Source organism: Ammodytes marinus (assembly GCF_949987685.1).
Source record: "Ammodytes marinus genome assembly, chromosome: 10".
NCBI lineage: Eukaryota > Metazoa > Chordata > Actinopteri > Uranoscopiformes > Ammodytidae > Ammodytes > Ammodytes marinus.
The window spans coordinates 5862548-6006726 of record NC_137214.1 but is presented as its reverse complement, the minus strand read 5'-3'; the positions used below and the strand labels follow the sequence as shown (position 1 = coordinate 6006726).

At 40.0% G+C, this 144179-nt stretch overlaps 3 protein-coding genes across 5 annotated transcripts; 1 reads left to right on the top strand and 2 right to left on the bottom strand.

Moving 5' to 3' along the window:
• Nucleotides 1-4553: 4553 nt before the first annotated feature.
• mchr2b (melanin concentrating hormone receptor 2b) lies at nucleotides 4554-8936 on the bottom strand (the record flags this gene model as incomplete). Its single annotated transcript, XM_080035994.1, has 2 exons — nucleotides 4554-5196; nucleotides 8542-8936. The coding sequence occupies 2 exons, from the start codon at nucleotides 8934-8936 to the stop codon at nucleotides 4554-4556; spliced, it is 1038 nt and encodes a 345-aa protein (XP_079892120.1).
• Nucleotides 8937-47292: 38356 nt separating this feature from the next.
• ctnna1 (catenin (cadherin-associated protein), alpha 1) lies at nucleotides 47293-137104 on the top strand. Of its 3 annotated transcripts, none has more exons than XM_080035614.1 (19): nucleotides 47293-47389; nucleotides 49326-49443; nucleotides 56019-56214; nucleotides 64326-64492; nucleotides 65295-65414; nucleotides 66906-67175; nucleotides 70217-70420; nucleotides 97747-97827; nucleotides 98037-98189; nucleotides 105283-105375; nucleotides 105983-106139; nucleotides 106834-107034; nucleotides 109038-109189; nucleotides 112653-112763; nucleotides 114431-114612; nucleotides 122060-122165; nucleotides 133930-134064; nucleotides 135288-135305; nucleotides 135489-137104. In XM_080035614.1, the coding sequence occupies exons 2-19, from the start codon at nucleotides 49339-49341 to the stop codon at nucleotides 135777-135779; spliced, it is 2742 nt and encodes a 913-aa protein (XP_079891740.1). In that variant the 5' UTR covers nucleotides 47293-47389; nucleotides 49326-49338; the 3' UTR covers nucleotides 135780-137104. The 3 variants fall into 3 exon arrangements, with proteins under 3 accessions (XP_079891740.1, XP_079891739.1, XP_079891741.1); XM_080035613.1 differs by having other exon boundaries at nucleotides 47324-47606; XM_080035615.1 differs by lacking the exon at nucleotides 135288-135305 and having other exon boundaries at nucleotides 47324-47606.
• lrrtm2 (leucine rich repeat transmembrane neuronal 2) lies at nucleotides 90647-93820 on the bottom strand (the record flags this gene model as incomplete). The annotated part of the gene is made up of 4 exons (XM_080035072.1): nucleotides 90647-92286; nucleotides 92895-92990; nucleotides 93374-93464; nucleotides 93725-93820. 4 exons carry the CDS (start codon nucleotides 93818-93820, stop codon nucleotides 90647-90649), a joined length of 1923 nt encoding a protein of 640 aa, XP_079891198.1.
• Nucleotides 137105-144179: the final 7075 nt, after the last annotated feature.

The following is a 144179-nucleotide window of genomic DNA, read 5'->3' as shown; positions in this document are numbered from 1 at the left end:
TTCGGAAAGCTAAAAGAACTAGTCCTTTAAGGTCACGCAGAAGAAAGAAGCCATTTTAAGATCCGTACCTGCTCCAATAATATTGTGCATTAGAGGTGAAATTTAAAAAACAAATGATCATATCATAAAATGACCATGAACTAATTCCTATGAACTTTAAGGGATAGTTCGCTATTTTTGAAGTTTGCCGCAAGACCAACGTTTATTTTTGTATCACTCAGCCAATCAGCTGCTCGACTAACCCCTAGTCTCCACCAAAAGTGTTCGAGGCGTTTTTAACGCCTGCCAAAAACGCTCTAAGGTTAATCTAAACCGTTGTCTCCACCAGCCCACGTGGGGCGCGAGCGTAAGCTGCTCTGCACGCGCGTACATACGACCTGAAGCATATTTTTTCACGATTCAATCCTATTTTCTCGGCGATACAAGTGTTAACGCCAGGTTGATGGCCAATAAAAAGGTACTGAATACATATATTTATTTGTAACCAAGTATTCATTTTCCATCATCAGATTAGGCTGACTACAGCTCAATATATTTTCAGGTTTGAGCATTTTATCATTGTAATTTAAACTTTGATCATATTCTTTTTCATTTTCTGCCCCTCTGATTGCATCTTTTCTCCTTTGTTGCAGTTCATTGCATCAGTGTTGATGGAAATATTGATACGGAATAGACTACTCACACAAGGAGAACTACTCACAGCACAGAAAGTCTGGCTGCTGCATTGTTGTTCGCAACGCTTTGATACACGCTGAAAAGACGGGACCTGTAGAGACAGTCACTTCAGTGGTGAATTCATTCTTGCCTTTTTGTGGACACTAGGGGTAATTTAAAAATAAAGCAGTGACTATACTGATCGGCATCTCTATACGGTAAAACACTTACTTTGGCTAAGTATCTCATACAACCCCACTTCAAAGAATACTGAACAATCCCTTTAATTCCCCGGGCTCAGTATCCTATTTGGACAAGCTGGTAAGTCAGACTTGATCACAATGAAACAATGCCTATAGTATTGACACACAGCACAGAAAAAGTAGCATTCGTATCAATGTGATTCACCTCTGCTTGCAGTATGGAGAGGTGATTTGTGTACAGAACACACAGTACATCACATTTAGTGCTCCGGTGCCGTACTTAATAACTCTAATGACAAAAGATTATGCAAAAATACCTTTCCTGTACGTTGCCTACCCCACTTTTCATTATTCAAATGTACAATCGGGCAATAGACATGATATCAATTGGACAAGCATTACCTGTCCTTTCCCGCTGTCTCTGCAAAATAACTGTATTTGAGTCCATTATGAAAAAAGCTCTTTGTCACAAAAGATAAACGTCACTGTCTAAAGTTAAAGGCCGCTCATGAGCACTTTGAGTGAATGGAGATTGGTCTGGCATAAAAAATAAACAGGCCAAAAAAAAACAAAAAAAAAATACAATCAGAAGGACATTGAACATTAAACAACAATAGAACACAATCCTACCATCATAGTTTTTTGCAAATTAAATCACCAACACCATATAAAAGCTATACTTATACATTAATATATATATTCACTTGCATCAACTGCTCAACTGAAGGCCTATCTTGCCCATACATTTTAATTTGAAGAGATATTGGATGTAATTGCGTGAATGGTGATTATACGATGAGTTTGTACAGCTTTCGTTCTGCTCAGTCTAAAAATAACAAAATAACAGGTGTTTACATCTTTGCCCAGAATGAGTACAAACCCAACATTTCTATTCAAATAATGTATTTATAACAAACGTCTCGTGTGATACACAGTGATAACCGTTCCACTTCATTGTTGGGTATCACACATGTCATCCATTCTGTAGCCAATTAGCTCATACAGTACTGTCTTTGGCAACAGTCAGCAAAAAAGTCATGTTAGTAACAGACTTAACATGCTGACTGTGCTGTCCGGAGGCTTACAAAAAACAAAGGGAAAGTGTTTCTCTAATGTGTGACTTTGACCATAACATTGTCCAATAAAAAACGACAAATTTGATAATTTGAATAAAAATGCTTTGTATAAAGAACTTGCTCTATTAATGGTAAATACATTATTCATAGATCAGTTTTGAGGCCATTAAAAATAGATGTGAAAAATATCTCCGACTAGGTTGACAAGACAATAAAGACCAAAAACGTTTAAGTATTATCAATATATTCATCTTTCATCTATCAATCTATAAATCATTGTCATAAATTCATTAATAATTGCAGACTTGTTGGCTGAAATAGAATGAGAAACCCTTAAGCATGATGTGTTAACATTTTCCGAACATTTAGAGCTGATATCAGTATGCTTTTAGCTTATATAACTTCTCTTTAAAGCATTTGTATATCATTTTTAAACCATTAGTAGAGTCATTGGTCACAATTCATGAGCCCTTTACAAAGGCTTCCATAATAAAAAGCGCTGTGATTAAAGAGGTCACACATTTTCGATGAAACGACTCCTATGTCTATGGAACAGATTTACACTTTAACATGAGCCCTCAGGATCATAGAAGGACAGCTGGTTTAGAACCAGTTCTACAAAGGACTAAGTGTCACCCTTTGAACATGTGAATATTTGCCGGTCTCAACAAGCTGTGTTCCAGTGTTGTCACTGGCCAGCATGACATTGGACGCAGCCTGTGTTGAATAAAGGTTAATGAAAGCTCCCGGTCAAAAAACAAAACAATAAAGAGCCCCACTTTACGGTGTTACTCCTGAGATGTCCCACCTCATCGGTGCACCTTTGAAAGTCAGCGCTTGGAGTCTCTCCAGTTTTTGTTGGGAGACAGCTTTATTTCCTTTTTAGCGTCCTTGCCTTCCTTTCAGCAGTAGTTCTGTCTCTTATTTTCCTAGATTTTATGTTTAAAATCGTTTGATACTGTTTGTCAGTTTTTTGTTCTTTTTTATCGGTGCAAAGAGACGTAAAGAAAACACACAGAAAAACAATAGCAATAGCACAAGAAACAAATACGTACTATATACATGCGGTTTGATACGGTACCACACGCAATGATTTGCATTTCAACTGTCAAAAGTTTGGAATGGTACCAAAATAACCATTGACCATTTTGGTCATCCATTCAATTGGCTACCAAGCTGTCCCAATCCCCGGAGAACTAAAAGGACAACATTTGTTTACTGTGTTGTGTTTTTTTTCTTTATTAAATGCACTGGCAGACCACCATTGACGGCTCCGGCCACGGTTATTGCCATCCGGAATAAACCCCACCTACCAAGTAAGTGTACTGTCGGCAGTGGAAACGCGAGCCAGATCTAGGGTTACAGTTCTGTACCAAAACTTGATGTACCGAACCAGACCAAATGGTACTGCTCAGTGGAAATAAGGCTACATTTACACTTTTGGCCACCATCCATGGCATCAAAAAGGGTACTATTCCTCAGACTGAGGTCAGCTGGGTTGGGCCTTCTGGCCACATAATGATACCCATCATAATCTGCTTAGGCCTGAGAAAGGGTGGACTGTTGCCAATACTTATGGCAACATTCAGAACCTGCCTCCTAGCCCTCGAGAGATGGTGGTATTTTTAAGTGTATTTTTTTACACAGTGGTATACCCCCCACCCCCTCCACACACACACACACACACACACACACACACACACACACACACACACACACACACACACACACACACACACACACACACACACACACACACACACACACACACACACACACACACACACACACACACACACACAGAAGCCACAGCTGAGCCAGAGGTGCTACCTCATCATTGCCTAACTCCATCAACCATAGCTGTGAGAAGGAGACTGAGGGGAGAAATAAATGATTCAATTAAAGCATTCAATGATCAGACAACAGCGGACAGCTCCGTCAATAAACCAGGATGGGAGATATTAGGAATTAACCGCTGTCTGATAAGAGGGTGTAGAGAATTAGCAGATGAAAGAGTGAGCAAGTGGGTTGATCCTCAGTATGTGTGTGTGTGATACCTCAAACTCATGTGTGTGCATTGGTATGTGTAAGAGTGTTTGGCTGTGTTCAGTTTGTAGATACACATATAAAGAGAAATCAGTCTTCTCGTTCCATCATACAGATGACCAATTACAAAGGGAGAAGCGCAGGGGCAAATAAACACGTGATATAATGATGATATAAAAATGTGTAATTATTATCACAATGAGTTCATTTCACACAAATAGCTAAAGCGATATATCTGTGTGCTTTAAGGGGAGAAGCAGCTGCGTTGTTGACCTATACAGTTGGCGAGAGGAAAGAGCCACTAGCTTCCCCAAGCAAAGGGAGGTGGTTGTTATTTTCTGCAGGACTATATGTCGTAAGTGAGTTATTGAGTGGGTAAGAATTTCACCTTTGACTTTACCTGAAGTTCGTGTTCAGTCCCGGTTCATTTTGTTGCACATTTTTCTTACACAGTATTTCATAAATTTTCCAACTTAGGCTACTCGTTAAAAAAAAAGAAGAAGCTGTATAATTACTATTCACAGTTAACACTATTCAACAACAAAATAAAAGAAAAAAGAAGCATCATTCTGCTTTAGACCACAGTACTGCGGTGAGCTTCTTTGGGGGTGGCACTGCCGGAAGTGTCCGGTTTGACCACGGTGATCTTGGACGAGTGCTGGGAGCTGTGCAGCACGTTGCGGTGGCACAGGCGCTCGCGGTAGTTCTGGGCGAAGATGAGCAGCATGAGCGGGTTGATGCAGCTGTGGGAGTAGCTCAGGCAGATGCTGATGTTGTAGGCGTAGACGAAGGCGATGGTCGGGGTGTTGTTGGTCAGGTTGATCACCTGGATGACGTGGTACGGGGACCAGCAGATCAGGAACAAGGCGATCACCATCAGGACCATCTTGGTGGCTCTCTTGGCCCACACCGAATGCTTCCGCTTGACCCTGCGGATGGAGCTGAAGACGTGGTAGAGTGTGAGAGAGTAGAAGGTGCTGATGATGATGAGAGGGATGATGAAGCCCAGGATGGACTGGTAGAGGGTGTACCAGTACATGTCCTCGGGCCCGTCCAGGTACATCATGCACACCTGCATGTGTTGGCGGCGCACCACCTTGGCGTACATCATGACGGGCACAGTGAGCAGGAAGCTGCCCAGCCACACCAAGATGTTGATGATGATGGTCCACTGGATGGTCCTCTTCTCCGAGGAGGGGTGGACAATGGCTATGTACCTGTAGGAGGGCAGAAGAAGTCAGCTTTTTTGTTTTACGGTCTGAAAGACAAATGAGTAAAGGCGAGACACTGTGTATTCATTGAGACATTTATTCAAGCACAGGTCAATTTGGGGATTGTCGTCTTTTTTTGCTTCCATCTTCTTTCATACTACTGTAGTATAAAAAAAGGTCAAATCTTCATTTATTCATTTATCCTTGTCTTATTTGCGTCTGTATATTTCTCCTTCATGACTTTCTTAAATAGACATTATCTCAACATTAGTTTTTGTTCAATACTGAGCCAAAGATCCAAACTTCTGAAGCACTTACATCAACTAAACTTTCCATAATCATAAGCACTATTCTGGAGGTTATTACACAAGGATCTTTTCACGTGTTGTTATTTTTTTTATTTATTTAATGAAAAACGGCTGTATACAAAGATCTGTTCTGTAAGAAACTTGGAAACTAATATGTTGTACAAATGAAATGAAAGTGTTATCTGGTTTTTACTTACAGAGGCTACTTAGTGTACATCTTTGATAAACTCAAGAGGTTCAAATCAGGTACGGGGAAATGATGAAAAAAGCAAGCACCATGTCAGAAATACAACCTCAACATAGCATGTGCTCCGTAATGTGTTATTCCCTGTGACAAATACGTCTAATTTAGACAGGGTGCCTTAGCAATAGAAAATGAACACATTACCAATTGGATTTTGTGATTCAATTTTGAAGAGCTGTTCAGCTTGACCTCCATCTTTTTTGGAAATGTGCAGGGGAATAAATGAACACTTTGTCCTGACTTGCACCAAGTTTTGGGCAAATTACATATTTCCAGCTGTTATCTGCATGTTATCCTGTGGTCCCGCCCGCCCTGTCTGGTCAAAAATGTAACATGCATTTAAACATGACATTCTTGGGTTTGCTCCAGGACATCGAAGCTAAATTGCAATTTTTCTTTTCCAAAGCTCAATAGTTCCTCTGTTGAAGTTAAATAAATCTTATTTTAGGTGTGAGGGTTGAATCAATAAGTGCAGATGAATACCCAGTCTCTAGCCTAATAATGTGTGGCCTCAGATCAGCCAAGTTACATATTGATATGACCAACATCTTACACTTCACAGGCTGCCAGAACTCCAGTACAGTCAATGATTTACACTCTGGTTGTGTACATCACTCAATGTGTGTAGATCTATACAGAGCAAGAATCAGTTGCAACAAAGTGTAAAAAAAAATAGACAAACCATGCACAAGTAGATAACTGATCTCAGTTTAGTTTAAAGAGAAACGGCGGGGGCGCCCTTAGCTCAGTTGGTAGGGCGTCCCCCCCATGGGCCTCGGCCAGCAGCGGACCCGGGTTCGATTCCAGCCCGCGGTCGTTCTCTGCATGTCACTCCCCTCTCTGCCCCATTTCAACTCTGTCTCTACACTATCAATAAAAGCATAAAAATGCCAAAAAATACCTTTAAAGAGAAACGGCAATGGTGCAAATTTCAGACCACAAATGTGTATTTCGTCCATGTCGAAATTATTATTATTTCTTTCTAGTGTTTAAAATATTTCTTGTGACCCAAAACAGACCATATGTGTGCACACTTCACATGTCATTTTGCTCTTCAACAAAAATAATCTGTATTTCCATTTAACTCTGTTGTGATTTGTAAACACGATCACGTCGATAGCAATCACAACATCACTAAAAAATGAAATTTCACAGCGCTCTGCGATAACATGGAACAAACAGAAAGAGCCTTTTTTCCTGTGTTGAATCAAATAAGCCCCTCTTTGTTAGCACCACCACGGGAATGCAAAAAATATACAATCAGTTTGTTATGTTACTAACAGCTGGCAAGTCAAAAATAGATAGAGATTAGATTTCTCAATCACTGTTTGTTTTTAATAGATATAACTTGGTAACAGTTAGAAATCCCTTTTCCACCGAGACTACACTGTGCACCCTAACCAATATTAACAGCAACAGAGAAATGGGATTTCCATTATATATATTATATAGGACAATGGGGCCAAGTGTTGTCACTGGAGCTGTCTCTAATCACACTAGTTTCAATGAATTAGTATGGCAAATAACATTTAATCGGCGGCGTGAAAAGGTTTTGAATGCTCGAGTTTTGTCTCTTTTAGTATCTTAATTTCCCTTTAATGTGAGATTAAAGCCTGTAATTACTTACTATGTGTTGGAGATAAATTACTAAAAGGGCTGTTTGATCTCTTTTGTCAGTGTTTGCCATACAGCACAAAATGTCTTCGTTATCAGAGTCATTTGAAAAGGGGGTTTGAGTGATTGGGACTTTGAGACTAGATACGGATAAAAATGACAAAAGGTCCACTATACCAAATGCTATTCAGCCAATAATTGTGTTGTCAGTACAGGTGTTGCAGCCCATTAGAACACAATTATAGCTTGTCTACTGGCACTATGGAAAGGCATTATGTATCACGTATATTATGTGGCCCTGAGAACCACTTCTGCATGGTGATTACCTCGAAATGGACATGTTTATGGCTCTGCCACTTGGCCTAAAGGTTATATTTAAGTGTCATCAGTGTGTGTTCAGTCCATAAACACATGCATCAGTTATGCTGGGAACATTGTGCTTGTTTTCATGTGATGTTGCACACATGGTAAACCCTCTCTCTCTATTGGTGAGATTTTTGTTTATGGTCTATTTTAGAATAATGGCACATGCAGAGACACTTTGTAACAGGGGAAGTGCAGTAAAGAATCAACAATATGTTGATTTTTTTTACAGAACTGTTACTAAAAGGCTAATAATACAATAAGAAGTTGATCAATTACAATATCAATATTTTCTTTTCCTGCTACTTTAAACTTGTTGTTTCCCCACAAAACATACTAAGAGTTTATCATATATTTTAGGTTATATACCTTTAAGCTATACTAGTCATTTTTACTGCAAATATGCCAAAACATGTCATGGCTTTTAATACTTTAATTACATTTTCCAGATTAACGCCTACTTGCATATTTCGACTAGAATACGTCAATGCAGGATTTGCACCAGAGTATTTACACAGTTTCGTATTTGTTCTTTACTTCAGTGAAGACTTCCTCCACCGCTACCTAGCGCATTCCTGAGCAAATATACATTCCACGAGCTACTTAAAGATAATTAGATAGGCTACTTAAATACTTTTAAAATCAGATAGGCTACCCTTTTACTACTTATAAATTTAAGGTTGACTTGTAACTTGTAACAAAGTCATTTTTCTAGTGGTATAATCTCTACTCTTACTGAAGTATGGTTTTCAAACCACTCTTTCCATCACTGAATATTGGATCACACCATAGACAGTATATAAAAAGATTACACACACTTACCGATCAATGCACAACACAGTTACAATTCCCACTGTGGTGAACTGGTTGCTGACGTCCACCACCACCACCGCTTTGCACATAAAGTTTCCGAAGACCCACTGTCTGTCTCTGACCAGCTGGTGAATGTTGAAGGGCATCACGAGCAAGAACAGCATGTCGGCTATGGCCAAGTTCAACAGGTAGATGTCTGACACCATCTTCTTCTTGCATGCTGTCACCGCGTAGATGACCAGCCCGTTGGCTATAACTCCAACCGCGCACAGGATGCCATAGATCGAAGGGAAGATGTGCATGAAGGTGGTGATGTCCACGTAAGACGAGGGAGTTTTTAAGTTCAGACATGACGAGTTGTCTGTTTTGTTGTTGTTTTGGCACAATATTCCCGTGTCATTCATCTTCAGATCCTCTTAACAACCGCCTCCGTGTGTCTGTAATTAAAGCGCAGCATGCACCGGGCGCTCTCTCTCCCTCTATCTTTCCAGTCGGCGTTTGGTCTCCAAACTTGGGAAGCAAAAGTAGCACACTCTCTCCAAAGTGCGCGTATCCTCCTCTTAAGTTCTTCCTTATCCTGACAAAAAGATTGATATGATTTTAAAGCAGGTAAAACAACGTAGAATCTAATCAAGCCTTACTACAGGAGGATTGGTGGTGCAGCTGCACATGTTTATCTCTGCAAAGCAAACTTTGATCTGACCATTTCACAGTGCGCATCCGCCGTGCGTCTTACCAAACCCAGTGTGTAGAACGCCTTTGGGGAAACTAGTTCCCTCCCTTCAAAGATTATTGCTCATACCTAGGGGGCAAAGTGATTTTTTGAACATGGGCTGTTGTAAAAGGTTGTTCACTAGAAATGATATCTAGGACCTTCAAGGATCACAACCTGGGTGGACAACCTGGTCAACTACCTGCTGGAAAGCTACAGGGGGCCGAAATCGAAAATCAGAAACATGGTTTAATGCGAGGATAACATTTAAATGTTTTAACTTATAGATATCATCATGAAACTTTGCCAGTTGATTACAGGCTTTAAAACAATGATTTTTTTGTACTGAAGTTTTTTTCAAAATGTTTGAATATATATGCAAAATTAGCATATATTATGCACACATTTGCATATCTTTAAAAAACTAAAATCTAGATATGGGCTAAAGCCAGAGTTAAAATCTTTATTGCATTTTGACTTTATATAAGTGTGTTAAGTTTCTACATAACAAACTTCCTCTGTTAGAAAAGGTGTGACAATTCTGGTTTGATAGTGTATATTAAACGTGATTTGATAGTTTTATTCATTACTCTGACCCAGAAATCTCAACTTCTAAATCACTTACATCAACTAAACTTTCCATAATCATTCTTAGCAGTATTCTGTAGGTTATTGAAAAAGGATTTTTTTTCATATGTTGTTCATAGTATGATTTATGAGACATTTTCTTCTTCAAAACATGCCGTAATGCATTTTTAAGACCTGTACATAGTATTTTTTGATTTATAAAATTAAACAGGGCTGTGTAAAGAATCCTTCTTTAATAACATTTAGAACGGTGCTAAGAATGATTCTGGAAAGTTTAGTTGATGTAAGTGATTTAGAAGTTGAGATTTTTGGGTCAGAGTAATGAAAAAAACTATCAAATCATGTCAATCTAACCACTATCAAACCAGAATTATCACACCATTTCTAACAGAGGAAGTTTGTTATGTAGAAACTTAACACACTTATATAAAGTCAAAATGCAATAAAGATTTTAACTCTGACTTTAGCCAATATCTAGATTTTTGGTTTTTAAAGATGTGCAAATTTGTGCATAATTTGTGAAATATGCCAAATTTGCATATATTCAAACATTTCTGAAAAAAACTTCAATACAAAAAATCATTGTTTTAAAGCCAGTAATCAACTGGCAAAGTTTCATGATGATATCTATAAGTTAAAAAAAAATATATGTTTTACCCTCGCATTAAACCCTGGTTCTGATTTTCTATTTCGGCCCCCTGTAGCTTTCCAGCAGGTAGTTGAGCAGGATGTCCACCCAGGTTGTGATCCTTGAAGGTCCTAGATATCATTTCTGGTGAACAACCTTTTACAACAGCCCATGTCTGTTTTCCAAAAAAAAGAGGGTTTTGCCCCCTGGGTATCATGTAATAAGACAATCGAATGAGAAGAAGGCTCTGTTAAGTGGAGTGAGATTGCCATGGCCTGGATCACCTCCAGAGACAACATTTAAATTAAGGAGGAAAGTAAACAGAGATTCATGCATTTTTTATTAAGTTTGAAATTACAGTAAAGGCATATATTTTTTCTCTTGTGCATGTTTATGCGTACTCTAAGTGTAAAGTTATTTAGTGTGATCATTTTACAGATGACAAAGAGACATACACATACCATTTCTGATTCAAAATTTAGGACAGCAAAATGAAATAAAAATAGTAGATAACAATGACCTCTTTAAGGCGAGACACTGAGGGTATTTTTTTCAGAGATACCATGTAAATCTGCAAGCTGATTATTTACATTAAAACAATTATTCTTTTGTACAACAATTATTTTCTGAAATGCTTGAATAAATGTGCAAATTTGAAACTTTAAAAAAAGATGACCTAGATTTATTCAAGACAGAGTTAAAATCTGTATTTTAATTTACAACATTTTAGAGTCCAAATGTTTTACATCAGCCTTTTTTGAAATTTTATGAAGAAAAAACACTATGTACAGGTCTTAAGAATGCATTTTCGGCATGTTTTTAAGAACACAATGTATCATAATATATATATTATATCAGACAATTTACAACAATATGAACAAATCCTTCTGTAATGACCTTCAGAATAGTGCTTAGAATGATTATTCTAAGGGTTTAGTTGATGTTAGTGCTTTTGCGTTATAGATAGTTGGATAGGAGAAATACAGATGCAAACAGACATGGTTTAATCAAATAAATGTTAATTTTGGCATGGCAGCCTCTCTTTCTCCTCTGTGTGTTGTTTGTTTTCCCTTGTCTGTCTGTTCCTCTTGTTCTCCCCCCTTGTGTGTCTCTGTGTTGGCATGTGGGCGTGGCTGCACTCCTGGGCAGACTGCTCCAGGTGAGGATCGTTGGCTAATTAGACCCTCTCTACTTAAGCCTCTGGACTCCAGTCATTCGGCGCCAGATTGTACTTCATACCAGAGCGGTATAATTCCCGAGCTCAAGATTATTTGTTTGTTGTTTTTTTTCCACGTCTCCAGTTAGAGTTAGTTGTTTACTCTGCTCTCCTTTCCTTCGGTGCTAGTTGCGTCCGCTGTTCACCTTTCCTGCTCGCCTGCCTGCGGGTTTCCGGACATCCACCTGCCCATGCTCGCTACGCCACTCAGCCGTCCAGTGTCCTGCCAGCCTGTTGCGGATCCCAGTCAATAATACATATTGTTCTAAACTGACTACCGGAGTGAGCGTTCTGCTTTTGGGTCTTATCTCCAAGTACCACAACAAATGTTGGACCTTTGATTTATACTAGTATGAAAGAACAAGTGTTATGTAAGCAAAATAGCCAACAACCTCAAAATTGCCTAGTGCTTGAAAAACAATGTGTTTGCCTGCCATGTCTCGCCTTAAGGTTACTTTAAAATGTTTAGGGCAGTGGGATGGATACAAGTAGAAATATTTTGGACTTTTATACAGAATAGTACAGTAGTGCCTTAGGTAGCCCCCTTTCACATCAAAAATGATTGGTTGTGCGTTCTGCATTTCAAATAAATCTCATGAATCCCGGAGGCTTTTTTATTTTTCTCTTTTATTTCAGCTTTTGGAGAAAATTGAAATGATCCGGGCATTCACCAGCAATTTAAAATGGGATCATTTCAAAGCTGAATATGGCCTAGAGAGGGCAAGGCTGCTGTATAACCCTCACACCAAAGATGTGATTTTTTTTCTGTTGGGACGTCGTTTGGGAAACAGCTTTTAAATGACAGAAGTCGATCCAGAGTTTTGAAGCATCTCAACAGGGGAGCTCTGACCACAGCTCACAGGGATATAGAACACAGCTTTCCCTCATGCTGGCTTCAGGTACCGTTGTTCATTCTCCCATGCTCTGTTTCCTTTATGTGCAAACTACTGTTACAGTGCACTGACTGTAATTAGTTATTTTCACACCCACAACAGGTTTTAATATATAAAACACACTCCAGGGCTTTTTGCTTTCATTAAAGTAGCTACAAGGAACTTTGAGTTTCTGTTGATTCCGTGACCCCCTTTGGATAATAGCGTGTGCGTTTGTGAACGAGGTGAGAGAATACTTCCATGAAAGAGAGACAGCAGGATGCATGGCGATGAAGTGATATATTTGTGTATGAGACTTTGCAGATAAAATTGGAAACGCAGGATGTTCCAGTCTGCCTTTCGTTAAATGCATTAGCAATACCAATATAAAAAAATAGCATTCTTTATACAAATGGTCTCGTTTTTGGTTACAGGTCATTTATGGAAAATGAGACGGTTTAATTAACATTAAAAAGTTCATTAGGAGGATTAATTTATTCATATATTAATTTTGAATACATATATTATTTACTTCATTTAACAGCAGACAAATCCTGCCAGTGGAACTTGCCAACGTAGTGAGCATTAGCTGTTTATTCCAAGGCTAGTTAGATATGGTTTATTGTTTTGTGTCAACGGTAGCTAAATGTTTCAAATCAGCACTGAACAAGTTAGCATGAGTTATAACACTGTGCAAAAGCTCTCGAATAGAAAACATTCACGTTCATTCACAAGATTTTTTGTACAGACAGTCATTTACTCAGTCTGAGTATGGTGACGGGAGAAGCTGGCAAAGACTCAACGCGCTAGTCAAATGTCCAAATGATTTTTAATGATCAGTTACACTTGTTTATACTTGAGTGTGTATGGTAAAACAAAGAAAAAATCACCGGAGATGCCATTGTGTGGTTCTATGGCTGCTAAGACAAAGGCTGAGTTCGGAAAGCCATACTAACGTCCTACTCGTACTCATTTTGACTTCAATTTGAGTATGTGACGGTTTGGGTATGCGAGAATTGCCCGGATGAGTACTAACTTCCGGGAAGATTTTGAGTATGGATCGATTGGATACTTTCGATCCATAGCCACCTACTCAACCGCCCCACAATGCACTGCGTCTTTTCAAACGACAAGGGCGTTTATTTTTTATTCTCTACTTACAATTCTGCATTTCCTGCACAACACAGGACTGTGGTTGCGTTCCGAATCGCATACTTTCTACTATATAGTATGTAGAAAAAAGATTTCGGATGTCCCGATTCTTGTGGCCAGATTTAGGATGGTTAGAAGTACCCGGATGTCCTACTTCATGTGGCCAAGATTGTTAGTGTTGAAAAGTGCATCCTATTTGGGCGATTCTGACCCACAATCCAGTGCGCACGTGAAGTGACGTAACATCGACGAAGCCTCCATATGAAAACAAACGGGGATGCGACGGATATAAAAGCAAGAGGCAAGATCAAGGCGCAATGTTATGATGAAATAAGAGAGAAAAGTATGTCCCAATAGTATGCCTACTGCAACCTAACTAGATTCTTTTTATCGTCGGATGTAGTATGTAGAATAGAAAAAAGAAAGAGTATGCGATTCGGAACGCAACCTGAATGTAACAATCTAGTTCTATATCTAACCTGTGGAGGGCGGTAATAAGCTAAACAGTGTCTAAACGGCCGGAATCTTATAAGAAGAAGAAGAAATTCTTTATTGCTTGAGTATACTTCAGTGTGAATGTTTCGACGCACCTCGCATACACAATCGATCTTTAAGTAGACAGCATGTAGTATATAGATGTTGAGTATGTAGGAGGGAGGACGTTAGTATGGCCTTCTGAAAACAGCCACAGTTGTACTTTCTCCACAATACAAGGCAATACTTTTGTCCTTAGTATGAACTGTGGTGATGCTGCAGTTACCAAAAAGCCTCACGAATTTGGCCCGGTGGCTGAAACAAATCTCCTAATCTCAGCAGTGCGTATCTTTTCTTTCCCTGTGCAGAGCAGAGGTTATTAGAGGGGGTCGTACTCGTACCTCCCATCTGCTCTGTGCCCACCAGTGGAGCACGTTGCTGGGCCCGGTCAGCTCCACAGTGTCAAGCTGTTCACCTGAGGAAATGTGAAGAGGGACGTTGCTGGAAAAAGAGTTTGAGCTCTTAATAACACTCCAGTCTGGATCAAGTGAGGTGAAAAAAAACACGACATAGTAAAATTATAGCTCCTTTAAATGTACGGACGTTTATGGACAGTTAAGGGTTATACAACTACAGTAAAACCCCCAAAGTATAGGTCTTAAACGAGAAAAGTTAATACTGCCTTAAACTGTTAAAAAAAAAAAAAACGTTAATACATTGTAGTTCCTTCTTAACAATGGACTCCTACTCAATTGTAACCACTCACAATATGTTAGTACTAATAATTGAGATAATAGGCATAACGTACTGGCCTCATTAAAAGCTAAATGAAGCCAAAAACAGTGTGCTATGTAGGAGTAATATAATTACGACAGACGCAGAACTTAGAACATATGATACGAATTTATGGATTTTTATGTACACGGTATTAGCCTTGTGCAGGTAGACGGAAAGATAATTACAGCAAAATTATTGCGTGGGAAGTTCCTGTCAATAGGAGCTTGTATGGCTTGTGGTATACTGAGATATACACTCACCGGCCACTTTATTAGGTACACCAGTTCAATGGCTTATAAAAACAAAAAGCTAATCAGCCAATCACATGGCAGCAATTTAATGCATTTAGATGTGGTCAAGACAATGTACTGAAGTCAAACCTAGCATCAGAAGAAAGGGGGTTTAGGTGGCTTTGAATATGGCGTGGTTGACGGGGCACGGCAGGATGGATCCATACTTTCATGTTGTTTACGCCAAATTCTGAACCTGCCATCTGAATTTTGCAACTGAAATCGAGACTCATCAGATCATGCATGATTTTTCAATCTTCTATTGTCCAATATTGGTGATCCTGTGAGAATTGTAGCCTCATGTTCCTGTTTTTAGCTGACAGGAGTGGCATCCGGTGGGGTCTTCTGTTGCTTCAAGGTTGGTCGTGTTTTAGCGTTCAGAGATGGTATTCTGCATACCCTGGTTGTAACAAGTGGTTGTTTGAGTTACTGTTGCCTTTCTATCATCTCGAACCAGTATGCCCATCCTCCTCTGACCTCTGACTTCAACAAGGCATTTTACGTCCGCACAAATGCCGCTCACTGGATATTCTTTCTTTTTTGGACCATTCTCTGTAAACCCTAGAGATGGTTTAGTGTGAAAATCCCAGTAGATCAGCAGTTTCTGAAATACTCATACCAGCCCTCCTGGCACCTTCAACATTGCCATGTTCAAAGTCACTTAAAACCCCTTTCTTCCCCATTCTGTTGCTCGGTTTCAACCTCAAGTTGTCCCGTCCAGGTCTACATGCCTAAATGGATTGAGTTGCTGACATGTGATTGGCTGATTAGTTATATGTGTTAACAAGAAAATGAACCGCTGTACCTAATAAAGTGGCCGGTGAGTGTATGTAAACATCATGATTGTGCAGTTCACTTCCCGTGCTAATGCACTTTCAGGTTTGAAATACATCCCCATTTTAATTGATCTTCACTTTGGGTAAAGTAAGTTTTTTTTAACCCTATATTTCTCTTTCTGTGATGTCACGAGAAAGAGAAATATAGGGTTAAAAAAACACTCTTTCTGCCTTTTCTCAGGCTAGGATGAACCGATTTCAATTTTTTTCGCACATTTATACTACATAGGATCTCAGAATTCAATACACCTTCATATTCAAACCGGTGAAGTAGGCCTTTAAGTCACTTTAAACTAAATGATGAAAATGTGAACTGGATTGCATGCAACAGTTGTCACGTGCATGTCATAAATTCTAAAAAGGGAGTTTTTTTTAAACTTAGGATCAGTGGTGGTCAGATCATGGAGTAGCTGCTTGTTTCTAAATGTGTGACTTTCACTCCATTATATTTAAAAGGCAAAAATGGTACTTTTGGCTGCACTACATTTCTAGGGAGCTTGTTGTTACCCGTTACTTTGAGGCTATAGGCAAAGCTTTGAAGTCTTCGGTGGATTTTTTATTTTCTAAAATGCAATTTGCCACACGCTCTGTTTCTCCCATTAGGAAGCCAATCACAGCACACTCCTCTCAGACAGTTTTCAAGTGAATACTGAATGACGTCAGCCATGCTTTCATTCAGACTTCATTGTGGTAATAGCAACAACAGGAGATGAACCTGTTTGTATAGGAGGAGAACAATATGTGATTAAATCAGAGCTCCCACAGCCATATTTAGCAGTCAAGGTTCGAGATGTCGGAAATTACAAATGACTCTTTTCAAATGTTTAGACTACAATGTTTACCACGAAACAAACTACATCTCTGTTTTCAAGAACTCTCCTTCCCACCTTTTAAAAGCACGTTGAGGAAATGTCCTTTTCTCTCCCGATAAACATTTTAAATGAGGTGTTCGAATGGTGTCATGATTTCATTTCATTTCATTTCGTCTTTATTACGAACAAAAAAATACATAAATAGGAAAGCAAGTATGACACATCATACAAATACACAAAACACAAAACAACAATACATTATAAAGTGCCATAGACAATATTTATAAAATAAATGTAGTGTCTATGTCCGAAAAGGAGTGAGAGAAAGCCGAATCCACCCTTTGTTCAACTTCTCCTAATTATCTGCTATGCATTTATCAGTTTTAAACAACTAGTTACACAATGCACATTCAAATTATTCATATTTATACAATTGTAGGTTTATGAAAGTAATGAACATTATAATTTGAGCGAAACATGTTTCAATTCACTTCTCAATTTGATCCCCTTGTCTTGTTGGAACCAGAGTCCTACGTAAATCATTTGCTTCATCTTGTGGTATACTGTAGTGTGCCAATATGGTCATTTGTGGGTTGCAGATACTCATTTTTTCCCCGTGCTGCATGGTCAAACTGAGCCACTCTAAAGAGCTATACATGTTGTTGTACAAATCCAGAGAGAAACATGAGGCAACCAAAGTGAAACAGTAGCAGGCTCTGTCTGGTTCACAGCTAATAGTATCACATGCCTTAGATGTCATATGATGTTTTGTCAAGATAAGATAAACGTGTCTATAAACGCTTCAGGCATCCCTCAAATGTTAAATGCTCTGGTCAGTGTTTAGTTTCAGATAAACGCTAGGGAAGAAATTTGCAACATAATGTGTTTGTGGCGTTAATACATGTGGAGAACAAAATGATAGGGCTCTAGGTGAATGAGTCCATGCAATGAGTCTGGCTGTAGCGTGTCTGACCTGACATGCTTGTTTTGTTCTCCGGCTGTGTGACACAGATCTTGTGGAGGATCTTTGGACAATCATATGATCTCCCTCTGCAGCTCCTTCAGGGAATGGAGAGAAAGGAATTCACATAATGTGGTCAACCCCATTCCTTTATAAAGAAACCACACATCAACTCCAATGTTACACATACCTCACTTAACGAGATACTCCTTTTTCTAAGAATTAATAACCATGATACCATCATGGTATCTCCCAGGCTCTTGACAAAGTTGGGAATTTACGGATATTTTATCTAATAATTCTATTTATTGAACACACATGGCCTGTGGATTCAGACTAGAGAGTACTGTTTGTTCTTATAGGGCAAGATATTTTTACCAAACTTCTGTGCTATTGCTGTATAGTGTGCAACAAAGTTGGATCAAAAACAAAACTTTGCAGCGTGTCTGTTGAAAATGATCAAGCATACTGTGTCTCTGATTGCCTTCAAAGTACACAGATTTACAACGGACTGATCCAAATCTTTTTGATGCTTTTTTAAAAACATTTTTGGGAAATGGAATCACAGAGCTCTCTCTGTGAGGTTTATTGAATTATAGATCAGATATACAGTAAATCAAGAATCCGTTCTATTTGCCCAATTATGATTTGCCTACAATCCATTTTTCGAACCCCATTCATTACCCTTTAGAAACATTAACATATTTAGTGTTATGAGATGTACTGTATTTCTGATGCAATGCAAACCCTGGTGACATACAGGATGGAATGGTGATACTGAATGAAGGTATTTGAAATGGCATACCTTTCAGTCCCACATTCTTAGTGACATAAGGAGGAACATATGCCTTAATTGGGTAACATGTTTAACTTATAGATATTATAATTACGCTTTGCCAGTTGATTACTTACATTAGAACAATTATGTTTTGTATTTTTTCAGAAACATTTGGATAAATATTCAAATTTTGCAATATTTTACTAATTATGTGTACATTTGCATCTCTTTAAAAACCAACATTTATTTTTACAACATATTAGAGTCCAATTTAAGGAATGTTTAAAAAAAGAAAATGTATCATAAATCAGACAATAAACAACATATGAACATAGCCTTCCATAATAACCTTCAGAAAAGTGCTAAGAATGATTATGGACAGTTTTGTAAGTAGCGATTTTTGGTTCAGGATATTGGAAATAAAAAGAATCATGAGATAATGGACGATAAAAATGGCTGTATGGGAGAAATATTAGACGCAAAGTAGGTATGGACAAATAAACTCCCAAATGCACATTCAGGACATTTTATTTATACTAGTATGAAATGAGACATACTATGGTATTTATGTGACCAAACAACTAGTATAGGGCTAATTGTTTTGTTTTTTTTAAGGCATTTTTTGGCATTTTCATGCTTTATTGATAGTGTAGAGACAGAGTTGAAATGGGGCAGAGAGGGGAGTGACATGCAGAGAACGGCCGCGGGCTGGGTTCGAACCCCGGTCCGCTGCTGGCCGAGGCCCATGGGGGGGCCGCCCTACCAACTGAGCTAAGGGCGCCCCTTGGGGCTCAGTTTTAAATCATGTATATTATGAACTTTCTCATAGTCTGTAAGAAAGTCACCAACAAACCTCCCTTGCAGTTATTTTTGACTCGTGGCATGTCAGATGATATTATATATTATATATATTGTATATTGTTTTAATTTAACAACCTTATCAGATGGGTTTATGTTTTTCCTGATGGGATCTTGACTGACTAATGCATGCTCTTTCACCTTTTGCGTGGGGCCCAAAGTTGAAGAACATAATTTTCCCCTCAGTATCATCTACAGCTATTTCTGTTTCTCACTCTAACAGCATGATGAATAGATTTCATTTAAATGTGCTTTGTGTAGCCTTGACACACTGATAGTGATGTTTTTAGTACAATGTGTCTGTTTGTATGGGGCAGCTTCGCAAGATGTTATGGTCAGCTTTAGGCCTGTCTGATTTGGTTGGGAAATGTAGTATAGTAACAGTTTTTTGGGGGAAATGTACATTTTATAAGCCTACCTACAACTAAGTAACCCCTTAACTTTCAACGCTCTTCTTGACTAATTGCAATCAGGCTATCGACCCTATCAGAGCACCGAAACAGCACTTGGAAATGCTATTTGCATGAATACAGATGCGGGCAAAATCTCTCTCCTTGTGTGCTGCTTGATGTACGTGCTGCATTTGATAGAGTGGACCATTTAATACCACTGGATAGACTTGAAACTTTGGCTGGTACTTACTGGTATGGTCCTGAATTGGTTTAGGTCATATCTGCAAAACAGGGAATACTTGGCAACCACACATCAGAGCGAAGCCGCATGACGTGTGGAGTACCTCAAGGTTGAATTCTTGGACCTCACCTTTTTAGTCTCTCTTCCATCAGGCAAAATCATGCACAAACACAAAGTTGCTTACCATATCTACACAGATGATGATACAGTTATCATAGCTTTGTCAAATTGATTATTTGCCTACTGACTCACTGCAACTGTGCATATTCATTAAATCAATGAATGGAAATGGCTAGCAGTTGGTGCACACTTGAATCAATTTTTTTTTAAAGCCCAGAAATCAAGTTAGAAATCTTGATGTTGTTATCAATACCGAATAACATTTTAAACTCTCGTATAAAGTAAGATAGTCTGACAAAATCAACTTTTTTTCCATCCAGAGTGAAACAAGATCTAGATAAATGTATTCATGCTTTAATTTCCGGTACACTAGATTGTTGACAAAAGCCTCTTCTCGGGTCCTCCCAAAGAAGCCTTCAAACTGTTACACTTACTTTGCTCATTCAAAATGCAGCTGCCACAGTCCTAACGTGGACCAATTAATTTTATCATATAACAGCAATTCTAACCAATAATGTTACTGGATTACAAAGCACTTAATGGTTTAGGCCCTAAAAAAACACATCAGACTCCATACTATGAACCCTCTCCGGATATTGCTGGGTTGTCTAAGCTAACATGCCTTTCCAGGTGCAGAGACAGGAGTCGCTCACATTTGTGCAGTGATCAGCTACTCTCTGTTATGGTTACTGACTCGCCCTGTTCACAAGGGAAAGAGGGGGGAGGGGGGGGGGACGTAGCCTAGCATTGACAGGCACATTTCTGAGGTATCTGCAGAGGTGTGGGTTTTGTATCTGACTGTTGTGTTCGAGTTGGGAAATTCTTGTATCGGGGGTGCCTGAAGGGAGCGGGAGATAAACACTATGTAAAGAGCTCAGTTCGGGAAAACTGCTTGTTTGCACCAGTTGAGTGGGTTGCCTCGATGCCCTTCAGTAGACATATTTCCGCACACACCAAACCAAAAGGAAAGACCCTTTGGTATTCTCCGAACACACTGCAGGGATTTTAAGATGAGTAAATACTTCAGAAAAGCTCGAGAACAGCTGCAGGATGTGGCTGGAGAAAGAGAAAAGAAAGAGCAGTCTGTTTTAAGCCTTTAACACGTTTGTGTGAACCGACTCATCTCCATAATGTTTTTTTTTAGTATGCAAAAAAAAAAAGTATTCAGCTAAGCCCCACATAAAACTGAACAACCTGGTCTTACGGCCTGGTGCTCAAGATTTAATCAAGTAGCCGCAGTGGATCTGGCCTGCATAATCATGCTTTGATAATGTGCATCGCTCAAACCTAGACCACATACCATCCATCTTCATGTGACTGTATAGAGAGCTAATTAACTAAAGAGAGGGCTTTCATTCAGCATGTAAATAGTTGTGGAGTTAGGCTGAACTAGACCTTTGTGAATAGTGTGTTTTCCTGGCCCAGTCGCCAAAAGAATACAACATTATTCGCTTTGCATTTGGTATGGTTGCTGTATGATTTAAAAAGGTTCAGTAAGCGGAATGGTCCGTTTAGCTAACTTCCTGTCAGTGACTGCAGTTAGCAGTCCCCTCCCTCGTCCCCACGTCACCACATTAATGCACTGCGATCTTCAAACAGCGAGTTATCTTGCATCATCTCAGATAAGTAAGTGTGATAAAACATGATAAAAACCATCAAAACAGACATTGGGAAGGATTTTTACCTGCTCCGCCTTTGGCACATAAACATTCACCCATCTGTCGCTCTGCGCGTGCACCGGCAGTGAGACGGGTGCCGGTTTGTAGCGTTCTCTCTTGTGATTGGATATCAGTTTTGGGATCCCCGAAAAGTTTATTTGCCGATTACATGCAGAGTGGGTGACTGAGAGATCAACTTTATGAAACGCGCACACTATGTAAGTGATCACTGTATGAATAAAGAGCGATATAACACTTATATTAACATAAATATATCTCTTACTTCACCTTTAAAGCTCAAACAAACAAATCCTTACCTGTGGAAGTGGAGGCTACCAGTGAGTATTTTCCATTAGTCTTGTTACAAGACCTTGCAACAAAAATGTACCTATTACTACATCAGTTTATCTGTGCCTCCTAAAACTTGTCAAAATCATAGTGGGGGGGGGGGAAAGACATCAGTTTTGGGATGTTACAATGCTGTGGTTAAGGTTTGGTTGGGTCTAGGCAGAGAATAGAAACAACCTAATCATGTTTAGGATAAGGTTGTGGACTGGGTTTAAACTGCTTTGTTATGGTTTGGGGGAGCCACATTATCATGGTTACATTAATATGTCAAGTCAAGTCAACTTTATTTATATAGCACATTTATAACAGCCGAGGCGGACCAAAGTTTGCTTTATGTGGATGTATAGAATATGCTTTAGGGCGTTTTGGGGAAACAAGTGATGCTCCTGTTTTGTCTGTGGAGGACAGTCTAAGACAATCTAAATATCATTTTTGCTCATTACAATACGTAGGCTCATATATCTCCATAAACATTTGCACATTATTTTGCTACAATTCTGTCCTCAAACTGTGGTGAATGTTGCAGGGTGCACTGCTGACACCCCCCCAAATGCCGCCTGGCCCTTTTTCTCCTCCTTAAGCATTATGGAACACCAAAATGCCACATGTCATGTGAGGGGAAAAACTTGAGCTCAACCAAAATAACAGCAATATAGAAAACAGAGAACCCCCGGATATTGTTTATCCTATTGAGCACATCATGACCTTTTTTTCACCAGTCACAGCACAACATTGTTTTCCATAATTAGATTTAAATAAGCATTAATATTTATACACTGAGTCACTGGTGTGTGTTGTGTGTGGGATGACATTATGTCATGTTGTGCTATGCTGCGTGTATTGGTCCCGTAGATAAAGGGACAGCCAGGAGTATGATCATTACTGTAATAATATGGCTCTGACCTGATTCTTTTTTGACACTATTGACATTTGTGTCAATAAAGCCAAGGAGGAGACATTTCATCTCATAGCTTCTAAACAAGCCCCTTGGTACTCTTATTCATCCCTCTGGTCTGGGCTTCCGGGAGCAGGCAGTGGCTGGTTGCCCTCCCATATTATTTTCCCAAAACTATACATGTTAACTTTCCAAACTTGCAAAGTAACAAAATAATGTCCAGTCAAACTGCATAGTGGAACACACAACATTCAGTTACAGATATATAAAAAAAGAAAAATCACAATCCGTCCCCCTGCTATTTCTCCTGCTCTTCCATAATGTGGAGTGCCAAATGCGACATTGTGGAATTGACACATTTCCAGTGCTGTTCTATTTATAACATTTAGAGTTTTCTAATGGCAGAGTCGGTCTCCATCGGGCCTCAGGGAGAGAACACCAAGGTTCAAAGTGTTTTTAATACGAAAGTATAAGATGCCTCCGAGCTAGTTTATTTTTCCTACGCAGGGATTTGATGGTTTGGGTAAAGACGTAAACTGCACATTATTCAGCTTTCCACAAATAAACAACACACAAAAAAAAGCTTATTTTCACCTCAAAGATGAAAGAAATATATGTGTGATCCGTATTGATCCTGCTGAGCACAGTGGGCTTTATGAATTAGTGCTCTCACCTCTCTGAAGCATCTGAGGATTCATACAGTGTCTGTGTGAGCTTTCAGCATTATCAGTATGCAGCACACATGCCCGGAGGTCTGCAAATAACTCCGTGGCATGGCCCCCACCCACCCACCCCGCCCATTTGTTGATCTATACTTTATTGCTATATTTATGAGTAATAGACAGGCACCAACACAGTCGTTCCAATCAACCAGGGGTTGTGCAAATTTTTCTCCCCACCAGCTATAAAATGTAATGAATAATTTTGAATAGGTGCTGATGCAGATGGAGCCGGTGGTCAAGTGAGTTCATCTGATTAGTTTTTAGAAAATATACCTTGCTAAGGTTAGCCTACATGCTAACACACACTCCACACTCAGATCTTATGGACAAAGGTAAAGTCAGTTATCAAATCTCAATTCAGCTCTAAAGCGAAGATCCAAATGTCAAACAAATGTTATTGAAGGTAACATCTCTTCCCCTGTTTTCTTTGCAGAAGTAGTGAATCAGTGCAAATGGTCACAAGCAAATCGTCCCGCAGCCAACGACAAAAACATTATTAAGTATATTTACATAGAAACCTTTCAACAGCAGACGTCACACACTTCACAAACTTACAATAAAGACAAACAAGCAACGAAAGAAAGAGCAACCAAAGATAAATGCAAACATTCAGCTAAAACTCGGCAAAACTAAAATAACAAAATAAAAGTTATGCAAAATCAACTCCTTACAGGCTGGTATTGAGCGTCCCAAAATGTTAGGAGCTACAACCTCAAAAGCATAGTCCCCCTTTGCCTTGAGCAGCAAACCCTGATCCAATGGATGAAGAAGTTCTATGATGGTGCAATGCTCTGACATGTATTATTAATATCTTAAACTTGTTTTTTTATTATTTGATAGGGAGCCTGTGTAGACCTTGGTGTGACATGGGATCTTTTTGGGACTTTGGTCAGTCACTTTGCAACAACATTTTGGACAGAATTGTAAGTGGTTCAGGGAAGTTTTTCTGAGGCAGGTAGACAGAGGATTACAATTATCAAGACGGGATGAAATGAACGCATGAATAATCATCTCCTTCTTATCCGTTGACTCAATAGGTTCTGAGTTTAATGATGTTTTTGCAGCTCGAGCGAACCAAGCAATTGACATGCTGGTCCAGGCTCAGATGCCTGGCCCATGGAGACGCCCAGATTATTGAGCTTAGGTTTAACAAAATACTTTAAAGACACTAGACAAGGTCAATTGGGGCAGAAATTGAGGACTTATGTTAAATAAGAATTTAACTGAAAAACTGCTTTTATGGAATTCAGGTGTTTTATTAAGTCGCAATGTTTTGGGACATTTTTTCAGGTTTAGATTAAATGTATAGTTGAATATTGACTGCACAGCAATGAAAGAAGATACTTTTAGAATTTCTTATTGTCTGCCCCGAGTCGAAGCAAGTACAATACAAATAGCACTGGGCCCAGTACAGAACCCTGGGGAACACCACACACAGAGCTTTATTAATGAGGCATTATTATGAACTTACTTACTTACTCACTCAATCCTCTGTGGGCTATGGTCATTATTAATACAAGTGCATTAAGCTTCAGTAGCAGTAGGAATCAATAATAAAGGATTTTTTTATTTATTTTTTACACCAGAGGGGAATGGTTTATTTCTGACGAATGACAATCTTTGTTCTATTAGACATTCATCCAGCTCAAAATTTGGCTCCGGGCAAAATTGGGGGGAATTTGAAATATGGCAGATGTAAGAGCTGACAGGGACAAAGGAGCTCTTTTCCAGTATCGAGTTATAACATTTACAGCATTGGTCTTGTAGATCAAAAAAATCCATCACGTTTGTAGATGGGTTATCATTGGGTGAAGGTCTGCTGTTGCAGGGTTGCCGTTCAAGTATTATCTGTGCTGTAAGAAAAAAACAACAAAATGTAAATTTTTCTGTCTGGGAAGTTGTTTCATCCCTGTAAATGTATTCACCCAAAATATATTCTCTATTTGATATAAAAACATATAAAGATAGGCATTCCAGATTTAAAGTGCAAGCTACATCATGTCAACTTTTGCCTGACTTTGAGCTGCCGCTGTTACTGAGGGGCAAGCTCATTTTCTGGGTCAACTAGGACTAGGGGGTCTTACAGGTGCTTACATCATGAGAAGTTTTAACTATGGCACAGTGTATTTCACTCTAGTGAGGAGGATCATGTAACACAGGTTAAAAGCTCCAGGGTTTGTGAGTAAGTGGACATTTTTTATGACATGGTTTTGTCAAACGTTGAGTTTTAGGGGTGCGGTTTCCTTTGTGTTTTGTTTAAGTAATTGTGGCGCATAGTGTTATATTTGTTTATTGATTTTCCAGAACCCGTTCGCCCTCAGTTTGTTCACCTGCACCCTTGGTTTTTGTCCTTACTCAATCTAAAACTCATTCATTAAATAAACAACTTTGGTTGATCCAATTACAACTGGTCTATGTTGCATCCTCCTTATCCTGCACCACCAGACTAAACAGGACGTAACATCAATTATACATTTAATCTAAACCTGAAAATGTCCCAAAACATTCTGATTTAATAAAACGCCTGAATTCCATAAAAGCAGTTTTGCAGTTAAATTCTGATTTAACATAAGTCCTCATGCCCCTTGCAAAATGACTAAATAAATAAATTACCCCAACCTCTGAGCTATGTTTAACAGAAACAATACAGGTAGTTGTAGTGGCACGGTGAATATAATTGTGTATGATTACTTGAGTAAATACCTGTTTTTAAATGATTAAAAGTAGTTTTTAATTAAAAAAAAAGTATTTGCCCTTAACCTTTTCAAGCTTCTCCTCTCCTGCTCCTGGCACTACAGTAAAATCTATTTGGCACTGACTCAGCCACTTAATATGCATGCATTTCCACCTACTGGTCAAGTCAAAGCACTGCACATCATCTGCGTCCCTTTTCATTTTTTTCCAGTTTGTGATATAAATCTAAATTACTGCTTCAAAAAAAGATTTTGTCAGATAGTAGACATGTATTTAAAATTTTAGCATATTTATATAATGGAGTGCAGTCAGTGGGAACATATCACTGGCAGCTTCTGGTGTTTATAGCTGTTATCAAAGAGGCTGTTTCAGGGCTTGTGTTGATTTGTGTGTCTGTTCTCGCTGTCCCTGCATATCATTTTCTCCAGTGTGTTCCCCTTTTTGATCCGTGCTGCAAGTTTTACTCTCAAAAGATACAACACAGCTTGGATGAGCTGCTTTAGTATAGTGTATTATTTACATGAAGCTACATTTATCTAAACATGCTCTGATGTGTACAGCTATACTGGGAATAAACAAATAGGTGGTACCTCCCCCTCTTGTGGTTTGGTGCAATATTACATTGGTACCCTGCCCATTCAGTAGAGCTCTTGATAGTCATGTTGAGGCTGAGACTAGAGCTAGGAACCTACGCTTTCGGAATCTGCAATTCATGAGAGAAAATGTGAAGTGCACGGATGGCACTGCATGTATCATATGAGCACAATGTCTCACACACACACACACACTGGAGACACTCATTTTCTGTGGCTACAGTGGTGGAATTAGGAGACTGTATGTGACCATGAAGACAATGTAAGAGAGGAATGAGAAAGGAATCAATGTCAGGGATTGAAGTGGTGGCCTTATTTCCTTTGGAGTGTGCAGTGTATTGCTGATTGAGCGTTCATACCCATTCAAAAACCAAGATTGCCTCTCCTCTTTATAGGCAGCTCCAGCTCCCATCGACTCCTAGTCTCGAGATGCTGGTAAAAATAGCTTTATTCTCAACAGGCTTTGGATTTAATTTAGCAGGGCCCGTGTCTGCACAGTGATAGCTGAGTGTATTCATAAAGGGGGGAGTGGACGAATCATAGTTTTATAGGAAAGTGCCATTCTTGTATATGGACAGTATATATGTTTTATAGAACCAGCTGTTTGCGACCTCTGAGATCTCCATAGCAAGAAACACCACTATATCTGCATTGTTAGCATTTGTGTGCAAGTGAATGTATTCCTCTGCCTTCAATGGTTACTGTGCTTGACGTTTTGAGACACTGCAGGCAAAAAAACATGTTTCTTTCAAGGGACTTGTCAATTTTGAGATGTTTGATTATTTAGCTCCATAACATGTCTTCTTTCATACAAGTATAAATAAAATATCCAAAATGGACCTTTTCCATTTGCGTCCGTACATTTTTCCTATACAACCATCTTTAACGGACATTATCTCCACATGTTTTCAAACTCCCAATTTCTAAAGATCAACTAAACTTTGCATAATCACTCTTAGCACTATTCTGAAGGGTTTTATGTAACACATAGGGGCAATCATCCCCATGAAACTTTGCCAGTTGATTACAGACATTAAAACAATGATTTTTCATATTGAAGTTTTTTTGTTAAAATGTTTTAATTAATTAATGAATATCCAAAATGTGGCATATTTCACAAAGTATGCACATTTAAAGAAGTGTTATTATGTTGTTAATTGTCTGATTTGTGATACATATTGTTCTTAAAAACATGCAGAAAATGCATTTTTAAGACCTGTCGATAGTATTTTCTGTTTTACAAAATGAAAAAAGGCTGTATCCAAAATCTGTTCGGTAAAAACTTAGGACACTAATGTGTTGTAAAAAATGAAATAAAGATATCAACTCTGGCTCCATTCAACATCAATATCCAACATCTAGCATAATTAAATGGATACTGCAAAATATACATAATTATTCAAAAATTTCTGAACAAATGTAATACAGAAAATAATTGTTTCAATGTAAGTAATCATCAACTGGCAAAGTTATCCCTTCTCTTGATGATAGCTGTAAGTTAAAATGTTACCCCATTCACCAGCAGTGTCTTGCCTAAAACAGTGAGGACAGGGGATTCAGAATAGCCGATGTCTATCCATGCGTTCAGAAAATTCTTCTTTAATCTCCTCCACGGAGCCTCCTCCTGGGCTTGGCTGCAAAGCATGGGTGGCTGTGTGAGTTATGGCATGTGAGCTTGTCCCGAGGGTTTAGACGAATGGGTGAAAGAGGGGATTTCACCCAAGAAAACGCCATTAGGGAAAAGTTATCACTTCACCGTGCAGTCCTCCCAGATACTTACTAGATATGAAAAAGCCATAATACCATAGATAGTATATAATAATACAAGGCAGGCTTGTGGACTAAAGGAGCATTGTTCCCCTGGGGCCACAGTAAAAAACGCCACAAGAAAGTGTGTTTTCTTTGGCAATGAAATGTTGAGCAAAGGAAGCCTGGATTTATTCTTCTTTACTTTCGAATATAGACCAGAAAATCCATGTGTCCAATCCTTTCTTTTTGGTGTTTATTACGTGGCCGTGCATGGTGCACTCTTGTGTGTGTGTGTGTGTGTGTGTGTGTGTGTGTGTGTGTGTGTGTGTGTGTGTGTGTGTGTGTGTGTGTGTGTGTGTGTGTGTGTGTGTGTGTGTGTGTGTGTGTGTGTGTATAGGGGTTGAGTGTGCCCGGGCATCACTGGGTTAACACTATTTTGGGATGGAATTAAAGTCGGTGGAGCATTGTGAGGAAAATGCGTTGTGATTGAATTTCAGCCATGACTTTAGCCAGGGTCTGTGCAAAGTGGTTCGTTTTCACCCGCTTCTTTAATGAGATTCCTCCCCAGCTATATTTTGGTTCACAGGCTCTCAATATAGCCTTAACCTTTGCTGTTTATACTGTCGGCTGAATTGGCTGGTGCCAATCCTTTGGGCGGGCTGCGATAATTAGATCCATCCAAAAAGTTGTTTAGCATTGGGATAATTTGACCAGGCGTTTATCTATCTAGCTGGTGTGTCCCCGGAGGCAGATTCTCCATATTCAATTTGTATTTTGTTCCATCCAGTTTCCATTTGGGAAACTAATTTGACTCTGAGTGCGTGCCCCATCCCCCATAATCACCAAATCATTTACCTTGTTGTTCTCAAGTAGGCAGGAAAGGGAAAGGAAAATAAATCCCAATCTTAACTTTGTTAGGCCAGGACATTACAATCAAATGCTCCAGTTGTTTGTTAGTGAGCAACAAGAATAACAAAAATGGAAAAAGGACAAAAATGCTCTCCATGTAATACTTATTTCAGTGATTCTCTTCTTTTTTTAAAAGGTATTTTTTTGGCATTTTTATGCTTTATTGATAGTGTAGAGACAGAGTTGAAATGGGGCAGAGAGGGGAGTGACATGCAGAGAACGACCGCGGGCTGGAATCGAACCCAGGTCCGCTGCTGGCCGAGGCCCATGGGGGGGGGGGACGCCCTACCAACTGAGCTAAGGGCGCCCCTGAATTTCAGTGATTCTTGAGAAGTGGGACAAAACAGGGTGCAATGTTGAAAAAACACAAACCCTATGTTTAGGCAAATTAAATGACATGTATGTATCCAACCTATACTAAGCTACTGAGCTAAGCTTTGACACAACCTCCCAGCTTTTGTCCTTTTTATCAAAATGGGCTTTTTAGCTTGCCGTTCCTTATTTTGTGTCAACACCGTCAGAAACCAAAAAACACAAATAAATGTTCCCTCATTTTATGCTAGACCCATGAGATGTATAGTGATCACAAATATTCACCAAAACTGATAGAGACCACAAAAAAATATTTTCCAAATGTATATAAATATACATGTTTTTGATATCTGACGGTGTTGACAAATGTAACGTTTCTTAAACAGAACAAATAGAGTTTTTCAAGCAGCAGTTTGGTTGTTCTGTTGATGATTGGTGCTAGTATGAACTACTTCAGGAAAATAAAATTATCCAAACATTTCAAATAACTTCTTTAGAAATTGTAAGTCGGTGTTGACGTATCATGGTTGTGATGCAGGACTTTCAAGATTTGTAATGTAAAATATTCTAAAACTACAAAAATAATCAGAGCCTGACTGACTCTAATGTACTCTGCAGAGGTAGAATGTGACAAGAGGTCCTTCATGGTGACTTTTTAATTATTAAAGTAAATCTTTATCAGGTTTTATTGCATATGAAAGATTGAAACCTTCTCTGTGGACACACTGTCTTGGAAGTCGTGAGAAGATAACAAGTGTCATATATTGGACATAAACATGATTAAATTAAATTTAAGGGGATAATTGTGCTCCAGACATTCTATTCTTAATCCCTAATAACATCTACAATTTTAAATGTTTTTATTTTTAAAGATAACAGCAGTTACATAGGGAAGACGGCCTTTTGTCCCGGTTCTCAAGAATCACTGATTTGTGTGATTGGTTTTGTGGTTTCTTACCTGTGTTCAGTGTCTGTGTGTCTAAATCGCTCCACACACACCGGAGGGCCATTCATTTATCTATAATAACCCAGCACATTACTGTAAATGGAACGGAATTGAGACCGCTCGTCTCCTGTGCTCCTGGCGGGATGAACACAGCCCATTGCTTACACCTTTAACAACCTCCAGGTAAGAGCACAGGATGTACAAGACATTAACTCACTACCACTGTAAATGGACCCCGGTAAACATATTCATGATTGCAGCACAATAGCCTTTGCGTCAGAACATGATGGATGATTAGCCATCAAAATTATTTTCTAGCAGCTTTTTATGCTGGGAGGCAGACAGCGGCTAACAAAAACATTTTAGGCAGTGTTCAATCTGATCCACTGATACATTAGCTGCTCAAAGGCGGTATCTTGTATTTACGGTGATGTGGAATGCAATTTTTAACGGTCACGAGTTCCAAAAGCCTATAGTTTTTTTTTCGGATTGGATGATGACATTCACACCATCACTGCAGATGTAATACAACTTGGTGTATTGTAACGGCAGTATTGCAAGGTGAGCAGGTGGAGACGGAAAAACAGTTTTAAGTTATGCATAGCCACAAACCCTCTTTTATTTAACACACACACAAGCACGTGCACGTGCACACGCACACACACACACACACACATACACACACACACACACACACACACACACAACCCAATCATGAAAACCTTTTCTTCTGGCCCCCTCCGCAACAGTACAAGGCTGACGTCTGCTACAGCAACATCTCCCCTAAACTCCTTATAAGGACTGCACCGATAACCATCTCCATAATATAAAAAACTAACTATTCCTAAGTACCCCACATAACCCCACTTCAAAAATACTGAACTTTCCCTTTAATATGGCACATTCATACCAGGCTATAGACACATTTAACAACACATCATTTGGCTGTTGACTGAAAACCCAGTGATAAAGTGTTTGCATTTATATAAGAGTTGCATAATGATATTATTTTTTAGAAAGTGTGCCAATCACCTCATGCATAGTCATTAACATCCTCCTACACATTTGAAATGAACTGAGGATTTCAATCCATTACTATCAAGTACTATGTTGTTCCAACATCATTAAGTAACAATCACTGACAATGGTTTCCCTTTCTCCCACTCATTTTTGTATATCTGCAATGCACTCTGGTCCTCTGCTACTCAACATTCCTTATCTGGACATTCACAACTTTGAATGAATTAATCAAGCAAACCATCCGGTATCAAAATACATTTTATTCGGCTACCTACGCTCGCCTGTAAAAAGCAAATCGACTAGTCTGAAACGCAAACGTAAATGTAAAATGCACAGTCAGATTACAGTGGTTAGATAGAGTACACAGCTCGCAAGTACAAAGAGCAAGCCTTTTTTTAAGGTGCAGTAACATTTTACACTGTGACACTGTGTATACACATACTGCTCCAAGGCTTATATTGCAGGCCTGAATACTTATTACCTCTGCTTACTCAATCATTACAACATGTATATTTAATCATGCCTGTTGTTTTCAGCAACACCGGTCAGGTTAATAGCACTGCAACATAATTAATACATGGAGAGTTTGTAGACAGCCACACACAGAGACGGGGTACATTTAGTCCCAAGCATGCTTCGCTCTTATTCACACTAAAAAGACGTGTATAAATTCATTAAATCAACAAAAGCCGCGCACAAACTGGAAAACAGGAATGGCAAAATCAATTCCAATCAGCAGGAACCTGACCTAATGCTAACTATGAGGTACCGAGTCGCTCGCAGTAACTGTGTAAAGCCGAGGCCGAAAACACATTAGAGTTGGAAAATAAATAACATTTTCAGCCCCGGCTTTAAAGAGATCTACAGAGTGTGCCTCCGGAAAGGCAGAGACAGACCGACCAGTTTTCTAATGCAAGGGAGTAGTATCGTTAAAGCTATCTCGTGGCACTGATTGATAGTGTTCACCTTGCATAGCATAGTGTATATCACCAGAATGTGATAAACAGCGTGATTTGAATACCAGTTCTATGTCATTGGTAAAGGTGCACTGTAGACCTATAAATGACATCTCCCAGCAAGGATTGGACATAAGCCCCCCACCCCCACCCCCCGTCCCCCTGGATGCCAATGTGCTCTCAAGCGGATCTTTATATCTTTGGGGCTGTCAGAGGGAATACAATCATCTTGAGAGCAAACCAACACAGAAAGGATTAGTTCCAAACTTATACAACCTTCCAACCAATATTCCATCCAAAGGCATCTGTGGTTTATATTCAGTACATCTGTAAGATATTAGAAGTTTATTCTGTACAGATAACGTCATCAGCATAGCAACGTAGAATGTATTTGAATCTATTTCTTAACAGATAGAGAACAGTAACCAGCTCACAGCAGAGGTGTATTGTGCGTATTGTGCTTCAAAGTCCTACTTTTCATACCAGTAATTCTCCCATCCAGTCCTTCCCATTAGAAAACTAGACAACAACACCACAGCACTATGGGCAGGTCCCTGTGCTCTCCTTTTTATATATTTTTTTTCTTTTTTCGATTTTTAACTCAGTTTAGAGCAGTTCTTCTTAAAGTGGCCACCTGGTGCTTGTTAGACAATCGTCTAACAGTACTCGTAAAGCACTCTGTGAAATGTATAGGGTTTCAAAGTTTGCAACAATTGAGGGGTGATTTTACAATGAGCGCTTTGCTACAATCACTAAACACAATGATAAAACTGACACACAAACGTGTTAAAATGATATAACAGAATCTGCCAAGAGTATTAACTGTCCTTGTACATTTTTCATTAAGAGATTAGGACGTGGCTTTTCTTTTTTATATGGACTGACATCTGCTGACGAGCGAGGGGCACTATTTATGAAATATGTGTTGACTCAATCCAACAACTCATTGGACACACGTCCCACACACGTCCACACCACACACACACACATAGTAATGGCATCGTCATTGTAGCAGGTCATCCTTTTTTCAGAAATGTGAGGAAACAACAGTGTTTCTGTGCAAACACTCCATGAGGCAACGTCATAGAAAGCAAACCACAAATTAAATTGAAGGGACTCGTTCTGCAGTGTTACAAATCCATTTAAAGGTGTGATTCAGGAGAACACTTGTTGTCATAATAATTTTGTCAAAAGCTGTGTATTTCTCCTCACGATCCACTACATGTACATACTGTGTCGGCAATGGAAAAAAGTACAGTACACAGACTTATGGAACTTTTTCACTGCGTGGTATCAGCTCAACTTGTCTCGAATCTACACATTTTTTGCTTTTCTACCACACAAACATGGTACCTGGTACCTAGTAGCTTCTTTGGTATCACTTCCCTCGAGGTTCCAAGCAAGCTGAGATGATGCTATAAGGTGACGTTGGCAGACTGCCGGCCACTGATTGGCCAGAGTATGTCATCACTGGAGTGATGAAGTCATGAGAGTGGCGCCCGAGTCCAACTCCCGGCTTCATTCTGTTCTATATACTCCCAAACTCTCCAGGACTTTTCAAGTGTATTTTGTCTCGCTGCGTGGAGCCTTCTCTGGCTCTCTTTCATTTGATTTGGAACGGAATGAAATATCCATATATTCACTTAACTCACCTTGTGCTGTGTATTAACACTGGATTTATTTTCAGCTCACGCACACACATTATGGACAGGTTGTGGATCGTTCACCGTTTTTGACATAAAGTGATTTTGACAATAAGATTTCGCCAAAGGTGCTGACTCCTCCTTTTAGGCTGTGTTCATGTTGACTAGCACATGACATGTTATAACGTTGTAAGGCTAACAACTTCTATAAGCAGACATGGGACAACAATAGCATGTTCCTGGTTAACTGATGCATTTAATTCCCATGTTCACTCTCATTTTAGCTCCATTTTGGGTTCTATCATCTTGAATTTATTAAAATGTTATTTATGTATATTTCCAGCTCAATTTGCAATTGTGCTACTAAGGGTCTCAAACATTTTGATATTAATGACTTGTAATCATGCCAACAATCATTTTGCGAGAGTCTGTGTTATATCCTCCTAATGCAACTCAAAGCTTTTGAGAAATATGTCCTCACGGTGAATATAGATAGCCTTCTAATCAGGTCTCTGTTGGCTTCAGTGAGCGCTATGTGGCAGGGGAGAAAGACCTAGACATCTGTCGGGATAAATATTTCATAAGGAAGCCTCCTTATGGGCATACACCCCCCCAATAGCATATGAAAGATTTACCACAAACAGTGAAATGAAGCTGAGTAATCAGCAAGAAATGAGTGGAAGGTGCAGACCTTGGTCCTACATGTGAGAAAAAGGCCGACCAAAGCTCTTTGGCACACATGCAATGGGTGGACCTGATGCTGCTGCACATTTCTTATACATATCCCTGGGCTTTGATCACTGCCTCTTCTTAAGTGTCTCCATTTCTCCCATTCTGCCCCCTTCCAAACCCATTTCCTCTGTCGGATTTCTGTCAAAACATAGCGTGCCCATCCTTTTTCCTTCGACTTGTTATTCTCATCATTTCACGCTTCATGCTTGATGCTTTCATTACACTTAAGAGACGACACATTTTCTTGGATAAGCTGCATTGTATTTGTCATAGGCTGGCTGTATTTTTATTCTCAGGTTTGCCTCCTTGTCACTAGATAACCTTGGGCTTGTTAAATGGATCATAAAGTTCTTTTCCCCAGATGAAACTGCTTTGTGACCGTGTCTTTTTATTAGCACTTTGTCTTGTCTTTTGTCTGGCTTCAAAGACGTGTTGGCACTTTTAACCCTGGTATTAGTTTTAGGCTGTCACTACTCTATCCTAATTAAGCTGAGCACAAGTCCAATAAGGAAAGACTGGGCCATCTTGCTTGCATGCTCATTCTATTCAGTGTTTTGTCTCTATCTGTCTGTGTGTGTCCGTGTCTGTCTGTTCCAACTCAGTCTCCCCACTGAAGGATCTTCACTCCAATCATATTCTGTCATGACCTCTCTGAGCCAAACATCTCTTTGTCATCAAAGTTTAAAACCGTTCCTTTCACTGCTGATGTCAGCTGTCATTCTAGTGTCAGATCAATGACATCCCCAGCACGCACGCACGTGAGCACGAACACACGCGCGCACACACACACACACACACACACACACACACACACACACACTCAAATACTCTTCATACTTAAATGCTTTTAAAGTCAGATATTTATACATTTACTCAAATGCCATTGTAATAGGTGACTTGTAACTTGTAACAGTCATTTTTCTAGTAAGGTATCTGTACTCTTACCCACGTATGGTTTTCAGATTTTCTTAACGCTGAGCGCACAGCAAAAATGCTGCAAAAATGCTGTGCGCTCAGCAAGACGCGCGTCATAGTTGCCCAGGTCTGAGCAAGAAGGCTCATAGTCTAATGTCTAGCCTGGCTCTGCCCGTCCATAACTAAATTATGGACGCCAACAACCTTTCTCGTCCAAATAACTAAACATTAGGCTCTAGCAAGTTACCGTTGCCAGGTACCGGTAGATCCATATACTACAATATGTAGTGAAGTCCGAAATTTCCGAGTTCCCAGTACAACTGGAACGCACCGTCAGAAGCCGGCTCATGACATACGTCATGACCAAACGTTATGCGATTGGTTGGCTGATTGATCGAGAGTGGCATTGGGCAGATCCAATAGTTTTAAACTTCAACAGACACCCGCCTCCAAGTGAGTGAACATTTGCCAAATAGAGCAGTTCCAGACCTTCTGTACAAATGAAATTAAGTACGATGGTCTGGTTGGACCAGGCTAGATAATGTCAGTATTATTGTTTAAACATCTCTTCAAAAAGTATGTGCTGTAACAGAGTGGATTTTTAGCTCTGTCACACAAATTGGAACCTGACATTAATCCTTGTCTTTCGTTTATACACATCCAAGAATAATTAGGGGACTGTTTAATTAAAATTCACTCAATGAAATGTCCTATTGCAACACCCCTCATTACTGTGTTACAGTATTACGGTTTATCAATGTTAGGTACTTGGCATTTAACCTAAACCCAGACATCAAAATTTTGCTGAAATTACAGTACAATATTCAAGTGTTTTGACATTACTACTGATGGCATCCGTCATTTTCTTTCACAATTTGACCGAAGGCCCAACGCGCGTTGTTAAATGAGACGGTCTCCGCAGGTCTCCGTATACGAGCATTTCCGGTTTGCATAACAAGCCGTTACCTTGCGTGACGACTCGCCGCTTCTGCGCTGCCTAGCAACCCTGATTGCTGCCAACGGAGACAGCCTTGTCAATGGAGGAAAAAAGAAAAAGAAGTTGCCTACCAGACGAAAAGAAATAAAAGTACAAGAAGAAGAAGAAAGAAGGACAAGAAAAACAAAAGAAAAGACAAGAAAAAAAGAAAGGAAGATAAAAGTTAAGAAGATGGAGCAACACTTTGCTGTTTTGTTATTTTTTATTTCATGCCATCTCTGAAAAAACGCTATGAATCTTGGGATACGTTGGGCCGGGGAGGATACATACGTTGGACCCTTCAGATCCGTGAAACGAAGGCTGCATTTCTCGGCCGCATATGAAGGAGCCTTCGAAATGGGACAAGCCTTGACGCGCCGCTATGACGCAATCGGTCTTCAAATGCAGACTTCGAAGGCTGCGACCCCTGAATTGAGACACAGCAATAGTGTCTCAGTAAATTGCGTATTGACTAGAGTATGCAGTAGTAGTCGAATGACATTAAATGTATCTGCAACTTTGATAATCTATTAATCATTGGGGTTCCAGCTTCTCAAATGTGAATATTTGCTGTTTTTTTATTCTCTTTTGGCATTCTCTGATAGCTTTAGGGTTTGCATCAGGCAAAATATGATATTTTTAGACATCACGAAAGGCTTTGCGAATTTCTGAAAGGATTTATGTTTTCCTCATTAATCAGAGGCTTGATCAAAATAAGGTAACACTTTACAATAATGTACACAAAAAAGAGTACTTACTCTTCCAAAAAAGAGTAGTTACTGTTTTAAAAAGAGTAAGGGTAACTACTCTTTTTTGGAAGAGTAACTACTCTTTTTTGTGTACATTATTGTAAAGTGTTACCCAAAACAATAATAACTATAAAAAAAAATTATGATGATGAAAATAGTTGTCATTCGCTTAACTTGTAGGTAAGTATACTAGGAGTAAATAGTCACAACAAATGAGGCAAATCTTGTTTTTGAAATCAGTGATTATGAAAATATCCAGTTGAATTAAAAAAAATCAGTCCATCGATTTTGTGCTCCACCTGAATTTATCCCGTCTTATGGAATTCTGATAATACTGTAGACACATGGGATTTCCCTGTGATTGGCAAAATTGATGTGTCAAAATAGAAATCCATAAAGCTCTCTTGACAGTGCATTTAAAGTGGACACATCTTCCCATGATTGATGAGACATGCAGCTGACAGTTACCCGGCGATTGTTTACTGTGGTGGACCCTGGCAACGACTGGGCGTTTATTGCTGTCTGGTCCAGCCGTATTTCAACATGGTATCTCACTCCTCATAGCCATCAGGGTTCCCTGAAACCAACTAACCATTAACTGGTTTGCTTACAAAGCTGCTTGCAGAAGCTTCGGTTGTGTTTTCCTGGGCTGTCACCTGATGTTTTCACTTACAAGTTAAGTGCATTTACAGTGAGAGTATAAGTCACTCTGGATAATTTATGGGCAATTATCCATCGCACTTTGACGATCAACATTTCCCCTTGAAAAAATATTCAGGTTTGTAGGCACTGAAGGGGGGAAACTGGTGTTTACTGAGTCGGTAGTGTGGGGAATGGATATTCACCATCAGAGACATTTGAAGTTTGTGTATGTTTTTATTTCCTACTAGATTTTTGCATATCAGTGGATTAGCTTTTCTTCAGTGTCGTATTCATTATTCAAAACACAGCTATTCTTAAAAGAAAATGCCTCTCAGATTTTAAATCCCCATTGGGGGAGAAGTATTTTTGCTTGTTACAAGGTGCCGCTAAAACTTTTCACTCACATCTTCACCTCGTTATCGATTCCAATCGCGGCAGCACATCAGGTGAAAGTGACTGACAAACGGCTCAAGATGGAAGCCACAAATAAACAATCATACTGGTGACCCCCCCTCCCCAACAGGCGCCCTAACCTCGGTAAAAATCAATGTCAGACAAACAGAGCCTCGCCTTCCCTCATTGTATTTTTACTGTGTTGTGTAAGGAGGTGATCCTTTCCATGACCCAGGCTTTTACAGTGTGCCCGAGCACACAGAGAATACATCATTATTCCCTGATGGTGTATAAGATGTTTTGTTGTCCGAAAAATGTGTAGGTGGTTCTGCCAAGGTGATTACACTTGTTACATTTAGAGGAAATTTGATTTCACAAGACACTGTATGAGTGTCTCTCTAATCTAAGCAGGCCAGTAAACACATGTTTTGGGGAGTATGAGTTCTGCTTGAGATAGATAGAGAGAAAGAAAAAACCTGCATTTCAACAAGTCATCACCGGCTGTGGCGAGAGTGGGAGGATGTGCTCATTGAATTACACTTCTGCTGCTGCATTCAATAAAGAGTGACTCAAGCTAAGAGCGTGGTGGTTTGGGTTTGATGAATTTTTATTCAAGTAAATATGGCGTTAATGAGGCAGTGGGTGAGCTGGTATTCTCTTACAGTCACATCGATTCATTTCCCATGGAATCACATGTCCTGATGATGTCATGGCTCTCGCCATCATTAATATTGAAAGGTCATTTCCCCTACTTGGAAGTCCTGTCCATCACATGCTGGGTTCAATTTCCAATTTGCCACAAGACTGCTCTGGTCATTTTGACTATTTATCAGTGCAAAGGCTACCTAACGGTGTTGTATTAATTCCTCTGGAAATACGCTGACTTCATCTTTTATTGTTTCCGTCTTAGCCTTTGACTTTTAGATGAGCAACAAAATGTACCATCTGTTTTCCCTACCACAGTCTGATTCAAGACCATTTACCACTAAACTTGATTTATTGCAGTTGTAAAACAAACAAAAAAAAGAGAAAGAAAATAAAGAAGAAGAAAACACCATTTTGCTCATTAAAAGTCACAAGCAACAACAAACTTATACACAAAATCTGAACTAACTCCAACATTTTAGATTTGTCCATTTTAGAATGATTTGTAGTGATCTAATTAGAAATCTTAGGATACAGCGGTACAGGCTAAAGGCATACCTTGTTTTGAACCCTCGAAGATGTATTACTTTCTATCAGCCCAAGTCCTTCTATGCATTCTATATTATTCTCATTCTATATTATTCTATTTCCACTTGAATATGTGTCCTGGCTATATGAATCATATATATGAATCATATAGCCAGCCATTTTTAAGAGTATCATATAATATGACACTCTTAAAAATTAAGCACATATGATCTTATTAAAACTGACCATTTAATACTCATCAAAAACTTCTATATCCCCATATGTACGTTGAAAAGTCACAAAGGCCTATTGCATTTTTTCAAAAAGCCTGGAGCACATAGATGTCCTCGTAGAGACTTATTAAAAATGAAAAACCAAACAGAAATGTTCTGTCTGGAGTTATGTAAGCTGTCATCAGCCTCTTATTTGTGTAGCACACTGGCATCTTCCTTACATGTCTGGTCCAAAAGCTTTGGAAGGCGTCGGTCTGAAACTGTGATTCATTACAGCTTTGAAATGCATTATGTTTCATTCTTTGGCTTTCTTTCAAATTCTTCACCTTTCCTTTTAGCCTGCATCGCATCCCATTTGGAAATGAAAGAAATTGGGGCAGTAGCTCCCGGGAGAATATTTGAAATAAAACACAGTTTCTGGAATGGTGCGTGCACTGACTGCGTGACGGGTGTGTTTGCACTTGATGGTCTGCCCGGTAATTGCATTTCGCTCTGTAATCATTTAATGTGTAATAAATATTATTGTCTCCCCCCAAAATCTGTGAAACATATCCGGCAACAGAGGTAATATGATGGCAAACGGAACTGCAGGGAGAGCAGAAAAAACAGAACTGTTCCTTCAGAAATGTCAAGATCACCTCTTCTATTGGAACTCTTGCTTCACGAACAAACACCTGAGGTCCCCTCTAAGACTCAAGATGAGCCCCTTACACATCAAAATGTCATAAACTACAATGGGTATATAACAAAACTGAAGCAGGTCAATAAGTCACTTCCTGCCCTTTCTAAGGCTGAGTATAGTGCAGTGTGTGGACCACCTATGCACCAGAACAGAAGCCAACAGTCTGATACCATAGTCTAAAACCAGCAGGTGGAGCTCAACAGACTTTGAAAATATAATATAATATAAAGTTTGCAGCAGTTGAATCAAGAGAGCTGCGACCTTCTCAATGGTCCAATCAGATAACAAGGCAGCCATCTGAAAACCTTGACACCACCACTCCAAACACCTTACTGTGTGAACATGTGTGACATGTCCTCCCATGGGACTTTTGGTTAATTTCGCTGTGATAATGGATGTTTCTTTTCACCTCTGCAAAGAAGTCACATTGCACACGGCGGCTATATCGAAGCTAATCATTAGCGTTACTGGCCCGTTGACTTTCCTCTTCACCCCCCTTGGGTATTACTATGGAAATGGGTGCCGCCTACATTTGCAGCACATTTTCTAATCATGGGAGTACACGCCTCGGTCTTCCTTGGGAAAAGAGAGAGCCTGCAGACGATGACATCATGTGGCTCCATGGACAGCTGTCAGAGTGAGTCAGGTGAATGTGGCCCGGACTGAAAGTCGCGGTGTTCCTTATGTCAGGGAACAAGGTCCTCCTGCAGTGAGGGAGCTTCTCTTCCAGTCAGCATCAAAGTATATGAGGAACTGCTTTGACAGGAGCCTATACAAATACCATAACTTCCATGACTGCAAAACAATAGATGACCACACAGTAGTCAGTGTAGCTGCCCTGTGATGGCAAATCATGAAGGTTTGTCTTTGCGTTATTAAAGCATTACCAGAGCTATGCCTTTTGGTATCATTTAAGGCGAGACACTGCAGGTAAATAGGGTCACATTTTTATAAATAAAAATAAAAAATACCATGTACAGGTCTTAAAAATGTATATTCATATGAACAAATCCTGCTGTAATAACCCTCAGAATAGTGCCAAGAATGATTATGGAAAGTTTAGTTGAAGTAAGTAGTCAGGAGGTTGAGATTATTGGTTCAGATTATTGAAAAATACGAATGTTGAGATAATGGCCGTTAAAGATGGTTGTATAGATGTATACAGACGCAAAGAGATAAGGTTTGGTCAAACAAACACCTATATTTACATTTTAGAGCTTTTGTTATTCATACTACAGTATGAAAGAAGACATGATATGGATGTATGCAAGAATGACATGTTTACCATGTTGTGTATGTTTCTGATCCACAATGTGCTACACACTACACATTTGCATGTGCTCGATTATACATTCAGTGTGTGACAAACATGTGCACTTCCTCATTATGAGAAGGAATTATTTATAGCCTGCTGTGCTCTTATCATTTATCGAGCCCAACAGGTACAAAAAGATGGAAGGTCAAGGGCACCCAAAAACTTGTCCTCCCAGCAAGCTGTTATACTTGGCCAAACAATCATCATTCAAGCCAACAATGTTCCCCAAACGCATGATGTGCCACCCACTTGAACCACTGAGTATTAATTGGCTAAACACATTTCTGCCACACTCCAGAACTGGCAGAGCCCTCCTGTTCTTGACTGACGTTAATATCAAATGCGAGCAATGTGTAGCAATATGCCTTATGAGCCTTCCGTTTTGGCATTGTCAAAACTCTATGCAGAAAAAACAATTACATCGCAATTTATTTTGCACAAGAGAATATTCAGGAGTGTCTTTCTGGAAGATAATACTATTCTGAGGCCTTAATTAAGAGCTTGGTAAGTACATTTGTAAGGCCCATTCTCTTCAACACTGTAATTTATGCTGCGCTGGTGGAGCTTCTTAATTAATATCTAGCCTACTCCAGCCAACAAATATATCTGTGTTAGTTTTATTATGGACAAAACACACAATTGCTGTTTGAAGTTCTCTGTGGCCACCACCTCCTTGACTTGCTGGTGACTTTCTACTTTGAACGTCCTTTTTTTTTGCATTTTTCCTCTCTATAGATACAGTATTATGAGTTATCTGCTTGCACTGCTCGTGATATTTGTTTGTTATTTGTAAATAGACTAATCTTAACAAATTAAGTTAACTGAGCACACACACACACCAATGGAGGTGCATAAACCTAGATGCAGGCAGTAAAAAAGTAATTACCAAATTACCAACTGTCAGGCCAGTTACTTTATACGACCACAAGGTAAAAATCTGTTAGCATGATACAAGTGTTTAAAGATTCAGTGTGTGTGTGTGTGTGTGTGTGTGTGTGTGTGTGTGTGTGTGTGTGTGTGTGTGCGCGCGTACGTGCGTGCGTGCTTGCGCAGTGAGAAAGTGAGGCAAGGCACGTGGCCTCTTTAGATAATCTATTTATGGCTTTCCCACTTCATTAGGCCCCAACTAAAATACTTGGCTCTTGACTATGTTTATCAAATGTCTCATTGTTATCTGTCAGGGCTGCAACACAACCAGTGTAAGTATGACTACTACATACTGATCATAGCTTATATAGTTTTTCCTGACCTTGGAATGGTCAAATTTGACCGTCGTATATAATGTTGGTGCCTCTGTAGTGGGGTGTGTGTTATTTATTAATAAAATATGAGCAACTGAAAAAGCAACTTGCTCATTGTGTGTGTGTGTGTGTGTTTGTGTGCACCATATGCTACATCAGCTCACTTTGGAGCTGTGTCTTTCACTGGCGTCTTTCTTGAGCCCAACACCATAAATAAACAAGCTAACATGTAGCCTTGGGATGAATGCAATAGTACTGAGTTTCTGAGAAGGTTTCAAAATGAAGCTTTTTTAAATGTCATTGAAAAACTCACATAAAATAGACGTAGTGGATGAAATGGTAGCAATTAAGATAAACTGTGAACTACTTAATACATATTTTTTAAATCCGAAATTAAACTTAAAATGAACCAAAGATAAAGTAGCCTAAAATTACTTTATACATCAGCCATTTACAAAAATTACACATATTCTTAAGTGTATGTGAAGAAAAAATACGCCATTTGAATATATTTAATTAAAGAGATAAACAGGGATAAGATTTCCCCCAATTCGAGGCATATTTGAGAAGGAAATCCTTAAACCAAGTAATTTTTTATTGTGTCATGGGAATTTAAATTAGCATATTGGGTAGCCTATTTAACCAAAGCTGGAATAATGTGATTATGTATTGAACAATTTTGGTTGTGCGTTATGTCGTGGTGCAGCTGACAGTTAGAAACATGAAGAGAAGGGACACAGGTACCAATTGTACCAAAACAGTAAAGAATTAAAATCCCACACCTAGATGGATTGGATCAAACACCATGCAGTTTCCTCTGTAATAAACCAATGACTCTAGATCAACATGATAAGAGTTACAAGTGCACTTTTTTATCTACACAATGGAGACCTAAAGTAAGCGTCCTTTTAAATATGTTGTCCATAGTCAAATGACCTTTACAGACTGTAATCCCACTCGACTATCTCACGCCATTGTTATTCTGAAAGTTAAGATAGAGATAGAAAGATGAATAGACATAGGGGAGAACGGGGTAATCTGAGCCACTTTTTACATTTGCTCCCCTCTAAGGGGGCTAAAATTATTTATCACTCAAATTTACACATTTCCCATTAATTCAGGATGTTTCCCAGAAATGGGCATTAGCATAATTTTTTCAAGACAAAGGGCAGTAAAAATATGATTGTTTTAAAAAAAGTTGTCATGTGGCTCACTTTACCCCAGCTGTGGGGTAAACTGATCCACTTACTTCTTCCACTCTGAAACTGCCATAACAACACATATTGTAACAGTAAAGGCCTTTGCACACCGGGTGCGACGCGAATAAACGCAACGTAAAAGCGAATGTTTTGAAATGTGAATTTTGTCGCGTCCCACTTTAGAAGCGACGTCCTAGAAAAATCGAACTCAGTTCGAAAAAATTAAAAACGCAAATTCGCGATGCGAAATGACGGCGCTGGTGTGGAGGCTTGTATTGACTCTGTATACGTTCGTTAATTAACGGATTAATCGCACGAATAAAACGCGCCTGGTGTGCAAAGGCCTTAAGAATCCTGAAATCTAGCCACACATTCCAGAACTAATGTCGGACTACTGTAGTAAAAGAATGATGGGGTTTGGTCAATTAAGCAAAGCTAATTTTCTAAACACTTGAAAGTAAGTCTGAACAAAATCAAATACAACATATTATAATTCAAAAGGTTTTAATAAGATTCAAATGAAAGATAGAACCAGTTATATTAGAACACAGTCTGGGGGTCAGAACACAGGACCCTTAGAGCCAGCTAGTGTCTGGGGGTCAAAGCATAGGAAAATCAGAACCAGCGAGAACAGCCTGGGACTCAGAACACAGGAGAAGACCCAACTGGATTATAACATCAGCCGGTCATACTCTACAACTAGGCCTACTCTACATTCCAGCCCTGAAGGTTACAGGGAAAGATGAGAAAGGTGCTCTTCCCGTGTGGTTGCCCCAGGTCGTCTTCCTGGTGTATTTCCTTGGCATGATGGCTTTTCTACAATGTTTATGACATTAAAATAAAACGTTATGTAATATTACATTAAAATATGTTTAAGACTAAACGTAACTTGTGCCTCATGGTGGGGGAAAGTGAGACAGTGGCTCACTTTCCCCCACAGCATTTGGCTCACTTTCCCCCACCACCACAATTTGAGAAAAAACTACCTCTCTTAGCATGTCAGGCTAATCTTCAGTTATCAGCATCACATGGTTTCATATGTTGGTAGTTCATCAACACGTATGATAGAAGTTTTTCTACGTGAATACATTTGCTTTGGCACAACAGTTGATTAAGTTGACAGCAAGAAAATGTACTTTTACATGCAAAATACCTATTTTGGTGAAAAAAAACATGCATACCACAGCACCATGAGGTACTCTCTTTCAGGGCCATGGGGAAATGAGAGGGGCTTGAAAACATATATCTCACATGACCACAAATGTTTTCCGTTGCCTAGATACAGGGAGTGGCTCACATTACCCGATGCCTCAGATTCCCCCGTTCTCCCCTATAAATAAATGTACATATAGTAGGGTAGGAAATGACCTTTTCTTATTCTTATTTTGCCCTCTGTGAATTATGTTTCAGGGGCATTTTTGGTCTTTCCCAGGAAAAATGTATCGAATGTTTGGAAATACCTTGTTTCTTCTATCAGGGTACCAAATAAGATTACACTCAGATTTGTGTTACACCGGTGATCCTTGGAATCAATTTGACCCCAGCAATTTAAAACTATAGAAAATTATTATAATCAAAGTTGTTTCTCAAGTTCATAGGCTATATCGGGCACTCTGTATGTGTGTATAGCATTTTAAATCAAAGATAACCACCCCAAAACCTTATGTTATATTATCTATATTACAGGGGCATTAAAAACCCCTGTCAATTCGTCAAATGATTTTCAAGAGTAATTTCAGATTTTTCAGGGATATTTTGTCCTGAGCCCCCGCTAATTTCTTACCCTGGTGTATAGCCTAGTCAACAGAAGGGACTCATTGTAGATTTATTTACTACAGCAGAGCTGAAGGAGCCTCCAACTTAAACACTTTGCTGTCTGACTGGTAGGCCTGTGTATGTGTATGTGTGTAGTTCTGTCTGACCAGTAGGCTGCAAGGAGTGTGTATGGCTGTTATCCTCAGTAGCTTGTGACAAACTTCAGGGGTTCCAGATCAGTCCCCCCAGCACAGAGCCGGTCTTCTTTATCACTGTGTTCTGTTGCTGCTGCCTCAACAGTTGACTGCAAAGAAAAGTGCACATTCCACTGCAAACTGGTAGAATGTATGATATGAGGACTTTTACGGAGTAGCCTACAGTCTGAAATGGTAAATGTCAACAAGGTGAAACTGCCCGGTAGGCCTATCGGACACAGTTTGCCTTGACAGTGTACTAGTTCTATGGAAGCAATAATTAATCCTTATATGGAAACGAACAGTGGGTGCCACGCCCAGAGCCCCTCCTCGTTGTGCAGGCCTGCTGGCTGTGCTGTGTCCTGTGGTCGCCCTGCCCCGCTGCCAGGAAGTTCAGGAACTCGGTCACCGCCCCAGCTCAAGCCCCCCCCTCCCTCCGCCTCATCCATTGTTGGGCAATAGTAATAGTCAGCGACATCGAAACAATCCTAACCGAAACTTCCCAGGTAAATAACTACCGGAGAGACCCTTTGAAATACACTGTTTTAGTCACTTTTCGGTGTATTTTGTCGAGAGAGTGCTTTGAAAGCTCCCGAGTAATAAGGTGGACTTCTAAACTGAGTCGGTGCGGGGAGGAAAAAGGAGGAAAACTTTAGAGGCGAATTCCTACTCCTCCATTTTGAACTTTTAAACTCGTAGTTTTTCCTGGTGAATAGTTTTTCGGTAAGTGTACAACATTTCATTGCCCCTGTGCTTAAGGTGAATACTCACGCCGCTTTTACGTGGGAAAACTTACATTCAAACGACCGTTCAAGTTGTAATTTAAGCAGCGTTAACGTCAATGTTTGTTGTGTCGGTTAGCATTAGCATTAGGTAACTCGACGTAGGCTACCTAAAGCTAAGTTCAAATGTTAACGGTGTCCTGTTATTCAGACAATGAATGCAATTTCGATACTTGACAACACTTATTTTATAATTGCCTAGGCGCGTAATTTATTTGTTTTTGTGTCAGTTGAATTGTATTTAGCTCTGGAAAAAATAACTTTAATTTCGATACATTCAGCCACAACAGGTGTAACTTAAGCTACTTAGCACCTAGCTGCTTAGTGTACCAGGTGTTAGACACACCCTGTTCATGTAGTCATTTTCTGTTGTAGCAATTGGGTTTTTATTTAGATGATAGTAAACTACACAATATTGCTGGCGTCTGATAGTTGAAATGATTTAGTTTTGTAAAGACTTTTTGGAGGATGTATTCCTACCTTCAGTGGAATCTGGCCTTTGCGGAGATACCTAGTTTCAATTTGACCAAATTTTGAAATATCTGTATCTGAGATTTCTTCTGCCACACCCATGCAGAAGAGGTAAACGGAACATCATATCTACTATGCCAGTAACTTGAAATCACGCGTTGTCCATTTCTAATTTCTAATTATTTATTAAATGTACGCAGGTTAAGTGAAAATTAACATTGTCACAAGCAAATGTAACGTTCCTGAAAATAGCATTTCCAATGAGCTCAGCTTAAAATGCAGTGTTGCAATGCATTACCCACCACCGACGACAGTTCTATTTAAATTGTATATTATTCTGTTGGCCCAGGATGTGCCAGCGGTAGAGATCTGTAAACATCATTAAATAAAACCAAAACTATCTGCATAGTTGGATGCTCTGAAGAAAAGTGATTAGTGTGATATGACTTGCTGATATTGTAATGGATGAGAAACCTTCAAGTGGTTTATAACTGAAGTTATTGTAAATTAAAGTGTCTGTGAGGAAGTGCCTAATGATTTTTACCCCCTGATAGAATGAGTTACAACCATGCCAGACAATCTGCATCCATTCATATTGGCTGACTTTTTTTTTTGATTAAAAGTGAAAAGGGCCCACATCTTTGTTGACAATGCAGGCTAAGGGCAACTAAGACATTGTTCTGATAATACAGCTGACCAGCTTTTCAGTTAAAGCCCCTCAACCCCCAGGGCTTTCTGCTTATCCATGTTAGATATCTAATCAATGCAGTTGCATTCACAGCTTGAAGAGAGGAATTGAAAGTGAGCCACAGTGTCACTGGGCCCTGCCTCTGGCAGTCATTCTGTGAGGGATTTGGAGCATTGCAGGCTCAAACAAGACCCGTAGTATTTTGATTGTTAAGACACTTTTATGGAATATCCTTAAAATCACAAAGAAAGCATAATTCTGTTAGCTAACATTTTAGCTTGATTGCTCTCGGCATCATTTATAATTTTTTTCTCCTCATATCAAACGGCTGCTGTCCCAACATATACAACTTGCAGCCAGATGCTCAGTGTTTTGAATTACAAATAATATGTTTGTGTTGTATGCAGTCTAACTGTTTAGTCATTGCATCTGTAGAATGAAGCTTATGTAGCCATGGTCATCTGTTTCAACTCAAATCTTTTTCCATTGTTTTATCCCCAGGAGTCCAGGCATCATGTCCACCATCAACACAGCTAACATCAACTTTAAATGGGACCCAAAGAGTCTAGAAATTCGAACTCTGGCCGTGGAGAGGCTGCTGGAACCACTGGTCACCCAGGTAATGTAAATGTGTGTGTGTAGTAGTAGGACAGGTTCAGATGGCTCATATCTGGACTAGATGCTGGGTCTTGGTTACAAGAAATGTTTGAAATAAGAACATTTCGGTGTGATGCTAAAGCAGAGTTAATATTAACAGTATAGCAAAGGACCTTCACACCTTCTTCTAAAATGAGTGGCACATTATGTAAAATAAATACATTAAAAAACATTTGTCTATCACTTATTTTGGATTTAAATTGTCAATACAGTCTACATGATGTTCTATGACTTAACCCATTGATGACGGCTGCTGCGCGATGCCACCTTGTATCTCCTGCCTGATGCTGCGTCGCGCAGCATAGTTACTTTATCTAATTTTCATGGCGTGCGCAACATAGAATGCACCGTCATTGGTTCAAATACACATGAGGTGGGGTTTGTTGATTTTTTAAGACCACGTGACCACCCAAAAAATGTGTGGTTTGCCGAAAATCACGCCAATCAAAAAATTTATAAATAAATAATAATAAAAAAAATACGCCAGCTGTGTCGGCGATGGTGTATTACAGAACAGTTAGTGGCGTTCGGAGCGCAGAATCAAGGTCTACTATAGACTACTGACGAAAATCACACAACACATTGCATCTATTTATTAACAATATTTATGAATTTAGACTATATTTTGCTGCTCCAACTCAAATTCAGCCCAGCCAGGCGATAGTTTAGTTTTCATCTCCGTGGTATACAGCCGTTTGGACCAGCTGATCGGCTCCCGACAGCAGGAGTCAGTCTGCGTTCCAGTTGTACTGGGAAGTCAGATTTATGGTGCCAGTGATAACTGAACTAAATAATAAAATAAAGCTATCTTCTCCTTCCTCAATCTGTCTATCTTTATCCCTCTACTGAACACTCAGTCACTACTATCCATGCTAAAAGGAAGCAGGATTATAAACTCGTTTAGCACATTATTTTTAAATATTTTATATTATTTATTCTTTTTTTTCTCCCCCATCTAATTTTGACGATTTTTAGAAAAATGTGTTGGTTTGTAAGCACTAAGGGAGCATGTTCAAATAAAACCTGTGAACCTTAACTTTTAAATGTATTTTATTTCATGTTTCTTTGTGCTACACAGGCTTAGATATTAAGGTTTTGTTAGACTTTACAATTCATACTATTTTTTCAGAAAACCGTCAGGCATTAAGGACAAGCATCCTAGATTGCCATAGTCATCAATGGGTTAATAGATATATGCGCTAATACTGAAGAGAACATATTATTAGCATTTAATTAGTGCTGTCAGTTTAACGCGTTATTAACGGCGTTAACGCAAACCCATTTTAACGGCGTCAATTTTTTTATCGTGCGATTAACGCTCGTCATGGCCTAGCAAACGTTGTGGTTTTTTAACATGCTGTTGCATCAACTAGTAATGTTAGAACAACTGAAACACCGCCATTAAGTTACTGTTAAGTCAACCGGAACATGTCCTACAGCGTAACTTCACATTAAAATCATTTAACTGGCAAAACGGCTAAACGTCAAGTCGATTTTGACTTTTATTTTGAAGCAGAAACCGGAACCTAGCACTTCCTAGCTCAGCTGCGCAACCTTCACTAGTCTTCCGTGTTTGACTCGGGGACTACGCGGAAAAAGAACAGAAAAGAAAGCTTTTCATTTGCAAAAGTCCTACTTAGGGATGCACCGAACATTCGGCCACCGAAAAAGTTCGGCCGAAAATGGCAAAATAAGTAATTTTCCCGTTTGGCCCGAAACAGTTAAAAAGCCGAACAACATTACCGAAAATTGGCGAACTAAATGGCACTATGGAAATATGTTTTTAAAAGAGCTGCGCGCTTGTAAACCAGGAAATGGCAGTAAAGAGAGACGTAACCGTGTATGTGAGTCCACGTCTCTTTGTGAGCGCGCAGCAGGAGCAGTTTGGTGCGTGCATGAAAATGTCAGAGTCCAGTGTGGGAGCATTTTTTCAAACTGGATGAAACACGGCGCAGACAGTGCAATGCTTTATGCAGCATAAAGTTAAAACGCTTGTCCAAGACTAATGTTTAATCACCATAGAAACACAAAAGCCTTGCGTGAGCGAAGCAGCGATTCACCCGGTGAAACTCTGTGACAGTTGGTAACGGTGTCATTCACAGTGACGCCTCGCCGTGCAAAAAAAACTTTAGTTTGACAGCTAAAATGATAACCGGAGATATCCTGTCCTTTAGCGCTGTTGGGGGAAAAGGCTCCTACGGTCTGATTGCATTTCTCGAGCCTGAATACACAGAGCCATGTCGGCAAACTGACAGCGCGACTAAATATATGTCCAGTGAGCCGCCTCCCCCCGTTAGTTTCAGTCTACAGACGAAAAAGTTACAATCACCTCCTAAGCATGGACATCGTTTAAAGCCTCTCATTGTTATGATCAGGGCTTTGATGTAAATTCTGAAGTCTGAACATTACGGTGGGAGCTGTGGTGCAGTTTTTTTTAGAGCAACTCAACCTGGACTGCAAAAAATTAAAAAAGGCAATAAATCTTTTTGTAGATTCATCCTCATAAGTCGAGGTAAAAATCAGTGAATGGTTCACAAATTAATTCCTAGTAAAATATTAATTTTACTCTTAGATTTGAAGGTTTTTCTGTTTAATTATTTATTTAGGGTTGCTTTTTAGTTGTAGGCTATGTTTGAGGAGAACATTTGGGAGTTCATGTATGCAATGTTGAAATAATTGACTAAATAATAAACAAAACTGCAAAAGCCTCTTTCGGTTTCGGCCAACTGTTTAATTTTATTCGGTTTCGGTTTCGGCCAAGAATTTTCATTTCGGTGCATCCCTAGTCCTACTTATAACCCTGCACCCCACCAAAACCTCCATGAACGTTAGTGGCAGCCGCCAGTCATTAATTTTCACTTAAATTTTCGCTATCAAGGGTGACTTAAGCCTCGGCTGCAGCAGCGGTATACCAACCACCAGCACACAAGTGTATGGTGTGTCCACTCCACAAACAGTCTGAAATAAGTCGTGGATGAACGACTCCCAAAACATTTAGGCAGCAACCACCTTAATCAGGGTTTTTCCTGGCTCAGAATGGGCCTTTGGGGGGTCAGTACGCGATCGACTTTTTTTGGGGTCGCGACAGTAAAGGCAAACGGTTTGTGTATTTTAAGAGGGGTGTTGGGTTGGGAGAGGGGAGTTTCTGTCCAGCTCAAGAGCATTTCAGTCAGCCTGTCAATCACTGCGTTACCATGGAGCTCACTGACGCTTATGAAATCACAATAAACAACCTGTAGATATGAAGTCAAAATACTAATAATGACTAGGCCTAACTGTTTAATACTTTAATTGTTTCTAATTGATCTAAACCATGGAAGCTCAATTATGAAAAAATCATAATCATGATTATTTTGAGTAATCACATTGTGTTATCACGATTATTAAAGACAGTTAATCATTGATTTAAGAACATTATGCATTTATTTTACTTTTAACAAGGTTTTTTTCTAAAAACACCATGACTTTGGACTTTAAACAAAGGCCTAATTGAACTGAAAACAGGGAGAATAGAAATAGACATATTTTTAATAATTTAATAAAAATATGTCAAAATAAAAATAACCAGTTGTAAATGGTGTTGATAGGGCACGTCTTTTGCTAGCATTAAATGTAAGGGCATGATTTATTTATGTCATGGAGCTGGCTGGATAGGCAGTTGCATTGTAGTGTTGACAGTTGTGGTGGCAGGAGTTAAGGAGCTTTAAACTTCCTGTGTTTTTATTCATTGATTGCTTGGTCATAAACCACTATGACTCGACTTAAAGTGAATAAACAAATTGGTCGGGATGTTTAAAGGTGCAGATCAGGTCGTATATCACTTTTCTTTCTCTCTCTCTGTCTCTCGGTCGCGTATGTCATGTTACTCGCGTGTCCGCGCGTGACAAATCTTGCACATTACTTTAGTTTGTTGTGAGTCTGAAGTGTTTTCAGACAACACAATTAGTTTTACCTTTATTTTCGTCATCTAGAAGTTTTTCAAAACACCCGGCAATGCGCAACATCTCCCTCGTAGCTACTCTCTGGACTAGCCGTTAGCGAAACTATCAGGTGAGGGAGGGGCTGAGCTCACGGCTGAAAGGGTTTGCTGCATTTATAAGCCTGCATGCCCCGGCGAGCGGAACAATGATAGTTTAATAACGATTATCCCCGACCTGATTTCTTTTTTTACAACTGAGATTGCAAGTAATATGACTGGAATGGCGCGGAAATGAAAACACATTTGGAGCCGTTTTAAGTAGATTTTTATTTATTTATCTATATATATAAAAAAAAAACACTTTGGCGCTGAGGATTTTCCTTTGGCGGGCGCTAAAATTCCTTTGGCGGGCGCCAAAATTTTTTGAATGCAGGAAAAACCCTGCCTTAATACTAATTTGTTTTATATAGGCTATAGCCTATGTTGTTTTATGGTTTGGTTTTTAAAAAGAAAAGGAAGTTCCAATTATGTTTGTGTATGCTGTTCTAGGGGGGTGTGTGTGTGTGTGTGGGGGGGGGGGGGACCTACATTGTTGTCTATTTTGCACTGAGTTGGAAATTATGATATTTTAGAAGAAATACACTGAATTACAAGGGTGTAGAGAATGGGTGTGAAAAGAGCATTACAATGAGAAAAAATTATGGGACAAAAAGAAATCAAGGGACATTTAGGCTAGAATAGATAAAAATGTAATCGCGAGTTAACTATGACATTAATGTAGTGCTGGGTGATATGGCAAAAAATATTATCACGATTATTTTTTCGATATTGATCGATATTAATCACGATATACAGTATTGTGTGATACTGCTGAAGCCTGAAGAAACCAGAGTGTTCATTAGTTAAACTATATAATGTTGTTTATTAGCATATTGTGGTAAGAGAACATTGAATCACATTAAATATACACATTTAACTTCACAAACATGTTTTAACTGCACCTAACTAAACAATATAAGATAGCTTGCCTTGTAACCTATTAAAAATATTGTAAATAAAAATAAAAGCTCTAACTTCTTTCACGTTAAACTCCTTTGGCAGGGCTACAGCAAACATCTTGTAAGATGTAAACATCTTGTAAAATGTAAACATCTTGTAGAGGCACAACCATACATAAAAAGTAAACAATTGGATCAACAAAGGCCCTGACACAAGTACTGAACTTTAAGATATAAAATATGAATATGAGAATTACTGGTTTTACATCAGTCAGCTAGCCTATTTTAAAAAGGAGAAATGTGAGTAGAAAGTGCAAAATGTAAACATTGTAAAACCAGATATTATGCTACATAACATAATGTGTTTAAAACTAAAGATCTGTGAGTGACTACTATCACATCTAACTCCTCAGGCAGGGAGGCAACAATCTTAAATGTGTATAGAGCTGTGGCTCAGATGCTTCATGAATGTCAGAGCACATCACAAGCTACTACTCACACATACAACAACAGCTGTAGGAAGGGGATATGCTCATGCTGTAGCTACATGGTCTTACAGACCAGCAGGCTAATGAGGCTGAACTGAACAGCTAACTGTATGTTATAGGCTACTGTAGCTTTGCTTCTTTTTGATAGTTTTTCATAAGGTTCAACTACCGCAAAATACGATACGATAGACGGGAGCGCTGCAGCGGTCGGACGGCGGTTAAAACTTTTCACACTTTCGGTGTGGCCGCTCCTATATTTATTCCCCCCGTGTTGCGAGCCAGTGAGCGAACAGCGCTGGCCGCGGCAGCTACGTGGTGTCATCGTAGCAGTGGGACACACTCAGTGCAGCCTTTAGTGTAGACTGCTATTTTGGAACAACCACCGCTCGCGCTGCTGATAGCAGCGGTCGGACGGCAGTTAAAACTTGTCGCGCATTTTCACACTTTCTGTGTGGCCGCTCCAATATATTCCCCCCGTGTTGTGAGCGTACAACTCCGGTAAATGCACAGAGACTGCTCGGGGCAAGTCGACAGAGACAGTGAGCAAACAGCACTGGCTGCGGCAGCTACCTGACTATGGTGTCATCGTAGCAGCGAGACAGTGTTGAGTGTAGCCCACTGATTAATTTAATGAAGAGGAAAAGCACTACATAACAGAGTGCTGCGCCGACATTTTTCGCTAAACACAAGACTCTCTTCACTCTTGCCGAGGTCACACACGGCTCTCCTCTTTCCTTACCGCTGAAGCTCAAACATGCACGTCACACCAGGAAATGGGCGTGTAATTAGACAGGAAATGCAAAAACTGCAATCTGACTGGCTGTTGAGTTTATTTATGCTTTGTGATTGGCTGTTAGGTAAATCCATATAATTTTTTTTTTTTTTTCCATATCGAGGATTTATGTCAAACGCATATTGAAGTAATCGACGGGAGTTTAATCGCGATTACTAATCGTAATCGAATTATTGCCCAGCCCTACATTAATGCGATTAATATTTTAATCGTTTGACAGCACTACAATTAATACTTCTGTCACAGGTTCTATGTTATGAAAAGAGCTGTTGGCACAACTGTAGTAAGGTTCCAAAGCAGCCGTTTCTGTTGTTGACCCAAATTGTATCCCCACCATAGGTCACCACACTGGTCAACTCCAGCAACAAAGGCCCATCTAACAAAAAGAAAGGACGCTCCAAGAAGGCTCACGTTTTGGCAGCATCCGTGGAGACTGCTACCGCCAACTTCCTGGACAAAGGAGAAAAGATTGCAAAGGAAAGTCAGTTCCTCAAGGAAGAGTTGATTGCTGCAGTGGAAGATGTCCGCAAGCAAGGTATATTGAAAATGCATATTGCAATGGTCTGTGGGTTTTTTAGCTTTCACAGAGTGCTTCTTAAGATAGGACAGATCATAAATAAATCATAAAGTTATGTTCATATCATGTGCCCCAGTGGGAGACTTTCGAAATAAGACTATGTTTTGAGTCTGATAGATTTACTTTTGCTATGGGCTTTTTCAGGCCTATTAATAGACTTTTCATTTAAGCATGCAGACGGTTCACATTCATATTAAACTCTCTTATTGCCTTTCTTATACCAGGATCCAGTGTGACAGTGCTTCCCCTCAGAAGTGTGTGTGAATGTTTGTGTCTTGTCTTTTACCTCCTTGTATGTCAAAAAGGAGAAATAAGATGGTTATGATGAATATCTATCAAATGTCATAACTGTTTTTTGATATGACCTCATTAACAGGAGTACTTGCGATATATAACTGTTTACCACTAAAGGCTCATTTATGCTCCAATTCCGTGGGTAAATGGAGACGTACGTTTACAACGTTATATCCGTCACTGCCCTCATACTTCCATGTGCCCTTTATGTTGGAATCGACATTTAGCAAATCAACCATTAGTGGGCAGCAGCCACAGAGTAAAAAGTTACTCAAATAGGAAGAAGAAGAGTCAAACAGTGAATTAACTGGAATACATATTTTATAATAGGTCCATAGAAGAAACAGCTTTAGCGATAGGCCTACTACCGTAGTGATGGAAGGGGCTAAACTAGAGGCTTATTATAGACAGCGGGGGTCTGTGAGGACATTAATCACGACATGTCAAACAAACTAGTCTCGCACGGACCTCCGGCACTTCTCTATTGCTGCCGTCAGCCTGCCATCTAGCTGACATTCTTTCCTGTGCGATCCCCGCTCCTGCTGCTCTGTTGTAGTTGTATGTCCCTATGCCCCGGCCGTGTAACTTCATAGATAGATAAATGTGTATGTAATTTCGTACCAACTCACAAAAACTTCTCCTCAAAAGTTAAGACATTTTCTAAATATTGTGTCTTTCGTTTGTGTTTGTAAACAAATTTACAGTAGGCCTAAGTGAACTGTTGGCTATGCGCCCCCCGTGATCTTCGGTAGTAATGCTCCGTTCTGTCCGTTTGGTACGCATCCGCAAGCTTGCAGAATACGTGCAGAAATACGGACGTAATGTACGCAGAGTACGGACAAAAGGCTCCGTCCGTATCCGTATACGTATGTAACGTAGAGCATAAATGAGCCTATGAGTCTATAGAGAAAAATATCACAATTTAAATTACCATGATGGTATACAAAGACAAATATTCTACAAATTAGGCCTGTGAAATATTTATTTTTGTCCATCATGACAAAAATATGATGAAAGAATTTGAAGCATTACACATTTAATTTACTGCATAATTGACATAAAAAAAAAAAAATTGTGTTTATAGGAACAGTCTTGCTATAATCTAAACCATATACATTCACCGGCCACTTTTTTAGGTACACCTGTATACTGGCTTATAAAAACAAAACGCTAATCAGCCAATCACATGTTAGCAATTTAATGCATTTAGGCATTTAGACGTGGTCAAGACAATGTACTGAAGTCAAACCGAGCATCAGAATGGGGAAGAAAGGGGGTTAAAGTGACTTTGAACATGGCGTGGTTGATGGTGCACGGCAGGATGGATCCATACTTTCATGTTGTTTACGCCAAATTCTGAACCTGCCATCTGAATGTCGCAACTGAAATCGAGACATCAGACCATGCATGATTTTTCAATCTTCTATTGTCCAATATTGGTGATCCTTTGAGAATTGTAGCCTCGGTTTCCTGTCTTTAGCTGAGAGGAGTGGCACCCGGTGGGGTCTTCTGTTGCTGTAGCCTATCTGCTTCAAGTTTGGTCGTGTTTTGCGTTCAGAGATGGTATTCTGCATACCCTGTTTGTAACGAGTGGTTATTTGAGTTACTGTTGCCTTTCTATCATCTCAAACCAGTATGCCCATCCTCCTCTGACCTCTAACTTCACAACAAGGCATTTTACGTCCGCACAAATGCCTCTCACTGGATATTTTTTCTTTTTCGGACCATTCTCTGTAAACCCTAGATATGGTTTGGAGTGGAAATCCCAGTAGATCAGCAGTTTCTGAAATACTCATACCAGCCCTCCTGGCACCCTCAACATTGCCATGTTCAAAGTCACTTAAAACCCCTTTCTTCCCTATTCTGTTGCTTAGTTTCAACCTCAATAAGTTGTCCCGTCCAGGTCTACATGCCTAAATGCATTGAGTTGCTGACATGATTAGTTATGTGTTAACAAGAAAATGAACCGCTCTACCTAATAAAAAAGTGGCCGGTGAGTGTAGTCCAGCCCTACAATATATTCATAATCTTCATATTATTAGCATGTCAACTTGATTTAATTGTGTTACCACACTTGTTACAAAATTGGGACCTTCCTGAATATTTCTGTCGGCCTATGATGTATTAGTTTGTTGCTTCAGCAGCTTACGTTGTCTTTATTGATGATGACATGGTCAGAAATGAATCAACACGCCCGGGGACTTGTATTGTCGATGTAGATTATTGAGGGACAATAGTAGTGGGGATTTGTCTGGCATTCTATGTAATCCAATATTATCTACTGGGTTTGCTTATTGCCAGTTCATTGTTTGATATATGCTATCCAACAATGTTATGCAAACTGAGACCGGACTTTCAAATCACCAGCTACTTAAATGAGTGTTTGTCTTGCGAAAGCAGTTTCCATCATCTTACAACCATGCTTTCAAGACTTTTTTCCTTTTTGCTGGATATGTGACTGTCTTTTTGACATAATAGCAGAGCACTGTGACCAGCGAGCTATGGCTGGAGGGTGGCTGTTATCACCCTGTGAAGAGACATCTGTGTCACTGTGTCTTTTCTTCCCCAGATGCCCGGTCAGTTAGATGTCCCCTTGCTCGGGCTCTGCTCTGAGTAGTCGGGAGGTAAATGACATGTTGCTAGATGGCTTGTGCACTGCTCACTGCCCAGGAATGTTACTGTAGTGGTGGTAAGCTGTCACTGGCTGGGAACTCACTGACTGTTGTTAGCTGGTGCCTAAGCCTGGCTGTCAGCTATGCCATGCTGCTCAGTAGTGCGTGCCTAGACTGATAATACGGCTATTGAGTAGGGCGACACCCCCTCCCAAACCCACCAGGACTCAGAAAGCAGTTTCCATCCTGCTGTGGCTAACCAGCTGTTTTAAAATTGGTTAAAAAAATTCTGACATGATCATTAAGGATGAGTGCAAGTGCATACAATGCAAGTTGAAGTGGTTAGTGGACCACATTTTATTCTCAAATTATTTGGAATTAATTGGATCTTTTGCTCTATTTAAAATGTTCTCTGAATATGTTTTAAATAGTTAATTTACCATAGGCATTACTAAAAGCAGTAGACATTTCCTGCACTGTTATAGACTTTTTCTTTACTCAGCAATCTTTGTCTGATTTGTCCTTGTTCTCTCCGTCCTATCCTTCCCTCCCTCCCCGTGTCTTTGTTGTCATGCTGTTTGGGGCTCCTATAGTGTGATATACATTTTAATCATCTCATCATGTACGTGGCGGGCCGCTGGTGAGCGTTAGATGGATGGAAGTTTATTAAAGGAGCTCTGATCACTATCTGCCCCCTGAAATGGCCTTATTGATTTTGATCACAAGGGGGAATAACAGCCTCAAGGTGCACTCTGTGTTTGAGGTGCATTAGTGATCATTTGCAAAAATCTCTTCGACTATGCCCTGCTGGTAAAACGCTCAAAATCTGTTATGAGCATTCAACAGGTTTGATAGTGCAGCTTATACAGCTGATCATTGTATTCTCTGGAAATTTTCTTTGCTCTTATTTTCAAAAAATTAAGACTTTAATAATTGTGATTTATATAAATACGGATGTAAGTTAAGAGAAGTTAGGGATTATTGCTATACCTCCATTATAAGATGTTAAATATTTAAGATGTCACTGTTTTTCTCCTCTTACTCTTGAATAGTTTTTTCTGTATTGCTTTTATAACTTGTTTTCATTCATTGTTTATTCTAGTTTACTGTTTATTTCTAAGTGTCTTTTATTACTTGATGGGCCGGTTTCGCAGACATGGATTAAGCCTAGTTCTGGACTACATTGTACTTTTAATGGACAATCTCCATTCAAAATTTCCATTTAGTCCAGGACTAGGCTTAATCCATGTCTGTGAAACTGGCCCGATGTCTCTCAGTAGATGCTAAGTGTTTTTATGTCTTGTCTGGGAGTGCTAACTTAATTTTGTTGTATTGTCGTCTGACCTTCAATACAGTGTTAATTTTGGCAGCATATTCTGATTTAGTCTTAGTCTTTTGAATATCACACCATTTAGTCTTAGTCCTATTCTAGTCATATAAAATATTTTAGTCTAGTCTTAGTCAACTAAATATAAGCAGGAATTAGTCGACTAAGTGTTTCTTTCTCCATTGAACGGTATTAAGTTTTGAATATGCAATACAGACACAGATTTAATGGTTGTAATACAAAACATGTATTCTATTCTATCCTAATAATCTCGCATACAATCAGTGTACCTGACTGGATGGGGGGAGGGGGAGCTTTAAGAGCCTGTGCCCGGGGGCCCATTATCTCATGATCTGTCTATGAACCAACTGGATTCCACAATCTTTTTTTCTTTTTGCGGGGAGCATGCACAGGCATTATTTATAAAGAAAATAAAAAAATAAGTGGGGGGCCCCACACTAGGTCTTGAAACGGGCCCCGAGATCGCTAAGGCCGCCCCTGGGCAGCAGCATCACACAGTTAAGGCGCTGACAAAAGTGAGCAACTGCGCTTTCCTTTAAGCAACACTGCTGCCGCTGTGTGTGTTCGGACTTCTATTGCATCAAAGCCTTTTTGATAATAAAATGAGAGGTTTTAATTGAACGCTGTCCATGCGTCGGAGACTGTTGATTGTAACTTACTCGGGTGAAAACAGAAACTAACGGAGGGAGGTGGCAGTTTCACAGTTCATTTCCTATATAGTTGCGCAGTCAGTTTGGGGACATGGCTCTGTGTAGTCAAGCTCGAGACACAGCCTACTACAAACAGATCGCGGAACTTAGCCGTTCCCCTAGACAACGTTAATGTCCATCAAACCGCAGAGTTTTTCTGCACAGCGGCTCACTCCACCCGCTCACACTGCCGAGGTCTCTCGTCGATATTCACTGCTTTGCCCTGATTGGATTTCTTCCCAACTTGTCCCACAAAAAGAGTAGTTCTGATTGGATCTCTTCTCCATTCGTCCCGCCCTAACATTTTCGTATCGTTCCTATTCGTTGACTATAGTGTCAGTTATATTTGTCTCAGTCTTCGTCATCATATCTGCCTTTTTATTTAGTTTTTATTTAGTTTACGTCCGTGAAAAAGGTTTGTTGACTAATATTTTTCGTCATAGTCAACGAAATTAACACTGCTTCAATATAATGACAATACAATTGCTTGAACTCTTGGCATGAGACAGCGCCACATGAATTCCTAAAAAGGAAGGATATCTCATCAGTTTACCTTTTAAAATGAAATGCTTACTCCGATTATTTGGAGAAAATGAATCACTTGGATACATTAATCGATGGAAAAAAAGTTGTAAGTGGCAGCCCTATCTGACATTCAGTTAGATTGTATTTAGAGGTGCATTAATGCATGTCTCAATGCATAGATTCGAGCATACACTAACAGAAGCAGATTTGCTCTTTTAAATGACATCTGCTCAAGTTGAAAATCTTTCCATCAAGTCTCAACTCAAGTTATTCTGGGTTTCTTGACTCAGTGAATGTGATGAGACAGAAATGACATCATCTGGAGGACAATAAGTGGAATTGGAGTAATTTCCCAATTTATAAGCAACTCCATCTGAGCTGTCACATAGTCACCTTTTGTTCTCACGAAAAAAAACGTCAGTTTCGGGAAGTCATCCATTGACCTCCTGTAGCCAGAACACACAGGAAGCATTCCTGCGCTCAAAGCCAAGAAGTCACTTCATTTGTTATCTACATTCAGTCTGCTCGTTATCTTGGAGTGAGGGCACACTGACGTGTTGACTGTGCACATTAAAAACACTCCCCAGTACTCTGCTCTTACTCTCTCACATAGCCAGTTAAGAAATGATAGAATAACAGTCAATGTCCATAATTGTTAAAACAGACATGTCATATTCTGCCACTAGGGGGTTCACAATCAATAGTATTGTTCGTCTTTTGTTATTGATTCAACGTGAAGTTTCCCTGGATCATAGGAACAAAAGCGTTACTTTATTCAAATGAATAATTTTTAAAAATTTAGAAAATTGAACGGAAAACATTTTTGGTGTTTTTAGTACACAACCCGGCAACATATATATAACGTTTCATTTGGTTAAGTATAAATGCAAAACCAACAAATTTGACCCTTTTAAACTGCATACTCGGTTTTGTTTTATTGTGGCTGGAAACAATCCCAGCACACATTGGATTAAAAGGGGAAGTATACCATTTATTATACCGTGTCTATGCAAGCAGTGTTGCCAGAAAACCTAGAGCTGGGCCCACATGGTCGACTCGTCACCGAGAAAGTATTTAGCAAGATAGCAACAACTGCTGAGCCACTGCTCCTAAATTAGTTCTCAGTTGTTTTCTTCCCTGAGCAAATCTCATCACAGCAGGAAAATAATTCATGTTGCTGCTTGTCATCTGTTTTGGCTTTAGTCTCTGTAAAGCTCTGCCACATCATACAGTAGGAACGAGGAAAATATAAATAGTTGTCGTTGCAGAGCGTTTTTTTTAGAATTAGAATTTTGCTATGCCTTCGCTGACGTGAACTATTTTCGGATTTACTGTCTTGGTCATAATGTGAGCGTCTAAAGTCCATTTGTGTGCCCAGTCAACTGTGCAGGCCCATCCAATGTAGGACAAAACATTGTCCTGGACCAACCAGACAGTGAGCCCTTTGTTGTGCCTCTGACCTCTTTCTTTAGAGGGCTGTGTGTGCATGTCTGTGTGCAAGAAGCCATTATTACTGCACTATGAAGAGGTGTGTGTCCTTGTTGCTTTGTGTTGAACCCAAAGCAGGCAGTGGACATGCTTCTCTCCAGCACATTTCTTCATTGACGATGGCATGTTCTTTCCTTATTGCACACAACAATAGAAAATGGTTTCCTGGTCACTAGGCCTAACCCCTAAAAGCCAGTCAGCTAGCATTACAATAAAACAGCATACAAGCAAAACACTAACGTTATCATGCCAGGCTAGTAGGTGCTGATGATATGTCACATACAACACCATAGAAGAACGTTGTGAGCACATTGAGAATCTGTTTTTATTCCGAGAATGAAAAAAAGTACAACAATACAATGTATTTAATACAATGTTCATGTAATATGTGCAGAATATAAATGAAACTTTTACATTTTATACCCCAAAAACATTCCCCTATATGGTGACAAAACGCACTACCTCAAATGAAAAAGAGTGATTGAAGTACAGAGCACAAACAAAGCAATAACGTGCAGGAGGACATGTCAGTTAATAAATAATAATACAAGATAACTTAAGAATAAAGTACAAATACAATAGTAACAATGGTAACAATGATTATTATAATAATAAATGAAAAAGGACAGGAGGGAGGAATGCTGGTTGAGAAAGGTCCTGAGCTACAAGTCTGCAGAAAAAAATATTCTATTTGTCAAAATGTTGTATAATTGGGCCCCAACGTATAACTGAATTTGTCAGGTTGACCCCGAAGCGAAAACTGAATTTTCTTTCACCTTAAAAAGAACATTAGATCCTTCACCCACACAGTATAACTTGGGGATCGGGTGATTTCCAGTCCATCAGAATTCTCCTACGCGCTAAAAGGGTTGAGAAAGATTGAGAATCTTTTTTGAGCGAGCTCTAACCACTGTTCCTCTCGTGTGTCCCCCCCCCCCGATTTGATTTTTTATATAAATAATAGAATACGGGTTTTATCTACCTGGGTGGGTCTCAATCTACCTCAGCGGGCCCAGCAATACACTTGCTGTTCCAAACAGATTCAAACAGTTCTTAGCTAAAGTTGATACCTGGGAATTACAGCAGATGTTTTGTTTTGCTCCACATTCTCAGGTGATTCCATGCGGCAGGCTTCTGGAGAATTTGCAGAAGACCCCTGCTCATCTGTGAAGAGGGGCAATATGGTTCGCGCCGCCCGAGCCCTCCTGTCGGCAGTCACACATCTGTTAGTGCTGGCAGACATGTCTGATGTCTACAAACTACTTCTCCAGCTTAAACAGGTGGGACAGTTAATGCTATTCAGCACATTATACATTACAAACATGATCAATTTAAATTTCAGACATTTAAATAGGTCTATAGATTGAGAATGGTGTTGGTTGCTTACTTACTGTATAGCTGAAATGGCATCGTAATCCATTTGAGCATACTTAGACTAGGGATTACCATGAGTAGTTTATTCCAAGATCGAAGGATCCCATTCATTCCTCAAGGACCGATCGATTGTTTGTTGTTCTAAAACTATTTTTAGAACGCATCTAACTGCATGATCACAATGCACGTCGATATAGCCTACCCAACGCTTAATTCTGAATGTCACACTAAACTTACTAACCACATAAAGTGTTACTAGTGCAAATGAAAACGGCAGCAAGTAAAATATATAATAACATTTGTATGAATATATAATAAAGTCACAAAAGCTGCAGAAATAGGTTAAAGTCCCGGATCACTGCTGCATCTAACAGTGGCAAAATCAGCTGACACCCTTCTGATCTTTTCTTTAATCTTTAGTAAAAACACATGTTGACACATTGTATTGCGCTAAAACCACACGTTATTGTATCAAATCAAAAACATGGGTCCTTGGTGGTTCTGCAGAATTTTTTACCTCATACAAATTCATGTCATTTCACCCTTTTAAATTATGCTATTTTACCACCAGTTCAAACCACGTCTCCACCTTTAATTGGTTAGTATTGTCATACAATGTGTTATAATAAACTGTTTTGCTAACTCGCAGATGCGATGTGTACTATTTCTTAAGTATTGTCCTATTTTTTTTTCATCTTCTTGCCTCAGGTGGAGGAAAATCTGGTGAAAGTGCGTAATGCAGGAACAGAGCAGGACCTTGGGATCCAATATAAGGCTTTGAAACCGGAGGTGGACAAGCTGAACATGATGGCTGCCAAGAGACAGCAGGTAATGTACAGTTGGCACTAAAGGATAGACAAGATCTGAAGGATTTAATTGGATTGGGAATTTCATAGGGCTGTCCCCGAATTTTATCAGTCGAATCGGATCTGCCTGTTCAAACCAGAGATTCGACTATTCGTGATACTATTTGTCAATCAGAAAAGTGCATTGGAGTGAGATATTTGACCAACCGTCAACCCGAAAAACAGTTGAAAACAGACTTTAAGACCACCGAAAACAGAGCTTAAAATAAACAACCTCCATGTTGGATATATTTAAAAAATCAGTTTACGAGTGAACCGGGGAGTTGGAGCGCAGCTGAAGCGCGAGCGAGCCCGAGCCGCTGCGAGCCGGTGAGAGAGAAACAACACAGAGCCGGTGACGGCTGCAGAGAATGGCGATTCGTGCAAGTAAAAAAGACGAGATGCTCGCGGTCTACAGGGGCTTAATTGTTTCCAAGGCGACCTATCTTTATTACAGCACATAGCAGAGCAGAATCAATAGGCATATATGGTGCGCAATCTGCACCGCACAAACATATACATCTGCTTTGGTTTTTTCTTTTGCCATTTCCTCTTTAGTTTTCACCACTCTTCTTCTTTGGCATTTGACGTGATGTGATGCATTACCGCCACCTAATGCCCTGGCATGATAACGTCAGTGTTTTGGTCTTATTTTCTCTTTTATTATAATGTACACTGACTGAAAAAAAACCAAAAAAAAACACGATGGTTTGACTTGAAGAATCTGCGTCGACTGCGGGGGTTCCCGACTGATGATTCGAATCATCGACTTTCAGGGGGCAGCCCTAGAGTTTCAGTTGCCTAAATGAGCGTTAATAGTCTTATAACTCATAACAAAGCATGCTCTCCACATATCAAATATTAAGTGAAACTACGGAAGGCACCTAAGAATACACCATTCTTGTTCTCTGTGTTACCCCTAAATAAATGTTAGACTTGACAAAACAATCTTTGATGATTTTGTGAAGAAATTACTTATTGCACTTTTTTATGGAAAGCAAAATGTATTTAACCAAAGTGAATGCAGGAAGTTATTTGGCTAAAAAGGCAGTTGTCGTCTTTTTTTATTCAGATTATGTCTGGAGCGATGTTGGAAAAAAGGCCTTGGTAGTGCACCATTTGGAGACAATCTTTTTATTTTGCGTTAGCATGCTAGTGTTTTTATGCCATATCTCCATACTATCTCTCCCTCCTATAAAGATGTAATTGAATAAAATGCCGAGGTCTGAATAGCAATGCATTAAATTGCAAAGGCATATTATAATGGCCTGATTATGACTGTGTTGTGTTACCGCAGGGGACAGAAATAAATCTGGGTCATCCAGAGCAAACTCTGTCGCACTTAGTGTCTCCATTGGGTATGACGGGGCCCATTCTGAATCTAAAGTACATTACCACCTCCTAGCCCCCTCACCCCCGCAAGTATTTTATCTTCCTCTGTAACCCTTTTGAACAACCCTTTTCATTCTGCTAGGAGCTAAAGGATGTCCACCACAAGGACCAAATGGCTGCTGCTCGCGGGGTGCTCCAGAGGAACATCCCCATGCTGTACACTGCGTCCCGGGCCTGTCTGCAGCACCCTGACGTGGCCGCCTACAAGGCCAACCGTGACCTGATCTACAAGCAGCTGCAGCAGGCAGTGTCAGGCATCTCCAACGCCGCGCAGGCCACCTCCAGTGAAGACTCAGCACTCACCCAGCCAGGAGGGGGCGGAGAGCTCGCCTTTGCCCTCAACAATTTCGATGTAAGTCAAAGAAGTGCTTTTGCAAGTCATTGCCCCTCATCGTCCTTTCTCTCTTAATAATAGTCCTTTTTTTATCATCAATGTGGATTTTAAACTAATTAAGATTCAGTTCCAAAGGTGTAATAAAAAAATAAAAAAAATAACAGCTTTTATGGAGGCTTGTTCAGAAAGGTTAAAGTTAGGTCAGATTGTCAGTTTCTAAAAATGAACCCAACTGAATCATAAAATGACCAAAACCCTTCCGGGGCTTATGGTCGAGGTGGAAATTGGGACGAGATGCAGTATGTTGACAAATAAGAACATGTCTTTGGGGGACATTAACTATGTTGTTGCGTCATTACCACTTTATTTCTTGCTTTTCTTCTATCAATGTCAAATGAAGGATATTTACACAACTCAAGCATTCAGACTCTACACATTGTATTTAGTAACAATATAAGGAAAATAACCCTCTGTCCAGCCTGAAGGAAAGTAAACACGCAAAACAGCGTCACCGCCCTTTAAGTGCGTTAGAGGACAGTAGGAAAGTAGAAATGTGGCTTAAATATCCCATCCTAATAAAAACGAGCATGCATGCATATCGTCTATATCCAGGGCAGAAAAACTATATATATATCGTACGACAAGGCAATATTGTAAACATCGTGATGTACAGGCCTATACATTATATTAAAATATAAATAATACAATAACACTAAAAATGTAGCCAAACATATGACATACTTTTATTATACAAAACAACAAAATGTAAATGGCAGCTGGATAACTCCTCGAGCTAATCATCTTAATGCTGCCTAGGGAGATAAATGCTAAGATGATTTACCCGACTTATGTCAGACTTGCAAAGCACCTTTTTAATATAGATGGGATTGGTTCATATGCTTTCATTAAATCTTGTTCAATGAGCCCTATAGAAGAACATGTTTCCAGTGTGTCCTATTTTGCTAGATGCATCACTCATGTCTTGTTGTTCAGTTCTTTAGTCATTTAGAAAGTACTAGTGTGTAGCTTGAAGTGTTACTCCTGCAGTGACATTGTTTGTCCATGTGATTGATGCAATAATATGCATACTCATGTTTTACCCATGGCCATATGACAGTTTTTTTTTTTATTACACATGGCCGCTTTCTGACATCTTAAGGCTGGCTATTGTGAACCAAGAGTTTTCTGTTGGTGGAGCATGGGATACAATTATTTATATGATATCCATGAAGAGGAATAACTATTTTAGTAAACACATGTTCATGGTAATAACTTAATGATCTAGATCATTTAACCAGATGTGCAATTTTGATGTGCCATTTTCAACTTACATGTTTAATTCCTCTGTGGACATTGACAACATGACTGCTGTGATAGGATCACTTCCTACTCGGCACACAATAAATCACAACATACAATGGACAATTGAAATGATAGATTTAAGTCGGAATAAGTTTAATAGTTTGTTCTAAATCCAATGTAGTCAATGTTTATCTGAAATGTGTGGCCCATTGACATCACCAAACACCTGATAAGAGCCTGCCAGGACCGTACTGCTGCTAGATTCAAGTATAGCTTGTTTGTGTTTTTGGGGAACTCACGCTCACTTGGATTGAAATCAGGTGACTGACTTGGCCAGTCACCAGCATTGAGCTTTTTGGCACCAAAAGGTCCTTGTTGCTCTGTCTGACCACAGACATTAATTATTGTTATTTATCAGCAGCAGTGACTCATGGCTCAACGATTGCTTCTGCTAGTGCTGTGTTTCTCTTGCCTTCTCCTGCATTATTATGTTCATTGCACTTCAATTTATACTGTTGTTTACCTTACTTAGTTTTATTTTTTCATTCCTCTGACTTTTAAATAGTGTAGCCTCATTGAGGGGGGGTGGGGGGGGGTTTGCCAGGAAGTCTCTTGAGATACATTTCCAGTTTGTTCCTTGGTCCATGGCAACCTGAAGAAGAAAAGCTGTGTGAGCTTCACATGGCAGTCTTCTTCACTCACTAGATTCTCGTGTTGTCAAATCTTCGTCACATCCTTTGCTTCAGTCTTTATTGTTGTTGCAGATAGCCATGCAAGTCACTCCACCAAAACTGGCACGCAGGCATTAACATACTAGCTCCTTTTTGATTCCCAATTTCAACCCCAATTCTCTCTCTCTCCCTCTCTCTATATGTCTCCTCCTCTGTGTCTCTTCTGTTGCCATGGTAATATGACACGCAAGCAGTTCGTGAAGTGGGGAGAATGGCTTTCTTTCTTTATTTGCCACACGTGTCATGACAATACCCTTTCCAGCATGTCAACTAGTTGCCTTTCTGAGCTGACTTGCACATGTGAAATCAGACAGGTTTTCTGTCATCCTCCAGATATAAAAAGGTGTGAGATACTATAACACTTCTGTGAATAGAATTAAAGGTAGCAGAGGCTTTTCAATTCTCAAAATGGATTACTATATGATGCATTACAGAACATATAATTTATAATATTTATTCCTATTCCTCTAACTTTTTTTTCAAGAAATGTACATTTGAGTTTTTTCTTTTCCATTACGTTTTCCTTTAGTCTTTTAAGGTTAAGATTAGTTAGTAAAATTAAGGTTAAAACAGTGTTTTCCGCTAGTGCCTCCAATGTCCAGCTGGGTTAAAAAAAGTAGCCAGCCGAGGATATTTTCCCCGGGAGATTTTTTTTACCCTTTTTAAAGTGAAATTAATGAATCTGGTACACTTTGAGAGGAAAATTAAGAGGCTTAATCTGAGGAATTTTGTGTTAAAACTGTTTCCTGTGTATTTAGGCCTACTTAATTTTGGAATAATTTGGAGACACTGACAGACAGAACAGATTAAAATATTGCGTGTTCACATTGAATGCAGGTTGAACAGGCAGGCTTATAGCTTATGTTTTATTTCACTTACTTGCGGTAACAACAAGCGTAATTCACGTCAACGGTGGTCCTAACGTTATTAGCGTATTTCACCGAAACGTTTGTCCGCCGTGAGTGACGCCCCGCGAGTGCATGCTTGTGGTACCTGTTTAATTTCCTTGTGCTTCTTTCCTTCCAGAAACAAATCATCGTGGACCCACTGGCGTTCAGTGAGGAGCGCTTCCGTCCCTCCCTGGAGGAGCGTCTTGAGAGCATCATCAGTGGCGCTGCCCTCATGGCTGATTCTTCTTGCACACGTGATGACCGCCGGGAGCGCATTGTGGCCGAATGCAATTCTGTGCGCCAGGCTCTTCAGGACCTTCTGTCTGAGTACATGGGCAATGTAAGCGTATTACCTTTCCATTTCCTTCCAGTTTCCACCACACCACCTCATAGCATGCACTCTGCCTTTTATTGGACAGTTGGACAGCACAATTCGTATGGTCCAAAGACCTAGACACAAAGGTCTTTGATAAATGAAACCTAAATCCCAACTTAATGCTCACCTTCGAAAGTACAAAATTTTTCTATGAACATACATGGAAATAAATATAGTTAATAACTCTTTGTAGTTTAACTATACATTTTACTGTTGTCATTGCTAGGTTGCACAATGCTCAAAAAGGAATGAGCCACAATTTGATTTAAGATTTATGGTGCCGAGTATGTAGAACAAGTGTTTTCTGTATGTTGGACAATCAGTGGGCCCCAGTCACATAATCTGGCGGGGCTACATGGTACCCCATTGTGTTTGGGAAATTATTTAATCCTGGAAAATGGCTGTGGGTTTGTTTGTTGCAATCTGCGGATGCATGCTGGGCATGTGGCTTATATAAAACCATTAGTTTTAAACACAATTCAGTTAATTTAGATATAAAAAAAATATTGTTAGTGAAAACGGATCCTTTTGTCAGTCTTTATTCACCGTACATGCGTAGAGTCTTTCTGTCAATTTGTGTTTTAATGGTTTGTGTTTCCCCTAACAAGCTCAACCTATCAAATGCTTTTGGCTATAGATTGTTGAGTTAGTGCCAAAGCTGTGGTTAGGCTCTGCAAATTCTAGAAAAGGGAGATGGGTTTTGTACACAGATGGATGCAGAAGGTTTGTCTAGCAGTCCAAAATTCCCATGTGATGGCCCTAGGCACACATCTTAATTGCTTCTGCTGTTGTAGTTGTACACTGAATCATTTTCCTCTCCTCTTCTGCAACTGGATACTGCATTTTCCTTGACAAGTCACTGGTCCCATTTACAATCCTTTCAAAATATATCAGAAAATCCTGATTAGATGCAACACACTTTTATATCCACTAAGCACAATGCAGTGTTTCACACACATAGGCTCTACTTGCGCTGCTGCCCAGGTAGATTCTGCTTGACTAATTTATTACTGAACCTGCCCTTCACACGCCGCGCCATCACAAGTAAATTCTCAACACTGACATGTATTCACCGCTGTTGACAATATCACCATCTTTCTTCAGGGTCGCCCCTACTCCATTCAAGAATGATGTCGTAATGCAACCAAGGCTGTTTGAGAGGAGGAAAAACCTCTGCTCTTTAGCAATTTAGTAAAGAACAAATATACATATATCATTTAATTTCGTTTTTGGCTCAGCAGCTGCAAGTCCTGCTGTGAAATGTATATAGGGAAACGTTGCTCTAATCAACCAATCCTTTTTAAACGTTTAAGTGTGTTGATGCGTGTGTCAGTATCATCTATGCACGAGGAGAGCACCATGCACGACATCACAGCGTCTTACGTCTAACATTAGGCTTTATTTAATATCAAAATTCAAATCATTCTAGATGTTCTCAAATCGAGCGCAGAGCAAAGAGTTGGTGAGCAGATTGATAAGGAGATGCGGTGTGTTATCAGAGGAAAGAGACACAGAAATTCAGGCTTTAATTGACTTGTCAAACTGCTCGTTAACGGCTCTGCAACGTGGTGACATGTCGCTAAACTAGAAACATGTCTAAATGCATGATTATTTTTTTTAAACATTTTGTGGTTGTGATTTTCTTTTGCCTTGTGTTCCTCAACCGATTGTTTTCTCTTGTGATTATATAAGCTCTGTTTAACCACCTCCTCCATATATTAGCAGCATTTCAGTGGGAACCAGTCACACAGAGACATTTAATTGCTGTAGTAATGCATTGTTCATTACCATCACTGTGCTTGAACTGAATCTGTTTCTCTGCTGTTCTTGCTGACTTAAAATCATAAACTGCACAGCTTGCCCATTTCATTTCCGAATTGTTAGAGTGGTCCTGTGGCTGTAATGGATGTCTGGTCAGGCAGGGTGTACAACAGATTAGAACTTTTATCCACACACACAGCAGCAGTTCTGGCAGAGCACAAATATCTTAATGATGAAAACGATGCAAATTGATTTTCAATTTGTTCCTATATCTGCTGTAGGCATAAAACGTGGCCGCTGCCTTTAGCATGCCTCGCTAACCACCATAATGCATACACTAATAACCTTCCTAAGCCACCATTATCTGAATAGAGTAGTATATTCTGAGTCTGTAGGTTACATTATAAATAGGCCAATTTAAGACTGGAACATTCGCTGCATGGTGAGCCGTGCCAGGGTAGTTACTATAGCAGAACATTGGGCATTGGCCGAGGCCTGCCTGCTTAAAAAGTGGGCAAATAGGTGTTATTTGTGCACCTCAAAGTAATGTTTGTCTTCCTGGCCAAACTCACTACACAACATCATTAATATCTTTTGAATTAGTTTTTTGAGGGATTGTTCAGAGTACTAGACAAACAAAGGGGACCAAAAACATGACCTCTGTAGCATAGTGATGATTGCATATCAAGATGATACCTGATATCTATGACTGATGCAGTAACTTTGCAGTTGGAGAACGGGATTTTTTAAATATTTCAGTACAGTCAATTGGTACGTAGTTTCAATGGCCTTTAGGGCAAAGTATTTTGACCAACAGGTGAAGTTAATTCCCAGTTGTTTTCATTTTTGCATCATATGTAAAATGTTTATTCCTCACTATCCTCAGTACTGCTCCTCAGTAATGCTCAACACTGCCAGGGCTCAACAATAAGGATTGCCCGACGTCCCGGGGCAAGTAAAATGCCATGTCGGGCCAGTAACTATGACAACTGGCATGCCCGACCGGGCAACTGGGAGGTTCTGCTGAAATTCTTGAATAATAAAAAAAATCATATTTTTTATTTTATTTTTTTTTATTGCCAAATACACGTAATCTATCTATGGTCTATTTTCATATTTAACTGGTGCCAATTATTACATTAACGCTAATTTTTACCCCCCCCAATATGGTGTCACTAGACATTGAAAGACAAATGATAACTAAGTTTACATGTTATATTCTATCAATACTGTTCTATCCTTCGCCTGGAGTCAAAGCCATGATTTGTCAGTGTGTTTCATTTTTCACGCCACTGATTCAGCATTACAGTTGGCTTCCAATCAGGTTTTCTACTCCTGCATTCCACTCAGGTAGCCCTGTATGACTTGAGAACACATCTCATCATGGCAGTGATGATAAGTGGACGCAACAGGGATTTGGCTGATGAAGTAAACTGATGAGAGGCATAATATATCATTGTCCACCTTGTGCATTTAATGGCCTAGTATAGCCTCTTGAGAACTGTGGTTGACATGTACTTAGAGAAGTGAGATAGCTCAACATGGGCCTTAACCCTCACTGCATCCCGGGACCATTTTTGGTAATTTGGGGTTTTCATTTAACAACTGTTTAGGCTGTGTTCATGCAAATGGCTTCATATTTGGTGAAGGCTAATGTTTTCTGACCAATTTATGAATTTTAACCTCAGTTCATATTAGGGTTGGGAGGTATCCATTTTTTAATACCTTTTTAAACCTTCCCCAAATTATACACTGAGCTGCATCTCTTTTTGGACAGGTTCTTTAATTGACAAATAAGACCTACATTATTAACAGGAGTTTTGTCATCACTTTTAAAGCATCTTCAAACACACAGAACAGAAAAGAAAATCTTAAAAAATAAACATTCTTACAGCATAGTGATTTAAAAAAGCAGCAGTAGAACCAGTGTTAAACTGTTATTAAGGAAAGGAAGGCTGACTTTGAGATTTGGGAAACAGACGTGTGGCACAATACATTAAACACGTGTTTTTATCCTCCCTTCTTGGGCTGGAAATTGTGAACTATGTTATGATGATCATTTAACAAGACTAAAGCTTATCTATTTAGCCAGTGAAGGGGAAGGGCAGGTTGGGGTAATGTTGCCCCAGCCCAGCCACAGTGTGACCTCAATTATTTCATATAGTCATATCGGTATGGCATGGCACATGTTGAGTGTAACTGTTTCTGCCACTTTTTATTAATAATGCATCTCGAGTTCCCAGCAACTACCAGGATTTTGTTTCACATAAGAGTGATGCTAGGTTGCTTTGAAATATTAAGCTACGTATAATGTTCCTTCAACCTAAAGTGATGCATTATCATTCGGACTTGCACTAAAAGGAAATGTCTGGCAAATGCAGTGAGACCCCTGCATCTCGCTTTACTTATCTTTTTCCTGTTTTGTCTGTATTTTAATATAGTCTTCCCAGTGTTTACCCTAGAATTTTTTTTAGGCCTGGTGGTAAGAGCTGATAAAGAGGATGCGCGCTGCGTGCGTACCAAATTTCTAGAAGAAATTGACCAAAACTAACCCCTGTTAAAAATTAGGGCATAGGGTTATGCTTTCACATTCAGTACGTTTGTACATGTGGTGTTTCTCAAAGGATTTTTAGATCCTGCTTGGTGAGAATGGACCTTCTAGGGGCATGCCCCTGCGGAAGAAAACCAAATTCCCTATTCCGACCATTATATTTCATTAAGCCTGATTCTCAATTTAAAACATACAAATAAAGTAGCATTGAAAATACAAAAGAATATAGTTTGTAGGCCTACAATAGCCTGCTGTTTTCAAGATAACTTAACAGTTAAAACAATAAATAAATTAATATGTCCCTTGAAAATAAATTAATGCTTTTCTGAGAATGTCAAAGGCAGTAGCAGTGTGGCACTTCAGTAAACTTACTGAAACGTGTGCATGCCATTTTTTTCTGCGCTGTCTCTGCTGTTGATACAGATTGGTTGTGTTGCCATGGCGACGTAGTGATTTTAACTTTCTAAGATTTGCCAGCACTTTTTCCTGTTCAACGTCCTTGTTACTGAGTACTTAATATCTCCATAGAGCAGGCACTGGTTTTGTTTTCGCCACTAGTTCAACGTTTGCTTGCTAGTCATGCATCTGCTCATTGGCTTCCGTGTTTAACAAGTGCGCACCAAATGCACATGCGCAGGGCTCAACAATAAGGATTGCCCGACGTCCCGGGGCAAGTAAAACGCCACGTCGGGCCAGTAACTATGACAACCCACTTGCCCGAACGGGCAACTGGGAGTTTTTCCGAAATTATTGAAAAAAAATTATAATAATAATATTTTAATTTTTTATAGCGCCAAATAAAATACATCTATCCACGGTCTTTTTTCATATAGAGCTGGTGCTCATTATTAAATAAACGCTTAGGCCTATGTTACTTATCTAATTTATGTGTGAGTAGTTGTGTCTGCTCGTTGCATCTCTCTCCTCTGCTCCGTTTAGTGAAGGGGGCGGGGCTCCAGCGCCGAAACACACACACAGATTTCGGCAAAAAACTGGTGCGCGTCTCTCACACAAACAGTCAGAGAGATAGGAAAGAGAACTACACGCGTTACGTTGGTGTAACAGAAAGTACAAAAGCCAACGAGAAGCCTAAATAAGTAGACCCCAGCCGTCTGAAAAGCAGCAAAAATATTCGCGTTTTTTAAATGCATCCAAAGTGAATCTAGTAGTAGTTTAGCGAGGATGCTAACGTTAGCTCTGCTGCTAGTAGCCTACTACCAGTTTAATGTGTGCAGGTCAACACAAACATCAGCAACAGTTAGCAGAGGAACATCTCTACAGCCTGCATGTACATCTTAATAAATGGACCTGAGGTGTCATTTCTCATACCAGGAGGCAGTGGAAGCTTGAAACTATACTGGAAAAGTGTTCAAAACAGCCTGTCCTGTGTCCTTAGCCAAAAGTTGAGATTTTTAATAATAATAATAAAAAACGTTTAAAACAGATTGTTGTAGGCCTAAAATAATGTCTTACAGAAAAAAAGTTCTAAAGAATTGCTGTTGTAAAAAGAATAAGGTACAAGAAAAAAACATTGTGTGACCAATGTTTTTTTTGCATAAAACACGTCTCATTTGCAGTTGTCGGTTTAGAAACTAAAAAATTACAAATGTTCCAACTCAAATAATATTTGAATAATAGCCTCCACTTTCAGTATGACCCTTCACTCATCTATAACACTGTCCATGATGTGTTTATACATTATAAATAAAGAGCGAATATAAAAAATATTTATCACCACTAATAAAAAAAAAATTATATAGGGGCCAGTAAAAATTGACTTCGGGCAAGTAGAATTCAGACCCACTTGCCCGGTTGGGCAAGTGAAAAAAAACCTTAGCGTTGAGCCCTGACATGCGCATCGCGCGCAGACACACACATACACGCAGACGCACAGATCAGCTGATGGGATGATCAAAAGAGAGGTTGTAAAGACAGGTGCTCACGAGGGGTATACCGACAATGCCGTGCAGACGCTTGCAAATGATTATTACTGAATCAATGTTGTGTGATAACTACCGCTGCTTTGAATGACTGTTGATGCGCGCGATACCGACTCTCCGAGCCCGTCTGCAGCAGCAGCAGCTGTGCGCATTTTTTTATTTTTTTTTGGACTAGCGGTAGACAGAAACTGAGTTGAAGGAGTTTTTTTTTAAACCCAAAGACAGTTGACGGTAGGCCTACAACACTTTTATATGCAGTCTATGATGCGGACCAGTGATAAGATATGACACTGCAGTGATTAGATTTTTAAATGACACTACTCTGCTTGACATTTAACATTACGTGATGGGACCTACTGGACTCGATAAGGGTATCGATGAGCTCAAACATTATTGATTTTCGGGTTTTGAATAAAGTGGAACCGGGACCTTAATAGAACCGGGTTTTGATCCCCATCCCTTCTTATCACTTTGATTTCTCTTGGCTGAATCCTCTTTTCTTTTTTCTCCATCATTGTATCCCTTTCTCTCTCGACATCTCACTCACTCAGCCAACTCTCGCTGTCTTTTTGCCTTGGGGCTGGCCCGAATTATTCGAATATCCGAGTATTCATTTTAGGGCTGGGCGATATGGGCAAAAATCAATATCTCGATATTTTTTTACTATATCTCGATACACGATATATATCTCGATATATTTCAAATCTCCTCTAGAGCACATCCTAAATGCTCAATTAAATTAATTTTTTGCATAACATCACACCAGTAATATGATTTAAATAGTCCCTGCAAAATGTGTCTGCACTAACAATGCATTACGCTACATGAAAAATGTTTATATTCTTTTGTGCTTTCTATTGGAACAATTTGAAACTTGCACATGGCAAAGAGTTTGCACATTGTATTGATTATTCCACATCCTTCCACTCCCATACAATGGATCCAGCATTATTTTATTTGGAAACTGTTTTTTCCATTTTCTGTTAATCTGTAAACTGAGAACAATAATTATGACTCATTACAACCACTTTCTAATTGTTTATCACCACTAACCCGCTGAAGATAGCAGCCACACTTTAAATGTAGAACAGGTTTTGCTCCATAATAGTAGGCCTAGTCTATGTGTATAAAAGGCTCTGACATTTATAATGGTTACTGTCGCTTTAAGAGCAGTTGCTCCCAGTCTGTAGTGTATAAGTTAAGTTTCGTTTTCTGCCTGTTAGTCCGAGAGAGAGATTCATGCGAGCGCCCACCAGCTGGTGGCTCATCGTCCCTCTGTTACCTGCCTTATTGTTTAATTAGCCCTCCTGCATTTTCACTAAAACACTATGTTTTGTTTATAAAAAATACTCGCAAATGTACCCTACTTTACATAGACTTTTAGTTAATAAACGGTGTGCACCTCCCTTGGTGCTGACATGGACCTATTATAAGAGGCTGCCCGTAATAAATGTGATGCCGTTTGACGTTGGACCAAAAACTCTCCGTGAAGTCGGAGTAATCCGCCCCCCGGCGCTCGTTCACCTTCCTCTCATAAGGACCAGGCTGTACAGCGGCCGCTTATGCTGTCAAGCGGCCGCCTCCCCCGTTCTTTCGCATGTGTAGCCACCATAGATAGTATATAAAGTGTAGCCACTAGCCTTCCTCTCATAAGGACCAGGGCAGGCTGTGCTGTGTACAGCGGCCGCTAATGCTGTCATCTGCGCCCGCCTCCCCCTGTCGTTCGCCTGTGTGCTTCTTCTCATAAAGCATGGACCTACAAAAAAGGTCCATGCTATGAACGACGGCCACCATCGCCGTCTTTCGCGCCCCCCTCCACCCGCTCGTTTGGCTGTCATAAGAGCACAAGAGCCCTCGTCTTTTTTTCTCCCCCTCTCGTCGTTGTTTTCACATGGCGATTAAAGTAAACACTCACAAGGCACAGACTACGTCACAGGTGCACGCCCAGGAGACTCTGGTTGGGAGGGGTGAGTGAGTGAGTGAGTTGCCAATGCATGTAGTCTGAGGCAGAGAGCCACAGGAAAGAGCGAGAGAAGCGAACACCAGCGAGTTTGCCGGTGGTGGCGGCGGCGGCTAAAAAAAACACATTACGTGCCAATTTGTATTCGATGGTCGCGATAGGGTAATTTTATACATCCCCTGGAGCACATCTCGCGATACATCGAATATATTCGATATATCGCCCAGCCCTAATTCGTTTATTAAATTAGTATTCGGAGCTCAATTCAGTATTCGGGATATATATATATTTTTTTTTTCAACTTTAAAAAAAAAAATGTTTTTGCAAAGGTAGCTCAAACTGCAGTATATTGTCAGCAAATAATATTTGGATATACAAGTTATAAAACAATTGTAAAATAGAAATTAGACGTTCATTTAAAATATATTATCGAATTATTTGAACTTTGACCTAGTTGGCAGTTGCCCTTTCAAAGCGCAACCGTGATATCAGCTGTAGTAGGCTACGTGATGTTGCCAGAGTGAGGCAAACTAAAAGCGGCACCAAGCACAGGAGGGAGAGAGAGAAAGATGGAGGAAGAATAGATTGTGTTCCTAATAACTCTATAGGCTACCACAACATTAGCGCGATTTCGGAAGGAAATGTAATGCTTGACGTAATGCTAACATGAGTACATTGGCATTATTAATGTTGGTTTGATGGTGTGTTTTTCTGGAACGAATATCCGAATATTCGCTCGGAAAAACCAACGAATACTCGAAGCCTGAAAAATGGCATTCGGGCCAGCCCTAGGCATCTACAGTGAGTGGCAGAATTAAGCTTTTTTCCAAATTCCTCTAAGCTAACACATTTTAAGTTGAGTGGATCTTGGACCATCTACCTTGCCTGCATCATCCTATTGTGTGAGAACAAACAGAGTTAAAAAAGACTACAGGTGGGGGAGCTCCGGCGGGTTCGAATCCGACCCATGGACCTTTACTGCAGGTCACCCCCCTCTCTCTCTGTCTCCCCATTTCAACTCTGTACTATCAAATAAAGCTTGAAAATGCCAAAAGATAATCTAAAAAAAAAAGTACTTTTATATATGAGTGGGCATTTTACATACTTTTTATTTGTTCTGGGAAAAGCTTATAAAATACAAGGTATAATGTCATGCCCATAGGGTAGTAAATAGTAGGAGTGGGAAAAATAATCGATTCTCCGATGCATCGCGATTCTCTCTCAAACGATTCCGAATTGATTCAGAAAAGTTAATAAAAAATATTTTTTTTACTAATATTCAATACTAGTATTTCCTGCGCCACTGCGCATGCACACCACACAAGTGTGAGTTGTTAAAAGTGGCGACAAAAGGGCTGAGAGCAGCAAACCCATAAGACCTGCACTGGCTTTGTGTCGGTTTACGTTTTTGTATGAGAACTGAATTCCAAGCCATACTTTTTGCACAATGTGATGAAATGACATAGAAAATAATAGAATAGAAATCCTATAGAAACATGATTTACAAGAGTAGAAAGAAAATTAAAGTGAATCGGTTTAGTTTTTACACACTTCCATATTGTGTTGAAATGCAAGCTGCATTGATTATTGCACTGTTAATAGAAAGTCATATTTGTGATAAGAAAAGCTTTTTCTCTAATACAATATTAGAGAAGGCAATTTATCTGTTGATTGTATTTAATGATCATCACAAAAGTAGGAAGTGATTAGCAAATTCTGAGTTGCAAACTCAGATGTGTATATAAATATATTTTAGAAAATCACACAAGGGTATATACATAAAAAAAATGCATCGGGATGCATTGATGATCGATTTTGAATCGAATCGTTGACCTCTGAATCGGAATCGAACCGTGAGGTGCCAAGAGATTCCCACCCCTAGTAAATAGTGTAGTAGTCCACGGCTAGGGAACTTAAAGATAATGCAGTAGAATGGTCCAAAGGGGTTGTATTTTAAAACGGTGTTCAAACTTAAAGTTTTTCAGTTCTTTTAAAAAAAGTCAAAGAAGATTCAAATGGACTAGACTTAATGCAAGACCAGCGTGGAAGGAGTTCAATTTATCTAGTAATCTCATCTAAATGCATAATTAAAACAAATTACACTCCATTCAATGTAACAGGGAAAAGATTTACTGTCCCCAAGGCTTTTTGTATATTTACAGCCTCCATAAAACACCGGACTGTCAGTAACAGCCTGTCAGGCAATGTTTCCCAGACCTGGCCCTTGATCTTTTCCCAGTGATTTCTGTGCTCTGTGATTGGCTATGCTGGCAGGTAGGGCTGGCCCAAATTATTTGAATATCAGAGTATTCGTTCGTTAAATTAGTATTCGGAGCTCAATTCAGTATTCGTAATATTTTATTTTTGCAAAAGTAGCTCAAACTGCAACATATTTTGCCAGCAAATACTATTTAGATACACAAGTTATACAAAAAGTGTAAAATACAAATTAGACGTTAATTTAAAATATATTATTGAATTATTTTAACTTTGGCTGCTGACCTTTCAAAGCGCTACCGGTGATATCAGGTGTAGTCAACATGATGTTACCAGAGTGAGGCAAACTGAAAGCGGCACCAAGCGCAGTAGGGAGAGAGAGATGGAGGAAGAATAGATTATGTGTTCCTCTTAACGATACCACAACATTAGCGCGATTTTGGAAGGAAAAGCATAGCTTGGCGTAATGCCAACATTAGCTTAGCTCAGCTGTTTGTGTAGGCTACTTTTGCTATGCGGCGCTGCTATTGCCCGCATCAACAGTGCCTTGCTTGCATCATGGGAATACGCGGTCAATAATGGATATAATATGGACACAAAAGAATGGCAATATTGGATCTTCGTATGGATTTGTAAATCCCCGAAAAGATGCATGTTACGGGATGAATTGAAAAGCTCCTGTAAGGGTTAGGATGGCACAGAGGACAGCTGATTTGGAACGGAACAACAGCTGTTCGCTTCCATGGAGAAAAGTAAGGAACTCCGACTTTACTACCATTAGAAAGTTATTAAAGCATCAACAGACTACGCAGCTTGCTGTCTCGGCTCACACACTCAGTTTCAGTGAGTTCATTGGGATTATTAATGTTGGTTTTGATGGTGTGTTTTTTAGAACGAGAATTCGAATATTCACTCGGAAAATCCAACGAATATTCGAAGCCTATAAAATGGTAATCGGGCCAGCCCTACTGGCAGGTAGATGAGATGTGCCATTGTTTCACTTATAAAGGAAGAAACATCCTATGGTATCACAAATGGACATTTTGTGATGCGACGACTCAAGTCCTACTTTGCCCTTTTAACAATTGTATGGTTAAAGAGATTGACCTATGGCTCACATGTTTGTTGTTTTCTATTAGCTTGACAAATTTGGCAACATTTTTCCCTACAAGTTCATTCATATGCATTATTTCCAATTAATATTTAATTGATTCCTGTCTGATCTTCTTTCCTTTTTGTTCTACAGTCTGTTGTCAACACAAAACATTGCTGTACTGATTTAAGAACGCTATTTGTCATCCTATAAAGCTTTCCGTCTTGGCCCTTAGGATTTTTTAATTCCTATGTGATGCTGCATAACAATCTAATTTATCTTATCTCCAGTTAGTGGTATTAACATTGTTAAAAATCACAAAAGAAACCACAATTAAAATCTGCTATTTGCCGGTGTGTAACAAGACAATTACTTAGGCTTGAAGGTGAGATACTGCATTGAAGTGAATTGAGCTGTGATGAATGTGTCTCAATTGGAGGTAAACCATATCTATGGATGTTTGAACACATGCAAACTCATTCAGACAGATACTCAGCTGTTAATTTATTTTCATCAGACATGCCACTGACCTTGACGACATAGAATAATTGTTAACAACTCTGATATGTAATGACAATGGGCATGGTTTTAGGCGGCACTCACACTAGGCCATCTGTATCGTTCCCAAGTACGTTTGCCTCCTAAAGTCTAGTACATTTGACTAGTGAGTGCGCCATTCATACTCAAGCACAGTTCACTTTCTCGGCCACGGCCCACTTGGGAGAGGCGTACCCAGGCCAAAGTAAAGAGGCTAAAGAGCCGACAAGCACGCGCACAGACAGCGATCCTTGCGTCAATTTATAGGGATGCACATAGTCGTTAAACGTTTAAACATCCGCTGCCTTTATAGTCGGCACCAGAAATATAGTCGGTAAGTAAATATTGCCCATCTCTTGGACTTGAACTTAAAATGTATAAGAATGAAATTGTGTGTAGGCCTATATAATGCTGCCTTTACGCGTGCCGGTTGGAACGCACCCAAAACAACACACAGCGGGACTCTGCGGTCCGGTGATTAGCAAACAGTAGCCCACACTGACTTTTAACAAGAACCTTCATTAAGAGACTCTTAAAATATCAATACTGCCCATACAAAAAGCTCTGACTTGGATAACTTGACTGATCGTTCGATGTGTGTAAATCCATTCGATAGGCCTACATGTGTCTGATGACGGACCGTTATATTAATAATAAACAGTGTGCTGCACATAACATAATTTTCATTAACGGCTTGGTAATTGTTCAGAAGAATGTTAAGCGTTTACATTGTGCTTGATTTTCTTTCTCACTGTTTTAATAGACAAGTCATTCCTACAAATTATGAGGCTTCCCCCGCGACCCAATATGTCCACGCTCGCAACGTACATTTAAAAAATTCCCGTTGGTCTGATGTGGAAGTGGAATGTTTGCTGCAAATTTGAAAATTAAAATATTCAAAAACAATCTGATGTGGAAGTGGAATGTTTGCTGCAAATTTGAAAATTAAAATATTCAAAAACAATCACATAGACTACAAGTAGCCTACGCTCCAAATCCCAAACGCTCATTGACATGGTGACGTAGGGCAAGAAGCAATCGTGCCTAGGCCCAGATCTTTTGGAGCAATGGGGAGGGGGGACAATCGTGCTTTGGCATGGTACAGGGCAACTTTGCCTTATTTGAGTGTGCCCTTAGTTCAATCAACCTATAAATAACAATATCCATCCATTCATTATCTAAACCTTATTTCCTGCCGAGGGACCACGGGCCTGAATCCAATGTACACCAAGAGGTCACAAGTCTATCACAGGGTTAACATGCTATACATATACACTCATTTACAAACACTTAAGCACACAAGTGCACACACAGCAGCAGGTGTTTCCAATTTATCTGATCTGGTTTCATGAGCTGTAATTGAAACAAAACAATGATGGGTGATAATGCTATTATACGGTTGGCCAAATAGTTTTGCTTCAAAATGTTTGTGCTCAGATGTCTGTTCGTTAGCTCAATCAAATCCAAGTTTTCTTCTATTGGCCAAAATCACAAATGGCCGTTCGACTTGGCTGAGGAAAATTTCCCTTTTCTTTTATCTTAAATGACAGTTTTCTTGTCTTTATGCATTGTGGTTTACAAGATCAGATTCGGAAGGCTTTTCCACGGACACTGACAGGACATATCGTTTGCACAACTGTCTGTTGTTTGCACTTAGATTTCCCCAGTGATATGGTTGAGGAATGGCTTTTAATGTGTTTAGCAATAAATATATTAGGGAGGTGTTTGCTGATGAGTCCAGATCAATATGTCCTTCCTAGTAAGCATTTTCTAGATTTACTAGAGTTCTCATAATAAATATGTGGAGCAAACATGGACTCGCAGACCCTGAGACTCCTCAGTTTAGTGCATCTCCCACCTGGATACAACCGACAGGTTAATTACTCAAGCTTGCTTTCTGTAGATCTCTTCAAAAAGAGAAGGCAGCATTGAAATGATTCTCTCTTAACTCTAAATTGCTAGACGTGATACAAGTTGCTTTCCGATAAAATATAAATTTCAGTTAACTTGTCTTTTTTGAAACTGGCTATTTAATGCCTTAAATGAAAAATATTTTTCTTTAAAGCATATTAGACTATGTAGGTATGTGAACTGACAAATTGGAAATGCGTGGATTAGATATTTCCTGATGGAGATTGATGTGTTTTGGTCCTAAATATGACCCGAATAATAAAATATTAAAAATATCTCCGTATCCTGTTCTAATATCATTCCTACATTAAACAGCTGCACAGTGTCCGCTGACATTAGTAAAGCCATTTGACAGAAGAACAGCTCTGCAATAAGAGATATAGGCTTGATCCCAACTTTGAATGGTTTCTCATTCACTTTAGTTAAGTATTATTCAGGGAGGTAGGAGATCCCAAATGATCATTCTTATTACAACATTGTAGCTCTACAATGTATTGTTATCAGTTGGCTATAGATGGAGAGATGCAGTGACTGTGAATTCTCCCCACATATGGGTCATTTTTAACTTAGTCTCCATCATCAGCACAAGTAGAAATGGATTTGTTATTCATATTTTCAAAGACTATTCACAATGGTTTGGTAAGATTAAATAATTGCTGTGGTCATGAATATATGATACATACACTTGTATTGCCAAGTACTAAGCTTCTATTACATTTCTTGTCTATCATGCATCTTAAGTATTTAAAATTGACACGTAGTAGAATTTGTTGAACCGTTTTCATTATGGCTGCACAATATCAGGAAAACATGCAATATGCGATAACATTGTTAAATAGTGTGATGACTATCACTTTCGATAATAATAACTTAAATATCCAGTGTTTATCTCTTTCTGATTTGAGTTCACTGGCAGCACAGACCCCAGACACTAAGTAGCCTATGCATATTATTATCCCTATGCCAGGCGTAACAAAGCTAAGTTTAGTTTGACCCAGTTGTTGAGTTCGGTGCCTTCACCACATTGGCATCAGTGTCTGTGGTGATAGGCTACACACTTGCTGGTCTTCATGTCTTCATATATCCCAGCTGGGTAACACATTACAAGAGCTATATTTTCAAATCCATGCCTTTACTAAGGCTGTCCTCGACTCAGTCGAATCGGATCTGCCTGTTCAATCCAGAGATCTGACTATCCGTGACACTATTTGTCAATCAGAAAAAGTGCATTGGAGTTAGTAGCCCCTTTTACACAGCCAGTGAAAGCCGGGAATATGCAGGCCTTTCGGCCCTCCGCCCTGCTGTTTAAATGCGACAGTTGCGGAACGAGGGAAGAAAGGTGCGAGAGATTGTTCCGGGAATTTTACTACCTCGGGGGGTAGTAAGATTCCCGACACAATCAGTTCCGCCTCTCTGTTTAAATGCTCCAGCTTGTTGTTGCGGAACAGGGGGGCGTTTGACGTTCCATAGCCTACGTTCTAAACATGCGACCATGTTAGTAGTTGAAGGACGTGTGTTTAACATTAATCACGGCGGCCTGATGTCCCGTAAAAATCACCAAATAAAAGGAACGGCGTATAATCTAGCTGATCATAAGGTCCGTTGCTCAATCCAAACCCCCGCGCTTCATTTTGCAGAGTGTATGAGTCTATTTCTGCCCAGGAGAAGTTGTACAATGGGAAAGCTAGGCTAGGCTAAGTAAGGGATAAAGTATAGCGAACGGGCCACAGAGCTACTGTTTTGCTAACACAACTCAAGACTCGCACACTCTACAAATAATAATTCTAATCGGCAAACAGGTTTAACAAGAGCTCCATCTAGCTAACAAAGCATTATCCCCCAACATAAATAACACAATTCACGGAGAAAATTACTGCGGAACATTTACATTGCGGGCTGCAGCCTGAAGTTGCTGTCTAACTGTCAATATGCGGCCAAACGTACTCACGTCGTCTTGACTGGATTCCTGTCGGACATTAACCATGACTCCTATGTTCCCTGCTCTCCTGATACATGCAAAGTCATGTTGAAAAAGTATTCCATTGTTTTCTGAACGAGTAGCCTAGTAGCCCTGTTTGTAGACGTCTATCCATCAAAACTATGACGTAGATCCTTAGCAACGGTCATTATACCCTTGACAGCGGTCTGTCAATACGGCCCTCTTACTGCAAGCTCCAGCACTTCTGCTCTCAATTCACCAGCCAGTGTTGTTGTTGTAAAGCAGCTGACCGGCGCGGCGCTAAATGTTTACGTCACACCTGACGCTGTTTACAAGCACCTCTTTCATTCCGGAACGCTGTGTAAAAGGAGCTACTGATGCGCCAGCAGGCCGGCGTTGCTTGGTTCCGTGTAAATAACACAGAAGCAAGCAAAGCCGGCATTTTGGAGTGATGTTGTTCCGTCAATATGCCGCAATCTCTGTGTAAAAGGGGCTAGTTATTTGGTCTCCCCTACAACAATTTCCACATGGTGGAAAACGGACTTGAGATCACTGAAAAGGGGTCTTTCAAAAAACACGCTCCAGGGTAGAGATATTAGAAAACTGAAATTACAGGTTACATTTCCGATATCTGCGATATCAACAGTCACAATTGTTAAACTTTTTTTATATATATTGAGAAGCCCTAGTCTTTCTGAAGTTGCATCTGTGCAGGTAGTTTCTGTCATGTCCACTCTGCAAAGCCTAAGAGTATCTCCTTTCCCCTACTTTTTGTGAAATTCCAACAGGGAATGAATCTGTTACACTTGCCTCACAATACTTCAATCTAGTATCAATCTATTAAAACCCTTTAATCTAATGTAGGGTTAAAAAAAACTTTCTTTGTAAATATTACTGTGATGTCTTTTACTGTGACATCACAGTAATATTTACAAAGTACGTTTTTTTAACCCTATATTTCTCTTTCTGTGATGTCACGAGAAAGAGAAATATAGGGTTAAAAAAAACACTGTCTGCCTTTTCTCAGGCTAGGATGAACCGATTTCAATTTTTTTCGCACATTTATACTACATAGGATCTCAGAATTCAATACACCTTCATATTCAAACCGGTGAAGTAGGCCTTTAAGTTAGTATTATTCTTCAAAAATGTTTTTCTCCAAAAAGGTAAACAGGCATTAACGTGTACTGGACTGGCGCTTAAACAGACAACTGTCACTGTTTTGCCAAATTACTTTGGGTTAATGTTACATATTAACACATACCAAAATGTAATGAAACACCAAACCAGTTGTGAGCATCCACAAGTTAGCAAACACTGTAAATAATAACAATTTTATTTAAAAAATATATGTTTTGAGGGAAAATGTATTTTTTTTTTCTTTTTTCAGTTTGGCACATCTTATTCACTATACAGATATGAAATTGTACATATTACAATACAAAAGGAAAATGGGAAGAGAGAAGCATTCATTTAGCACAAAGAGCTTGGGTAAGAGAGGGAATTGGTTCACTTGTTTTTTTATTTTTTTATTTTTAGGCAGGGTGGGGACCAGGGCTAGAGGATGACAAGAGGAAACAAAAACAGTTTACAAAGAGCCAGAGTGCAAAGGGATGCATTTTTCTACAAATTGTGTGGATTTTCAGTCACTTAGTACAACCATAGTCTTTAACAGTGAAATGTCAAATGACATTTTACAGAGAACTTCCACTTTCCACAAATGCACCCATTCTTGGTGTTATCAAAAATGAGGTCTCTCCAAAATGTTTGCTGAATGACATTAAGAAATATTCAACAAAATGTTTGACTTTTGAACATGCAAGACAGATTAGAAGGGCAATAGTAAAAGCAGTGCGAAGCTGGAAGAAAACAAAATTAGAAACAAAGTGGAGGTGCTTGGCTTTGGAAATCAGTATGGTCAGTGTTTGAATGCAATTTTTTTTAATTTAATTAACATGTTGAAGTGTAATGATTTTTGGTTTACACAAACACTTTCTTAGAAGTTGTTGTAGACATCCTATGAGCATGTTCAGAGAGACATTGACACCAGCATTAATTTTGAAGTTTGAACTTTGACAGGTTCAATAAAGAGACAAAGCTACACATGTTACCCCCTGGCTACCTCTAGGGGGCACCAGCCAACAAACTGCATCCTCTTTGCTCAAAACCAGATAACTATTGCTCTAAGGCCCTGTGCTATAAGACACATTTTGTCACAATCGCTGACTTGTTTAAACATAGGCAGAATTTGAACTGTTGAGAAAATGTCTTGTTTGGATTTTCAGTGTTAAGAATTTTACTTTAATTTTCTACTGTTCAAACCATTGGATAGCTCATGAGTTGCACAATTCCTGCTTTGTGGTCAGTGTGCATTTCAAGCCCATGGGTATTACTGTCAGTATAATCATTCCATCCTCTACTACCTTTACTTGGCCAGAAAGGTTGGTTGGTTGGTTGGTTGGTTTTATTAACTAAGACATTACCCTATAGTTGCCCCTCTCCCTCGTCCCATCAATTCCTCTCAATCTCTCTCTTTTACCCTGCCCCCACCACCAAACTGAACACAAAGAAGTGCGGAGCGGCGGCAGCAGCAGCAGCTTTAGTCTGATGCTAATGCACATCCTCTCCCTGCTGCATACAAATTTGTCCTGACCCAGGCTCCCTGTTTACTTATCACTGGATTTCCATTTGCTCTCAGGGTATTGACTGCAGTTTAACTTGACACTTCTGACTGCTAACCAACTATTATCAAATTTATTATTTGCCATAACACCAATTTTAAGACTGTAGAAGGACAACTCTGTATCCCTAACAAGAAACATTTCTTAAAGTAAAAGGTTCTGTGATATTTTGTGTGGGGCTAAGGATAATTCTACATGAACTATTCTGGCTGAACAAGCCAAATGTTGATGGATCACTGGTGTGGGTGACAGAATATTTGATTATTTTTGCCTTTCCTTAATTGGTTCAATCTTGAGCCTGTCAGTCCTGATTAGTGTATGCAGTAAAGAGCCTGTGCTACTGGGAAAGGTTTTATTTTCAGAATTAAATGTTCTCCTGTCTGGCATTTCCACTGTTCATTACCCTTTTACTTGCTACCCTCACATCTCACACTAGCTTGTCTGTATATTGATCCTGGTATACAATAGCAAATCGGCAAACTTACAAGGTTACTTTGTTGGAAATATGTTCACAGTGTATATGGCATGTGGGAGTTAGAGAATCCATGTACATGTTATGTACACTTAAAGGTCTAATTATTTGGTTCTTGTCATCCAAGGTGAGGAATACATTTTATGTTTGCTAAGGAGTGAATCGTATTTGAGATTGATCACAGATGAACAATGCTTGGTGTCTACCACAGGTTCGTAATTAATTTGTGTTTGGCCTTCGAACAAGTGCTCCAACATCCCAAAACTTTATTCAGCTACAAAACAGCATTGAATTTACCTGCTATCGTCTAATCAAAGTAATTTTTTTACAATTTAGCTGAACACATTCACCATTTTGGCAGTCTTTTCAATCATTACAAACTTTAAGTTGCATCTCCAAACAGACAAATTTTTGGAAGAGATATGAATTTCCAAATAAATTCCCAAACAAGCAATGACATAAGTCTATAATGAATATAGTATTTGAGGGTTATTTGCTCCCCAAAAGATGATTAATTTGCATTTGTAGCATAAGAACTATAATGAACTTTTTTCTGTTATAATTTAGAATGGGATTTTAGTATTAAGAGGCCTTTTAACATAGTTTTTCAAAAATAATCAAACTATAAAACACAGAAATTCTGATAATTGATCCAATGTTATTTCCCCAGTGATTGGCTTTCCCTGCATCTGGTGAAGTTAGAAACAAGACTTCAAATATTTACTTTTTAAACAAAATAAGACATCAATCACATATCTTCACTTAATGTATTCTGTTAGCAGAGGGCCATTTAGCTAAACATTTGCTCTGTGCTGCAGAATAAAGAGACGATGTGGAGACAAATCTCACATTTTACAATTTTCTTGTTTAAAATGATTGCCCCTGCCTGTTATGAACAACCTTGCATTCATAGAAAAATAAATTTGTGACTATTTCTACATCATCCCTTCACATATCAATGTCCAACCTCTGTCATTGTAGCATTCATCATTTCTCCCATATTCTCAAATCTCACTTGTAGAAATTATGCTTTTTACATAAACTCAACAAAAAAAAATCAAAAAGCAAACCCTGTATCTTCTGAAATGGTCAAATGGCAAACCATATGCTCTAGGAATAAATAAGAGTTCATACTTCACACTCTTTGTAAGGCAGTTGCTGACACTTGCACTGCCCATAGCCATTGATGATCACGAGTGCCCCCTCTTCATGACTGGGCTCGTACTCATTATAGGGTACCTGTGTAGCTAGATCTGCCATAGGCTGCCTCTGCTGGGTCCTCATCTGTCTGCGGTTCTGAATAGCTGAACAGTGGCGTATCCGGCGCAGGGTGGGAGGGCAGCACTTCCGTGAGATAAACACAACAAAGATGATGAAAAAGAATGAAAATAGAAGAGCCATAGTTCCCATGATAACCTTATGAGTCATAGCAGTGTTGTCCATTGCTGAGAAATCTTCCGTTACAGCTGCCTCTTCTAATGCAGCCGTAGTTGCTTGAGCAGTGCGTGGTGTTTGTGTTGTGGTTGTTGTGGTAGTGATTGTGGTATAGCTCCCAAAATCCTCTGCATAGTCCTGCGTGGGGGTCGGCTGCATAATTCCAAACAAGGAGCTTGTGATCTCTGCCGTAACAGTAGCGTCTGTGGTTGTACTAATGGTCTGAACAACCGGCGCTGAAAAATTCTGGCAAAGCTGGAATCCATAAACAGCATCAAGTATCTCCTCACCTTGGGCATATTCAGGACTATGACAGAGAATGGAATGTTCCCACCTTCCCTTAAAGGTGCTTAGCCACGTTGCCAGAGAGCAAATCCTTTTGGTACATTCCCAAAAGTTGCTAGACAGCCCAACAGTACCCAGAGACTGCCACATATCCATGACTTGGGCATCCAAACTGCTTAGTTTGTTGTTATCCAGCAGCAAAATCTTTAAATTTGGCAGCGTTTGAAACACATCAGGTGTCAGGACACGAATTTCATTTCCTGTGAGGTCCAGCTTCTCTAAAGTGGTCCAGGTCCACTCCATGCCACATGTCAGGTTGTTGATCTTATTCCATTGCAGATACAGGAACTGGAGGGCAACAAGGCGAGGGAAATGGGCCAAGTTGATCTTGGTCAGCTGATTGTGCTCCAAGTGGAGCTCTTTAAGCTTAATGAGCCCAGCAAATCCATTCCGGGCCAGACTCCGCAAACGGTTGCTGCTTAGGCCCAGATATTCCAGGCTGCGGCAGTCCCAGAATGCTCGAACAGGTGTGGTGCGAAGTAAATTGGAGCGGAGATGGAGTATCTGGAGCTTCCTCAGTCCATGAAACAGCTCTGGTTCCAGTGCAGTCATCTGATTGAAAGACAGGTCCAGTATCTGGAGATTGATGAGGTGGATGAAGGTTGTGTTGGGCAACTTGGTGATACGATTTGAACTCAGATTGAGGTCCTTCAGCTTGTATAGCCCTTGAAAGGCATCTTCTTGTACCGTGGTAATCTGGTTGTGGTCTAGATGTAGCCAGGTGAGCTGGCTGAACCCATAGAATTGATCAGGGCTTAGTTCAGTAATACTATTGTGGCGCAATGACAACCCCAGGGCCCCCTTGTCCACACCATCTGGGGGTGCCTCAAGCCCCTGGGTGTCGCAGTAGAACTGCAGATCCTCACAGCGGCATTTTTGAGGGCAGGTTGTGCACGATGCAGGAGGCAGCAGGCACACAAGCATGCTGATCACACACAGACACAGAGCCGCTGGTGCAGGTCCCACCAATGGCCACCTTGAATGGAAACCTGGGTGGGTTCAAAGATAAGAAAATGAACTCTGGGGCGGCGGGAAGGCTTATATCTGCATAGCATTTATTACTGATTCATGGTGATTGTGCCTTTTCTGTGCGCTCTTGTTTTTTTACCCCAACAAATTACAAGTTCATGTATTTTACATTGAAAACTCACAATCAATGTTAAATAGATGTTTTAATACTTAAATTTAATAGACATGCCCTTTATTTAAGATTCAATTCATGTGTTAATGAAGGTTATGCATATCTTATTTTTCTTTGTAGTTTGTCTAAATAATAATTTTTCTGCAGTTATTGCTCATATCTAAGCAGCTCAAGTGTGCTGTTTTCCTTTGTATTATTATTTTCTTTTCTTACTGGTTGAGTTTTTTTTTCTGTTCTTTTCCCCTGAAATCTTCTTCATGCTTTAGAGGGCTGCTATACATTTCAAATGGTATTCAAATGTATGTATTCCCAGCTTGTGTGTCGCTAAATAAGGAAAAATGAAAGAGAAATGCAGTAAATAGACTAGTCTGAAATGCTTTTAGTCGTTCGCCTCTCTTGCTTTTACTTGTATTCCCTATTCATGTCCATACCGGCCATATAAAGGGTCTAACTTACCCATTCTTTTGTGAACATCGGAGGCTGCATTCAACTGTCCTTTTCCGCAGACTCTTGAAGCAACCAGATGGAAGAAAAATCCAAAGGGAAAAAACCCTTTTGAGTAAGCACAAAAGGAATCAGCCTCTTTGGAAATAAAGCAATTCTGAGCTCACCCAATTGAAACAAAATATGAAATTCCATGTCCCAGGATGATGATTATTCCTGTAATTCGGCTAAGAGTCCTTTAAAATCCAAGCTTAAAGAAAATGTTGAATCTTCTCCTTCATCCCAGGAATCCTTTAAATAAATATTTATATAAATGTTTTTAAGTTGATCAGTTGCATCCAGAGCGACTCCGCTGAACAGACCCCCCCCTCCCTCCTCCTTTTTTTCTTTTTTTACCCTTTTGTTTCCCTTCCACCGCAATGATGTCAGCTCAGACGGTTAATTGAAGATCAAGCGTTCCTCTTTCATGGCTGTGGTCCTCCAACCCTAACTTGTTGATGGCAGCCAGAGATCCTGCTTCCAACGCGGGCTCAGTCTCAGCATAGCCTCTGCAGAGCTGCGAGCGGAGCCCTCGTCTGCTCGCTGAGACGCAGGGAGAGAGAAAAAAAGCAGAGCGGAGAGCCGGGGATGTTATTCTGTGCTTTTTGTTGCAGCCACTCACTGCTACAGAGTGGTGGCAGCCTGGCGTCGATCATCACTACTGTTTCTCTCTCTCTTTTTCTCTCCCATACTCACAAACACCCTCTCACTCTCTTTCTCAGTCACTTGCTCTCTTCCTCATACACACTGCGTGTGCACCTCAGTCTCCCCCCACCCCCCATTCCCTCCCACTGGCTCGTCACCATCAGAATATTGATATCTTGAACGTGTTGCGGCAGCTTGCTGTAGAAATTAACCACAGCTGTAAATCTCAGCCTCGCCTTGCCGTTGTTCAGCATGCACTATGTATGAATGTATAGACAGACATAAACAAAATAACATAGCTAAATATAGTTTTGAACGTGTGGCTCTAAACAACATAACCAAAGCAAAGTTGTGCTGCATTGCAATATCTTTGTACTGGAGCAAGAGGACTATAGAAATGCTAACATAGGGTGTCTGGTTTATATTCATAATTTAAATATCCTGAAAGCTGGGCTTTAATTTTTGAGCACCGACATGTGATGTATGGCCAGCTGCTCTGAAGTTAATTTGGGCTTGCGTCTAACATGTCATTGACAAGGCCACATCATTTGCTTGATGGTCTGAATCACAAGGTGAAACACAAAGTAGCTAAGTGTAAGATTGAGCTAATGGATTTGATTTGTGGTTTTGTTAAAATAAGTCTACAATTCAACATCATGCTTAACACAATGTGATGTCCGTAGCATGCAGTATTAAAATGCAGAGTTTTTCTTAATTATTTAATGTGGGTAGAGATGAGTGTGATGATAATTGCTATGAACTAGATTTGAAGCAGCCAAGAGCTAGATACGAGAGAGACATCTGAGGCACATGTTCTGCTTCCCTTGTCACTCCACACACTGTCTATCTTTAATTTCACTCAAGCATCCTGACAGTGATGTTATTTGATATTGACTTTAACTTGTATTACACAATTTAGATAATACATTGCAACCAATGACACCAAATATTTAATTTTACACTTTGTACTTTGGCTGTAGGTTATGGTGAAACGATACCTTCTAGTCTATTCTTTTGAACCAAAAATGTAAATGTATATGGAGGACTTGAATATTAAATGTTCTCATATCTTTATTCTTTAGACAAAACATGCATCTGGCTGTGACTTTCCAGGTCACTTGACCAGCATGCTGATGTCATTCTCTACATCTACTGTGGTAGACAAAATCTCCCACTGGGACTCTCCTGTGGAATGCAAGAGTGCAGAACATGGGGATGAAACGCTTAAATCTCAGGGGGCATGATGGATATACCTTATTTGATTTGTCCTAGCTTTCAATTTGGATTTGAAGATATTTAACAAGCAGTTTACGAAGAAAAAATGGATGTCCAATGAAGTGAACTTCGTATCAAAACAATATTACAGAACTCAGATCATTTGACACTGGAAGCATACTTTATTCCAATGTCATTTTTCCATAATCCAGCAGACTAGTGGTTTTGTAGAAAAAAAGGATGTTCCTAAATCTGTCCTAAAGGAGATGGATAGAGACTCACTTGAGTATCATAAAAGATGCCACAGAGAACTGCCTCCATAATAAGCACCTGAAAAAGTGCTTTAGAACCCTCTGGCGTGGAAATGAAATATAGGCTTGGCGTGAATGAAATGGGATTGAGGGAGTAGGGGCAGAGCAGACTAAAGCCCTACCACAGCATTGCATCCAACCGGCACAAAATGAAAGGGGATTAGTGCTTTTGGAGCTCCCCGACCCCTAACTATGTACACAACCCCCCCAATGGGTAGAGGGCAGTGGGGGATGGGGCAGGTCATTGCCACCACCATCCATGTTGCATTGAATTTGAGCATTATATGGAGCATGAACAGCCCTGAGTCCAAGTTATTTGCCTTTTCTGTCCGTTGCCCTTTCCTGTTCATTTCATTTAGCTTTAATTGTGTTATTAACCAGTATCTGTCTGTCTCGCATCTTTCTCTCGCTCCATCCTGACTGAAAGTGAGTAGTTTGTAGGAGGTGACTGAATATCTCCCCCCCCCCTCTCAGTGGGGACCGATGGTTGGGGCTTTGACAACTGTTCAGTGCTTCACTGTGTGACTCCTGCTAATGCTGTTGCAATATCACTTTGATCCTGCGTAGTAAATTGTACCCTTTTTAATATATTTTTTCTAAATTGCCTAATGGAAACCAGACACTGTTACAAAGTGCAAAGAGAAAATATTGTTGCTCGCGGGTCAATTATATCATTATGAATCCAGGCGAAGGTGAGGAAATTAGATTATATAAAAAAAAAAGAATAGAATAGCATAGAATCCACCGCGACCGCGCGTTAAATCCCTGGTAAAGTCGGCGAACTTCCGTGAAAGGCAGATGAAGGAAATAAGTCCAAAGATCCTTGATATGTTCCATCACAACTTCATGTGAACTCAGCATAGACAGTATATAAAAGCTATACCAGCATGTTGCGCAATACTATGGAATCCCTACTATGTCAAACTTAAGTGACACTACTTTGGTCAAATGTAGGTGACGTTGCGAAAGTGTGAGGAAGGGAGGAAGGAGAGGAGTGCACTGCAAAAACATTGATTTTGAGACTGCACTTTAAGTTAATAACAAATAAAAATCATAAATTAATATTTTACAGGGTTCATTGTGCCTGTCATAATGTAGGCCTATTAAGGTAAACACATGGCTTGTAAAAATAGAGTTGATTAGCAAATAAAACATAAATAATTGGGGAAATTATCACACTATTTAAATAATTTCTATTTTATACATACTTTTACAGTTACAGACAAGTGACTAAATTAAGTTTAGATTTAAAATTCCTATTTCAGTTTGAAAAATATAGGTGTAAAGCTTCTTTAAAAACAACAGTAGAGAAGCAGTGTCTTTGTTTTGGTGATAAGTTGTTTAAATCTCTCAGAAATCTCTTCTTCATAATAAGATATAAAAAAAAAATTATTCTTGTGTTTATGTTTTATTTAAATCAGCGTTGCACCATTTAATTTGAGGGGGTAGAAATGAATTAAGCGCTTAATATCGTACTGTGATATCAATCGCAATATTGTATCGTACTCAAAATTTCATATCATTACATCCCTAGTCTGGGTTGTTAAAAATATGTAAATAGGAATTCCTTTCTAAATTATTTAATGTCATTGACACATTGTTTATCAATAAATGGTTCATAAGCCTTTGTTTGACTAATTTATTACTGAACTGGACCATCGAACTCTGTGCTGTCACACTCTGCGTCACCCACCACGACAAGTAAATTCTCAACCTGTGGGAAACACTACTACACTATGCAACAGTATTAGAAAGCCATTTCTTTCACACATTCCTAGCCAATCGTTTCTTTGTCCAGGCAAGTCTTTACAGGGTTTCCAAGATTGGCAGCTAAAACTGATATTGGCCTATTAAGCCCAAAAGACACACTGTATTGGATATTAAGCTATACAAATGGCTTACTATACAAACAAAATCAGTTAAGCACTAATGGATTAAAAAATAATGAACACCAATGGAATTATTTTTGAAATTAGGGATGCTCAAATCAAATTGTATTTGTCCCTGATCCTCATTTTAGCCATTTGAAATGTATAACTGGCAGTACTACATCCAGTACTCTCATTGTATTGAACAATATATTCTAAAATATCCATGAAGAGAGCTGTGATGGCCTTGGAAGACTTGACCAATATTTTGATAGCTTCTCTTGATCCGTGCATCAATAGAAATTTGGATATAAATGCAGTTTGCGACAGCAGCACTTAATAAGGTATGGTGCACATGAATCGTAGCACTGCTATATATTTAAATCAGCTGTGTTTTAAACCAAAGCAGCTGTCGCTTTTTACTGATGTATGCTTTCAGTGCGTGTATATTATTAATTGAGACTGTTGTAGTGCACAAACAAACAGTGGCCATGATTCACTTACAATGCTATGAGTGAGGAAATGATTCAACAGGGGGGCAACATGGTGATTCTGACAGCTGGCATACCCAGAGCACAATGGTTTACAATGTATGTAAAAGGATCAGAAATGTATCAGCCTGGATATCGACAAGCTACACTACAATTTGGAGATCACTCGGAAATTAATAATGATAGATGGATGGACATATTGCAGTTTTGTTTGTGCTGCTACGTCAACCCTAAAGTCTCTAGGAATGAGTGCTCCATACAAGTCACTCATACCTCTTGTGTTTTCATGTTTCAGGCTGGAAGGAAGGACAGAAGTGATGCTCTGAACACAGCTATTGACCGGATGACAAAGAAGACCAGAGACCTTCGCAGACAGGTTGTTTTTTTTCCATCTTTTCAATAACCTCAGTATTCATATGCTCATTGAGCTTTCAATGTTGAAAATAAAAAAAGTGTTTTCCACAGCTATAACAGTTTACTAAGTAGGAGGCTGGTGTCTCTCTTAAATGTAATCAGGTCAACAAGGATTATACTCAATCAACTGTCTTTTCCTTTCTTTCTCTTTTGTAATGTCTTCCATCACAGCTGCGTAAAGCTGTAATGGACCATGTCTCGGACTCTTTCCTGGAGACCAATGTCCCTCTGCTGGTCCTGATTGAAGCCGCCAAGAACGGCAACGAGAAAGAAGTCAAGGAGTATGCACAGGTGTTCCGCGAGCACGCCAACAAGCTGATCGAGGTAACGTAGGATTCCGAATGCTTTCACAGTGAAATTGCGTTGTGACCCAAATTCAGAACATTCATATTTGTTTCCCTTCCCATCACATCACATCAGTCTTTATCCAGCTTCTCTGTTCTCCCTCTGTAATGTCTGTACTCAGGGATTCCCTTGTGACACAATTTAAGGATTACAATGCCTCAAAAAACAGCAATCTGCCATCTCTTTTCCCTAATGAAAACAAAATGTCTCTCTCACACAAACCTTCGAATAGCATATTTTTTTTTTCCAATGAAGGCAATGCCAATTCTAATCTGATGCTATAGTAAGCAGACAAATAGAACATTGCTATGTGTAGTTATAGCAACAGATCACAAGCAGAACCGACAGAATGTTACAACCACAACTCTAGGATAAGTGCTACCTCTGGGAAATGTTGTCCTTTCCACAACCCATTGAAGTCAAACTATTTATTTGCCAACTCCACATGTATTCTAGATTGATGCTTAAAATTATATCTTAAAATATGCATAATACTGATGCATAATGCTTCTTCTTCATGATCAAGTTTTGGAATTGATTTGAAATATGTATGTCTTCAGTGCTGTAAACATAGCAAAACAAATACAGACACAATAGGGTAGAGGCAAATGCATGGTCTTGGATGGGCAGTAAGCTAACGAGAGCATTAGCCTTTCTCATTAGTGAACTTTCCTTCAATTTATTTGATGGCCGTGTCAGAGCATCATATGAACTATGACATTTGAAAGGGACTTCTCCCCATGGGCAGATGACCATGGATTTAGCTGGATGGGTTGGATGATAAGCCTTCATATTGGAAAGCACTGATGCATTGGAGGGAAAGGGAGCCACGCTGGGGAGTTGGTAGGCCCTTAAGAAGCTCCTGAAGGCGTGAGTGTCAGAAGGGAAGGGAGCATGCTCTTTGTGGTCTCCTTATTGCTTGAGTTCTGCTTATAACACAACACAAAGGAGCACAGCTTTGATTTTAAATGACTTATATCACGGATGAATGCCATTAAATAACAATTTATTATTTTGTTTGTTTAACCCAGCTGGATGTGATGCACATTGAAAAATGAGCAGTGTTGTTGAATGAGAAGCACCACTAAATAGCATATGGTCATTGTTTAGTCAAATATGCAGAAGTTTTTTTTAAATTATAGAAGTTGCAACAAAGCCTTTATTGCAGCTAAATATTGCAGCCTTTTTTTAATCGCTTGCTAATATATATCTAAATGTGCACCGATAAGCAGCATTCAAGTATCCTTTTCTGGTAAAAAACATTCCTGTAGTAGTGCAAGCCAACATCAATGCAGTCCACTGAGCAATTGGTAAGTCACAGTTAGGAGACTTGGCTTGGTTGAAAATGGTTGACATTTCCCCGCAAATGCATCATGAGTGTATTGAATGGGGCTGTAAGTTGCTCTGAAAGGGCCTCTGCAACTCCCCTTCATTTACATCTATAGTGTTTGGCAATGTCCAGACTGAGAAGTACAACATTATCACATGAGGAATGAATTTGTTGTAGATGCAATATGTCTCCTATTCAGAAGTACGGACAGCATATATTAAGCCCTGTTTGCATGACATCATGAGTGGTGCAGGCTGCCTCAAAAGTAAATTGTGCATTAGTTCACACACATTTGTTTGAAAGCAACCTTATGATCGACCCCACATTCATTTGAAGGCACCTTTTCCAATCAGCTGTACTACCCATATTTGTCAGAACATTCCTTACTTTGACAGTTAGTATAAATGGCATCAAACTCAGCAAAATGAGTAATGAATTAATTTCTGGTTTTAATCTACTTGTTTACTTTACATGACAAATCCTCCTGATTTACTTTACGCAGCTATCAAATCTGGCCAGCCGAAGCGTGCACGGTTGGATTTTAATATATCTTTTGACAGGAGGGGACAATCGTCTTACCTTTTTTTTCCTGCTTAAAGTTCACCCTTGTGCCTTTCTATTGCTTCTTTCGGCTCCTTTCTAGTCCATATAAGGGGTTTCACATCCATCATTGAACTTGTGCCTCTTTTTGGAGTCTCTGGCAACAAATCCATACTCTTAGATCCAATATTTTGTCTTTGTAAATTATTTTTATATTTGAAATAATATTTTGTTTTTGTAAATTATATCCAGACAGACCAGAAATGGCTGCAGGCACGGGAGGGTTAAAGATAATGTATTTACCCGAAAACACACATTGTCACCAATTGACTTTAGGGGGTTTGGCTGACATATTTATATTCATTAGGAGGCTGTGTTAAAATATGCCATATCTAACTGGTAAACTATGGCAGTAAAAGCTCATATTGATATTTGTTCCCAAATCCATTCCTTTAGGTCTCCCCCCCATCCTCTTAGCTGTTTTTAGCAGCCACATTCACCATCTTAGCAATAGACTGAGCTTAGTGTTTTTTGCCTCAAGGCCATGTTCCTAAACGTTGCAGGGTGCTCAGGACATTGTGCAAATTTCAGCACTGAGCGAGCAGAGGCAGAATGTAGCCTAGAATAACAGCTGGATACACGTAACATCCTTTTTTATTTCTCCCACTAGTGACAAAAAACATATTTCTATTCATCCTAACGAGACAATGAAATTAAAAGATTGACAGCTGAAAAATGGAGAAACAGATTCAATTTGCCGTGCACCTCTCCCCACCAGGCAAAGAGATGGTTGTGCCATTAGACAGAGGTCTGTTCAATGTTATTTGGACAGGCTGATGTTTGTTTTGATTATGGGCACCTGAGTGAAAAGACACTTTAAGTGATCAGGATTTGCAACATGACCAGTCAGGATGCAGGAATGCCTCCATTGAGGTGTGAAGAGTCATCTAATGAAGTAGGATAATCAGTGGTGGAAATTGCCAAAAATTAACTGGAAGAACTCTCCTCCTGATAATTTTTTTAAGCACAAATACCTTAATATAATACGATGCTTTAACATTTTCTTTATTCAAATAAATAACTGAATGTTCAAGTCTACTGCCTTCCCCTAATTTGTCAAATAATGGCGTGAAATATGGCAAGAAATTAGCACAAGATACATGCTTATCAATTTTCAAGCATGACTTACCTTTAATCAACTTTACAAACATTTATATAACGAGAAAAGCTGCATATCTTTAGCTCAGATGTTATTAAACACAATGATGACATTGCATATTGAGCATTCATAACACATTCTCCTCTAATCCACTCCTGTCCTCGCTAACCTGCCTCTCTCCTCTCCCCACAGCCAAGCGAAAATATTTACATCTGCCATTTACTCATATTTGGCCAAACCTCCTTCAGCTTTTTGTCTGCTTTTTCTTACCAGGCTTAGTTTGAAGCACAATTTTGTTATTGCATGATAATTGTGTCACGGTTAGGTTGATTTGTCATGCTTTTATAACTACATGTTGGAAAAGTGAGACAGTGGTACTAGGGGTGTGAGCGTTTACAAAAAGGTCTAAACGGTTACGTGACGTAAATGGTTTAGTGTACAAATAATTTTCATATTATTAGTAGGGCTGTCAAGCGATTTAAAAAATTAATCTAATTAATTACAGGCTCTGTGACAGCGCTGGCTGCGCCAGCTACGTGACATTGTAGCAGTGGGACACAGACTCTCTTCACTCTAGCCGAGGTGACTACACACGGCGGAAATTATTCTTTCTACCAACTGTGGTCAAGCCAGCGGTCTCTCGTTTTTGCTTGGTCAAACCAGCTGCTTCTTTATTTATTCCCCTGTGATGTTGTGAGCGTGTATTTACTAGCCTACTATCTATGGCGTAAACACACAGACGGCTCGGTGCAACTCATAAGGCCAGGACACACCAGTCCGACTACCCGAAAATGGAGACTGACGATTCAGGGAGCTCCAGTCTTCCCGTCGCGGCCAAAAAAGTGCAAAGAACACACCAAACCGACTGCTGACTTTCCGTACACTCTGCGCTTGCGCTGGACGTAATGTCTCCATAACAGCAGGCGGCGCTAATCTGTATTGTGGCCCGAAAAAGTACGGAAGCCGGAAATGATGGGACGGCTCTCTAGACCATAAACATAGATAGAAATACGTATTTATATTTATGGACCATAAAGAGCACCATTTTTAGTAGAGAGTGTCGAGCATGTGAGTACTCGCTGAACGAAAAACAAACACATTAAAACGATGGCTAACTGTTGTTAGCTGTTTGTGCTACCCGCCTCACTTCCGGGCTTCACTGATTCGCTAGCCCTCCACAAATCAAATTGCTCCAACTGAAAGACTGCCCGCCGCCGGGCTCAAAAGAAGCCCGACGACATCTACGACGACCGATTTCACGGCACACACCAGATTCGTGTCCCCGCCCCCTCCCGACTCTACGACGGCGATTATCGGGCCTTGGTGTCCTGGCCTATAGAGACAGTGAGCGAACAGTGCTGGCTGCGGCAGCTACGTGACTAGCAGTGGGACACTCGGCCCCTTTCCCCTGCCTCTTTCTTTACTATTTAATCCCGTGCGGCTTGTGTCCGCAAGATACAGGTGCAGCTCCGCTATCGTCTCACCTCTTTTGCACCGGGTCAAAGGGCAATATAGAAGTGCGATTAATCTGAGTTAATTTTTTTAATCGCGTTCATTTTTCTGTGATGAATTAATCGAAATTAACGCGTTAATTTGACAGCCCTAATTATTAGATGTGTTCAGGTTTGTAGAACGTTGAAGTCCAATGTGGAAAGGAAGTAAGCAGGCGACTAAAAACAGGTGCGTTTTGGTGTATTTTTTGCAGACTTGGTAAACTGAATCCTAGGACTCTTTTGAATGTCGATGTTACTGAAGGGCAAAGGGGAAAGTGTTACCTCCCCTAGGGTCAAATTTCCTTGTGTAGCTTCCTCCACAGTCCCTTTTGTGATGCAATGGCTGTATCCCCACTGGTATCACGGCAAGAGTCAGAGAAACGTTAACGTGAAAGATCATAAAAGTAAAAAGCACAGGTCCCTCCAAGTGCAGGGCTTTCTGTTTGCCCCCACTCTCTCACCCCTGTTTTCCCCTGTGGTCGCCCGCATGTGTTTGCATAGTGATGGAGGATGTGTTTATATCAATGTTTCAGTGCTACACCAGCGCAGTCAAGTAAGTGCTTCTTATATTCAGAAAGATTTGCTCAGGGATTTTGAGTTGGGGGGGTTGGAGGGGGGCTATACTCTTGTAGAACGTAGACTTGGTAGGACAGGATCTTTGACGCTCTCATTCACTCTGCCACTCTCGTAGCCAGTGATGCGTTCTATCACCAGTGCTGTAATGGAAAACGCCTTTTTTTCTTTCAAATGAGTCTCATTTTGTTAGATTTTTGCCCAACATTGTCTGCAAGCTTAAATCTTCCCCCGAACCCAGTAGCTTATTAGGGCAAATCTTGGCAAATTGATTGAAACCAAACAATTGAAAACCCGATCTCTCATATTTTGAGAATTAAACAAACATTATGAACGTTAATTTGATTTTCAAATGCAACTTTGTATGCTTTGTCCATTGCGAATTATAGAGTTGTAGTGCTGCACATGCATGATCGTAACTCACCGTTTATACTCTTTAGATATTATGGTTAAACTGTGGTTTGCATATGTGTTAGCCTCACTGCTTGACCCAGATCTTAGCAATTATAGGAGTGAGTCAAATGTAACAGATTGATGGTTGAAACTAGGGGAAAAAAAGAATCTGGGGTTTAAAAAAAACTAAATCCTTTCCAGTCCTTGTTCCTGCTGTAGTCTAATCAAGAGTTGTTTTTTTGCCTTTGTAATTGATTGTTTCAGCACATTTTCTATCCATTGGATTATCCCATTTTGGCAACGTTCCTCACATCCCAGGCATTCTGTTTCAGCATTGTTGCCAGCATACCCCGACCAACAAAATGGGAATCTTCAAAGTCGCTGACCTAAATCTTTTGTGAATATGAGTATATGCATAATGTAATTTTTGAAGATGCACAGATATTTTAGAACTAATTGTGGCAGGGCTTGATTTGTTGGTCATTACAAGAAAATATACACACAAACCATAAAGGTTGGCAGCTGCAATCAAGTCTTGCTTTGCTCAGCATTCCAGTTCTCACTCGTTTTTTCGATATGGTCAGGAAAACTCACCCCTGTAATTCAAGGAGTGCTATGGCAATCTGGCAGCCTTTGACATGTTCACTGAGAATGACCACGCTGTTGAAGTGACAGCTACACTTTTTTTTTGCATTTGGAGTATTCTACTTTTTCAGTTTTTATTTTATTTTAGGGGAGACATATACAAAACTTCTATGGCTAAAGCACCTATCTCACTGGGCTGCGACTGTTTGCGACAAGTTGGAGACTGCATTCGCGAGGGAGTCTCTAAACTGTCTCCAAATGTTCACGGAGGTCTCAATTTCCTCGCATGAGTCGCAGGCCTGTCGTTTGAATTTTGAACATGTTCAAAAAAAGTGTGCGACAAATCTAGTCTCAAAATAGTCTCAGAGTGGTCGCATGTGTCTCAAACGCGTTGCAAACCCTTCTCAATTTAGTTTCCGCAAGTCAGAAAGTGCGAGAAATGTGAGACAACTTTGCGAGGGTTTGGCGATATATGAAACTAAATTGTGACTGATTTGAGACAAAAATTAGACTGACATTCCGTTCGTGCGACGCTCGCCAGACGTTCTCGAGACATAAATGCGACCTCCCGGCAAGTGTTGGCCAGGACATTCGCAAACGTGTCGTGAGGAACCAACTCAGTGAGACTGCAAGATAAAATTGTCGCTAATTCGCATATTTTCTCGCAATTTTGTGTCTCCAACTTGTCGCACACTGTCGCAGCCCAGTGAGATAGGGGCTTACGCCTTTGTTTTCCCCCTCTGTGCCATCATGTATCATTTTAGCAGCTTTCTAAATGTATCCTCAGCAGCGGGTTTGTATTTCACATAGTTCTTGTAGTGCAGAGCTGCTCTACTTCTGATGCAGAACAATCCCTAACCCGTGCTTCCGTAATAAACTTACCTAAGATTAATAATACATCGGTGTATTGCTCTTTCTTTGTTTCTCTCAGATGAGATTTAGTCCCTACCTGTGGTTAAACTGTGTGTGTGCGCGTGTGTGTGTGTGTTTTCTCTTCAGGTGGCCAACCTGGCGTGCTCCATCTCCAATAACGAAGAGGGAGTGAAGCTGGTCCGCATGGCAGCTTCTCAGTTGGAAAGCCTTTGTCCTCAGGTACCTGGCTGTTTTTGCACCCAAATTCCACCCAGCTCACGGATTATGCTCACAAAACACTGTATTTTGTTGAAATATAACAACCACCTTGAATAAAATTCCAGAACTCTGTTTTCTGAACTTTATATCAAACTGCAAATGGTTTGAGGTTTTAATACCACACTAATACAACTAAAGGGATATAGGAAACACGTAAACACACAATCAATACATCAAGTCTCTTTGTACATTAGTCCTACATTTAGCCCACCTTTCATACGCCTTACCATGCTAACCACCAGTCCCTCATCTCTACCTCTTAACCTTGCCTGCTCTTTCAACTACACTGCATCTTTTTAATCCCCTTTAATGACTCCCGGTTCACCTTGAGCTTTGATATCCACAGATTTGTATCCCCCCCAAACAAGCAACTATTAGTTTTATTCCATTTGCTCCATCAAAAGACTCTGTCTATAATCACTCCAGTAAATGAATGTGTCTTGATGCTGCAAGTCCCAACATTTGGGTGGCAGAGTGGTGGGGGCTTCGCACAATCAACCTATGCTAATGTTGTGGCTGAGGGCTATGCTGTAATGGCGCTTTAATGGTTGTAATTGGGTGATTACAGGTGATTAATGCAGCGTTAGCCCTCGCTGCCAAGCCCAACAGTAAGGTGGCCCAGGACAATATGGATCTGTTCAAGGAGAGTTGGGAGAAGCAGGTCCGCGTCCTCACCGACGCCGTTGATGACATCACATCCATTGACGACTTCCTTTGTGTGTCTGGTAAGTGCTACTGATCTCCATGTCATAGCCATGCAGGGGCAAACATGAAAGTGTTTCATACTGTTGAGTGATATTGATGATTTGGGTTTTTGATTGTGGGCCAGTGCTTTCCGTCCGTACTAAGATAGATTTGCACAAAGCACTTAAGACCATTCTTCAGAGGAGGTAAACACAGCTGTAAAGGATCTGTGGTATTAGTCTTTTTCAAATGAGAGCCATACATACCAAGGCTGATTGGCCCGTACAGAGGCAAGTACTGAAGCATCAGCAGCACTACGTCTGAAATTGACATCCTGTCACATGTGTTAAAGCACACAAATGGTTTGTCAGGCATCCCCTTTAAAGAGTTCTCATTAAGAATTAAGCAGAGTGACTTCTCTCACCTCCAGCCAAGGACGGACTGTAATTTACCCGCCGGACATTTGCATTTTACAGGCTTCCCATTAATAAGCAGTCTGATAATTTGTCTTCAGCTCTCCCCATCCTACACTTGAGCTTCCCAGTTACACTCACAATGTCAAGAATACTGTGCAAACACAGAATCAAGGGTGATCCTTTCCTTAGCATATGTATTCTCTTATTATTACTCAAACAATTTCCATCTCTAAAGCTCTTTGTGTCCAGTTAGACTGATGACATGTTTGCCTTAAACAAAGTCTACATGACTAACTGCCTTCTTGTTTTCCTTCCCTAGAGAACCACATTCTGGAGGATGTGAACAAGTGTGTCATAGCTCTTCAGGAGAAAGATGTCGACGGTTTGGATCGCACCGCCGGGGCCATTCGAGGCCGCGCTGCCAGAGTCGTCCATGTGGTCACTTGTGAAATGGACAATTATGAACCTGGAGTCTACACAGAGAAGGTCTTGGAGGCCACTAAGCTCCTGACCAATACAGGTACCACAGAAACATAATAAACCTAGGAATAGCTGTGTCCATTTCTTCAAATAGACTGAATTTACAGAGACACTTAAATAAACCAGGATTACTTCTTTAGCTTCTAAACCATTGTAGCATGTTTTGCTCTCAATCAACGTTATTTAATTGCTTTGATTCTGCACACACAATAACGTTTATGGATACATTCAAAAGGGAGAGGCTATGCTTTATATTCATGTAACCATATACATGCAAATGGTAGACTGGGCCTTCCAGGGATACAATGTGTTCCGTTACAGCCAAAGCTACAACCAGATTGGTCTTGTCAGTTATTTTATTTTTAGAAGTCTGCTCTTTAAAAGCTTTTTACATTTTTAAGTTGTACACAGAATTGGCTCAGGAAATAATTTTCTGTATACAGCAGCACGCCCATATATAGGAATGCTGCATTGTGGGATGAAACCACCTCTAACTCAGCAGGCACTGCTCACTTGTCAGACAGTCCTGCATATCTTAACCCAAATTATATCATAGAAGTGTTTTTTGTCCTTATCTTCTGATATATCGTTGTCAGGACGATTTGTCGGTTGTCAGATTTTAAAAGTAAGTTAATGCAGGCTGTTGCTCAACAAGGATGAGTGCCCGTGGCTGAGAGGTGATGAGCTCAGGGGAAATACTGTCCTGAGAATTTCTGTCACATTTACTCCTGTCATTTAGAATAAAGCTAGACAGAGCAGCTCTCTAATTGTTGAATTTCTGCTTTCTGATTTCATCAGTCCGTATATCATTTCTTAGATTTGAGTGCTTTGTGACTTAGCAAGAAGCTAATTACAATGAAAAAATCATAAGCTCTTCTATATTTTACAAAAACACCAGAAGATTCAATCTGTCTTAACTTGGTTATGAGTGGATTCAAGCATTTGAACAGTTAAGAATCTCAAGGTATCTGCATCGGCATCAATTTGAAAATAAAAGAATCATGTGCCAACATTTCCATGTGTTGTGCTGGTTTTGGTTGTACTATTGTGCCAGGGTGAAAAAGACGTGACTGAGAGTTGGTTGCAGCCATTTCATTAGCTGTGCATAAGACATGAATGACAATACATTGTTTCCTTTTTGATGTGAAATCATTTGAAAGAGGCATCGGTAATGGGTTGAGGGAAGTGATCCCTATGAATTTGCAGTCACAATACCTTCAGATTTTCAATTTTCTTTTTAACATCATTTTCACACAGAAGCCTGCAGGTTATTCATGGTCTGTTAGCACAAAATGAAATGCTGTCTCTCTCCCTCTCTCTCTTTCTCTCTGCATCCCCCATCAAGACCTAGCTGATTCCTAAAAACGGAATTTGAAATGCCATTAATGCAGATGTGCTGTAGAGCCCTGTGGAGCTGTTATTATGTCGTCAGTGGGGGGAAAATACATGTCCGCTGGGGCAGCTTTGTGAAAGCCTTCTATTGGAAATCTCTGTTATGCTCGATGTCTGGGATTTATTCCTCTTAGCTTTGTGCTCCCTGTTCCTCGTGCAGCTATAGAAGGCAGTATAGTAAGTCGGTAGACCAACACGGCAAACTTCAAGCTGTCAAAGTTGAATATATTGACTGCACTTTTTTATAAATTATTCAGAGGCAACTGTCTTTACTGGCCCAGAGTTGCGGTTTTTTCCCCCCACAGCACAACCGAATTAGGACTTTATTTTTTTAAATAAACTCAAATATATACTTCCTCATGAAGACTGACTGTAAGGAAGCTTTTTAAAGTAACTTGCAATATCAGGAGGAATGTCGCTAATGTGAAATTGTAGGGAATTTCGGTATATTTTCAACGTTGTGCCAATGCTGTTTTTCAAATATTGATGTGCTATATAGGCCACCCCTCACTCAAGGCATATTGTTCTTCTACACTGTGCTTAATTGGTTTGCTACCTTCTTTCTCTGTGTGTTTAATAAAATATAAATATTATATTAACATAAATGTATTTTTTCTCTCTTCCTCCCACCCTCGGTCTCACCTTCCTCAGTCATGCCACGGTTCACAGAGCAAGTGGAGTCCGCAGTAGAGGCCTTGAGTGCAAACCCCTCACTCCCCGTAGATGAGAATGAGTTCATCGATGCGTCCCGTCTGGTATATGACGGCATTCGCGACATTCGCAAGGCGGTCCTCATGATCAGAGTAAGTCACACTGTTTTCGTTCTGCACCTTGAGTTTTTATTTTCACCCGTCATCTTAAAACTAATATTTTTCTATCTTCAAAGATGGCATATGGTATTTTCCCCTGTGTAAATGTCAGAAGCTGTCGGAAGTAAATACATTGGATATTTTCATTTGCATAGAACGGTTTATCTCTCACCACATTAAGGAGATAGATGTAATCCCTTAAAAACCATAAAAGCCTCCCTTTAACAGTTCAAATGCATTTACCGTGGACAGCATAAATTTTATGGGATTCAATTGAATTTAAAACATTTCAGCAGAAGGCATCTCATCCACAACATTGTGAGAGTCCTTGGTTATTGTAGTGTAATGTAATTATATATATATAGCCGTTGGTCCGTGCACCAGATGCCTTCTTTAATGGTATGTGAGAAGCTGTGTATGCGTGAGATCCTAGAAGCCAATGATTAACTTGTCTCATGCAAGAGCAGACCTAATTGACCAGACTTGCAATCTAGTGTAACAGCAGCCTTGGTTGTCTGTGGGTTAATGGCCTTTGCTTGAGTAGAACTATAACTGAGACAGATGGTAGTGAGGTACCTAATTGACTGACACTGTGCCGACAACAAAACCCACTCCAGCTGTAACCAGAAATGGATAGCTCTTAAGTTTTATATTAGAACTAGTCCAACTCATTAACAATGTCTAATTTTTTCTTCTTTGCGTATTAAAAAGCAAGTGGATTTCTTTGAACCGCTACCCTCGTGTAGCAGAACCTTTAAAATGTCTTTACCACAGAGAGTTACAATGTACTGGTTTATGCCATCTTCCATTATTTTCAACACTTAAATCTTTTGAATTGGAATCATTAGTCTTGACAGCATATTTTGTGTTGACAGTGGTGCTTCAGAGCTGTGCCTGGGCTAACCATGAACATAGCTGCCACAGACGCACACAAAAACCAAATGAGCGAGATACCATCCGGCATACCGTCCTGCGGTATTTGCATTATAATGGGCAATTGATTTAAGATGGAGGTTTTAATTAACATTCTTTATTTGGACCGCGAGCCACAGAACTACATTCAATTTCCATCTGCCCCAGCTTCACTCTTATTATCCAGATTGATGAAGCTGTTAACGTTATGTCCGTGGACTGCACACTACCTGGTAGGGTGGTTGTCTGTAGGCTTACACACATGTTAAAAATAACAGAGGATTTATGATAAAATCTTTTACGTTTTCAATAAACCATCTGATTAATTATCCATTATCTTTAATGGGAAATTAAGCAGTAGCCCATGGGTTTCACAAGATTCCTTGATCAGGTGTTGGGCATAATCATCAAAGGTGTTCTGGTGATTATCCAGCAGGAAGTGGCTCAGACATTCTGTAACTAGCCAGTTAAACAGCTAACAGCTTCTATTCAGCAGGCTCCTTAATTACTGTTGTACGTAATGAGATTAGACAAGACTATCAAAAACATTAATTTTTCCTATCTACAAGAACTGTTTGCTTGGCTGCACTTCCCTTCGGTGGCAGTGTCAAACTAGTCTGGGATTTAGCTCAGAGTCCAAAGAATTATGAAATATATTGCGAAGGAGCAGAGTTGAGCACGAGGAGACAACTTCTCCGGAGGGCATGTCCACACACGCGCCTGCACGCTCACTATCAAGCCAGTGTTCTATAAATCCCCACATGCACGCGCCGCACAGTGGCCTACTCTTAAATCAGATCAGACAAGTGTGTGGCTTGGGCTCTTTAAGATAGACAAGTCTTTAACCTCTGTAAGTGGAGCACACTCAGCACAGGCAGCCTATGCTGGACGTCCCTTGGATCTCTGACAGTCGGACAGAAACCTCTCCCCACCTTCAGCGACATCAGTGGATTTGCCTCCAAGACATCACACTGTCTCAAAGTCACGGAGCCGCCGACAGGGAGATACAGGGGGCAGCTGTCGTTACCTTATGATTTGTGGAGAGTGCCACAGCTCAAGGTGATTCCGCTGGCTCTGTCCTAAAAAGAACAGAAAGAAGAAGAAAAATCACTGCTCATTGAGGCTTAGAATGTCACCAAATAAACAAAAAAAGGGGGGATTTCACCTTTTGGACTGCCAGCTAAAAAAAAAGAAGACCAAATTACACTCAGGTCCTAATATTTTACAATACTGTAATTTCAGCTCTCCCTTTGTCTTCTAACATTAACACTGGTCATGTAGAGATGATACACAGGGAGCTGAATAATTCACTTTCCACAGTGGACTTACTAGAAATTCTAATATTAAATAATTGATTAGCATGTTTTGCCACAGCATGACACACAGTCTTAACATTTAATTTCTTCACACCGGGCTATTGTTGTCCCTTCTCTATAGCGTTGTCCCACTGGGTGCTCTCCATGAGCTATGATTTGTGTACCTCCCACATTCACAGGTTATCTGTTGCACAGGCCACAGCAGGATATATCTCTGCCCCACTGAACAGCATTGTCTGGGGTGAAGGAGATGCCTGTGAGTCACTCCGGCTTTGTATCTGAAACCATGCTCCCAATTCCCTTAAGAACAAGAGGATCTCTCCATTCCATAAAGCAGTGTAATATTGTTCAGACTTTCAGCTATTTTTGGATGTGAGGGCTCCAAAGTCCATTACTGAAGGGAGGCATAGAGAGCGCTGGATAAGCACAAGTAGCAGGCACAGGTGTGATAATGCACCTTTATCTGGCCACGCCATCTTCCCTGAGCCCCGTATCGCCACTAAATACATTTCCCTGTAATCACTTTTATATTTAGCTGTAAGCATTGACTTGTTGAGATTGAAAGTATATATATATATTTTTTTTTTTAAACTTTTATTTTAGTGGTTTTATGTTTTTATACATATGGACAAAAAAAACTGAATAAGTAAACGCATACAATACATACACAACACCCAACCCCCTCTCCCTTCCCCCCTCCCTCACATTTTGAATATTAATATTTATGGGACGATACTTGCTGGTAGCTTGTTTTGCATTCAAGCTAGGCAAAAGGTGAGAATCAAGAGATGAAGTAGCAACACTCAAGAACACAACACATGCCTAACCTGCCTCTCTACAGATAGCAGGGACATATATGGGACCGAAGCATTCTGCTCCAAATATGTTTCACACCAGCTTGTACCTTCATATTATCTCTAAAAATGCACAGGCAGCACATTACACTTGATTTACAAATGAGTTCAGAATATACCGTTTATTTTACCATGCTATGGGGAAGCAGACATTTATCTGGTGCTGCTGTTACTGGCAGCAACCAAGGCATTTCTCATAGATAGTTTGCAGGTTGGTAATTTAATAGTGCTTAAAAGCCTGTAGTATGCCAATATTATTTAATATGCTCCACTAACAACTAAATGCCTTTTTCTTAGCCATGTTCTTGATTTTAAATCCCATCCTAGTTATTTGACTGTTAGGATTAATTTTCCCTCTGTGTTTTGCCCTTCTAGACTCCAGAGGAGTTGGATGACTCTGACTTTGACACTGATGACCTTGATGTCCGTAGCAGGACCAGTACACAGACAGAGGATGACCAGCTTATTAATGGCCAGACTGCACGGGTAAGTTGTCCTAATGTTTGTTGTTGTATTTACAGACATTCCTTGAGTTTTGATTGCGATCTTCCAATGATGTCCTCCCTCGGTCTAATTCAACCCATGACTCACAGTATCCAAAATGCAATTAAATAATAGTTTCCTTATTAAATACTCTAGTCTTTAATTATTATATTATTATATTTTTCAATTACGTATGCCATCGCTTTTGTTTAGTTGTTTCTCTTCCGATATAATGTCCCAGCCTGAACCCAGGTTGTGTGTTTTGATATGTTGAATAATCAGGTTAGACTTTTCCAAGCTTTCCATATGCTCTCAACAGATAACAGATCTGCTATTGTTTGCCCTCTTCACTGAAGTGTGTATCCAAGCACACGTGAGCTTGGATTGCTGCTATTTTGTCCTGAGTGCTTATGCTTTTAAAGATTCATATTGATAGGTCAGTATTACCTTTGTGTCTTTGTTAGTTATTGCTCCTTTACACAACAGCTTTGGGCTGTTTTAAGCTCACAAACAAATGTAGATGCTAACTTTGCTGATGATTAAAAAAAAAACAATAATCTATAAGGGCAAACTAATTCATCAGTACATTACCAATCTGTCTATGTTCACCAAATATTATCGGACTGTTTTATTAGGTAGGCGCATGTCATGTCTATGCAGTGATGTGAACGGCTTCGTTCAAGCTTAGGCGACTCCAGAGAGAGAGTCCCATTTACCAGTAATGGAATGAACGCTCTTGCAATGATATTCGATTTCCTGCTCTTAAGTGCCTGCCTGCTTCGGCCTCACAAGCTCATTCATTGAGCGTCCGACTGCCTATTTGGAATTTGACCTTTCACCGGCCACCCCAAGAGGATGCAAATGGTGCTAAACACATTTGCACATGATATTAAGTACCGCTAAACAAATGCCCTTTTATGGATCTTCTTTAGTGGCCAGAGTTACCGACGTCAATACATGAATTTTTCCAGAAGATGTACCATATATTGTAGGCTAGTAGCTGTGAACCCTTTATTGCTTTTGTAGTTAAGAAAAACTGTTAAGCTGGGCCAATCAGCGAAATGTCCATGGTGCAGCAGCAGCAGTGGTGGTGATTACATTTATTTGCATGAAAAATATAGCAATTTGTGTAGACATTTTTCAGTCTTAAGTCTTCACTCCAACATTATTCGTATGTGCTTTTTGAGTTTTTTTTTTTCATTGTTTTCCCCTGCCCATTTAAAAAACCCTTGGACCTCAGTGAGGAAAGTCATAGCTTAATTAACACCTCTTTAAGTTTTAACAAAACAAAAAAAGGAACTTTAAAGGCTTGGCAAAGGAAGAAAATGTGTGACAGGCTTTACAGGATTTCCTTAGATTGTATAGGTGTACTTAATAGTGTCCTAGGAGTATAGCTATTATTGCAGCATTTGTACAACATCTACGGTAAGTATGTTTTGAAATAATTTATCCTAGGAGCCCAGTAGTGCGGTTCTCAATAGTTTTTTCTGTGGTTTTCTGCTTTGATCTTATACACACCATGCCCTTGCCTGGCAAGAGAACTTGTTTGCAGCCATGGAAACCCTGGAAGATGATGTAAAACAAAATGCCCTGGAAACAAATGGCTTGAGCAACACTGTGTTGAGGTTGAGTGTGCTAACCCTCTACGCTGTCTATAATTCCTCCTGTAGGCTATCATGGCCCAGTTGCCCCAGGAGCAGAAGGCAAAGATTGCAGAACAGGTGGCTAGCTTCCAGGAGGAGAAGAGCAAGCTGGATGCTGAGGTCTCCAAGTGGGACGACAGCGGCAATGACATCATCGTGTTGGCTAAGCAAATGTGCATGATCATGATGGAGATGACTGACTTCACCAGGTTAGTTTGAAGCTTACAGCTAAGCTCACATTGGGAGCCACTTTCTTCCCTTGCAAAAAATAGCCCATTTTCTAATTGTTAATATTGTTCTTGCCTCAGAAGATATGTGAAATAGAATGAGTTAGAATATAGCAACCTGAGGTAAGAATCGTTTGGAATTCTTAATGTTTTTGTAAATATCGATTTTTTAAATAACGAACGTAATGACGATGAAATGCTGCCTCTCCATCTTCACACTTTGAATGGGTCAAAGATCCGGTCTACTTGACCAAAGAAATACATTACTGGAAATATGTCGTGGAGTTCAAAATACCAGCTGACTGACGGTTCACAGAACCCTGCGATTTCTTATTTGATTATTTTACATTCAAAGGACCAAGAAACAAGTAATTGCTCCCTTTTGCATTACATACTTTACACTCAAAAATTGAATGCAAATGATGCGTCCATCTTAGTGCCATCTATGTAAAGAGGTTATTGATTGCAGTGACATCTTTATATCAACATAAAGGATGCTTCTCTGAGTAGTATATTAAAGCAGACTCCAGGGGTTCAACGAAAAACATCTCTCCAATAAGGAAACAGAAGCTATTTCAATTATCCATTTACTGAAAAATATTTTCTCAGTCAACACTACAGGCCTAACATCAATGGAGGAATTCGAACATTGCTTAATTCTTTACATTTATATAAAATAAAGAATCCTGATAGAGTAATTTTAGCTTAGGATTTGATAACCATAAAAACAATATTGAGCAATATCTATCATTGGTTGCCCATGTGTGATGTTGTCGACCCTAGTCATTGCCAATATGGCCAGACGTTTGTGCACAAAGTACATTATATTCTGTGTGCTCTCTTTTTTCCATTATAAATAGTTGATAAAACAAGACTGTAGGGATGGCTTTTATGCCTGTGCTGTTTCTAGTGCAGTTACGTCTCGATTGTTTGATACATTGAGGATATATACTGTAAATGCTTGGAAAATACTTGGTAAAAAGCTTAGTATTTGTGACTTTTCTTATTTGGCACTCTTAGGTTGCACTCAGTATGTGCCAGTGTTTGTGTCCGATGATACACAGATGGATGTTGGCCTGGCTGAATATATATCTTCACATTATGTCTTGACTCTTATATGTGGCAGTAGCTCATGGAAGGTCACTAGCTGGCTAATTCAGTCAAACCCAAAATGATTGCCCCCTCAACCTTGAGCTGGCACAAAGCTCTGCCAAGGTTAATGCTGAATTAGGTAATTGTTGTGGACCTCTCTCCTGACAAATCTGGGGAGAGTTAGAGAGATTATTGTTGACTGCTGCATTGCTTCTGGCTGTATGGCAGCTCTCATGAATAAGGCATGTGTGGCTTGGAAACATGCAATATATTTGGGAGCCACGATGGGGCTTACACCCAGCTGGAGGCCTGCGGATGTCACCAGACCTGACGTCCTTAGATCCTTATCCATATATACATCCGAAAGTTCAGAAATCTCACAAGGGTGTCCTCTTCAGGTGTTTTCTTGACAATTTCCATGGCCCTCCTTCGTTTTTCTGCTGGGGATGGTCAGAATATGTAGCAGCTGGCCCATTTTATTTCTCAGGCAAAGAAGCGAGATATTTTAAATAAGGAAATCAGTCGTTTCTGGTTTTATGCATTTTGATGGGATGTCTTTTTATTGCGACTACGACATAATGCTATCACACTATTAAACAGTCCATGCTGCAGTTTCCCCCCCAGAACCCATCACAATGCCTCCAGCTCTGTCTCCAGGGGTTGGCTTGTCCCTGTAGAGCTGTCAGTCTGTGCTCTGACGCGTTGCCTCTTCCACTAGGACCCTGACTTACTTTGCAGCCCATCAGCAGAGGGGGGGGAGAGAGAGAAAGGGAAAGGGGGGAAGGGTTGGAGATGCGAGCAGAGGGAAGAGGAAGCTGAGAGAACAGAACACAAAATTCCATCTGTTCTGTGTTGGATGGCTCATTTTTTAGCCTGGAGAGAGCAGCTTTGAATCCAATGTGTGCCTCTTGCCAACTGTGTCCCTTAGTCCCTTGTGGGGGTAGAAAAAAAGGCAAATGGCCTGACAGGCTTACAGTTGGTTAGGTCAGGGCTGGACTGACCTGTGTCAGAACGGGCGCTGGGCCCTTTGTGAATCAAGGAAAAGATGGATGTTTTAACATTAGGACAATGACCAAAGTCTTTAAATTGAATTACACTCTCAACTAAATACTTTTGAGTTCTCATCGGTTTTCTCTGGCTCTCCTTTTTTGTGTCATGCTTAAATAAAAATGACCATACAAATGAAGAGCGTGTGCGTGTGCGCGTGCGCGTGCGTGTGCGTGTGTGTGTGTGTGTGTGTGTGTGTGTGTGTGTGTGTGTGTGTGTGTGTGTGTGTGTGTGTGTGTGTGTGTGTGTGTGTGTGTGTGTGTGTGTGTGTGTGTGTGTGTGTGTGTGTGTGTGTGTGTGTGTGTGTGTGTGTGTGTGTGTACCGTTTTTGGGGGCTACGAACATGTATGAAACCAATCCGATTTGCTTCTTAGGCTTCCAATAAATCCTTCAAAGCTGCTTGAATAAAAGAGGCCAAATAGACCAAACTGTGTTTCCCCTAGGATTTATTTCAGTGCACGTTTTTATTTTGCGCTTCCGGAAGATATTTAGCGCGTAGACACAGGAAGGGCTTCAGACAAATATTTGTGGATGGGAAATTACTTAATGATTAATATTAATGCATTAATAAAATGGTTCAAGAGTTAATATATACTTTCAATACATATGTAACATATATTTCAATAAAAATAAAGGCAAATCATAAAATAACCATGTCAAATCATAATAATGCAAATGGAGGTCAGTGAACAGTAAAAAAAGAAGCTTCAGTGGCATAAGCCATATCAGGCCTGGGAGTATTTTATCTTCCTGGCGGCACAAGCTGCAGAACATTCCTTTAGTAAACACGGCTATAGTTTGTGTGTGTTTTCTTTTGTGAAGTATAACAGTGGTGCAGTGTTGGGTTGAATACTCACCATGGCCAATGGCCATGTAGAGATATACCATCAGACAACAGCACATGTGGTCTGATGGTATGTTTGAATTCACTCGTATGCAATAAACCTTAAAGGAAATATTATTCTAAAATAAATACATTCGACAAAACACATTTGAATTTCTTTTGGATGTCAAAGTGTAACTAAACCCCAAAGCCAATATTTTCAGCTTACAACCGATTTATATGGGAATTTAGTAGTGTTGTTTATTGTCCCAGGTCAAAAAACTCCACATTTCTAGTACAAAGTATGTTTATTCCACATTGTATGGTTCACTGTCCGGCCCCAAAAAAAAGTCACCACCTGGATTTTACATGTGGTTATTGAAACTTTTAGCATGTATGATTACTGCTAGACATGACATTATCACGTCGGTTTCTTATGAGATTGTCACGTTCATAACACTAAAAAAGGAGTTGGCAACACCAGGCTTCACTAGCAGCTAATGCTAGCAGCATGTCTTCATTTTCTACCCATGGACTTAATAAAAGATAGTTCTACCCTGTTCCACCAATGCATTGGCCAGTATGATACCCAGACATGGACTGTAAATAAAGGTCCCAGCTCATACACTACAGGTTGTAACGCCAGGGTTCGACATAACGTATAGCCCGATGGCCCGGGGCCAGTAAAATCATATGCAGGGCAAGTTGATTGGCCAGTCACTGTCCCGCCCGGGCCAGTGACTGGCCAATCACAGTTCAGTATCTTTTTGTAGACTACATCATGGTTCATTGAAATGCGCGTTGAGAGTCGGAATGAAAGCAGTGTTTATTTAAGACTCAATATAATAAACCTAATATAAAATATATTTTTTAATGAAAGGCCAGTGGACAACCGATGCGTGGGCGTTTTGACAGGCGGAGCAACAAGCGGTTGCACTCTCGCTCCGTTGGCAGAGCTGCCTACCGTCCGCCTGCGAGTCGACAAATCAATCGACTTACTCTGCCCCCTTTCTTTCTTCCCACAACAGAGGTTGAGGTGCAGAAAATGATAACTGCGCTTTTCCTTTATCTGCCGCCGTAATGTTACAGTAGCCTATTTGCATCCAAGCCCCAATGGTAATACAAATGAGAGGCGTTATTTAAACGCTGTGAATGCGTCTCCGGTGATTGTGTCGGTTGTAGACAGAAACGAACGGAGGGACTCCGCTCACTGTACAGTTATAGTCGCGCAGTTTGGCACTGTGTTTTCAGGCTCGAGACATTCAATCAGATCGCGGAAGTCTTTCCCATTGAAATCGCTAACGGGGAGAATATCCCCGGTTATTATTTTAGCCACAAACCACAGTTCATCTGCGCGGCGGCTCACTCGCTGGCGAGATCACACGGTGAAACGCTGCTGTGATCGGACGAAGGCATTGTGTGTTTCTAAGGTGATTTAACGTCATAGTCTTAGACGAGCGTTTAACCTATGCTGCATATTTTGCACTGCATTGTTTTTTATCAATAGTTTGAAAAAATGGTCCCACACCGGACTCTTATATGTGAAGCTGACACTTCATGGAGAAGTGACACTCCTCAGGGTTCAACATAACTTTTTTTTCCTACTGGCCCGCCGGGCCAGTGGATCCGAGTTTTACTGGCCCCTTGTATATTTTCACTGGCCCTGCACACACTTTTTTTTTCTTCATAATTTAGTGTCAATAATTATAATACCTGTATTAGAAAAATAAAGAAAGATAACCAGATCTAAAGGGAATATCTATACTGTAACAGTATAGATATTCCCTTTAGATTTGGTTATTTTTCTTTTAGTTAATTATATGAAATGTTGATATTGCTCATACACATAATATAAAACCAGGCAAACATATTGAATTAGAAGCTGAAAGTATGTTGAAAGAGTCGGCCAGTATTTTAAAGTCCAGTAGTTTGATGGTTGTTTTTATTCTTGAATAGTTCACCTGCAGAAGTCATGTTCAAACATAAAAAAAAAATAAGAGATGAAGGTCTGATCATTCTTTGTGGTGTGGTAGGCTGTTTTTATTACTTTCTCTATATGCATTAGGGATGTGAATGTGTCGACCGAATGACCGGTTTTCCACTTGCGCTCAAGTTGACTTTAAAAATAGAATAGAAATCCGAAAATCAGTGGGTTATGCCGTTTTTTTAATGGGAGATTTCACCGTGTATGTGAGTTCACGTCTGGTCGTGAGCGCGCTGCAGCAGTGTCACTTCTCCATGAAGTGTCAGCTTCACATATACGAGTCCGGTGTGGGACCATTTTTTCAAACTATTGATACAAAACAATGCAGTGCAAAATATGCAGCATAAGTTAAACGCTCGTCTAAGACTGACGTTAAATCACCTTAGAAACACACAATGCCTTCGTCCGATCACAGCAGCGTTTCACCGTGTGATCTCGCCAGCGAGTGAGCCGCCGCGCAGATGAACTGTGGTTTGTGGCTAAAATAATAACCGGGGATATTCTCCCCGTTAGCGATTTCAATGGGAAAGACTTCCGCGATCTGATTGAATGTCTCGAGCCTGAAAGCACAGTGCCAAACTGCGCGACTATAAGAACTGTACAGTGAGCCGAGTCCCTCCGTTCGTTTCTGTCTACAACCGACACAATCACCGGAGACGCATTCACAGCGTTTAAATAACGCCTCTCATTTGTATTACCATTGGGGCTTGGATGCAAATACTGTAACATTACGGCGGCAGATAAAGGAAAAGCGCAGTTATCATTTTCTGCACCTCAACCTGTGCTGTGGGAAGAAAGAAAGGGGGCAGAGTAAGTCGATTGATTTGTCGACTCGCAGGCGGACGGTAGGCAGCTCTGCCAACGGAGCGAGAGTGCAACCGCTTGTTGCTCTGCCTTTCAAAACGCCCACGCATCGGTTGTCCACTGGCCTTTCATTAAAAAATATATTTTATATTAGGTATTATATTGAGTCTTAAATAAACACTGCTTTCATTACGACTCTGAACGCGCATTTCAATGAACCATGATGTAGTCTACAAAAAGATACTGAACTGTGATTGGCCAGTCACTGGCCCGGGCGGGACAGTGACTGGCCAATCAACTTGCCCTGCATGTGATTTTACTGGCCCCGGGCCATACGTTATGTCGAACCCTGCTCCTGCAGCGCGCTCACGACCAGACGTGAACTCACATACACGGTGAAATCTCCCATTAAAAAAACGGCATAACCCACTGATTTTCGGATTTCTATTCTATTTTTAAAGTCAACTTGAGCGCAAGTGGAAAACCGGTCATTCGGTCGACACATTCACATCCCTAATGCATATAGAGAAAGTAATAAAAACAGCCTACCACACCACAAAGAATGATCAGACCTTCATCTCTTATTTTTTTTTTATGTTTGAACATGACTTCTGCAGGTGAACTATTCATTAAACTGCCCAAATTCAAGAATAAAAACAACCTTCAAACTACTGGACTTTAAAATACTGGCCGACTCTTTCAACATACTTTCAGTTGTAGGCTTCTAATTCAATATGTTTGCCTGGTTTTATATTATGTGTATGAGCAATATCAACATTTCATATAATTAACTAAAAGAAAAATAACCAAATCTAAAGGGAATATCTATACTGTTACAGTATAGATATTCCCTTTAGATCTGGTTATCTTTATTTATTTTTCTAATACAGGTATTATAATTATTGACACTAAATTATGAAGAAAAAAAAAGTGTGTGCAGGGCCAGTGAAAATATACAAGGGGCCAGTAAAACTCGGATCCACTGGCCCGGCGGGCCAGTAGGAAAAAAAAGTTATGTTGAACCCTGAACGCTGTAACTTTTTCTTTTTTACTATTGAAAATCATACTTTGAAACATCATAAAATAAATTACCGTTTATATAATAGCCTTTACGTATTTGTACAACTTAAGCTAAATTATAAAGCGGAATTAATCATTGCAAACACTGGTTCTAATAATTTCTGCTTTGATTAAAAGTATATTATGACAGTGTATAACATAATGGTATTTTAAATTAGGGTTTCCTAAAAGTTCTTGACTATGATAATGCTGCCAGTTCCTTGAAAGCAAATGAACAGAAATGTGTATATTATATGCGTGAACTACGGGACAAAACTTTTTATATACCCTATTTTTAAAAGAGGTGATAGACAAAAGTGATACAAAATAGCTAATGTCCTAATGCATGTAATGGGTTATAAAACCTTTTCGGCTCTGACTGAACAATAAAGTGTCTGTGTGTTGTGCATTTGTGTAGTTTATATCAGTATGCACATGTATTTCTGTGACGTTTAACTGTATTATTCCCACAAGTCATGCGTATCTATCTTTGCTTGCCTCTGTCTGAAAAACCTTCCAAAACAAACTGCCACTCCATGACTGAGCTGCTGCTCCTGCATATTGAATGAAGCTGCAGTAGATCAGAAACACTCACTGATCTTTCCCATTTCTGTCTCCAGAGGGAAAGGGCCGCTGAAGAATACGTCTGATGTCATCAGCGCTGCAAAGAAAATTGCAGAGGCGGGATCAAGAATGGACAAGCTGGGCCGCACCATCGCTGACAATGTAAGTCGTTAAGAGTTACTTCCATTCCAAATGGGTATCATGTAGACTAGACCTTCTGTGCTATTGACCCCAATATGAAATTAGATTTGTATCAATGTGCTACATTGACACTGTCAGGGCCCAATACATTAGCAACAAACGAGCAACACAAAGGACAAATAAGGAAACATACTCACATGCTTATAAGCAAGTGAGTCATGGGCACAATCTTTGAGACATAACACTGATGTCATCATATCTATTATAAAATAATATATAGGTGAGAACATTGTGAATTCTCAATGTGACTTACAGTATCTCACAAAAGTGAGTACACCCCTCACATTTCTTCAAATATTTCATTATATCTTTCCATGGGACAACACTGAAGAAATGACACTTTGATATAATGTAAAGTAGTCAGTATACAGCTTGTATAACAGTGTAAATTTACTGTCGCCTCAAAATAACTCGACACACAGCCATTAATGTCTAAACTGAAGGCAACAAAAGTGAGTACACCCTAAGAAAAAATGTCCAAATTGGGCCCAAAGTGTCAATACTTTGTGTGGCCACCATTATTTTCCAGCACTACCTTAACCCTCTTGGGCATGGAGTTCACCAGAGCTTCACAGGTTCCCACTGGAATCCTCTTCCACCCATTCATGACGACATCACAGAGTTGGTCGATATTAGAGACCTTGCGCTCCTCCATCTCCCGTTTTAAGAAGCCCCAAAGATGCTCAATAGGGTTTATGGCTGGAGACATGCTTGGCCAGTCCATAACCTTTACCCTGAGCTTCTTTAGCAAGGCATTGGTCGTCTTGGAGGTGTGTTTAGGGTCATTATCATGTTGCAATACTGCCCTGTGGCCCAGTTTAAGAAGGTTGAGTGCACGTTTTCAGCGTCATACCAAGAGGTTGGCTTTGGAAAATAGACGTATGAATACTGCCAGCATTGCTGCAGGTCTTGAAGGGGTTGGGGGTCAACCTGTCAATGCTCAGACCATATGCCACACTCTGCATCATACTGGTCTGCATGGCTGTCGTCCCAGAAGGAAGCCTATTCTAAAGATGATGCAAAAGAAAGCCCACAAACAGTTTGCTGAAGACAAGCAGACTACGGACATGGATCACTGCAACCATGTCCTGTGGTCTGATGAGACCAAGATAAACTTATTTGGTTCAGATGGTGTCAAGTGTGTGTGGTGGCAACCAGGTGAGGAGTACAAAGACAAGTGTGTATTGCCTATAGTCAAGCATGGTGGTTGGAGTGTCATGGTCTGGGGCTGCCTGCATGAGTGCTGCCAGCAGTGGGGAACTACAGTTCATTGAATGCTAACATGTACTGTGACATACTGAAGCAGAACATGATCCCCTCCCTTCATAAACTGAGCCGCAGGGCAGTACTGCAACATGATAATGACCCCAAACACCCCTCCGAACGACCACTGGCTTGCTAAAGAAGCTGAGGGTAAAGGTTATGGACTGGCCAAGCATGTCCCCAGACCTAAACCCTATTGAGCATTTTTGGGGCTTCTTAAAACAGGAGATGGAGGAGCGCAAGGTCTCCAGTATCCACCAGCTCCATGATGTTGTCATGAATGAGTGGAAGAGGATTCCAGTGGCAACCTGTGAAGCTCTGGTGAACTCCATGCCCATGAGGGTTAAGGTAGTGCTGGAAAATAATGGTGGCCACACAAAATATTGACACTTTGGGCCCAATTTGGACATTTTAACTCAGGGGTGTACTCACTTTTGTAACCGGCAGTTTAGACATTAATGGCTGTGTGTCGAGTTATTTTGAGGGGACAGTAAATTTACACTGTTATATAAGCTGTAAACACGCTACTTTACATTGTATCAAAGTGTCATTTATTCAGTGTTGTCCCATGAAAAGATATAATGAAATATTTGAAGAAATGTGAGGGGTGTACTCACTTTTGTGAGATACTGTATGTGCTATGGATGTTCTGGAAGACGTGTCACTAACCCTACTCCAACACAAGCAATCATGGTGCGTCAATAACGGGTGCATTCTGCAATGTGATGGTGACCGAGTTACCTCAGATGTTTGGTTACTTCATGAATGTTCTCACTGTGGTGCAGAAGTTGAAACCATGGTGTTAGAGTTGAGTATTGAGCACATTCTCAGCTATTGTATTGCTGAAGGAACTAACATTTAAAGAAGCAAAGCTTTCACACTGATTGAAATCTCGACACCCCTTCTTTGTATTTTTAAACGCTGACCTGAAACAGCTCTGCATATAAACCACATTTAGATACGCAGAATAGCAGGAGAACTTTCGTTTTGGAATATCCTGTGCTCGTATTACTTTAAGACATGTCTGCTGAAAATAGAAGCAAAGGAACGTTCAGTACATGTAATTTCTTTTTGCACCAATGCATTTTATTTTATATTTAATTTCTTCTCATTTGCACATTTAGGAGCAAATCTAAGTAAAAGGCTCACACAGCAGAGCCCTTCAGATGTTAACAACCGCTATGATTTGCGTTATTCATGAGACACCCTTTACCAGTCTTAACCGATTTCTCTCAGGATCAAACACTCCCTCCCTCTCTCTCCCTCTCAATTTTTCCATATCCCACTCCCCAATTCCTGGTTCCATCATCTCCCCCCACATCTATCCCTTACCCCAGAGACTATGCTCCTTGACATAGGGAAACACACATTCAATTATCCATGGCCTCATATTTCACTTAAACACTTGCACTGTACCACACCTTAGGGAGACACTGTACATGATTCATCTCCCGACTTATTCATGTGCCACCTCTTAAGCAGAGACTTACTGCCTCTGTGCCTGCAATGTGTATACATTTTGTAGTTAAATCATGGAAAGAGTTTAGTTGTGATGTTTGCAACAAGACATGGTTGTCAGATTGAGGTCTCCTCCGGTAAAGGCATTGCTTCCTTCTCTGGTTTATCATGACCAGCTGTGTGTTTCTTCCATTTCTATCCAAGAACACACGCTCACAAAGGCACACAGTGGCTTAAGATTGTTTGCTGTAAGATTTCAATTTTGATAACGTTGGAGGCATTTGGCAGTCTCTTTGACTCTGGAATTGTTGACTTATCTACTGATATGTTGGCAAAATGTTCAAACAGCAAAAAGCCTCTCGGTAATGAGATCATTCAAACTGAATATTTCAGGACTCACCGGAACCTTCATTTTAATGCTAGGCATTGGTTATTAGCCAATCTGTTGATCGTGTACTTGAAGGATATTCTACATATACCGTCTTGGCAAAAACGAACACGTATGAAATAAATCAAATATGATTTCATACTTTGTGTTGACAATCAAAGGGGATTAAAGAGGTTTATCAAGTACCTTCTGTCGTGCTTGTGCTCGACCAGGGGTTTCAATTATGCCAACACTGGAAACATCTGCATTTGGCTTTGAGCAAAGATCCCTCCCTTAATAGTTTGACATAATGAACTTCCAGCCTCCAAGTGCCCTGCACATGTAACATTGTATTACCATGCCCTCAGATCCAAAATATTACAAACCCGTGTACATCTCAAAATAAAAGTCTGATCTGTTCTGACCTAATTGCATCTGAATCATCTGCATGGGGAATAAGCCGTTCTGGAAAGTGACTTTTTTATGCCTCACTGCTACTTTAGAAGCTGCTTACTCACTTTAATGAAAACAGTATTATCCCCAAAAGAAAACAGATGGGCAACTGTGCAGGTGTATGAGCTTATGTGTGTGGGTGGATGCCTACTTCAGCACACGTCCGTTGATGTGTTAGATTTGGGTGACTTTTATTCTCCCAACATCAACCAATTGTAAGTACTTGTTTCTTTATCTTCAGTATATGTTTGTGTGTATGTACACTATTAGGGGATTTGGGGGGTTTGAAGCACTTAAAGTATGAATAAATGGAGGGGTTTTGCCGTTGAAACAGATTGTTTGCCAAGAGTGAGACCCCTGCACCCTCTGAACCCATCCAGCTGTCCCTCTCAGCAGAAACCAAAACACTAGCACACCAGGTGACTCTCACCCGTTACACATCAGCCAGGGATTGACTTGGGGTAAATGGAAGGGAATGATGGAGGGATAGAAGGAACGGGGAGTGCATTTGTGTGGAGCGAGGAACATCCCTCCTGAGAGATGAATCCATTAAGAGTGCTTCGCCTTTTAATTAGCAGTATAATTGCCAGGTGGCATTTTTTTTTTATATATATATATTTATTTACACAGGCAGTTTATTTTTAGAGCCATATCTCAAACAAAGCAGGGAAATGCCACAGGCCGTTTTACAGCGAAGGCACGCAATGTTGGGATGGTCTACATACTCGAGCAGCAATAGTGAATCACCTCCACGATGCACTCATACTGACAGTCAGAGGAGCTAAGGCAATGCCGGGACTGCTCATTAACCTAGGCATATTAATCACGTGTGCTCTGTGCCTCTGGCCTGAAGGGCCTATGAGGGTTTACTCCTCATATAAAACACATCGGCAGATGGTCCCAGACTGATAGCACAGCGTCTCAACCCAAATGTTCCTTCACAAGACTGTCATAGTGTGTTTTGGTACTTACATATTGTGGCTAACAGAGACGTAATGGTGGACGAGGGCTTGTTTTGAATTTCTGACAAGCTGTTAAATATGTGTAATGGAGCCTTATTAAAGTTTAAAGAAATCAGTGTTGTAAAGAGATGAGCTGCTGGATTTAGGTCAGTGCTGTACAAAGGTCTGCACTGCAGTTTATTAAGAATTTATGACCTTCCTCTGCAGGGCACCTTATGAGAATTCCATCTGAGCAGGCCGGTAAACAAATAATGCTATGTAATTGAGATTTATAATGCAAATGTGTTAGCCCCTATGTAGCCCATAAATTTCTGCTGCTTGCCTGCTCACCACATAAACACTTGCATGTACACATACAAACACATGCACATAAAATAAGGCTTGCATATTTAGAGAATGGGCATCTGCAAGCTGTGTGTGTGTTTGTTGTGCAAGCTTTATTCTCATGATGTATACTGACATACATAGTGTACTTTTCCAATTTGCATTCAATCAGTGGGGATTTATGGTGATCCATGGGCTCTGTTGCTGGTCACAGTCTAATCCCGGCTCTGGCCCCAGACGCTTTACAGCAGACAGGGTTGTAAATTACCTACTGCAGTGGCGAAGCAAAATCACCCAGAGACACCACAAATTCTCAGCTCAGCAGTTCAAGGGTCAGCCCTCAGCCAACTGCAGTGTAGCCCAACCAAGTAAAGCCCACCTTTTTTGCTGATTGAGAAATTGTATCAACTCCCAATTGATTGTCTTGAGAGTGATTTTCCCATGACAATTTAATATTGTATTTTTGTTTGTTCACCCTGAAGGCCATATGAAAATAGTTTTGCCTTGAAATAGAATATGATTGGATGGAACATAGAAAGAAACAGCCGTACACCTGATTGAGATGGTTATTAAGTTGTTGGGTTCTTACCAGTGGACATGCACGTGATGCCTTACGCCTCCTTTCCACCGAGCAGAGCGGCTCGGGTCAGCTCGCTTACGCTATATCGGCCGACCCTATCCTTTATGTAGGCGGGGTTTATGATGGACGGCGATAACCGCCGCCAGAATATGGGTCAAAGTATCGGGCCGTGCGTGGAACAACTGCAGTCAAGCCAGCCGTCTCTCGTTTTTGCTTGGTCAAACCAGCCGCTCCTATATTAATTCCCCCCATATTGTGAGCATATTTATGCCACCCTTTCAGACAGCTTGATACCCCAACGGAGGAGTACTGAAAATAGGAGCAACTTATTTTGGAACCCTACCCAACTTTTGGCAATGGAAACGTCGATATAAGCGGACTGAGCCGCACCGAGCCACTCTGCTTGGTGGTAACGAGGCATTAGGGTGGAAAGCTATGATCTGGGCTGCTTAGTAATAAACTTTATATAATTTTGAAAAGCTTTAGGCATAGTCAGTGATTTTCATCCTGAAATTGCAAATCTGAGGTCTTAAAGCAGTTAGGTATCAAGAGTGGAGGTTTTGGTCAACTAAAAGTCAGTCTGAACATAAAAAGTATAATTTTTTTTTAAATGTTTTCCATTTTATGGACCTTGGTATTCTCTATCATTCGTTTTAAGTTATCGGTTTTGCTTACAAGTAAGACAGTGATTTGCATGACTGACAGGTGCACCATGGACATTAAAATTTGATGAGGGACATTTAATTACTCCCTGTGGTTACCTCTTGAGTCTGTCTTGTTGGCGCGCCCCCAGCTTCATTTTCTCCTGTCATATCCAGACTCTGTCTGCTTCAATGTCACATTAAGATTCCCAATTGGCTGTTTGATTGAATCAGCCCCACGCAAATATGGAGCATCTTTTTAGCAGATGCAGTGAGGAGAGGAGATCTGGTTATCATCATTGGGTTTGAAATGATCTTGATTGATATTGCTATACCATGGCATATTTATATTTTGCTATCAACAGAAATAGAATCCGCACCAGACGTGTGCAATCTAATGTACAGCAAATTAACGGCCAAGCATATCACCGTAACTAGGCTGTACTTCATCAGAGCTCTGGTGAAAAGAGGATCTGCTCTGTTCAGTAAACCTCTTCAATTTCTTACTGCAGGACTTTTTTCAGATTGACTTTCCTGTGGGGTTTGAAGCCCTCTCGTCTATCGTCACTTGTACCTTTCAGTCATTTTTCACCATTGTATTCATTGCTGAGTCTGAAATTCCATTTCATATATTTAAAAGTGTGTATGCTGCAGGGTATTCATCTTGAAGTACCCAGACTAGGGCTTAGAATCGTTTATTTTCCATCCTTGCGTGGCCCTATATTCTACTTCAGTTTCCCCCCGAAGTAACAGAATGGTCTTTCTAGTGCTTTATTTCCTATATCTCCTTAAACGTTGCCATGGATCTCAGTATCACTTCTTTTCACAATGCCACTGTAGCGTATATAGCATCACTGTAACCCCCTAGCAGTTTTGAGTTGTAAAACCAGAAATGGCTTCCCGGTTGCTTCTTGTTCTGAAGATCCTTTCGCAGGTTAAACAGAGTGAATAATCCGCAGCCTGCTACGACATACTGTACAGACACACAGATGTTGGACTATATATTTTTTCTGTCCCCTGGTAGATATTGTATGTCTGACGGTAAAGCCACATGATGAAACCAGCTGGCTGGGCTAAGGTGTTGGGATTTTTTTTCCCTTTCCTTTTGAGCTATAAAAATTGAGCCACAACACCACACAGCCAGTCTGTGTTTGTTTGAGCTTGTCTTTTCAACTGTGGCAGGACAACAAATTGGGCTGTCAGTATGGTATGATACAGGGTGATTTATAGGGTTGAGGCATAGTTATCAGTTTACTTTTGGAAATAAAAACCTATTCTTTTTAGCTGTGTAGCTGTATTTTCTATGTCCCTCCAATAGCCTGGCTTAGGTCTACAGAATAAAGCAACTGGCAAAGTTTATTCAATGAAGTCAATAGGCCAAACAATCAAAACTACCTCACTTAGATCTAAGTGGTAGTATACATTTTTCCTTGGTAGAGAAAGTTACTGAAAAACAAAACCTATCAGAAAACAATTGTTCATTGCCCCGTTGCACTCCCCAACAGGTTGCTGGCAACGGCACATTAGCATGCTGCTGTGTCAGTAAATATTGGAAATGGGCATTCCCTCTGGGTGATGCGTCCTGAAAGGTCAGTGCTGGGCGTCAGCAACTCAGTGGATGTGCCTCTGTCTTTTCTCTCTATAATGGAATTCAGCTAAACTGAATGGCATTTCCAATGATGAGACCTGACCTTCCTGATCATCATTTATATCATGGGCATTACCCAACACACAGGACAGTGAAATCCCTTTGTTCAACATCCTGGTATGTCATGCTTATTGCCTAATCGCTTCACTTGTTATGAGGGCTGCATTGTTTTAAGTAAAAAATAAATTCCTGTTTAAGGGCTCACTCACATTTGGAGATCCTACTGTGCCCAAGCGCGATTGAATACTAGAGTGAATTTCTTTTTGACTGTTTTTTAGTGCTGTTCAGTACGTACGCTCAAGCACGTACACTTTGTTAGCCCTGGCCCGATTGGAAAAGGAATGCTTCTGTAGATAGATGCTGCACATGCTCATGTTAACAGCCACAGTCGTTTTTGTAGTAATAGTTGTAATTGTTGACTTTTCTGCATGAGCTACTGGATTCATTTTGAGAGACGGTAGCTCACCTTTTCGCAATTTACTTGGTAAAGATATCCAGAGATGTCTCCCAAGATGTCTCAAGTGCCCCTCATCGTGCTTTGCTCTCGCTCTCAGTAGTAGCTGACCAAGCAAGGTTAACTGTCCCAGTCCATAACTGGCTACACTGCATGTAGAAAATGCTTTATCATCAGGCTCAGTAACATTTTGCAGCAGCACTCAGATGGGACAAAAAAAAAAAAAAAGACGGTCATATACTCTGATGACTGCAGTCACTATGAGAGGAGAGCATAACTCACTGGTGCAATTCTAATGATCCCTTTTTATTTTTCACGCTAGAGCAAATTTTGTTTTGTGAAATGGAAATAAATTGTTTAAATAGTGAGGCTTAGTGTGATTTTCAACATGACTGCAGGGTCGTGCCGTTTGCGATACCTGTTGTTCTGACCTGTTTATTCCGTCTGAACCAGCATTAACTCTCCAGCTATTTTAACCCGGTAGCTCTTCTATTGGCTTAGACAACATGGGGCAGCCTTCATTCCGCACGCCAGTTTACCGGCTTACCTTCCGCTGTCCACTTTTGTAGGTCCTGACCACTGCAGACCGGGGACATCCCACATGATCGCAGTTTAGGACATGACCCAGTGGTCTACCCATCAAAACGTGGCTCTGTCCATGTTGCTCAAATCTTTAAGCCCATTTTCTTTTGCTGCCTAATACATCCCACCCACTGTAACGGGAGTATCAATTGTGTTCACCTCATCTTGTCAGTGGCCATGATGTTATGGCTTATCTTTGTAAATGCCCCATTATTTTCAATTTGTTCTAACGATGGACGGTACCATTAAGTATAAAAGAGGAGAGCTAACGTTTCTCGGTGAATTGTGAGTTTCTAACTGTTGCATTTGAATCTTTGAAACCTAACAGCACAGTGAAGTGAGTTACCCACTGTTTCTGAAACAATGACTAGCTTGTGATGAATACCACTGGAGTTTTTCACACACAATGCTTCTATTTGCGTTAACAAACAATCTGAGGTGTTCTTGTCTCTTTCTCTGTGCAACTTCTGTATTCACATGTCACAGCAGCCTTGCAGAGTTTCCTGAGTGCTGAGTGAAGCCAGCAGCTGAGCTGAGTATGAGCACAAGTGATGCTTTCACAGTGCCCTGCTCTCAGCCGTCTGAATACTTCCCCAAGCCCTCATTAGCATGGCTGCTGCATTCAGCCTCATCCCAGGTTCTTTGCTATTGCATACATGTGTCCTGTGAACACACACACACTCACTCACTCACTCACTCACTCACTCACTCACTCACTCACTCTCTCTCCCCCTCTTCACTCACTCACACACTCTCTCTCCCTCTTCACTCATTCACACACTCTCTCTCTCTCCCTCTTCACTCACTCACACTCTCTCTCTCTCTCACTCACACAAACACAATCTCTCTCTCTCTCTGTGTGTTCATGTGTATACATTTAAAAATATGCGTTCATACATTTAAATGCATCTGTGTATAGTCATTATTCTGCTTTAGCACGCCTTTACTATAATGTATGCAGCATATGAATGAGCACAGTTGTGCTGGCTGGGGTGGTGTTTACATGCATGCATGGCTGTATGTCTGGAATTGAGTGCATTATATTAATTTGAGTGCTGCACTCACGCTTTGGATATTAGTTTGCTCTGTATGGTCGGGTGTTAATACCGTATCCCTGGGTATATAAATAGCAAAGGTATTCCTTTAATTACTGCTATGGACTCCCTTTGCATCACATGACAGCCTCTTCTCAGAAGGGATCATTAGAAAGAAAAGATGTAGAGTGCAAACAAGTTGGTTCCAAAAGAAAACCAACTGCTCATTCATTGTTTATATCATCTCAAATAGAAAAATGCAGCTTCAAATAGAAAGGAAATGACATGCAGTGATTTTTATTTCTTTTTAGGATTCCTTGGTTCGGAACACAGGTTGTATTGAGGTAGCTTGTGATGTGTTCAAGCACTGTAAAAAATATTTGTCAAAGGTAACTTCATTGTGATTAGTTCAATCTTGTCAAGTGTAGTGTTAGTCCAGGAACTAAAACAAATTGGATACAGTTAAAGTATAAATTGTATACAACACAACCCTCTTGTTCAGCAGGATTAGATAATAAGGTAATACTCCCTAGTTTGCTTGAAGTGTCCAGAAGCCTTTTGTACAGGGAAAATACATCTGGGATTCCCTCACCTTTGGTGTATTAGTGCACTTTAATAGTGGTAATTGCAATTTCATATAACAATGAAACTCCCCAAATATAGCCAGAAAAAAAGCCTCTTCATTTTTTTCCAGTCACATGCAAAAGCACTCAAGCACAGTTCAGAAATGACCTCACCTGCGCTCTCCTGCAGAGATTCCATCAATTAAAAGATTGGCTGTGCTTATCTCCCTTTCACCTTGTGCCTGCACTCAGAATGAACAGCTGCCAGAGGACTCCTCCTTCACACAGCCAAGGACCTGCTAATACTTTCTGTTGTTTTTAGCCAGTATTTTCTCTTGGCTTGCTCACTCACCAGTGCCTTGCCCAGGCATACTTAGTTAAGTAGCTGTTGTGAAACACTGCCTCTCTGATTATCTGTGACAGAGGTTTGTCCTGATCATGGTTGACATATCATTTGTGTCTCGGGTCATTCTGCTAAGATTTACATGCTAATGTAAAGGGTCAGAGACCTACACATCTCTCACTTGATTACCAGCTAAGAAAGACTATTGTGGCCTAATTACTATGCTGGCATGGGGGAGGTTTGGAAAACTAGGAATGGGATGGGATTGGAATTTTGAAAGTGAGTTTCTCTGTAAAACCAAAGTTAAATGAAGAGACAACTTGAACACATTGCTAATTAGATGCATGTGTATGGCTCTTCACATACTGCCACTTTCAAGGGGGGTTTTGTGATGATTCGTTATTTCTCGAATATTTTATTTTCAATCTTCTTCTTTTTTGTGACAATAAGCCATACAACTGACAGCTGAGGTGATTGTGAATAGGGTTTCCCCTTTTTTTCCAAAATGTTCTGAATTTCCAATGCTGCTTCATTGTTGTCATGTTTTAAATTGAGAAATACATATTCTAAAAATATAAATAACCTCTGTATTTAAAAAGAAATCAAGCAAATAGACTTAAAATAACCATTCATCTATTATAGGCGGTCACATCGCCTACGCATTATTGATTGACAGCTGTGTTTTCGTCCCGACAGAATTAGCATTCTGTGTGACTTGATTGTGCTTAACCCTGTGTGGATCAGTTATCAATCTAGCAGGTTGTGGGCGTGCGTTTTGTCACTTTTGGCTCTCGGCATGTCCCTAATGTGGGTGTCTACTTTAGCCGTCAACACCGCTTCTTAACTCATCTTGATAGAGTGTGAGATCATTGCACCTGTGGTCTTACTTAAATTTACAGATTGAGCAGTGCCAGAAAATGACTAAAGTGACAGACAAATTGATAAATGATTTTAACCTGTAAGCAGCTTATATTTCTAACCACAGACCTGTTTGCTTGTGTACACTAATTGATGTTCTCATGGGCTGACCCATGCCGTCTTTGTCTGTCGCAGTGCCCAGACTCTACCTGCAAACAGGACCTGCTGGCCTACCTGCAGCGGATCGCCTTGTACTGCCATCAGCTCAACATCTGCAGCAAAGTCAAGGCGGAGGTGCAGAACCTGGGAGGAGAGCTGGTCGTCTCCGGGGTGAGTTTAGTGTGGCTGCTAATAAGGTTATTAAATTAAAAGTGTTTTTGAGGACTGCAGGGGGACACAGTAGCAACGTGCCAATAAAAGGAAGAGAGAGGGCAGAACAGTGCACCTTTCCAAATATTCACAAAGATGTAAAGGGTCGCAGGAAATGCGTATTTTTTTTCTTTTTCTGTAGCTTAAAGCAAACAGAGAAATGGAGAAATAAAACTGTCTGTTTACAATAAAAATCTACACAGGGAACCTTTAATTTCTAGACACAAAGATTATTAAATCAAAAGAATGCATTGGCTACTTAACTGAAGTTTTATTATCTGCTGTTATGCCCAAATAAATGATAAGGTCTTAATGGCATTGGCTGTGATTATGTTATGATTGATTGTGTGCATTGTAAGTCGCAGCTCATATTTTATATTAATTATACAGATAACAGAAATAATGGCCCTTTCTGACTTAGTTGTCTAAAGTTGTCCAAATGTTCCCTAACCTTTTTTTTTACTACTTATGATAACACTGTACAAAGCCAAAGTTTAGAGACCCTCCGAAGCATTAATTAACCACTTGCTTGTCAGTCAAATAAATAAGAATAGGTTACCTTTGTGGTAGAAAGGCATGCATTCCCTCCTGCTCTTTTCTGCAGGGCTGAAATGAGCCAATGCCTCCACCACTTGCAGTCAAGTGTCACCAAGTTTCTCCGAGGCTATTAGATAGTGGAGATTAAATGAGTGTGACCTTTTTCAGTATTCTCACATTCCTCACATCTGATTGTAAGGCAGACACACTCGTTAATAACTTCCGCACAAACACTTTGAGCCTCCACTTACCACAAAAACAGGAAGACATTGCAAAGACAAGAATTGTTCACCTTTACTTGAGCATGGATTCAAATCTGATGTTAGCTACAGATGCACCGATCCACTATTGTATAGTTCGATCCGATTCCAATATCTGGGTTCTGGATATCTGCCGATACCGTCCGATATCATAATGAGTGTACATGTCTTTGGTGGTGGTGATGTAATGTGTAAGGTTAGGAATGCTTAGGCAACACAGCAATTCTAATTTAAAAGAGCAAAAAATTGAAGACTGCCTTGAACGGTCTGAGCATCAGAACTCAACTTTGTAATTACTAACTTCTTTTTAACATGCTTTTACTACATAGTTATGGTCACATTATTTCATCTTCATAGTTAAAATATGTTTCTTCTTCTTTTAAACAGGCTTTTGGATTTGGATCGGTACGTGGATTGGAGTTGTCAGTTCGATATCCGATGAGTAGATTGCAGCCATATCGGACCCAAAATCGATATCGGATCGGATCAGTCTCATCCCTAATGTTAGTTAACAATCCTGCTTTGCTCTCACCATGCCACAAGTCTAACCGTGTCTCTGGCCTCTCTCTCTCCATATTTCTCTTCTAGTTGGACAGTGCCATGTCCCTGATCCAGGCCGCTAAGAACCTGATGAACACTGTGGTGTCCACCGTCAAGGCCTCCTACGTGGCCTCCACCAAATACCAGAAGAGCAAGAACATGGAGGCCCTCAACATGCCCGCCATCTCCTGGAAGATGAAGGCTCCCGGCAAGAAGCCCCTGGTCAAGAGAGAGAAGCAAGACGACGGCCATCCCAACCAAGTCAAGAGAGCCTCCCACAAGAAGCACATCAACCCAGTGCAGGCTCTCAGCGAGTTCAAAGCCATGGATAGCATCTAGCCAACCCTCTATGTGTTCCAACAACACAAACATATTTACCAATGAGTTTATATATATATATAGATGTCATTCTATCAAAAAGGAAAGGTTTTATCATAATTGTTCCAGCTTTGCATAGATGGCGTGTCGTTGTTTGACCAATTATATTCCCGCACTGCCTCATTCATATTCCATAAGTTTCACATTCTCTCTAAGACTAGCATTAACTGCCTCTTTATCTGGACCATGCAGTTAGAGGGAAATCAACTGAACAAAGGCATTGTTTCCATATGTGTTGCCAAGGTGTATGGGAGGCAAGGGGTAGTTGATTTCATAGATATCAGAACTAATTCTCAAGATGCTTTTGATTATTTTGTATCCTTACCAGTTTTGTAGTAACACTGTGGTGTCTGGTGTTTTTCCACTATAATGTTTGATGAAGGCAAAACACCTTCTGTACTGCAAAAAAATATCTACTATGCAAAATCTCAACTGCCTTATTTTTAACTGTAGTTCATTTGTATGTGCTGGGGTAACTGGTAAGATTTATTTCTAAGTATTTGGTTGGTTAAACTCTTTAGGAACCAAAGTCAATGTGTTTCTGTGTGCAAGAATTTTTTTTTTTTAACTTTATACATATTTTGTTATGCCACTATAAGCAGTTCATACTAGTTTAAACTGACCTTAAACACTATTTTCAGTGCTGAATGATGAGCAATTTCCTCCCACCTTTTTAAGATTTGGGCTGGTTAACGTAATTCTTTTTTTCTCATTTAAACATCTCAATATAGACATATGTTGAGGGTGTCAACATGTTAAAAAAAACAAATAAACGAGGATGACAGTAGATTTGCCAGCGTTTTGTTTTGCTGCAAAGCTGGTACAAACTTTGTAAATAAAACCTTGACTGGTCAGAGTGTGGGAGACGCAATGCATGTCTGTCTGTTCTCTCCAAAGCCGACCAGCTTCATTAACTGTCAATGAGACCAAACACCTCCACTATCTAAGAATGGGTCCAAATTGAGCAATCAATATGTTTTTATCTCCACAACTTAGAGGTAGACAAGAGAAGGGAGATTTTACTGACTCTAAACTCTTGTTTGTTTGTATTCCTTGTCCTTAAGCTTCAACACTAATCAAGAGTCGATGTCATGCTAAATCTTTCTAGAAGTTTTCCAGAACATTTTTACTCGGTTTGTCTTTTGCTGTATTTGAGTTTGGATTTTTGAATCTTGATTGATATCAAACTACTTTGATGTGGATTGTTTTTGTGAGCTGACTCATTAGTGCACATGTCTCCTGTATTCATGTGGCTGCTTTATACCTTAATAAACCATTAAATTCAGTGTTCTGCTTTTGTTCTTTGCATTGCACATTAAAGTAATGTTACCCTCCATACGGCTTTTGTTTTGCCCTTGTGCCAGATTCATGATTTAATAACAACGTTTAGCACTGGAAAATGCGAGCCCTAAAGAAACCATTTTTCCTCTCAAAGGTAAAGTGAGGTTTAGCACAACAGCAAATCTGCTGCTGTTTTTTAATGAAGGCATTACATCATGTATACATACCTCCTTTACAGTCTGCCATGCTGACTTGAGGGCCTATATACAGTATACTCTTGTAACTTCTATAATTGGGTTCCTTTACTGTTATTGGTTATTTTCTCTTTTAAAAAAAAAGGTGCAGCTTGTAACATCAGACACATTTCTCAGTGTTTCTGTTAAAGGGTTTTAAACAATAGCCTGCGAAGAATGCTATTGGACACCCGAGTGCACAATGTGAAGATAAGTATATCTGAAGCAACAGAGTATTTGGGATAAATGGTCTATTTCTCCCAAAGTAGTGTAGTAATGGCACATCAGAGTTGGTCTGAGTCATCATTGAGAAAGACAAATCAACTTTTTCTTCTCTCGCTTCACTCAGGTCAGTTTCACTAGGTTTGTGAGGAGTGTGATGTTTATTTCATTGAATTGGTTTGGTGGACCCTTTACCCAACCTCATCTATACCCAATTACCTTTAACCCAGAAAAACTTTGAACAAACCGACAAAGAAAGAATGTAAAGTAGATTGAGAGAAACATTGTGGCAGTAGGGGAGAAGATAAACACACCCTGCACTGTTGACTCCAGCCAACACTTCTTGAATACTTCTTGAACGCTGCATTACTCGGAAATGTATCTTAGTGTATTTTCGGTCGGATGTAAATCCATTAAGATTAAAGGAATAGTACAACATTTTAAAGGGGACATATTATGAAAAACAAAACATTGCAGGTGTTTGGGCACCCTTTTAGGTTATTGGGGTCTCTACCAGCACACACAAGCTTCAAAAAAACAAATGTGTCAGTTTCTTCAGGGATGCTTTTTTAGAAAAAAGGGGGATTTGAAGGTTTCTTCCAAAAAACACAGACTGGTGACGAAACCGGTCGTTTTTCATTACCATAAATACTCCCACGGGAAAGCTTACCAGAAACTCGGTAGTTGATTGGCAAATCAAGACGCCCCGTTGGTAATCACACACAGCTGAGCCTCCACTCGCTCATGCAACAACAGAGGAGAAGCAAGCTGCAGTGTTAGCTCATCCTCAAGCTACCATCACACCCCAGCCTCGAAGCAGACCGGGGCTGAATGGATTTACTTCATTTTTTGTTTGGCTATGCCCAGCAACTAGGTTGGCAATCTAGTGTGATCTGCTGTTATACTGGAGTGTGGAGGAGATTGTGCCTGGAAGACAGAGAGACACCATCTCTCCTCTGGAAATGTAAGTAGTCCTATTTAAAAACAAATCTGTCCGTTTATGAGTTCAATGTGTGTAATGTGCTTTAATTTATCCCTCCTATAATAACCAACGCCGACTGAAACGAGAGAATGTCTCTGGGTTAAGTAGTTAGCGTTAGCGTTAGCGCCCGTTAGCTTTTATGCTAACGGTTAGATCTGTGAGTCTGTCCGTGACAGCCCCTGTGTGAAAACACGGTGAAACTGTATGGTGTGTTGGAAACTGAAGAGTATTGGTTTGTTGTTGACAGTGTGTAGTTATGCAAGCAGTCGTGGTACATGCAGCAGTAGGCCTATTACATCTCCAGTGTCATATAATAGACAGGAATAGCCTACTGTAAGTTGCCTCTGCTGCTGTTTGTTTCCTGTCCATTATATTTCAAAAAGCACACAGTATCACTCGGAACTCGTTTCTTCTTGAGCAAGGGCTATACTGAACTTATTAGTGGCCCATCTTATTTAATAATGGAAGAAAAAATATATTTTCATTAGTTTGTAGCTTTGCCATAACTACAGATGTATCATGTATGTAGGCTACACATGATGTAACATTGAATGTGCCATGTTTTACAGCTATCTGGGTGACCTGACGGAGCGTTGACCCACAAGGACCGTCACACTATCTGTTCCATCAGAGGACTGTTCACTGGGTGGAACAGGTGGTCTTCTTCAGGGCCCACCAGCAACAACTGGACAGTTACATACAATATGGCTTTGCTTCTGTTTGAATTATGTACACTTTATATTTCCATTTCACTGGCTATGAATAAACTGCTTTATTTTTAAGTATGGTTTTGGTCATTTTAAAATGTAATGATACTGTTTCAAAGAAAACATCTTCAGAGAGATAAAGGGTTGAATTAAAAAACGTATAAGTCAATGCATGTAGATCGGTCTGAAAACTAGTCCAACATCCTGACTATGAAAATGTGAGTTTCAAGTAATCCTTTACTACACGAAGCAAACAGTGACAGTAAGCAACACAATACATGTTTTAACAGTAAAACTTTATTATAAATGAGTGATCACAATACAAATGATACATTACCTACTAGATATTGAAAGGGTGTCAGATAATTTGCAGCTCTGACTGTAATTGTTTCTATATATTTTTTTTTTACAAAAGATAATGTCTTTCCAGTGGATCTTGACATGATACATTCCTTTCCTGCCACGTTACTGTACATTTACAGCATGGCTTCACAACAAAAGCTTTTTCACTCCACTGGGTTGTAGATCATTCCCCAGTTTAACCTGTAGAGACATACATAAAACGTTGTATGTTACAAGTTTAGAGAGTTTATTCATAAATACTTAGCTCATATTCTGTTACTGACTGTGACATATTTAAACTGTATTTACCTGAGGATAATGTCAGGGAAACCAGAAATCTTGATGCAATTTTCACAGTTTTCAGCTCAGACTCCTGCCTGACCAGGTTCAGTTGTAAAGCTTTTGGTTTAGAAGTGATAAGTGTGCTGATATTTGCTGTAGAAATTAAGGTAAACATGGTAACATCGATCTCCATGCTGCATTGGCCAAAAGTAAACAAAACTGACAGCTGGGCGTGTGCCATGCCCATATAGGTAGGTATAGAGTAAATGAGCAGGGCGGTGCATGCACGCCCATGTAGATAGGAGGGGGTAGATGTCAAAACCAAATTTTTTAGGGAGAGGCCAAAAAAGGCCTGAAAAGGCAATGAAGAAATGGGCATTGGTAGAAAACTAATGGGCTTTTTGTACAATAGACCATTAAAACCTTTTCTAGTAGACCTCGGAAATACACATTTAAACCCGAGTTTTTGCATAATATGTCCCCTTTAAACTGTTTGCCTCAATACTCATTTTGTATATATATAAATAGCAAAGGTCTCTCATCCAGGTTAGCTTAGCTTCTAACACTGGTAGTCAAGGGGAGCAGGTCAAAAGATACACTTTACAACATCACTAAACGTTTCTGTGTAATTGTTGGGACTTATTTATTTACCACGGTATGTTGCGCTCTGTATCTGTAGTTGCTGTTTATCTTTTGACCTGCTCCCCTTTTAATGAGCGACCTTTGCCAAATGCACGCACGGTTACAGGAATAGTTTCTGTGCCTTATCTTGAGCCTCAGAGTGAGGCAAAAAGCAAAACATTTAAAATGTTGAACTATTCCTTTACTGAAAAAGAAAAAGTATTAGAAAGCTATTACTGATCAGGAACTCATAATGTAGTACAAGTTGAGATATTTAGAAATGTATGGCAACATTACCTATCATAGACTCACTTGCAAAGGAATCATACTTGTGAGGTGTACAACTTTATGAATTGAGTATAGAAAATAGCCCTACTGTTGACTTGATATTTGTTGGCAGCCTTTTGGCTAATTTAGGCATTTTAAACCCATGTATAATCATGTGTTGTATTCATTTGCACTGCCCCTTTGTTGAATAACCCAAATTGAATTGAACCCTTCTCCACATTATTTTGCATTATGCAATGATAAAGGTATTTAGGGGAAAATGTTTGAAAAACCCTGAGGAGGAAAATAGGCCAAAACATTCCTTGTAATGCAAGTACAAATGAGGCATGTTATCTGACTTCAACATACAATACCACTGAGTTAATGAGAGTGGAACCATGTGAATACAGCTCAACATTTTCCATGAAAGACTGCGTTTAAGTATAAAGATGTTTTGGTCTTGAAATGTTATTATTTTAATAATATTATTATTCTAATAAGGTGTTAAATAAAGTATTAGTTTTCTAAAATTCAAGAATCTGTATGTTTTTAGTTTTACCCTCGTGGTGTTGAGGTGGGTAGGGCAGCTTGGGCAATTGTGTCCATCAACCCTTTTTTTTCTCGCATTTCAACACCTCCAATTCCTCTTGTGACATTTCGTTTTAAACTTGGAAAAATTCTTGTTTACTGAACATCAACAAGTAATGGCTACACACTATGGGCCTGCTAGTTGCATACTGGTGTGTGTGTGTGTGTGTGTGTTGGGAGGGGGGGGGGGCAGCTGACCTTTGAGAGAAACATTACCTGCTAGTGTACTAATGACTGAAAGGATGTTACCCTGATATGGTCCAACACCTACACGCAATGTCCCCTCGGCACTGTCAGCGCTAAGTGGGGCATTATTTATTTCTACCACTGGTATTATTGTGCTGCTGTTGTCTTGTACATTAGGTTGCACATGCACCACACACACACACACACAGACACACACACAGATCTAGGGTCTGATTGTGTTGTTTTGTGTCGACTAAGATGTTATCTGCTGTTGATTGATTTCTGGTTGTTTCTCTTTTGCTAACGCTTATTGAGAAAACTGGATGCTCATGCAGTTGTGACAAAGTGGGACTGTCGTGTCTGGTGCATGGGTTGTAATGCAGCAAATAATGTCTAGATGCAGCTTCAAGCACAAGATGCTGAACTCAGGACCTTTTAATCTGCACATTTGTTAGATTGTTATATAGGCTATATTGCTATTTTAAGTAAAAGGAACCTGTAACACCGCAGAAAGTTGAATATTTTCCTCACTCCCGAAATGTCACTCACAGCATTGTCTTTTATAAAATGAGTTAGCATGTGGTACCATACACAGACTCTAAATAGAGAGAAAAAGAAAAGAGGAAAAAAGCTTCCTGGGCAGACCTAGTCCCTACATTTCTCCGTGGTGTATTTAGGCTAAATTTATTTTCAGGGCTGGAGTTCCTTAATGACCCATTCAATATAACCCATATTCATTATCATGAATATCATTTTAAAATATAAAACCTTCCACTTCATCTCTGTTTAAAGTGGGCCCCTCACTGACTATTACAAGTCGCCACGTTAAGAGTACATCTGCTCCCACACAAAGTGAATATATCCATGCTGGTTTGAATGAGTCTGTCTGTGGACAGAGGCAGTACAGCCCATACAGACAGAGTAGCTTAATGATAGTGATGGTAAATCTCCCATGGATTTCAGGTATATTCCTCTGGGTTGAGGTTGCCTTTGACATGAGCGTTTGACAGAGTGTGTCAGGGCATGAAGAAAAGAGAAAAACAAGAGCACACACCAAAAAACAACATAAGCTGGTCCGTCAACAGTTGGAGTTACTTTTTACACAGTTAGACCCTGGGTAACAAACTTTCTGAGGGAATGAATATCACACACAATGTAGCCTTAATGTTGTGTCACGCTCAAACAATCCGCTCATCTAGTGCTCGTCTTAGCCAAACGTTATGCCTATATCCATGTAAGGGATGTTTTTGCCTCTTACGTTATTATACCAGTTTGAATGTTTAGATATGATTTTACATTGCATTGCAATTACTTTCTTGCATTTCTGAAATAATTAAATATACGTGCAACACTTTGAAATACTGTTCTTGTTTCAAAGAGTCCCTCAGGGGCCAAGGGGAATGTTTAAAATATAATTTTGGATAGTTTTTGCCTTCCCTTGCAAAACATTGCATTCTTTTGCATATCATTTTCCCTAGAGCATTCTGGTATAAGCATGCTAGTCCTTGATCCAATGACAGTAACTGTCATGTTTACAATATAGGCTAATATCAGATTACATACTGTAAATCTTGTTAGCATAAAGCTACATTTTAATCACAGATGAATGTATGTAGCCCATACTGTAGGCTGAGGGTGAAGCTTGATTTGCTCATGGTGGAGCTGTCCAGTCTAATGTGGTGCTGAATACTTTCAGGGCAGAGGAGCCTTTTCCTTTCCAAATGCACAACTTGCTATTGCTGAATCAATACACAATCAGCCTAATCCATTGATCAATAGATGTTAATTGTTTATGTGTGTGTGTGTTTTGTGTGCGTGTGTGTGTGTGTGTGTGTTTGTGTTTAAAATACACTCACCGGCCACTTTATTAGGTACAGCGGTTCATTTTCTTGTTTACACATATAACTAATCAGCCAATCACATGGCAGAAACTCAATGCATTTAGGCATGTAGACCTGGACAGGACAAACAAGTTCAAACCAAGCAACGGAATGGTATTTCAGAAACTGCTGATCTACTGGGATTTTCACGCACAACCATCTCTAGGGTTTACAGAAAATGGTCTGAAAAAGAAAAAAAATATCCAGTGAGCGGTAGTTGTGTGGACTAAAAAGGCCTTTTTGATGTCAGAGGAGAATAGGCAGACTGGTTTGAGATGATAGAAAGGCAACAGTAACTCAAATAATCACTCGTTACAATCAAGGTATGCAGGATCTCTCAATGCACAACACGTCCAACCTTGAAGCAGATTGGCTACAGCAGCAGAAGACCCCACCGGGTTCCACTCCTGTCAGCTAAGAACAGGAAAATGAGGCTACAATTCGCACAGATTCCCCAAAATTGGACAATAAAAGATTGGAAAAAAATCAGACCGTTGCCTGGTCTGATGAGTCTCGATTTCAGTTGCGACATTCAGATGGTATGGTCAGAATTTGGCCTAATCAACATGAAAGCATGGATTCATCCTGCCTTGTATCAACGGTTCAGGCTGGTGGTGGTGGTGTAATGGTGTGGGGGATATTTTCTTGGCACACTTTGGGCCCCTTAGTACCATTAGAGCATTGTTTAAACGCCACAGCCTACCTAAGTATTGTTGCTGACCATGTCCATCCCTTTATGACCACAGTGTACCCAACTTCTTATAGCTACT

What these genes read in the sequence shown, in the direction of transcription:
- ctnna1 (XM_080035614.1), top strand. Translation starts at nt 49,339, where the DNA reads ATGTCCACCATCAACACAGCTAACATCAACTTTAAATGGGACCCAAAG. An exon ending in TACTTCTCCAGCTTAAACAG is followed by an intron (nt 64,493 to 65,294) that starts GTGGGACAGTTA and finishes TTCTTGCCTCAG; the next exon opens with GTGGAGGAAAATCTGGTGAA. An exon ending in TTAATGGCCAGACTGCACGG is followed by an intron (nt 112,764 to 114,430) that starts GTAAGTTGTCCT and finishes TTCCTCCTGTAG; the next exon opens with GCTATCATGGCCCAGTTGCC.